The sequence below is a fragment of the Synchiropus splendidus genome, chromosome 8 (genome assembly GCF_027744825.2).
Source record: "Synchiropus splendidus isolate RoL2022-P1 chromosome 8, RoL_Sspl_1.0, whole genome shotgun sequence".
Classification (NCBI taxonomy): domain Eukaryota; kingdom Metazoa; phylum Chordata; class Actinopteri; order Syngnathiformes; family Callionymidae; genus Synchiropus; species Synchiropus splendidus.
Window position 1 is genome coordinate 3,884,525 of NC_071341.1, and position 143,716 is coordinate 4,028,240.

General features: G+C 43.2%; 1 protein-coding gene and 1 long non-coding RNA gene across 2 annotated transcripts; one reads left to right on the forward strand and one right to left on the reverse strand.

The window, feature by feature from the left end:
• Positions 1-42,055: 42,055 nt before the first annotated feature.
• LOC128764074 (putative PDZ domain-containing protein PDZK1P1) lies at positions 42,056-106,874 on the forward strand. The gene is made up of 9 exons (XM_053873510.1): positions 42,056-42,282; positions 48,221-48,282; positions 48,353-48,558; positions 48,625-48,696; positions 60,178-60,310; positions 62,599-62,735; positions 62,799-63,003; positions 100,729-100,925; positions 106,733-106,874. The coding sequence occupies exons 1-9, from the start codon at positions 42,056-42,058 to the stop codon at positions 106,793-106,795; spliced, it is 1,302 nt and encodes a 433-aa protein (XP_053729485.1). The 3' UTR covers positions 106,796-106,874.
• Positions 95,060-95,748, reverse strand: LOC128764050 (uncharacterized). The gene is made up of 3 exons (XR_008415707.1): positions 95,643-95,748; positions 95,495-95,570; positions 95,060-95,434 (listed from the first exon to the last, which is right to left on the reverse strand). It is a non-coding gene; the product is annotated as an uncharacterized LOC128764050 (long non-coding RNA).
• Positions 106,875-143,716: the final 36,842 nt, after the last annotated feature.

Consider the following 143,716-nt stretch of genomic DNA (forward strand, 5'->3'; position numbering starts at 1 on the left):
GAACGGTTCAGCTGCTTGTTGGCCAATAGCAGCGTCCAATTCGAAGATGTTTAGTGTTGAATATACTAGAAAGAGTGATTTTCCTATAGTTGAAGGTGAAATTTTCATGTTCTGAGGCATCCCTGAGCAGCGAATGAACAGTGCAGAGAACACGTTTTCAGTCCGAGGGTCTTTTTTTTTCAGACCAACAAATATGAAAATATTGATAACTCTCTGAAACCGCTTCAGCGAGGTTGACTTAGTTCTGCATCTCCGAGAAAGAACGCCTCTGCTATAGACTCAGGTTAAATTATTATGTCCTGAGGCATCCCTGAGGAGTGAGCGAACAGCGCAGTAAACGCGTTTTCAGCCCGAGAGAAGCTCGGTTTCAGACAAGGAAAAAAAGAAACAGTTCATAACCCCCTGAAATACAGTTCAGAAAAGTAGTTTTAGTGCTGCATATACCAGAAGTGTTTTTTTTATAGTTGCAGATGATATATTTGTGTTCTGAGGCTATTATGATCAGTAAGTGAACAGTGCAGAAATGCATTTTCAACCCGAGTGACAGTGGACTTCAGAATCGACAAACATAGAGTCAGGTGAAATGATTATATCCTGAAGCATCCCTGAGGAGTGAGCGAACAGTGCAGTAAACGCGTTTTCAGACCAAGAGAAGCTCGGTTTCTGACCAGGAAAATAAAATAGTTGATAACGTCCTGAAATACATTTCAGAAATGTAGGTTTTTTAGTTATACTAGAAAGAGTGTTTTTCCTATAGTTGAAGCAAGAAATTTTCATTTTCTCAGGCATCCCTCAGCAGTGACTGATTAGTGCATAAAACGCGTTTTCAGCCAAATAAAAGGTCGTTTAAGACAGACAAAAACAAACAGCTACTAAAACAACTGCTTCTGCTTTAGAGACAGGTGAAATTTTCATGTTCGTTTTCTGCAAGAGAGAAAGTGGGTTTCGGACATGCAAAAATAAAATTGTTGATAACCCTCTAAACTGGTCAGATATGTAGGTTTAGTGTTAAAAATATTAGAAAGAGTGTTTTTCCTATAGTTTAGGATAAATTTTCATGTTCTTAGGCATTCTCGAGCAGTGAATGAACAGTGTAGAAAACGCGTTTTCAGCCAAAGAAAAGGTGGTTTACGTCCGACAAAAATTAAAATGTTGATAACTCTCTTAAATCACTTTAGACAGGTTGAATTAGTTCTGCACCCATTAAGGTACGTTCACACCGAACGCGACTTCCGCGAGCGACATGACTGATTTGCATACAAAGTCAATGGGGTTGGGCGATTGACGGCGGTCTGCGGCGACCAAGATGGCCGCGACACGACTGGAGTGTGCGATGCTACGCGATTTGAGCTACATAGGCTACTCAAGACGACACCACTGGGCTACTGCGACAGTCTCAGTAGTTCAATTTTTTCAACTACTGCGACCAGTCGCGGAGCGTTGACCAATCAGAGACCAGATCCGCGAGTGACGTGTCCCGGAGGAGGAGAAGCTCATCGCTGCGGTTGTTTACTTGCAGACTGTCCGCCGTGTGACAAATTGTGCTTTTTTTAAATTTACACCGGAACATAAATAGGAAGAATCTTGTCCGGAGGGAAAGTTCGCCACAACGGTGGCGTTCCTGGTGAGTTGACACCTTTATTTACTTAAGTTTACTTAAGTTATATTCGCCTAAACGCAATGTCCACCGAGTTTACGTGGCGAATGTACTGCTGCGACTGCAGAAACTACGTATGCATGGCGACGGGATAAATAAGTACTGTTTTTAATTTAATTCAGATGAGACATCCTGAGGGGTCAGTTTATATGAGGGGAGGATGGCGACCGAGGAGCGCAGTGGTCACCGGCATCTACTGTAGTGCCGTGAAGTGACCGTTCTTCGCCGTCCTCTCTCTTCTGGAGCCCTTAATTTCCAAGAGAGTCCTCGGCCAACATGACTGGAGAGGCAGCAGCAGCAAGGTAGCAGGTAGGTTTGTAATTTATTCGTTAATTTATTGTTGACATTCTGAATACTAGCTCAATTAAAAAAAAAAAAAAGCGTATGTAGCTTTCTGTATAGCTTTTTTCTGTATAGCTACTACAATAATGTAATCACGCTATGCTGTCATTAAGGAGAGGAGGAGGATGGATCCACTCATGATGTTGGTGATGATGAGGAGCAGGATGGACCTTCCTCTGCCTCACCTGCTGCTGCTGCATCTCCTCCACCTGTCACTGGCCCCTCCTCATCCACTGCTGCTCCCCATGTTTGTAGAAATAACATTTTCTAGCATTATTCTATTTTTTTTATTAAATGTGATTGTTCTACATCATTCAAGCACTGTCATAGTGACATGACTTGCTTTAGGTTAACCATTGCTGTCCTACACAGATTTTATTTATTCATACTCATCATTATGGCATGTAATTGAACTCAACTTTCATTATGTGCAGGACACCGAAGGAAGAGACCTACAGAGGAAGGGGTCACTGGGTGCTGAAGCTGAGCTCAAACATCTACTAATGAGCTCCTTCCACAAACCCAGCTGAGAAGAAGTGACGGTTTTCAAGGTTCCACATAAATCTAAAATGTACATGTTACTGTACCAAGCAAAACAACAGCTGACTGAAATCATCATCATCATCATTTGGAACCTTCATTTATTTTCTTTGTAGCCACAGTCTCATTAAAGAACTGGACGCCGCCCCACTTCCTCCGTCTCTCTTGACCCTCGTCCCTCTGGGGAAGATCCTTCAAAACACACTTACGTAGTTCACTTCAAGTTTGACTGTGATTCTCTGTGTATTGAATGAGTATAAATGAATGAGTTACTTTATTTTTGCAAATAAAGAATGTGACAATGAACATTTCTTTTTGAGGAAAATGGCTTCACAGAAAAAAAATAAAATCAAAAGCACTTTGCAAAATGTCAACAAATTGAGTTGAACACAGCTTTGTTTTATTGCAGAGATGAATTATATTTGCAAGGACCTATGCTTTGTTAAAATAGGTGGCTGACTCTTGAACGAGCAGTTGTGGTGCACTGATAACTGTTTTTTCCACAAAGGAGAAGCCTCATCTGCAACAAAAACATATGCGGTCGGTGGCCGTGGTTCTCTGGTCAGCTCCTGGAAGTGGACCGTCACACCAACACTGAAGCAGTTGGTGATGAGTCTCCTGTTACCAAAGACCTGCAAAATGTCAACATACAGTATATATGTTGGTGATGATTTAACAAAGTAAATATCAACCATACAACAGTGCATCTACCTCACAGGATAAATAGTTTGATCACAATGCATTTAACTGTTGCATTCATTGATTACCATAAAGTGGCGCTAACTGACAAGACTCAAAGAAAATATAAATATTGTTTCAAATATTCAAGTTTTCGTGTACAAATTATTGACGGTTAACGACAGATTACGTATCTCCGAAAATTACTTCAAGCATACAATAGATACGACCACGGAGTTGATGAATTGATGACAGTTCAGAAAGACTTGTACACAAGTCGCCGTACATAACAACACATCGAGCTGCTTACCGAGGACAGACCGCGGGTACTTGGTGGTCTGTATTCGGCCACTGATCCGGACCAACAGGTCGTCCAACGAGCGGCGGTTGCACCTGAAGTACCACTCGAAGCGGCCGTATCCCGGTGACGCTGCTGGAGGAGGAAGTAAAATTCACCAGTTTTTAGCCCGAGAGACGGTGGGTTTCGGACCAGCAAAAAAAAAATTGTTGATAACACCCTGAAAATAGTTCAGACAGGTGGATTTAGTGACGAATATACTCGAAAGAGTCTTTTTCCAACTGTTGCAGCTGATATTTTCATTGTTCTTCTATAGAGGCAAGTGAAATTTTCATTCGATTAGGCTATTCTGATCAGTGAGTGAACTGTGCAGTAAATGCGTTTTCAGTCCTAACGAAGGTGGGTTTCGGGCTGTCAAAAATACAATTGCTGAAAACCCTCTTAAAACTGTTCATAAATGTAGATTTAGTGTCGAATATACTCAAAACAGTGTTTTTCCAAAAGTTGCAGGTGATATTTTCATGTTTTGAGGCTATTCTGGTAAGTGAGTGAACTGTACATAAAATGCGTTTTCAGCCATAGGGACTGTGGTTTTCAGACGAACATAAAAACGTTGATAACTCTCTGAAACCACTTCAAAGAGGTTGATTAGTTCTGCAGCTACTAGAAAGACCGCTTCTGCTGTAAAGTCAGGTGAAATTTTCATGTTCTGAGGCATCCCTGAGCAGTGAGTGAACAGTGAACCAAACGCATTTTCAGCCAGAAAAAAACAGACTAGAAAAAAAAAAAGTTGATAACTCCCTGAGATACAGTTCAGAAAGTTAGATTTAGTGCCGTTTATTCTCGAAAGAGTGTTTTTCATATAGTAGTCATAGATATTTTGAGGTTGTGAGGCTATTCTGATCAGTGAGTGAACTATGCAGAAAACGCATTTTCAGCCTGAGAGAAGCTCAGGTTCACACCAGGAAAATAAAAAAAAAAAGTTGATAACCCCCTGAAATACAGTTCAGAAAGGTAGATTTAGTGTTGAATATACAACTAAGAGTGTTTTTCCTGTAGTTGCAGGTGAAATTTTAATATTCTGAGTCCCCCCTAAGAAGTTACTGAACAGAGCAGAAAAGGCGTATTCAGCTCAAGAAAATGTGGTTTTCAGTCCGACAAAAATGAAAACGATAACTCTGAAACCGCGTGGTCCCAGCCTTATGGATTATGAGGCTCCTGGGCATGATGTCAGCAGCCCACTCCGTCGTCCGCCTGGGTCTCCTGAACATGCAAAGTCTGCAGTCATGGTTCCGCCGGCTCAATCTTGACCCTGGGATCCTGGATCAGAGACGGTTGGTGACAGTGTCTCCACGAGTTCTGAGAGATGTGAGGTTTAGGAAAACTGCTTCAAACCTCCATCGCACTGTATCCTTGCATTGTCAAAACACTTCTTTACAAGTCTTTACAGATGCATCTCTGTCAGGCCGGGGAGGCCACCCGGATCAGATCTGCATCATTGGGATCTGGAGCGGTTCCGAAAGTCGTTACATTAACATGCTGGAACTGTTGGCAGTTTTTAAAGTGTTGGTGGCTTTTCTCCCTATCTATGTGGAAACCATGTTATGGTGAGATCGGACAACTCCACTACGGTGGCCTATATCAACCACCAGGGTGGCGTGAGGTCGTCTGCGTTACACAACCCAGCCAGAAATATTTTTTTCTCTGGGCTGATGTACATTTAGCCTCACTGAGGGCTCTGCATGTGCCAGGTGTAGACAATGTGGCAGCAGATGGATTATCTCGGAGACCACTGCCAGATGACTAGAATTTATCTCTGATCTCTTTGCGAGCAGAGAGAACTTCAAATGTCCTCTCTGGTTCTCTCTCCGTAGATCCGACGACCCTCCACTGGGAGTGGCCGCCCTGGCTCATCCATGGTTGCCAGAAGGCCTCCTGTATGCCTTTCCTCCTCCTTGCCTTCTTGTTTCTCTGATGAGGACAATTCAACTACAGAGAGTGAGAATGATTCTCATGGCTCCAGAGAGCCCCCGCTCCAGCTGGTATCCGGAGATGTGTCAGATGGGAATCAAAGGCCCCTGGGAGTTCCCTCCATCGAGGTCAGCGTTTCTACAAGCATCAGGAATCCAGAGGGCTCCCCCAATACTAGGACGACCCCTCAAGGTTTGGCTTCTTCAGGGTTAACAATTAGTCACTTGCCCCCTGATGTCCAATTCACTCTTCAGATTGCTAAAGCTCCGCGAACCCTCAGAGCATACAATGCTAATTGGACATTTTTCCCCGGTGGTGTGGAACCCAGTCAGCCTCCACAGAATCGGCACCTGTTTCTCTAATCCTCTCTTTTCTCCTGCATCTGGTTAATCAACGTCGGAGCAGCGCCACATTACGGGTTTATGGAGCAGCCCGTTCGATGCTACACAATGGTCTGGACGGCCACCCCATCGGCGAGCATCGTCTAGTGAGCCGTTTCATGAGAGGAGTGAAAAGGCTTAGACCAACCTCAAGACCTTTATGTTACTACTGGGACCTGCAGTTGGTACTGAATTCACTCTCCGAAGCCCCTTTTGAGCCACTTGATCAGAAGGGAGTATCTCTGGCAGAAATCTGCCAGGCAACTTCTTGGTCATCAATCTCTAATTTTGCTGACCACTATTTGTCTGATATGTCTGCATCCTCCTTCCCTGATGTCGTTCTGTCTTCAGGAGAAGCCGAACCCTTCAACCAGTAGGCCCTCATTGACAGCACTGGCTGTGGGACACCAATATCTGCTTCATTACAGTGCAGTGGAGTGTGCAGCGTCCCGAGATCCACCGGATTCCTGCATAACTGTCTATTCATTTGTGAATAAACTCCCTCTTTCTTGCTCAGCTCAGACAAAAACCCTGGCTGCAGGTGCTCAGTAAATGTTTTCTCTCCATGTATGAAGGATTGTTAATGCCACTTTCTATTTCAGGCGTATAGTGACTAAAAGAGGGCAATGCAGTTCCTGCTGATCCCGAGTCTAAGTTACACTGCATACATGAGGGGTTGTTAACGCCACCTTCTATTTCAGTTTACGGTGGCAAAGTTGAGGCGGCAGTCTTGCCACGCCGGCAGTAAAATTACACCCTATGTATGAGGGGTTGTTAATGCTACATCTTCACAACCCATTCATTCATTCATTCAGGCTGGATAGACCCCGGGCTTGGCGGTGGCACAGGAACTCTCATAAGCCGGTCCGGTGTGAGGCCCTGGTCATCCGAGATATCCACAGGACTCTGGGCACACCACCTTCGGTCATACGGAAGCAACATCGCAGGTGATATTGCAGGCGGTTTAGTGCAGCAAAACGTGCATCTCATTGACGGCCGTCTGGCAAAGGAGCCAGCTGTGCCAGTCAGACGTCCGGTATGGACGGCCCATGGTTCTCAGTTCAGGCCACGTTGCAAGGTTCGGGGTTAAGCTTTGTGGTCAAGATGACCTTATGGGTGATTCAGAGTTCCGGATGGGCTCCGGATTGCTCACTTGAGCTCCCCCTTCATCCTGGCTACACTCGGATTCCGGTCACTGCAGGATGGACGAATTGAACTCATCGCCCCCCTGGCCCCTGAGTGGCCAAGGACTGCGTTGCTTCTTGCACTGTTTGTGTCAAGCTGTGCTTTAGCGTTTGGATCACTTGTCTCCTTCGGTTCATCCAAACAAAGACAACGTTAATAAGCATATTGTTAGGTTGTTCTGCTATCTCAAATCCAGCACAGTTATGCGGCTAGTTTCGTCTGAAACTTTGGGAGTGATTTGTCGAGCCATAACAACACTTCTCTCTCCACCTTACTTCAACAAGGTGGGATGAGAGTGCGAATCGTACCACCCCCGAACCACAGTATCGCCAGGGGTGGCCACTGTATTCTGTTATGAAAATATCAACTGCAACTATATTCCGGCGACACATGTAACAGGTAAGAATTTACAGGCAGACAGCGACCATGCAGTTTACCGGATCAAGTCTGACATGCCTCTGTGCTTGGCTGAAGCTAAACGGCGTTGCTCCCTTGAATAGGAGGATGTCGGCATCACTTGCTTTGAAAGACCGGTGCGTCAGGGCGTGCAGCAATCGTTCTCCCCTGAATGCGATGAGACCTCAGTCTCTCCTGAAGTTTCCATGGTCCAGACGAGGCGCTCCGCTCATCTTCATTTCTCAAGGTCCCTCGCTTGATGTGCCAGACGCGTCGGTTCTGGCGGCGCATTTGACCGGTAAGATGAAAGTGCCACCTCCATCACCGACTTAGAGCCATGCTGATGCCGGGATTTGGCCAAAACCTGGCTGGGACGGAGCCCTCTCAGTGTCTGGAGATCGTACAGTGGCTCCCCTCTGCTACCGGACCTGCATGGGGCGAAGAGCGGAAGGGAGGTGTACATATCAGAATGATGGCCAACAGTTTGGCCTTTTTGTGCTCTCAAGACAACTCTGTCCGGGGGATGAGGTGACCCAGGTTCAGCTGACTGCCAACATCGGACCATCCTCTGCTCCAGGGTCCAGTGCGCCTCTCGGAGGAGTCAGCGCATGAGGCCTCAAAATGCCTCAGGCCTCATATTCAGCCTGCAAACAGCCACAGCAAACCGGATAAGAAATTCTTCAATGGGCGTGTTGTGATGTGTCTTGGGATTATTTGGGGTCACAACTTGGGGGCGCTCTTGTTATGTTGCCGTGTCACCATCCGTTTTTTTTTTGGAAGTTGGAATCGTGAATAAAACCTGCTGTCTTGATACCTCCTGTGAGTTTTTCTTTCAGCTTCGGCTATCACTGTTGGCGACGAGGATAAAGAACAAGACTTTTTGCAAACCGGTCACTGTGGTAACTGACTGCAAAGTTTTTGTGTATTTTGTTCATCATAGCGTGAATCGTGGCGGCTACTGTGGGTACAGTGACGCCTTTCGATACTGGTTGGCATTCATGGGAGGACTATTGTGAAATTTTGGAACATTTTTCATCGCGAACGGCATTGAAGATGACGATAAACAGCGTGCGGTGTTGCTCAGCAGTGTCGGGGCCCAGGCATATACGTTGATGAGGAACCTGTTGAGTCCGGAAAAACCATGGGATAGCTCGTATGCTGAACTGGAAATGCTTTTGAGGAATCATTTCCATCCGAAACCGAGAGAGATTATGCAACGATGGAAGTTTAACTCCCGGAATAGAAGGACTGAAGAGACCGTTTGTGACTACGTGGCGGAGCTGAGGAACTGGCTCAGGATTGGAACCATGGTGAGACACTGACCGTGATGCTGAGAGACCGCTTGGTGTGTGGGATTAACGACGACAGGATACAGAGAAAGCTGCTGTCGTAGGATGGACTAACATTTGACAGAGCTTTCAAAGTGGCCTTGGCGATGGAAGCTGCAGATTGAGACTTGGTGAACCTACGAGGTGTGAAGGACTCACTCCAAGGAAGTGGATCATCACCGGTCAACAAAGTGGAAGAGACGCGGGCAGGAGTGTCCATGCAGTCGAGAAGGTGCTACAGATGTGGTGGAGAGACTCACTTGGCCAAAGATTGCCAGTTTGCTGAGGTCAAATGTCATAACTGTGGAAAAGTGGGTCAGTATGTAAAAGTATGAAAGAGGTGAGCGAGACAAAACAAACAAGAAAAAGGGGGAAAGGCACAACACAGTCGAACAAATTTCATGCAGGAGAAGGATGACAGTGAAAATGAAGAGATTTTTACACTGACAGATAGAAGAAGATGCAGCAGTGAGGAACTGGACATTCCTAGAGTAGAGCCGATTAAAAAAGTGTTGAGGGTAAATGGAAAGAAGGTGGTTTTTGAGGCTGACACCGGCTGCGGTTACACTATTATGGCTCAACCGATGGTTGACATGTTAGTGAAAAACAGAACTAACACTAAGCTTGTGGACTGCAAGATAAAGTTAAAAACATATGGAGATCATGAGGTTCCAGTGGTGGGGGCAATTAAGGTCAAGGTTGAACACAATGATCAGATCAAATGGCTGCCTGTCATTGTTGTGAAAGGTTCAGGAGCAAGCACCTATTGTGCCTGTGTTCAAACCTGATGGCCGTGTGAGGATTTGTGGAGATTATAAATTAACAGTGAACAAAGTCTCCACGACCAAACAGTATCCCATTCCAAGAATGGAGGTTATGATGGCAAGCCTGCCAAGGGGGCAGAAGTTCACGAAACTCGATATGAGCCATGCATATCAGCAAATAGTCCTTGAAGAGGAATCAAGGAAGGTCTTTTTACATATACATGTCTGCCTTTTGGAGTAAGCTCCAGTCCATCTTCTTTGTACACAAACTCTGTACAGACATGTCACTAGACATAAAAGTGTCCAGATTTTACACACCTGTTCATGAACCCTGATGAGGAAACGTCACAAAATTTCATGAAGAAAAAGTAAGGATAACCACTACTTTTTTCAACACAAAAACGGATATTGGTCAAACTGACCCTTAGCATTTTTTTTATGAAAAAAACATCCGGTGATTCTCTGGAAACCAAACTGAGTAGAGCTTTATTCAGTTATTGGATTACTTCACAGCCAACAACAGGACTGTCTCCAGCAGACAGCGACCACGCAGTTTACCAGCAGAAAACATGTTGGATCTGATACACCCAAATTTGAAGAAGAAAGTGGAACTGAAACAGGCAAACCAGAAAGTTCAACATGATCAACATGCTCGGTTCAGAAGTTGTCAGACAGGTGACCGGGTGTTCACAAAAAAACGATGGTTATGGGTCTAAGTGGGTTCCAGGGTTAATAAAGGAATGCACATTACCAGTCTCCTACACAGTGGCGCTGGGAAATGGGAAAACTGTAAGAAGACATGTATACCAGGTTTTCAGTGGGAAACTGTCCATTTTAACTGGACAGAGACCCGCGCCCACTGTGGAGGATGTCGAAGTGGAGAATCCACTTGGGGATGGGATCTCACTGGAGACTGAGACAAGTGAAGGGAACAGTGAAGAAGTCAGTTTAAACCAAAAAAAAAAAAAAAAAATAGCAGACAGACACTGACCAGGTTCACTCACCGTCTCAAGGAAGAGTACAACCAAAAAGGAGCAGGAAACCCCCAGTGTATCTGAAAGACTATGTTCAAAAAGTGGAATAGGAGATAAAAGTTTTGGGCCAAGTTGCTTGCTAGTTTCTTATTCTTTAGCGTAAAGAGGCATGTTTTTGTTTTGTTTTGTTTTGGGTTAGTCGTTTAAGTTCCATTCCATTTTATGACTATTTTGTTATTTTATTAAGTTTTAGACTTACCCAAGTGTTTATGGTGGTTTTGGGGACATGGGTTTTGGGGGTGAAGTTGGAAGACGTGAACAATTTGAGGGGGAAGAGATGTTATGATGTTTCATGGGATTATTTGGGGTCACAACTTGGGGGCGCTCTTGTTATGTTGCCGTGTCATCATCCGGTTTGTCGGAAGTTGGAACCGTGAATAAAATCTGCTGTGTGGCACTAGGACCGCACGTGCTCAGGTACGGAGCTTACTGCCAGGTGGAGGGTTTGGATTGGCAGCGTCGCGTTCCCTCTCACTCAGCCGTCATGCACGATGTGCGATGCCCTCGCCCCTGGAGCTTGACCTCCCCCCTGAGGAGTGACCATCCCACCCGGCGCTGACAGAGCCACCATCGCGCAGTAGAATGTTGTCTACGCTGTAGGCAACCGGCTCAACAGGCTCTGATCATCGCTGCTCCTCTTGGAGAGACCAGTTGGCTGCTCTCACCTCTGCTCCCTCCAAAAGCGTAGGAAGAGCTTTGTATCTAAAAGTATGCATCTAAACAAAAGTCTAACTTGAATAAAAAATAAGATGCATTACTTTGGTATCGGGTCTTTTTCTTCTCTGCCCAAAATTAGGGTTTATCACCCGCCAAGTTCTCTTCCGGTTCCAGTCACTGCAACTCCGGCTTCAAATATTTGTTTTTGTTTGACATTGTCTCAGAAGGCCGAGCAGTATAGTAATGGTCTCTCTGCCACCTTATGCCTGACGGGTCCGCTCCTGTGCTCAGGGCGAGTATCTTCCGAATTGAAAGCGCCTGTCTCCTCCCCTGCCCATATGGATGAAATACTCGGTAATTGACACGCCCTTCAGTTTCACAGTCAACCCCCAGGTTCTGCGACACCACGTGGACCTGAGAGAACCTGCGGCCATGTCTGATGGAGGAGGACCGTGCTCTGCTGTCAAAGGAAATAATCGCGCTAGTGCCAAAGCGATCCTCCTACACTGGATTTTACTCCAGGTACTTTCTGGAACTCAAGAAGACAGGAGAGTGGATACCTATTTCCGATCTCAGTCTCCTCAACCAATTCATGACCAGACAGCAGTTCCGGACTACCAGCAGACTCCTGGAGTGTGTCAGAGTGTAAGAGTGGATGACCTCCATACATCTTACAGGCGCCTAGTTCCACAACGCAGTCTCTAGTGTCGAGTGCCTCGTACCTTCGCCAAGTGCGTGGAGGCGTGGCTCGAACCACTAAGGAGACAGGGTCTGCGGATTCTGACGTACTTGGACTACTGGTTGAATCTAGCCAGGTCCAAACAGGAGTCATGAGCACACACCAGCTTAGCAGAAGGGGTCTTTCTAGTAGCTGCTGAACAAATTCAACTCTGTCTCTGAAGTGGTTTCAGAGAGTTATCAACATTTTTATGTTTGTTGGTCTGAATGTCACAGGTCCCTCGGGCTGAAAACTTGTTTTCTGCACTGTTCACTCTCTGCTCAGGGCTGTCTCAGAACATGAAAATTTCACCTGGCACTATAGCAGAAGCTGTCATTCCAGTAGGTGCCGAACTAATTCAACATGTCTGAAGTGGTTTCAGAGTGATCACATTTTTGTGTTTGTCGATTCTGAAAACCACCGTCACTCGAGTGAAAATCCGTTTTCTGCACTGTTCACTCACTGATCAGCATAGTCTCAGAACATGGAAAATATCAGCTGCAACTTTTGGAAAAAGACTCTTTCGAGTATATTCGGCACTAAATCCACCTTTCTGAACTATTTTCAGGGTGCAATCAACAATTTTATTTTTCCTGGTCGGAAACCGAGCTTCTCTCTGAGGCTGAAAACGTATTTTCTGCACTGTTCACTCACTGCTCAGGATGCCTCAGAACATGAAAAATTCACCTGAATTTACAGCAGTAGTGGTATTTCTAGTACCTGCAGAACTAATTCAACATGTCTGAAGTGATTTCAGAGTGATAACATTTTTCTGTTGATTCTGAAAACCACCGTCACTGGGACTGAAAACGCGTTTTCTGCACTGTTCACTCACTGCTCAGGGTTGCCTGAGAACATGAAAATTTATCCTGCAACTATAGGAAAAACACTCTTTCTAATAGATTTAACACTAAACCTATATTTCTGAACTGTTTTTAGAGGGTTATCAACAATTTTATTTTTGCCAGTCCGAAACCCATTTTCTCCTTGGCCATAAAAGCGTTTTTCTGCACAGTTCACTCACTGCTCATCCATGCCTCAGAACATAATTTCACCTGACTCTATAGCAGAAGCGATCTTTCTAGTAGCTGCAGAACTAACTCAAACTCTCTGAAGTGGTTTCAGAGAGTTATCAACATTTTCACGTTTGTTGGTCTGAAAATCACAGTCGCTCGGTCTGAAAACACATTTTCTGCACTGTTCACTCACTTATGAGAATCGAGTCAGACAGTAGGAAGAAAACACTTTTAGTTTTTACTAATAGTTCAAATGACAACTATCCAACTCAAACACCATTGTTTTTCTACTCTCTTGAGAATTTTTTTTTTTTTTTCAGAAAAATAAGGTTGAGTAAACAAGGTAAAAAACAGAAGAAAGAAATACTTTTAATTTTCAGTAATGACAAATATCCAGCTCAAACACCATTGTTTTGTTTTGTTTTGTTTTTTAAAAATGTGCTAAAAACAGATAATTTCTACATGCTTGAGAAATACTTTTAGTTTTCAGAAAAAACAGAAGAAAGAAAACACTTAGTCACTTAGTTTTCACTAATAGTTCAAATGACACAGCTATCCAACTCATGTACCATTGTTTTTTTCCCAAACCATGTTTAAGACAGATAATTTCTACTTGCTTAATAAATACCTTTAGTTTTCAGAAAATGGGGTCAAGCAATGAAAGGATAAAACAGAAGAAAGAAATACTCTTAGATTTTCAGTGTTAGTTCCAATGAGTGACTCAGCTATTCCTGCTCATCAGTCTGTATACTTTTATACTGTGTGTGTGTGTGTGTGTGTGTGTGTGTGTGTGTGTGTGTGTGTGTGTGTGTGTGTGTGTGTGTTTTAAAACAGAGATTTTTTTTTTTACTTACTCAAAAATACTTTCAGAAAATGTAGTCAAACAGCTCAGGATTATAGAATATAGCTGCTTCTATATTCTAGACTAAATAATCAAGGGTGTAAGTTGCTACAATATTATCTCTGGTTTAAACATTTAGAAGTTATTCAAGATTTAATGAAACAGTTTTTTCATTCTCCAAATATTTCCAAAAAGATAAAACAGAAACACTTCACAGTTTTCAAACTGTGTTTAAAACTGATAATTTGTACTTGCTTGATAAATACTTTAAATTGTCAGAAATGGGGGTCAAGCAATAAAAGGATAAAAGAGAAGAAATAAATACTTTTTTTTTCTAATATGAGTTTCTGTTGAATCAGTCAGCGTTTACTTTTATGCCGTGTGTGTGTGAATTTGAAACAAAGCATTTTTACTTACTCAAGAAATTGTTTCAGAAATTGTGGTCAAACTGTTTGGGAGCAGTCATGATGCCTGACTCTGTTTCCAGACACTGACAGGCATCTACAGAGTCCTAGAAACTTTGGTGGGTGTTTCTGACCAATGTCTGCTGATCGGGCCGGGAGTTCTTTCCCAGACGGCTGAATTTTCAAAAAAAAAAAAAAAGCAAAGAGACAATCTGAAGAGAACATTGCTCAGACAAAGTTCACACCCAGGTCACCCCCACCCGTTGACCCCTCCTTTTCAAATTGCGTCATTGTGCGGGGAACAGTTCACACCTCTGAGCTACCTAGCAGACGCTGGGCTCATTTTCTATCCCGATCAAAAACAGGTATCACAACAGCTGTTCCTAAGCCCTGCCTGATATTTAGGTGACCCTGATCAGACCACATTTTACATCAGTTCAGGGGTAACCTTTGCTGCTCACCAGGCCTTCCAGAACTTCATCCAACTCCCTTCAATAGATACCAGTCTTGCCACGGATGCTTTATAGTTGAAAAAAAAAAAACAAAAAAAAAAAACTATTATAATAACTTTGTCATGTTGGTTTATCATATTCATCTCTTCTTTTGTAGGTATTATTACCCATCTGTGTGACGTTCATTTTACACAGAGTGACACAGGTAAAAATATTTTATAATTTTTAAGCTGCTGTTAATATCTCAACATATTATGTAGTAGATGACTAGATTGTCTCCTCTAATATGAGATATTATCGAGTCAGCCAGTAACTTTCTGGTGGCGTTAGAAGGACCGCTGGAGCTGGAACAAACAGAGATTTATTATTTTAAAGTTACATGATGCTATTTCAAGTCAGACGATAAAATAAATAAACATTCTAATTTCATCAGTCGTTCATGCTTTTAAAAAAAATCTAGTCACACTAAAGGTTATAAAAGGACTAACAATAACAATGTTTTCAGCTACTTTTTGTTTGTACAGTACCCTGTAATTTAGGGGCAAAACAATCAAACGTGCGAGCAGTACAAAATTACTTCATCATCAGCTGTGATATTTAGATCAGACCAGACTGAGCAATACGTTTGAGCCTTCGAGAAGTTACTACTCATCACTAATACACACATACTGCACACAAGCACAAACGGGACTGTAACACACAAGAAAGTTAACACACACACAGCGACACGCAACCACTGTTGCAAAAATGAGGGAAAGTGAGAATAAGTTACAAGAACTGTTCTTCACTCTGTTTCTTTTCAATCCCTGTATCTTGCAAGATGAAATGACTGAATGTGTTCCTGCAATGTAACAACTGTGAAGCAATGTGATATAAGAGGTATACAAACGTCCTATAACTTGTCATGTAACACATCTATAATGTAGGAGGGAATGAACATTCATTGAATGAACATTCATTCATTTTTGCCTTACCAGTGGCTAAAATGTGTATTTTACAAGCCATGCTTTTCACTAATTTAAATGTGTCTTTATTCGGTATTTTCAGGTGAAAACAGCCGAATGCAGGAGCAGTACGTCACGACATGTTACTTTTGTATTGTGCATTTTGTGTTTAGCATTTTTAAAAAGTAACTTGTGACTAAAACCAGGCAACTAGTGTAGAAATAATTGAATGTTTTAACTCTTTAAAAGATGCACCAATGGATAAAAACAAATATCATAGTTGTTACGCATTATCAGGATGAATCAACCAATTATGCATGCATTACGCAATTACTCCAGCATCATATGTGATTTTTAGATCAGATCCAGAGACTAACCTGCTTCTAGCTGAGGTGAAACTATGAATGTATGAATTGAGAATTATAAAAAAAAAGTAACCCGAGTCGAAATCGAAATGTGTTTACATTAAATCTTTAAATTTAAAAAAGAGTGTTTCTGTTGTTCATTTTCACAATTTTAATGCTGAAGTGAAGCTCTTGAACAAATTCAGATATCGTATTTTCACATTTTTTTCACAAGGTGTATTCTAAGGTTTTATTTATAAACTGTGTCTCAAATTGTAAAACTTTTTCAGTGTTTTAAAAACACACAACTGGCAATCATTACACTGGTTTTGTTCGCGAGTTACCATCAAAGAATAGTTTTGGTAGGCTGGCTGTTCATGTTATAAAATCTAATCGCAGCACTGAAGCCTGTAAGTAAATTTTTCCTTTTACTTCAAACTTTTCTCCATCCATTAAGATTCTCAAATATCTGTTTCACTGTTAAAAACTTCTTATTGTCAGTACCAGAAATCGAATTGTTTGCAAAAACAACAAATAAAGTTTTCTTTCAGCACTCTCACACACACACACATACACACACGCGCACACACACACACACACACACACACACACACACACACACACACACACACACACACACACACACACACACACACACACACACACACACAGTCGTGCATCAAATTTAATTCCATTCTCACTATAAGACAACAAGTCATTTTAGTATGTATGAGCGTGTCCCAATCTTCTTAATCTTTTAATTCACCTGAAACTTGACACCAAAATGCAGGATAGTTTGGCTGTGTTTCCATGGTCTGCTTACACAAATTGTATTAGTAATCCTGAACTAAAGCCTGACGTTTTTGTACAACCATCTACGATCTACGATTACAATTTAAAAATTTTGAGAAACTTTTTTCATTTGTTCAGCCATTTCTCAAATTTGAAAAAAAGAAAAGATGTATAACTCTTGAGATGTCAAGAACTTTTACTTTTCGGTACCAGTCACAAACCCCCACTTTTTCATGAAATAGTCACAAGCGTTTCCATCCAGCCATTGTTTTTTTTAGAAGTAAAGGTTTTTACTACTCACTGTCAATTCTAACTGACAAACAACAAATCACAGGGTTGACATTGTAGTTTCTGACATACCTTCAGTTATTTAATTTTTAATCGTCCTAGATCTACATTTTCTTTACATATCTTCAAGCTGAAGAGTATTTTATCATTTATTTATTTATTTATATTATATTTGTTTACATTCACAAGGTGTACGAATCGCGTGGAAGCATTTTTTTTTTAACGCTAGTAATCACTCAATGAGGCACTGAATCCTGCAGAAGTCTTTTATTCCTTTTTATGAACGTGCATCTACCTATCCATCCATCAGCCAGTTAAGTTTTAAAGTGTAACTGCATAAGACGGAATATGCACATAGAACATGTCAGAAAAAATAAACACGAGAATCCACTTCAAAGAACAACTCTCTTCATTAAGAAGGTAGAGAATAGAAACTCCATAGAAAGAACACCTGAGAAAAACAAAGCTAACAAAGACTTTTGAAAGAAACAGCGTGATTATATCTCATTTTTCACTCAAATTTAATTTTAACTGAGTAAACACATGAAAGCATGTTTGTGAACACACCCTGATAACGCTTGGTTATCCAACCTCCAATCCTATGGGAAGATGTCCCGCATCCTACTCAGGCCACCTTCGTTCAACGTATACAGCCAATGACGAGCATCTCGCTCCTAAAATTAGCCTCGATGCACTTTTTAAAAACGGTGGCAAAATTCGCTGTTCTGCCCATAAGAGGGGGAAAGTGATAGAATGAGATCAAGATTTGTCTTTTTTTTTTCTTGAACATTTACAGTAATTGTGTGTGTCATTCTCCCATAAATCGGTTGCTATGATTTAGCGAAAATGTCGTGAATCACCCAAAATGTCGAGGGTGACTACGATGATTAATACACTCTTGAATCTTGAGCACAGTTCCACAGCATTCGTTCCGCTGCTTATCCTTAACATAAGACCCTTGTCCAAATAACATAGGGCAAAATAAAATGAAAAGTTAATGATTAATAAGAAAAGATTGGCAACACTTACTTGAGATACCCCTTATTTGTCCAGCAGTGGGGAAATGTTGGACTTGTTGGATGTACGCATCCGTAGGTAAATGTGGAATTGATGAACATATCACTTACAACTCCTAAACAATGCTCGTTATTGGTTTGGTAGAATTTGTATTCACAATCTCATACAACAACTTTAAACGGAAGGAAGGAACACAGATTGTTTATGAAGTTCCATGAAGCTCTTCCGCTGGAGCTTTGGAGTCAAACTGTAGACTGACGTTCATGTTTGCATGTTACTACTGTACTTTTTGGGTTTCCTTTTCTTTGTAATGATGTAGTGTTTCTGTTGGTTGGGGTGAAACTCTTGAAAGTGCAGCAATGTTCCGGGACCATGTTGCAATTTTCAAACGTTAAGATTGTACATTTGCGTCAAAGGGATACTTCTGCAAGAAATCTCAATTAATTCCAAAAGCAAACGGATACCGACAATATCCTTGAACAAAATATGAAATTTTGAAACAGCTAAATCTAATGCTGTTGTCATATATTCTCACTATGATGTGGTTTATAACATAAATGATGCAATACGTATCACCAGTAAAAGATAATTATAATAAAAGTTGAAAATTAAAAGTTGAATGCAGGCAAATATTTATGTTGAATGTTTGTAAGTAGCTTGTAAAATCTTCGATGTATGACTTCATTTTACCCTTTCCTCACTAGTAGCCATCGCAAATTGGGACCCCCATCTTGATCTTACATGCTCCCTCCTCCCATGAAACCTGACCATCAATTCAGACACATGTGACTCTGCTAGTATGCCTGTGTAGCAGTCTCTAAACCATACATCATGGCAGGTCCCTTGTATTGTATTGTTTGTAACGAACAAGCACAACAATACGTGGTATCCTCAGCTTAGACAGAACCTGGACAATTCAACAAGTTACACATGTGTTCGAAGGTGCTCATTCAGAGAAACAATGATTGATGTTTGAGTTCTGGACCAGCAGGAGACCTAACATATATTTCTTGTTGATGCCAGTGAGGAGAGAATAACAGTACATCTCGCAGGGGAATATTAACGCATTAATTGAGGAGCAAAGAACTTGAACAATGACCCCTCTTTCAGGATGACCTTTTGGACTTTTCAATGCAATCTGCAATCTGAAGAGTCAATTGGACATCAGGGGGCAAGTGACTAATTGTTAACCCTGAAGAAGCCAAACCTTGAGGGGTCGTCCTAGTATTGGGGGAGCCCTCTGGGTTCCTGATGCTTGCAGAAGCGCTGACCTTGATGGAGGGAACCCCCAGGGGCCTTTGATCCCCATCTGACACATCTCCAGATACCAGCTGGAGCGGGGGCTCTCTGGAGCCATGCGAATCATTCTCACTCTCTGCAGTTGAATTGTCCTCATCAAAGAAACAAGAAGGCAAGGAGGAGGAAAGGCATACAGGAGGCCTTCTGGCAACCATGGATGAGCCAGGGCGGCCACTGCCAGTGGAGGGTCGTCGGATCTACGGAGAGAGAACCAGAGAGGACATTTGAAGTTCTCTGCTCGCAAAGAGATCAGCCACTGGGCGGCTGAAAAACTCCCAGATCATATTTGCCGTCTCCTGAGATAAACTCTATTCATCTGGCAGTGGTCTCCGAGATAATCCATCTGCTGCCACATTGTCTACACCTGGCACATGCAGAGCCCTCAATGAGGCTAAATGTACATCAGCCCAGAGAAAAAAATCTTTCTGGCTAGTTTGTGTAACGCAGACGACCTCACGCCACCCTGGCGGTTGATATAGACCACCACGGTGAAGCTGTCTGATCTCACCATAACGTGGTTCCCACATAGATAGGGAGAAAAGCCACCAACACTTTAAAAACTGTCAACAGTTCCAGAAGGTTAATGTGACGACTTTCGGAACCGCTCCAGATCCCAATGATGCAGATCTGATCCGGGTGGCCTCCCCAGCCTGACAGAGATGCATCTGTAAAGACTTGTAAAGAAGTGTTTTGACAATGCAAGGATAGTGTGCGATGGAGGTTTGAAGCGGTGTTCCTAAACCTCACATCTCTCAGAACTCGTGGAGACACTTTCACCAACCGTCTCTGATATTGTCATGTCACTGTATTTCAGGGGGTTATCAACTTTTTTTTAATATTCCTCTTGTGAATCAGATTTTTCTCGGGCTGAAAATGCGTTTTCTGCACTGTTCACTCACTGATCAGAATAGCCTCAGAACCTGAAAAGAACCTCGTACTACGATATGAAAAACACTCTTTCTAGTATAAACGGCACTAAATCTAACTTTCTGAACTGTATTTCAGGGGGTTATCAACTTTTTTTTTTCCTAGTCTGAAAACGAGCTTCTTTCTGGCTGAAAATGCGTTTGGTTCACTGTTCACTCACTGCTCAGGGATGCCTCAGAACATGAAAATTTCACCTGACATCTACGCGGCCTTTCTAGTAGCTGCAGAACTAATTCAACCTCTTTGAAGTGGTTTCAGAGAGTTATCAACGTTTTTATGTTGGTCTGAAAACCACAGTCCCTATGGCTGAAAACGCGTTTTATGTACAGTTCACTCACTTACCAGAATAGCCTCAAAACATTAAAATATCACCTGCAACTTTTGGGAAAACACTGTTTTGAGTATATTCGGCACTAAATCTACATTTATGAACAGTTTTAAGAGGGTTATCAGCAACTGCATTTTTGACAGCCCGAAACCCACCTTCGCTAGGACTGAAAACGCGTTTTCTGCACAGTTAACACACTGATCAGAATAGCCTAATCAAATGAAAATTTCACCTGCCTCTATAGAAGAAGGGGTCTTTCTGGTAGCTGCAGAACTAATCCAACCTGTGAGAAGTAGTTTCAAAGAGTTATCAACATTTTTAGTCGGTCTCAAAACCACAGTGCCTTCGGCTGAAAATGTGTCATCTGCACTGTTCACTGACTGCTCAGTGATGCCTCAGAACATGACAATTTCACCTGCAACTATAGGAAAAACACTCTTTCTAGTATATTCATAACTAAACCGACAACTATGAACTGTTTTTTAGATGGTATAATTTCATTTTTGGGGGACCAAAACCCACTGTCTCTCGGGCTGAAAACGCCACTGCTTATGGGTGACTGAGAACATGAAAATGTGACCTGGAACTATAAGAAAAATACTCTTTCTTGTATAATCAGGACTAAATCTACCTTTCTGCACTGTATTTCAGGGGCTTATCAACATGTTTTTTTTTTTCTGGTCTGAAACCCACCTTCTCTCGGGGTGAAAACACGTTTTCTGCACTGTTTCTAGTCGGTGTCGATCAAATCAAACATGTCTGAAGTGGTAACACCATTTTTATGATGGTCTGAAACTCAGCTTCTCTCGGACTGAAAACCGTAATTCTGCACTGTTCACTCACTGCTGAGGGATGCCTCAGAACATGAAACTTTCAGGTGACTCTATAGCAGAAGAAAGCTTCTGCTATAGAACACGGAGCTCTGCCATGTGCAGAAGTTCGCAGACGACACGGCCATCGTGGGGTGCATCAGGAGTGGACAAGAGGATGAGTACAGGAAACTGATCCAGGACTTTGTCACATGGTGCGACTCCAACCACCTGCTCCTAAACACCACCAAGACCAGAGAGATGGTGGTGGACTTTAGGAGACCCAGGCCGCATCCAGAACCAGTCACTATCAAAGGAGATTGTGTGGAGGTGGTCCACACTTACAAATACCTAGGAGTGCAGTTGGATGACAAACTGGACTGGACTGCCAACACTGATGCTCTGTGCAGAAAGGGACAGAGCCGCATGTACTTTCTCAGAAGGCTGGCGTCCTTCAACATCTGCAAGAAGCTGCTACAGATGTTCTACCAGTCTGTGGTAGCGAGCGCCCTCATGTATGCAGTAGTGTGCTGGGGGAGCAGCTTGAAGAAGAAGGATGCTGCACGCCTGGACAAACTGGTGAGGAAGGCAGGCTCTGTTGTTGGCACAGAGCTGGACAGCCTAACATCAGTGGCAGAGAGACGGGCATTGAACAGGTTTCTGTCCATCAATGACAATCCTAGTCATCCTCTGCACAACACCATCTCCAGACAGAGGAGTAGTTTCAGCGACAGACTGCTGTCATTGTCCTGCTCCACAGACAGACTGAGGAGATCGTTCCTCCCTCACGCCATTCGGCTCTTCAACATCTCTCGGGAAGGACGATAAAATGGACAAATACACTCTAGACTCACTACACACTCACACCAAAGACACACGTGCACTTTAGTTCGTGACTGCACTGCACTGTTCACTCACTTATCAGAGTACACTCAGAAAATGAAAACAACTGCAAGAGTTGGAAAAAGTCTCTTTCGAGTATATTCGGCACTAAATCCACCTTTCTGAACTATTTTCAGGGTGTTATGAACAATTTTATTTTTACTGGTCCAAAACCCACCGTCTCTCGGGCTGAAAACGCGTTTTGTGCATGTTCACTCCCTGCTCAGGGATGCCTCAGAACATGAAAACTTCAGCTGGCACTATAGCAGAAACGGTCTTTCTCGTAGGAGCCGGACTAATTCAACATGTCTGAAGTGATTTCAGAGTGATAACAACATTTTCATGTTTGTCGATTCTGAAAACCACCGTCACTCGGGCGGAAATGGCGTTTACTGCACTGTTAACTCACAGATCAGAATAGCCTCAGAACATGAAAATATCACCTGCAACGATAGGAAAAACAATCTTTCTAGTATATTCAACACTAAACCTACATTTCTGAACTGTTTTTAGAAGGTTATCAACTATTTTATTTTTGCCTGTCCCAAACCCACTTTCTTTTTGGCCGAAAACGCGTATAACGCACTGTTCACTCACTGCTCAGCCATTCCGGAGAAGATGAAAATTTCACCTGCCACTATAGCAGAAAAGGTATTTCTAATGGATGCAGAACTAATTCAACCTGTGTAAAGTGATTTAAGAGAGTTACCAATATTTTTATTTTTGTCTGTCTTAAACGACCTTTTCTTTGGCTGAAAACGCATTTTATGCACTCAACACTCACTGCTGAGGGGTGCCTGAGAACATGAAAATTTCTCCTTCAACTATAGGAAAAACACTCTTTCTAGTATAATAAAAAAAAAACCCTACATTTCTGAAATGTATTTCAGGAGGTTATCAACTATTTTATTTTCCTGGTCAGAAACCGAGCTTCTCTCTCGCCGAAAACGCACTCACTGCACTGTTCGCTCACTCCTCAGGGATGCCTCAGGACATAATAATTTCACCTGACTCTATAGCAGAGGCGTTCTTTCTAATAGATGCAGAACTAAATTCAACCTCTCTGAAGCGGTTTCAGAGACTTATCAAGATTTTCATATTTGTTGGTCTGAAAACCACAGTCCCTCCAGCTGAAAACGTGTTTTCTGCACTGTTCATTCACTGCTCAGGGATGCCTCAGAACATGAAAATTTCACCTTCAACTATAGGAAAATCATTCTTTCTCGTATATTCAACACTAAACCTCTTTCGAATAGGGCGCTGCGACTGGCCTACAAGCAGCCGAACCGTTCCACATTTCCTGCTTACAAGTCATGGGATGAGTTTGACGAGAGCCAGGCGCTGCTATGAATTGGATCCGGAGACTCTGTTCCAAGAGTTGGCTGAGTTCGCGATGGTCAGGCAGGTTCCCGCTTGATCTACTCCCGCGCCTCATGGAATCCGTCGCCCGTCGTATCGAAGTTGAGCTCTCTCTCCACCGCCAGCTCAAGAATGATCCCACTTCACTCACGGCCTGCTGGCGTTGGATGGCAAGACTACACGCAGTGCACGACTGCATGTTGTCTGCCCACAACTGAAAGAAATCCGGACTGTCTTTGGCGCGGTTCTGACACTCCACTGGCACTAGGACCGTACATGGTCAGGTACGGAGCTTACTGCCAGGTGGAGGGTTTGGATTGGCAGCGTGGCGTTCCCGCTCACTCAGTCGTCAAGCGCGATGCACTCGCCCCTGGACCTTGACCTCCCCCCTGAAGAGTGACCATCCCACCCAGCGCTGACAGAACAACCATTGCGCAGTGGAATGGTGTCTATGCCGTCAGAAACCAGCTCATAGTGCTTGAGAACTTCATTGCGCTCTTTTTGAGCCCCGTGGACAGGCTCATCCATCGCAGAACCTCTCTCACTCCACCAGAGATTTTGGAGATTCAACAGTCCGTCGGCTTGGTGCTCCGCTCGTGGCGCCTTCTCCACTCACAGCCACCGCCTGGGGAAACACTGGCGTTGGTCGAAGGGGCGGGGTGAGCCCAGCCGTCCGCATCATAGCTGCGCTGATCGTCGCTGCTCCTTTTGGAGAGACCAGTCGGCTGCTCTCACCGATGCTCCCTCCAAAAGCGTAGGAAGAAAACTTTGTATCTAAAAGTATGCATCTAAACCAAAGTCTAACTTCTAAATATAAAATAAGGTGCATTACTTTGATATCGAGTCTTTTTCTTCTCTGCCAAAAATTCGGGTATATCACCGGCCAAGTTGTCTTCTGGTTCCAATCAGTGTGAACTCGAGTGGCAGCTCTCCGGCTTCAAAAATGTGTTTATGTTTGACATCGTCTCAGGAGACCGAGCAATATAGTAACGGTCGCTCGGCCTCCTTATCCCTTATGCCAGAACTGTCCCTGGGGAAGTTTCTGGAGCCAAGAAGTTTTGTTTTTTCCTCAGCTTTGCCATAATAAGAAGCATAGGCGTCAAATGAATCTTCCCCGTCTCTCAACAGATCCCGGTTCCACCCAAAAGTCAGGAGAGTTTCAATTCTGCTATTAACTCTTTTTACTCCTCAGACTCACCAGTTTCCAGCAGGGGTCGCCACAGGACCGCGAAAGCCACCTCTTCAGAGGATCACACAGTCGGCGCTCCGTGCCAGACCTGATCTGTTCTCAGCTCCCTCGCGCGATGTCTGTCTGTGATTCTGTTCTATGCAGCCCTCTAAACTTCTCAGAGGCAAGCAGGATATTGTCATCTACAGAGTCATCTCTTTCTGAGGATGATTGGGCTGGTCCCTTGGGTCTCCATCTTAGGAAAATTGCAGTGTCAGATCAAGGTACACTGCAAGTTTGGGGGCCCTACTTCCTCTGACGGCTCAGCTGACAAAAGCGAGTATGATTTTGAAGAACAGAGGAGTGGGCGCTGAGCACCGACGGCCCTTTCGTCCTTGGACCTGCCCCGGAGGGCGGGTCCGGTCCTGTGCTCAGGGCGCCTGTCTTGACAGAGTATCTTCCGAATTGAAAGCACCTGTCACCTCACCTGCCCATATGGATCGAGAAGATACTCGGTCAATGACACACCCTTCAGTTTCACACTCAACCCCCAGGTTCTGTGACACCACGTGGACCTGGTTGAACTCAGATAACCAGCGGTCATGTCCGATGGAGGAGGTCCGCGCTCTCCTGTCAAAGGAAGTAATCGAGCTAGTGCCAAAGTGATCCTCCATCGATCTTGCAGACGCCTACTTCCACAACACGGTTTGGCCGAGTCAAAGGAAGTTTCTCCGGTTTGGGCTAGAGGGTCAGGTGTACATAGAGCTCTCTCATGCCTCGCACCTTCGCGAAGTGCATGGAGGCGGGGCTCGAACCACTAAGGAGACAAGGTCTACGGATTCTGACGTACTTGAACTACTGGTTGATTCTAGCCAGGTCCAAACAGGAGTCATGAGCGCACACCAGCTTGGTGTTGGAGCACATTGCGCTATTGAGGCTCAGATTAAACCTCCTGAAAAGCGCGTTGAGTCCCAGTCAGAGCACAACGTTCCTGGGGTCATGCTGTACTCAGTCTCGGGTAAGGCCCGCCTTCCACCGTCCAGCGTTCTCTCCATCACACAGCTGACATTGTTCATTTTGAAGGCCAGGCCTCCAGCATCTGGATAACGAATGTCGGAGCAGCGCTACATTACGGGTTTCCATGCTACACAATAGTCTGGACTGCCACCCCGTCGGCGAGCATCGTCTAGTGAGCCATTTGATGAGAGGAGTGAAAAGGCTTAGACCAACCTCAAGACATTTTTGTCACTACTGGGACCTGCAGCTGGTACTCAATTCACTCTCTGAAGCCCCTTTTGAGCCACTTGATCAGGCCTCCTTGGAGCTAGCAGCTTACAAGGCAACTCTTCTTATAGCCTTAGCTTCAGCAAAGAGAATGGGAGAGCTGAGTTATTTTCCCATCAGCCTTGATTGCATCTCTTTTGGTGACAATGACTCGGCGGTGTCACTTCGACCCAACCCTGCCTTCGCACCTAAATGTCTCTCTTCTTCTTAAAAAGTCAGCACCTTTTCAGTAAAGGCTTTCTGCCATCGTCTGCATTCGGACGAGGAGCATGAGCGTTTCCACAAAATGTGTCCGGTTAGAGCGCTGAAAGCTTAACTGGACTGAGTCTGACCCTTCAGAAAGACGGACAGTCTGTGGGTGGTTCTCGCAGGTGATAAGAAGGGGCAGGCACTGTCCACTCACAGGTTGTCACATTGGCTTAGAATTGCCATGATGAAAGCCTTTGAGACAACGGGAAAACAGGCACCGGAATCCCTGAGAGCACACGCGACCAGAGGCCAGGCAACATCTGTGGCTGCTTTCAATGGAGTATCTCTGGCAGAAATCTGTCAGGCAGCTTCTTGGTCATCAATCTCTACTTTTGCTGACCATTATTTGTCTGATGTGTCTGCATCCTCCTTTCCTCTTGTCTTTCTGTCTTCAGGAGCAGCCGAACCCTAAGACCAGTAGGCCCTCATTCACAGCACTTGCTCTGGGACACCAGTATCTGCTTCATTACAGTGCTGTGCAGTGTGCAGCCTCCCGAGATCCACCGGATTGCTGCATAACTGTATGTTCATTTGTGAATAAACTCCTTTCTTGCTCAGCTCAGACTAGAACTAGAACCAGACTAGATGTTTTCTCTCTACTTATGGAGGATTGTTAATGCCACTTTCTATTTCAGCCGTATAGTGGCTAAAAGAGGACAACGCAGTTCCTGCTGATCCAGAGTGTTAGTTACACTCCATATATGAAGGGTTGTTAACGCCATCTTCTATTTCAGTTTACGGTGGCAAAGGTGAGGGGGCTGCTCCTGCCACCCGGAGTGTAAAATTTACACTCTATGTATGAACGGTTGTTAATGCTACATCTTCACAACCCATTCATTCATTCATTCAGGCTGGATAGACCCCGGGCTTGGCGGTGGCGTAGGAAGTCTCAAAAGCCCGTTCAGTGTGAGGCCCTGGCCATCCGAGATATCGACAGGACCCTGGGCACACCACCTTCCGTCATACCGAAGCAACATCGCCGGTGACATTGCAGGCGGTTCAGTGCAGCAAAACGTGCATCTCCTTGACGGCCGTCTGGCAAATGAGCCAGCGGTGCCAGTCAGACGTCCGATATGAACGGCCATGGTAATTGCCCATGGTTCTCAGGTCAGGCCACAATACATGGATGGGGGTCAAGCTTTGCAGTCAAGATGACCTCATGGGTGTTCCAGACACACACTCTCACGAGGGTGTGCTGGAGCCTCTTCAAGCTAGGGGTTAGTTGGTTGCAATGCTATCCAGTTTCACATACTGCTGGTGCCTTGGCATCTTTTTGCAAGCGGATTAAGTGCAACAAAATTTGTACTACCTTGACGGCTGTCTGTCGAAGAAGACAGAGGTGCAAGTCAGGAAGTCCGTTATAGATGGCCATGTTTTTTTCCCATGTTTTCCAGGTCAGGCCGCATTGCCAGGCTAGGGGTCAAGCCTTGTCATCAAGATGACCTCATGGGTGACTCAGAGTTCCGGATGGGATCCGCATTGCTCACCTGAGCTCCCCGTTCATCCTGGCTACACTCGGATTCCAGTCACTACAGGATGGAGGAGTGGAACTCATTGCCCCCTGACCCCGGAGTGGCAAAACCACAGTACGGCCGGAGATGGTCACTATTCTGTTATGAAAATATCATCCGCAACTATATTCCGGCGGCGCATGTGACCACTAAGAGTTAACAGGCAAACGGCCCTGCAGTTTACCGGATCAAGTCCGACATGCCTCGGTGCTCGGCTGAAGCTAAACGGCGTTGCTCCCGTGAATTGGAAGATGTCTACATCACTAGCTAAGACAGACTGGTGCGTCAGGGTGCACTCCAATTGTTCACCCCTGACTGCAATGAGACCTCAGTTCTGCCTGTAGTTTCCGTGGTCCAGACGAGGCGCTCCGCTCGTCTTCATTTCTCAAGCTTCCGTGCTTGATGTGCCAGTTGCGCCAGCTCTGGTGGCGCATTTGACCGGTAAGAAGAAAGTGCAGCCTCCATCAGATGTAATGAGAGCCACGCTGATGCCGGGGTTCGGCCAAAGCCCGATCCTGTCAAGACTAAAGCGGTAGCACAGTGGCCACAACCTACAACCTGTAAGCAGTTGCAGCAGTTTCTTGGTTTTGCAAACTTTTATCGATGGCTCATACGGGACTACAGCAAGGTCGCTGCACCGCTCACTCTCCTCACCTCTCCCCAACGTCCGTTTATCTGGACTCCGGAGACTGATTCCGCCTTCAAACAGCTCCGTCGGTTCTTCTCATCTGCACCGATTCTTCGCCACCCTGATCCGGCGCTGCAGTTCATTGTCGAGGTGGATGCTTCAGTCACCGGAGTTGGGGCAGTACTATCCCAATGGGATCCCTACAGACCCTGGCTACCAAAGTCCATGTTTGACTGGGCAGCCAAAATGAGTCATGGTTTGAGCCATGTCAGAGGTGGTGTCATTAGTAGAACAATATTATCACCCACATGGATTAACACTATAACTCTCAAAATGTTTCTGTTACAAATGTGTAACAATCCACAGGGATATTTGAGACCCAAAAGAGGAAGTTTCCAGAGCCTCCAGAACCATTTCACACAATACACATGGCTTTTATTGAACTAAACAAATCACTAGGGAAACAATATTACTTGGCGATTGTCGATGCATTCTCAAAATGGGTTGAAATGAGTGCCAAGTGTGATGCCAAAACTGTTGTAAAGGCACTCTATGATCATATCATACCCACCTTTGGTATCCCATGAATAATCAGAAGTGACAATGAATCACATTTCATGAACAAAGCCATAGACAACAAAGCCATAGACAAACAAAACCAGCTGCTGCACATCGACTTGAAGCGTCATTGTGTATATCACCCACAGTCAGCTTCCAGTTTACACTTGTGGAAAGAACAAATGGACTATAAAGTCTAGAATTGTGAAAACAATGAGAGGAACAAGGAGGCCTTGTCCTCAGTGTGTGAGCCTTGTAGAAACAGTTATGAGAATTGTTCCCGCAGAAGGCAAAACACTCTCATCGTTTGAGATTATTCACAGCAGACCTTTCCTCCTGCCAGACTTGGTGCCGAAGGGGAGAGAGGTCGAAGATGCTTCTATTCCTGCGCACATGAAAAGAAGTGCGAGTTGGTAACATGGTCTTCCTGAAAGTGCTGCGATGTGCCAGATGGGATAGTGAACACTGGGAAGGCCCATACGAGGTGATTGCGGTCAGTCCAACTGCAGTCAAAGTCGATGGCCGCATAGGGTGAATTCATCAATCCCAGTGCAAGCTCCGACTATTACCCGAAGGACCGAGCGACGCCAGTCCCCGTGCCACATAAGCACCAAGAATGAGGAGAGGTTTTCCGCTTCTGCAAAGCAGCCTCGTCACGACAGACCACAGTGGAGAGAGTTTTTCCGTGGTAAACGCACAGCTCTCAGGAAGATGGAGCTGATGATCGAAGAGCAACAACCCCCTCATTGAGGCAAGAGTGCCAAATACATCTGCCTTGGGATCTTCATGATCTTCACAGCGACCCTCAAGTTCATCTGGGCTCTCCATCTTCTGGAATGGACTCCACCCAAGATGAGAGGACAGAGCACTGATCAGACTTTAACTTGCAAAGATCCAGATGAAGTCAAGAGTCTGAACAGCAGCCTAGCTATGGCAAAAGACTAAGCAACTTAACGGTTCTCGGACACGGGAACCTTTATAAATTTGACTCAGATGTCATCAGAACAAGTTCTGACTATACCTCTGAATCAGTTTGAAACCTAAAGTGTGTCTTATGGTCTTACTCCTGCGAGCGAAGTAAACTGCACAACAATTGGACAGGAATGCATGTTTATGTTACTGGTGTACAGATGTCAACAGCCTCCAGGTATTGCTGACTCTCTTATGGTGATTGAAAACAGACAGGTTCTCGACAAGATGTTGGCTGAAAAACAAGGTGTGTGCAAATATATTGAGCTAACTGGAGAATTTTGCACCTACATTCCAATGCATACACTAGCCAACGGAACCATCACCCAAGTTGTTACTCTCCTACAAGCCTTCAGAGAAAAAACACAAAGCACGGAAAGTGTTGATATTGTCCTAGCTTGGCTTGTGAATACTTTTGGAAACTGGAAAAATGTGATTCTCACCGCAGTTGGATTGTTTGTTGGAATTGTCTAAATGCTGATTTTTACGATCACTTGTGGCATTCCCATCTGCAGAATATTGTTTTCCAAGATGATGAACGCAGTCTCTGCGAAGGTAGCTCACCAAATCACCGTGGCCATGTTCCAGTATGAACCAGTTTGTACCTACTCCGACAGCCACACATAAATTTGACGCGGTTAATGACAAATCAGTTGAAAAGATCTCTTAACAATGATAGCATTCTGATGAAATTCCGTTAAAAGTGTCATATTGTATATACATATGGACCAAAAACAGTGTTGTGTGCTTGTGCTATTGTTTTAGAGTGTAATCTCCTTACTTGGGTAGGGTTTCTACCATTTTCCCCTATTAAAAGAGTTTTGGGTAGTTTTCTTCCCACTCAAGTAATGAGAAGGTTTTGTATTATGTTACTCTTGTTTAATCATTGTTAAATTGGAGGGAAATGTGAAAGGAATCATCCATTATAAATTATCTATGATTAAAAGCTGTTGCCTAGTGTGCTGTGAGAAGACAGCTGCAGCAGAACTGTAAGGTAACCTTGACTGACTGTTGGCTGAGTGTGGAAAACAGCCCAGCCACAGACTGTACACACCTGGGTGACAGCTTCCTTTTGTTCTCCACTGCTGATAATACTCTTGCTTTGCTTTCAATAAAAAAATCGAGGGCGAGTGCTCACCGTCAAGTTTGAGAAACATGTACTTTTGTGTTAATTCCTGCAGGCTATGGATGCCCCAAAGATTTGTTTTTCTTGTGAATAAATATGCAGGAGTGTGTTTAAGAGATATGTAATGGGCCCATGAATAAACAACAGCACACTCACTCGGGGCTCATAATCAATGATGCTGTTATTATTATAAACAAATGCTGCACAGAAAGAGGAAAACAAGGACCTGGGACTATGAAAAACTAATTACTGACGACAGATTGTGTGTGCATGTGCGTAATTGTGACAAGCGTGGTATTATGCGACATTACGTGACATTGCGTGCATTTCCACATGTTTCTGAGTGTTTGTGTGACTGAGCACTGGAATTTGAGTTTGTGCGTGTGAGCAGTGAGTTCGTGTGTGTACGGGAGAGCTAGAATGCTCCCCCGAAAAATTGAGATTGTCAAACGCACTTTATTATTTTATTTACATTACATTTATTTACATTTTATTTACTATTATTATTTTATTTACAGAAACGAATTATATAAAGGGAGAAGTACAAATTAAATTGGAATTTTTATTTTTCTTTTGCTCTGTACCCCGCTCCTATAATAAAAATTTCCTTAGTAAAATTTACATTTAAGAGACAAAAACGTGTTTTAAAAGAGCAAAGAGACTCCTGAGTCTCTCACACTCCATAAAAAACATGATACACAGTCTCTCATTGGTGGCAAAATGGGCATCAAGAGCAATAGGATTAATAACAGAGATAAAAGCATCAGAAGCAATTGCACCTTGTAATATTCTCCACTGGAGGTCACCTGTCTGCTTCCTTATGGGGGGCTTATATAGTACCGTCCACTGTAGGCTACATCCATCTCCTAGTTTCTTTGACCACACAGTGCAGGCTCTGCAGCTCAGTCCAATCCTGTGGATGATCTTCACACTGTTGTTGTAGATGGTCTTCTTCTCTGCTTTGTGTAGCTTTAGCTTGTCTTGCTCTGTGACTTTTAAAAAGGGGGCCTGTGTGTTCTCCAACAATGTCTGGGAAGGGTCCGGCTGGGTCCAGGGTTTTTCTTTGTTCATTATAGTCTTTGAGGAGGTGCTTTTCCTTTCCTGTTCCAGAGCTCCAGGATTAACTGGGCCACCCGGGCAGACTTTAGCCTCAGCAAGTAGCCCAGCGCCTGGACATCCTTAAGCTCCGGTTCTGACTTGTTGAATGAATAGCTTGTTCTCATGGAGTTTCTGATTATGATCAAATGAAGCCCTTGGGTCTCTTCAAATACATTAAGTTTTATGAGTATCATTAGACACTAATATTGAAACATCAACGTCTTAATATTTTTTACTTATACTTTTACCACCAAATTAGTCATCAAATTAGTCAGCTTGGCACATCCTGTGAAACATGCAAATATTGTCTAAATTGTTGAAAACTTCAAGACTGGGGCATTAATAGATCAGATAGAGCAGTGTTATCAATCAATCAGCTCAAACCTCAAGGTCCGATCTGGACCATATCTCAAAAATGGGTGAGAAAGAAATTTCTGTGTAAATTGTGCATGTGCTCTGCAAAGGAGACGTTCCAACTATCTTGGTGTGGCTTTTTCTAGTTTTCAAGCAAATTATGGAGATACAATATGCGGTTCCGTAAATATTGGTATTTGGACCAGCGGTCCACTATTTCACATTGTCCGCTGCTACTAACACTGATAGACTTCTGTCTTCAGTTGTCAATAATGGACTCGTTGATTCATGTTTGTTCATACCTCATGGCAGACTCTTTTTTTTTTAATTGTTTAATTTGTCACCAAACTTCATCCTCTGTATTTGTGTCTTTTATTGTTCATTCGTCACAGCCAGTCTGCCCTGCGAACTTGGGGAGAGTAGAAGAGACTTCTCAACTCAACAATTGTCAGATGCTACGATCAACCTGAAGCCTAACCGATATATGAAGCCTGTTGGTCCTCTTGATTCTGAGATGAACTGAGAGGAAAATTATAAATCCTAATCCGGATTAAAGATGATTTCCATTCCTATCCAGAAGTAGCTTGAAAGATACGGTGGCACATCCAGATGTTGAATATCTCCTGCAGATTAATGAATACATTATTAAATATTGGGATCAAATTAAACCAAGGTGTGATGCTGTGTTTACCTTCTCAATTGGATATTGCCACATTCTATATGGGATGCAGAAGGCATGTGGGGGCTCCACCGTAGATGTGATTCTAACCCTAAGATGTCTTCCAGGGTTAAAATGGAACATTTAACTCTTCCTTTAACCCAAAAGTGACTTCTGACTTCTGCATTCTTAGTCCTTTTTCAGCGATATTGAGGATGTAATCCAGACATGAGGTTTGTAGGTTTGAGAGATGAGGAAGCAGAGGACAGGGTGAGATGGTGGAAGATGATCCGCTGTGGTGACCCCTTAAGGGAGAAGCCAGAAGGAAAAGAAAAAGACATGAGCTCACGCACTTCTCCTTGAATTTAAAGCTCTGTTTCCATCCATCCAGACGAAATGTTTGGGTCAGATTAATGTTTTCCGTCATTCCAACTTGTTCAGCGGCACCATACACCATTTAAACAGATCTCCATTTCCATACATCTCACAGCGATTTCAACCTTCACAACTAGCATTTTGTAAGAGCTTCTTATTCTGCATAACATCTAGTACAATAACATATCAAATTGTCGTACAATAGTGCTGTTTGATTTGACTACCTTCTCTGTGTCAAGAAAATGTTGTAAAGTTCAAGTAGCAAATTGTTCCATCTTCTCTCTCACACACTTTCTCTCTCTTTTTCTCCCTCTCTCTCTCTCGGTTTTTCTGCGGAACATTCCAGCTCTCCCGTACGCACACATGAACTCACTGCTCACTACTCACACCTCAAATACAATACACTTTTGGTGAAATACACATCAGCTTCACAGAAATACACACAATGTCACGTAATGTCGCATAATTTCACACTTGTGACGATTACACACATGCACAGACAGTCTGTCGTCAGTGATTATTTTTTTTATAGTTCTAGGTCCCTGTTTTGCCCTTTCGATGCTGCATTTGTTCATGATAAAAATAGCATAATTTATTATGAGCCCCTAATGAGTGTCATATATTAAGGAACTCACGACCTGGTTTCACAATGACTGACATTTTAAACAATATGTGTCACCTAGCATAGTAATACATAATTCATATAGTAATGAAATCACCATAACTTTGTGTTTCTATTTTGAAATCAAAATGTATACATTTTCAGTTTGCATACATTTTGACTGCTATAGGTGGTTGATGCTAGCACAGCCTCTGAGCTCATGTTATGTGGACAAAAACATGGCCATACAGTCTATCAGATCACAAAGAGACTTGACCATCCACATAACAAGCCCATTCTTGCACGGGTCACATATGCCAGAGTTCTTCCTCATCCAAATAATGTGGTGGACAGAATACCCTGAAATAGCATTTTCTGTGTCACTTACAACACTACTGTTTTTTTTTCTCTCTCTCTCTCTCTCTTTAGAATGAAACACGATCATACAAGCTTGTGATCATATTCTGTGTGGATGGATTTCCATGTGGAACCAGTCAAGTAAGCAGCACAGAGTGCCTGGAGGGTTAGATATGGGTGTGTCACTCCTAACATTGATGACGTTCAGTAGCAGAGAGAGCAACAGATGAGCATATCTTTCCACATTTAGGAGGCTTTTTGGGTCATTGGATTCTTTTTTTTCTGATCACTATTTTTCTGCTCCAAATAAACTTAACTTTCAACTATTTCAGTTAAATGAAAGTAGATTTGCAACATTTTTTTTCATCAGTCATCCAGCTGTCTTAGGGCAAAGTTCCTCATGAATGATCAATGTTTAAGCCAAGAGTCACCAGCTTTTATGGCCACTCAGCTTTGGACCTTGACCAGTCAGGACACCATGACTGCCAACGCAGGTGAGAAAATGCTTTATTCATACTTGTAATATTCGTCCTGGTTTCTATGTCCGAATGAAACCCCTTATCTGCTGCAACATCAATTAGGAAAACTATTGTGGGATAGCTATTTTGGTAAAAAATGTAAACATTGCCCACATACAAATGATTTTAACAGAAAGCAATGTGATCACAAGATTGTTTTGACTCAGTGCATTGTCACTACAAATCCCTTTTTTAAAATTATGTTTCAATGCGGCCCGACCCTATTTTCTCACTTAACTGTTTTGGGACAGGCGACATCACTACATTTAAACAAAGCCGCAAATTTGAAGGCTGATATAATTGCTACTTTAAACAAGCAGATGAATTTCTTTCCTCTTTCTTCCTATACGATATGAATAAAAATATGTCTTATAAAACCTTGAAGGCTCTACCAGAAGATCCATCTCCCGAATGGGAGAAAGAATCGATTGTATATTTAAGACTCGGAAAACAAGACAATAATAGCAATATCAACATAATAATAATAATAATAATAATAATAATAATAATAATAATAATAATAATAATAATAATAATAATAATAATAATAATAATGTATTTCACCGGCGGTGGCCCCATCTGTCTGGCGCTGGATAATATTGTGAGTCTGTATTGTCATGTCAGTACCTCATTCCTTGTCCAAGGAATAGTAGCATAGTCGATTTTTCATGGGTGAGTTGTATACTTGCTGGAAGAGTTATATGAGCCTTGTCTAGCAGATTTACATCATGCCCCACTCTATTCTCCAATCACCGTTCAGTAATGCCACAGCCTAATTCGGCCTGTCCTCTTGAACCAAATCGGCATGTGAGAACATGAGTTCAATTTTTGAGACCATTATCAATTGAAGGATTCCATTTTTAGTGTGAGGATGAATTGGCAGTAATAAGTCAAATAGGAAGGCAATATTTTGGGTTATAGAAGTGTTACAATATAATGCTTTTGGACAAGACACCAATGCTGCTATCAGAGAATCCCCTTCAGATTACACTTTGACTTTTCCAGTCTAAGTGCATGTCCTGTTTGATGATCTGTTTTTTAAATCAGAATGGAGTCTGACGTGCTGCCTAAATGCCAACTGATCAATCTCTCGTATTTATCATTCCACATTAATTGTTTAAATTCAGGCACATTAGGAACAGAGTAGGCAGCATACTTAGTTGTGTCAGCATAGAAGAGAGCTGATGCCATCTCCATCAAAAAAAAGGAGTTAACAATTGTGAGGCATTTGCACCATTAAGTTACAAAAGACAGCAAAATGTGAATCTGAAACACATCGGCATTTGCTCTATTCTGTTAATAATATAATATCAGGCATGCACTGAAATGAAAACGTGTCTAAAGCCGAATAAAAATTGAATGCCTGACCAAATAGGGAACATGAAATGTGGTCATAAAGTTTTTCACTCTTTATTTTTATATGGCAGAAAAAGTCAGGAATAAATTTGAAAACTATTTCATATTTTGACATTGAAAAATATATGTGTTTTTTGATTGAACACTCATCGTTAACTCCATCTTAAAGCAGCTGTGTATGTTAGATGAGAATATCTGCTTTTGGTGGCACCACAGGTAAATGAGTCTAATTGCAGGCTGTCGTGAAGCTGCGTCTCCGATCCCGCCCCCATCCCATGTTTGTTTATAAGGAAAGGAAAGACCGTTGGCAAAACAACCAAAAATGTAATCACAAATGGCAATAGATACAACACTGTCCAGCTTGTACTTGCAAAGGCAACTCTGGAAGCATCAGTCATTCAACATCAGAGATCGAACTCAGCCAGGGGGGAGAGACAGGATCCAGCGAGAGGTGGTAGCAGCTGCAAGACTGACGGACTTTATTTCGACTGCAAGTTTCAGAATGAAGCAAAACGGGAACTTTGAACATTCACTGATTAGGTGACAACAAACCTCTATCTTTTAGTTCATAATTCTGTAAACTGCAGCTGTTGTCAGGGGTCCGTCTCTTTAACCTGTCCGGCTGGAATGCATGGAATGCACTACAGTTCCGCGAGGAACAGACATTAGTCATTGTGATGTTTCTTACTGGATTCTTACATGAAAACATGCTGAAAACCATCTCATTGGCTCTCATCTAAGCCGTGGTGGCACCACCTTCGTTTACAGTGCTGTAGAATAATAAAGACCAACTTGCAACTTCCTATATTGACACTTGTTCTGGATCTTGTTTGTCATACCATTCTTCTGCCATTCTGCCAAACAAAGGAAGTCAGCTGGCGGCTGAGGTTGCTCTGCCCTTCTCCCGTAAAGTGTTGCGGAGGGGGTGGAGTTGGGGCTGAGACTATGAAGGTAAAATGAGTGCATAAGTGGCACATACCTATTACACAAGACTCGTTTCCATGCATCAGAGGCAGAAATGTGTAATTAAATATTTGTATCCATAAACCACGAGGCACATATATGTAATTGAAGATTTTAATTCTTAAAAAAACAGAACTATCACATGTGAATACTTTCTAAGTTTACAGAAGAAAGTTACTAAACATTAGCTCTTGAATCGGCAGTTATGTTCCACAGATTGTCTTTGCATCGTAACGTAGTCCTAAAAGGGGTGGGGCGTGCCATACATCCGTAATATGAGATTTGTACCTGTACAGAAGATTCACATATGTGTCAGTGCATGTTTGTGTCCGTAAACCTCAAGGCACGTATGTGTAAAAAGATATACATTCGTACAAACACGAAAAGTAATCTTGCCTTAATTTTATTAAGTGCACAGAAACAAGTTGTTTAACACGAGCTCTTGAAACTGCAATTGTGACACACTGCTAAGTTTTCCACCTCAACCACCGCCAAAACGGGTACATAAGTTCCACATACTCGTAACCCGATCCGTAATCGCATGCAGGCGCAAATGTGGAGCTGTGTCTGAAGAGTACCCTTGATCAAACATTTTTTCTCAACAGCACGGATATGAATCATCAGTTACGAATGCACGATTCTGCACTTCCCTGCTACCACATGAAAAAAAGGATCGTAGCATGTGCACCCTTTTGCACCTCTTCTCCCACCTGCATAAAACCGACCCGTACTCGTAGATGTGGCAGCGATGCATGACTGTAATTCCATGCACGTTCTCGGTAGTCACGTGACGTCTATTGTCCAATCAGCTGCTGCGACACACTGCGCCATCATATTGTATCAATCTTCCAAGGAAAAGAGACATACTGTCAGAATGGTAAGTCACGTTGCCAAGCATGAACCATTTTGATGTGGGTTGAAATACACTTCTACTTCTACGAGTATGAGTCGCTAACTTACATATGTTTATTTCCCTCCAAATTAAGGTGGAAAAAACAGGACTGCAATCTTGTAACTAACCCATTATTACCATATTGAGATGATTACATTATGCAGTAACTATTTGTCTGTTAGATTAAAATTACCACACAGACCATTCAAGCTTTGAATAACTTTCTTTATAAACTTTGCTTTTACAAACTTTCAAATGATAGCAAAAATATAACATTTTTAGATTACCATAAGACACTTAGTTGTGTCAGTGAAGCTGGAGGAGTTGGAAGCAGGTCCAGGCAATGTGAAATTCCCCATCAGCAGCCTTCAATTTCCTGTTTTCGATGGGGATCTCCGACCCAACCCGAACCGAACGAGCTGTTTCAGTTGGTCCTCAGCCACTGAAAGACAAACAGCAATAAGCAATACAAAAAGTGGGATTTCTATTGAAATATGAATGTGCTGTTCTATTCTTAAGTCTCTTTCATCTACATGTATTAATGTTGGTTGGATATACCTTTGCTTCTGTAACGCCGTAAGTAAGCCAATATATTGCATTTAATGTCCAATGGACATCCATCTTCATCCATATGCAATTTACCATCAGGTCATTTTTTGATACAAGCTATTGAAAAAAGATATAGATCATGAAAACAAACTAACCGACAAAAAAAAACACAACTTCCAAATCCATCTAGCCTCAGTAAAAACAATCCTGAACAGTTCACTTGGGTTATTCAGTGAAAATCCTTAAATCACTTTCAGTCACTGAAGTCTCTGAACAAAAGATGCCACAAAGGTGAATGTATTCAATTCCAGACATTTTTCTTGGCCTGAATCAACTATCCATCCATCCATCAGTAACCAGTACTTAGTCCTGGTCTGGGTTGCGAGGAGTGCTGCAGCCTGCCACAGGGGTCATTGGAGGAATATACCCTGGACATGTCTCCAGTCCATAACAGGGCACACACGCCATTCACACACACACATAGAAATATGTTTTACCTGTAATTAATATTACCTTGTGAATTCAACTTACAATATGGACTTGTAAGACTAAGCACTGGCTACCTGAGGATGTTCCATTTCTTTTGTTACTGAAGCAAATGGAATTTCTAATACTGTATCTTACGTGAAAGATTTTATTGTTCTTTGACACATTTAATATGTGTTTTTGGATGCAACAGGTTTAGATCTCAATTACTCTTCATTAAATGTGCTTACTTTTTAAAATGAAAAAGTCTACTCAATTTTTGTGTCATATCATTTTGTAATAAATTAAGTGAGCAGCCATGTTTGGCAGCGTTCGTATTTAAATGTATTGTAGACTGATGGAACATTGAATTGGACTCTGAGCCACTATCGATGCATTTTCACATAAATCTAAATAATGGTTCACTAAACATAAATAAAATGTGTCATTACCTCTGGTGTGCATCTTGGCGAGGAAAAATCCAAGCTGCTGTGTCAGATCAGGACTCCAGCAGCTGTAAAACCAATGTTTCCTTCAAACCACACCTCAGCTGCTGTAACTGGCGAGTGTTCTGGCCAAGAACCTTATTTAGTCAGATAATATTATTTTACAATTTGTCTCCATGATCAAGACTTGCCTGTGCGCAAAGTATTTCTAAGCACTATATCCCTCATTTTAGAGTTGTATTAAGGTATAATTGAAGCATGCATGAAAAACAAAAAGTTGCCAGCATGTTACTTACCGCATGGTGTAAAAGGTTGTGCAGCAACCGAGTTCCATTAGACTGCATGAGCACAGAGAGGTCTCAAGCCAGTGCCAAACTATTCACTTCCACTTTCTGCTGCTCACTCAAATGCTGACCTTCTTCACGGTGGGTTTCTTCATGGAGCTTTAATAGGAATGAAGTCGACAAAGAAAGAAACAGAAGAATTATAGTCTTATTTTGAACCAGGAGTTGAGATGTGGATGGGATGAAATGAGACCTGATTGTCCCCCGAAGAGTGATGTACCACATGCAGTCCCTGGAAGTAAAATAAATAAAATTAGCTTTCAAAATATTGACATAACTTGTCATGAAAAAAAGAAAACTATATCAGGATTACCTACCAAAATCAGTCTTCTATGCACCTTGTCCTGTCTCCTGTAAAATGCAAGTGCTTTGTATGATTTAAGGAAACTCGTACACTACCACCAATCTCTGTCTTAACACCAATGTCACTTTAACATTTGTTCAGCAGGTGTTGAACTTCAACATGTGTTGAACTTAACAGATGGCTTTTGAATCCTGAATTTTGCATTAAATGTATTTGATCAGACCTTTTTAGCTTGGATCTACAGACCCCGATACTTCTTTTTATCAAATACACTACCAGTCAAAAGTTTAGACTCACCTTGTCATTTTATGGTTCGTTGTTTATATTACAGATTCCATGAAAAGCTAACAATTAACACATAAGGAATTATGTAACTACTACTTATGTGACTACTGTTTTGCCCTCTCATGGCATTTTCGTGATGACCTTCATTAGGTTGTCACCTGAAATGGTTCTACTGATGACTGATCTAGTTGTGATGATGAAGCCGAAGCTAAGGGTTTGCAGCTGTCAACAAAGCAGATGGTGGTTAGCTCGAGCAAAAACATTTATGTTTTTTTTTTCTTTGCTACATGAGTCCACATATCCAGCTTCATGTGTTTGATGTCATCATTCTCGATCTACAATGTAGATAAAATGTAACGATGAAGAAAAAAAAAAAAAAACTGTATAAGAAAGTGCGACCCAACTTGACTGGTAGTGCACGTTATTTGTACTTTGATCAACGACCTAAATACATGCCTTAGAAGTCAACAATCAGATTTTATAATGTGAACAGATCAGAGCAATAGGGCTGGGTATCAATTCTAATTTCAAGAATCGATTCGATTCCGATTCTCATGACTTAGAATCGATTATCACGATTCAATTTGATTCGATTCGATCCGATCCAATCTCGATTCAGGTTAGTATTTAAACCATTTTCTGAGCTGTTGCCATAATCACATGACAAGTTACGCAACGTATTAATACTAGTATCATATTGACATTGAACAGGAAATTATTGAATGATTCATAGTAAATGATAATAAAGATCCAGACACAGAACGCCAGATGTGACTGTTCATGGGACTGGTGCATTATTAGAAATATGACATTAAAAATTCACCCAAAAGATGCTGCTGTTTAACACTAATGCATTTTTATGTTATTATCAAAATGAAAGAAAGATATTCTCAGCCACTTAGAATGTAAAAACAGTGCTGGTTACTGACTTCACAGCAACTTGACGGTCATTGTGCAGTATGTAAACAGTTCTCTGTGGTCTGTAGTACGTACGAGACGAGGTTCCACTCCTCATCGATATAGTGAGTTGTCAGATTCGTGTAAGATTGCGAAGCCAGAGATATCCACGCATCACTTGTAATGCCCACCCTGACTGCTGACCGGCGCTTACTTTTCACGTTTTCTTTTACTGACTGGTGCATGTTTGGGATAACAGACGTTTGCGAGACACCATAACGTAGTGTGGCTCTGTTACTTTCATTAGCCGCCTGAAGCCCTCGTTTTCAATGATGGAAGATGGGCGCATATCTTTGCAAATGAAGCCCACAATCGCTTCAGTTATTTTGACAGAGCATGCAGAATTACCCGGTAGTGGTAAAGTTTACGAGGAAGTAGGATAGAAGGAGCATGATGGTGACGTACCACAGAAGTGGAGGCCCGAGCATGGTGGTGAGGTACCCCAGAAGTGGAGGGCCGAGCATGGTGGTGAGGTACCCCAGAAGTGGAGGCCCGAGCATGGTGGTGAGGTACCCCAGAAGTGGAGGCCCGAGCATGGTGGTGAGGTACCCCAGAAGTGGAGGGCCGAGCATGGTGGTGAGGTACCCCAGAAGTGGAGGGGTTCGCATGATGGTGAGGTACCCCAGAGGTAGATGGAGATTGACCTGTGATGGATTTCCACCCTGATCAGTGATTGGTGTAGTGTACAAAAAGAAAATCAAAGAAGTAATTATGCCTATGCAGATACGATGGATTTCATAGAACACACACATAGAGCACTGTTTTTCTATCAGTAGTAGCAGTTAGAATCGCCTTCTATCCTACTTCCTCGTAAACCACCATGACATGGGATGCCGGTGCAGCTGATTGGACATTAGACGTCACGCGACTACCGCGAACTCCCATTGAGTTCCAGGTATGCATCGCCACCACTTCTACGTGTACGGGTCGGTTTTAAGCTGGTGCGAGAAGTGGTGCAAAAGGGTGCACGTGCGACTATCCTTTTTTTCATGCCGTGGCGGGGAAGCGCATAATTGTGCATTCATAACTGATGATTCATATCCATGCGGTTGAGAAAAAATGTTTGATAAAGGGTAGTCTTCGGACGCAGCTCCACATTCACGCATGCACGCACATACGGATCGTGTACGGACAAATAACATTGGGATCTGTGGTGAGAGCAGGCAGAAAGTGGAAGATAAGCTAGAGAGGTGGCGGTATGCCTTAGAAAGGAGAGGATTGAAGGTTAGCCGCAGTAAGACGGAATACTTGTATGTGTGTAAATGAGAATCAGTATAGGAACCAGGAACCAGTTGAGATCAGATGTACAGCACATGTCAGGTGTTTAGGAAACAAAGTCAGACAGGCTAGATTGAGATGGTTTGGACATGTACAGAGGAGAGATAGCCAGTATATTGGTGGGAAGATGTTGAGGTTGGAACTGCCAGGCAGAAGATGGAGAGGAAGGCCAAAGAGGAGATTGATGGAGGTGGTGAGGGAAGACATGAGGTTTGTAGGTTTGAGAGAAGAGGAAACAGAAGACAGGGTGAGATGGAGGAAGATGCTGAAAGGAGGAAGGGGAAGATGGAGGGAGAAGCTGAAAGGAAAAGAAGAAGAAGACATACACAAGTCAAACTGGCCATCAGCGCGTTTGCATCATGGCTCTGCAATCTGTCAATTTTGCCTTGGCAGTTCATCGATGCAATGTGGCCCATGGTGTTTTGAATGTGACCAAGATGATCAAATACGATGTACAGAACTTTTGTTAAATCGCACTGCTCTATGCAATAGTCACTCATACTTTGGTGTTTATCTTGTAGGATAAAACAAAACTCAGAACCCCTGAACCTGAATCCAAAAACTGAATTCTCTTTACCCGCCGTTCTGTGAACGTTGTATGATTTGACAACTCAGTGCTAAGCCAGGACACAAGCCAAATTGCGTTCCGGTTCCAGATCACATCTTGGGTAGCGATGACTCACACCAGATCCCCATTCTGTGCAGTACATGAATGAGAAGGCATTCTTAAACAGAACTGTTCCGATTCTGATGCTGATTCTGATTCCTTTGGAACCTCTAAAAAGTTAATGAAGGGTGTCACACTACCAACCATTACATGTTTGGCTTTGTATTTCACTGATTGAATTCTGGTGCAGGGATGTTCACTCATAAAACATTATATTTATACTTTTAATTCCACCTGGAGACCATGGTATAGGGTGCAACTTGGCTGAATTCGACCATTCCTCTAGAACGTCACGTGCAGGGGAAACGTGTCAAATGAAATGCCTCGGTGCACCTTTGGGAGGGAGGGAAAAAAATGGTTGATACAAAAACTTTCTTAGCCAGACCAATTAACTCATTAACCTTGGTCGAAATCAAAAGTATTGACAAAACTTGTGTGCCACATGCAGCCAGTCTTCTGCTGCTGGCATCTTCTGTTCATTGAAAATGTATGTATTGAATATGTATTGAAAATCTGAATCAGGTTTTTGGTCTTTATTTCCACAGGAAGCCATGATGTCAGTCCAAGGTGAGTGCTTAAAACCCGTGACAGGTGAGATATAACGTGAATTTTGACTTTTGATCATTTTGATATTTGCTCAATAAGATACAACTATGCAAACGTTAACATAAAATGGCTCAGGCATAGACGATAACAAAAACCTGACTGATAACAATGGTCAGGGCTATCTAAATCAAAAGATTAAAACATCAACAATTACCTGCAGCCTGTACACTGTCCATTAAAAATGGAACACTTGAACAACAGCTCCTAGATCTTGAGGGATACATATTCCAGTTGAAAATATTAATTGAGCAAATGTAAATCAAAAGCAATAATCTACAGACATATGGTCAAGTTGGAGTCCAGAGGATCATTCACACTGAATTTTTTAAGCATTAAAGCACTATTTGTAGACTTTGAATCACATGTGTGTCAACAGCACTATTATGTGTACACCTCATTAGATGACACTAGTTCTCGAGCTTTTGTGTGAACTGATGATGTGTGCAACCTCATTTGATACTTTGGATACCAAAAACCACGTACAGATTTTATGTGAATCTGGGATAGTTTGCAACACAAACTGGGATCAGTGGCATCTGTGATCTGGTGGACACGGTGCTGAAGTCCAGGTGTTTTTGTTCTTGGGATGTCAGGGAAAAATTGGCTCCAGCTGTGTGCCACACAAATAGGAGGGGAGGCGGGAGAAACCAAGCATAACTCAAGGGACAAAATAAAAGCAGGCTCATGACAGTACCCCCCCTTTAAGAACACCTCCAGGTGTTCCACCCGGTCAGGGATGGACGGTCGTCGAAGACGAGGGGAGGAGGAGGCCCGCTGGAGCGACTGGAAGAGCCCGGCTGCAGCGACCCGGAAGGCAAGATGGGTGGGAACCCGCTCTGGGGTCTTCGGGAGACGGTGGCTTGGGAGCCGCGGCGGAGTCTTCGGGAGACGGCGGCTTGGGAGCCGCGGCGGAGTCTTCGGGGGACGGCGGCATGGGGGCCGCGCTGAAGTCTTGACGGCTTGAGGAACGTGTAGCGAAAGCCACGTATTGAGGACATGGAGCTGGTACCAAGTGCGAGTGGTGAAGGTTACAGTGAGGCAGGAGCGAGTTAGAAATAACATTTAATAATTAAACAAACAACAAAAAAACAACAAAAGCGTGACCGAACCGGGAGAAACTAAGCAAAAGCTGAATGTACAAATGAACCGAGAATAAACTACAAAAGAGAACTGGAAACGCATGGAAACTGGGAGAAAAACACTAAACTCAGGCACCAGGGTTTAACACAGTAATCAAAAAACAAGCTAGCTCACAGAACGAGAGACCAAACAAGGAGAGCCAAGAGAACGAGGAAAGTAAGCTAGCGCACAGAATGAGAGACCGAAACAAGGAGAGCCACGAGAACCAGGAGTTACCACGGGGAACAAGAAGAGTCCAAATCTCAGGAACTAGAGGAGCAATCACCGAGAAAGGGAAACAATGGGAGAAACGCAAGAACTGGAAGACGAAACGATCCAGGTGTTTTTGTTCTTGGGTGATCAGGGAAAAATTGGCTCCAGCCGTGTGCCACACAAACAGGAAGGGAGGCGGGAGAAACCAAACATAACTCAAGGGACAAAATAAAAGCAGGATCATGACAAACTGCCCATTGAAACAGTTATTGTTCGCTTCTTTCTTTGAACACTTTCAGTCCCTCTTTGTACATCCCTGGCAAACAGTCATCTAGTACTCAATATCAAAATATCTTCTAGCATCTGCAGATCTGTGTTTCCTGAATGGATTAAAGTGCTGGCATTCAAACACTTGCCAGAATCTCAAAGACAGCAGAGATCAGAATTGGTTCAAAATGCACACCTTTTGGTTGCAAGAAGAAGGTTTCCCAATTCCAACTGTGAAGAACAGAGTGTGGAGACCTTCTCTAAAGCAATGGTCAAGGCAGTAGGAGTACGGGAAATAATACACCGTTTGGTTGTGTTCACAGTACCTTAACTCTGGTGTTAACTGTTCACAACAGGGGTCCAAAAACTAAACATCAAACAGGAATCTGTTACATACATCCTGTTGAAGTTAATATTTTGGATGTAAATGTGATAACTGTATTTTCCTATCACTTTCCTTTCCCTATAGATTTTTATTTGGCATGTTTAATTAACTTAAATTAACACACACACACACACACATATATATATATATGATTTTTTATTTTTTTTCTGATTTACCAGAAAGCACTTTTTTTTTCAGCCAGTCGTGGTCTCCCACTTCTGGATTGCTGAACCTTTTGCTCCAGACAGGAAGTGAAGGTTTTCAGCACCTCTCTATTGGAATCTGCTGCGCTGCAGGAGATCCGAATATGAGCTCTCAACTCTTAAAGCAATGAACAAAACTGTCAGGGCTTAACCCATGTGCAAATATTTAGATCACTATCTTGATAACGAGGTTCATCACTTCCTCACATTCAGGGGAGAAAAGTTTGAGCACTGCACAGTGCCTCTTGCTGGAGGATGCAGTGAAACATCATCAGAGTGAAGGAGAGGAGTACAAAATGTGAAAATGGAATTTATGACCAACAGGTGGAATGATTTATGACCGACTGGTGTCATTTATGACCCCTCCCCTCCTTCTTTTTGATCAAAAAGGAAATTAAATAATAACCCCTGTCCCTTTTTTTATAACAGGAAGAAAAATAATGCAGGGAGTGGGTAAGCCACATCCTTTGTGCTGTAGCGGGGGATGGGTCAGCTGCATCCTCTCAGTAGCAACAAATGGTTAGGCACGGCACGGGGTCAGGTCGGTGTCTGTGTGTGGGAGGGTTGATGTGGCTTGGGGATTACCTTAAGGATGTGGGGGAAAAAAGGATAAAATTGAGATTTTGAAAATGAAACTTTTAAATTTCAGTATTAGTCAATGTTCAAACTGTTTCTGCATTTTAGACTAAATAATCAAAATGTGCAAGTAGCAACAATATTATCTCTGATTTAAACATAATATTTCTAAAAGATAAAACAGTAGAAAGAGAATACTTTTAGTTTTCAAAGCAAGGATAAAAAACAGAAGAAAGAAATACTTACAGTTTTCAGTAATAGTTGAAATGGCAATTATCCAACTTATACACCATTGTTTTTCTACTTGATGAGTGTCTTGGTTATTCTTACTCATATGAGTTTCTGTTTGCGTTGTCCCGTCAGCTAAGAGGGAATCTACTGAGTTAAGCATCAGGATTCAAGAGAAAACCCCTACTGCAGCTCCGAACGCGCCGTCTATTATAATAATTGACAGCGAGGACAGATTTACAAATCCGTGTCGGAAATCGTACCTCTCTTGGATCCTGACACTTAGAGATTAGAGATAATATTGTAGTACTGTTTTCCAGTGTGTCTATGCCCATTCATCTTGGTTCCTTTCCCCCTAATCCTGTGGACTTGCCTCGTTTCCTGGACTGGTTACTTGCTCACGGACGCTTGTTTGATTTACTCAACAGTTGTTTCGGTTTTTGTTGTTGGACTCTGTCGCCCTCTTGTGTTGAGGTTTTTGAATTGCCTTTGTTTTTTTCCTGCTTCCTTCGGTAGTGTGTAGTAGGGAGTGTTTCTATTTCTATTTTTGTATTTCTTACTCACCTCCTTTGAGATTAGAATTAGAGAAAAATTTGGTTTTGATTAGCACTTTCTGTTCCTCTTTGTTTGTCTTATCTCCCTCAGTGTTGCAGTTGAGAAATAGGATTTAATTTAATTTCATTAAATTGCTGGACTTGACATTCCGTCTCTGTCTCCTCCCTGTTGCATGTGGGTCTAAGATCATCACAACACCATCCTCAACCCTTTAGTGGGATGGGTTCAATCAATTTCTCATGAGGCCCACCAGCAGTCACACATTAAAGTGCTGTTTGCTCAAAATTGTTTGCATCACCTGACTCATCGCAAGCAATTGGAAATGCTTGATATTTTATGAATTCATTTGTTCTATGATTTTAAAGGACGAAAAACATCAAAAGACAAGTGCGTACAACTGATAAGGGAATGACAATAACCTGCATTGTGTTTGAAAATGATTCTTTCTTTTGTGTTAGATTTACTTTTAATGCAAGAGATGGAATTGATAACCCTGTTCTGGTGGTCGGCGATGATCCTGGTAAGTCTGTAAATCTTCTTTTTTTCATGTGGCATTAGAAATCACCTTAAATATGAATTCTATGATAAAGACCCAAACCCAATGCCACGGTTGTGCCAGTTGAAGCGTGTTGAAGGCCAGAATTTTGGTTTCAACCTGCGGCTGGACAGAGACGGCAGAGGCCTGGAGGTTTGGAGAGTGGAGCGATGGACTCCAGCAGACTACAGCGGCCTCAAAGACGGAGACCGAATCCTTGAGATCAATGCAGAGCACGTGGCAGCCATGGATGTCAATAAGGTGCGTGTTGATGAAGACTCAATTCATAATCCGTCATTAAGCAGTCTTTTTGTTTGTAATTAACAGGTGGTGAGGAAGATCCAATCATCTGGATTGTATCTGTTTCTCTTGGTTTTGAGGGCGGAAGAATACAAACAGGTAGATTTTATTGGTTCTGTCCATATTTCTTCTACATTGCACTTGAATGTTGACTCAGGACCGTCTAAGGCAGTGGTTTTCCAACCTTTTTTAAGCAGCATGATACTTTGCTCATAAAAAATAAAAATAAAAAAACACAAATGGAACCTCAGCCAAAGCGTAATCGTGATTGGTCGAGAGTCCTATGGAAAATCCCTCTTGACTGACTTTGACTTTGTATATGAAGGCAAAGTAGGCTTTATTGCTCGTTTCTGTTGTCCTCATGACAATCGCACATGCCTCCTAATCACGTGTCATGTGACGTGTTTCTGTAAGGTCTGATCATAGTAGGTCACTTACTATTAAACGACTTCTCCCCCTTCCAGAGATGTTGAACATAACGGTCATACATATAACACTGATCAGGATCTATATGGATTTGTTATTTGTCATAGTAAATGAATGAACAATGAACATTTACTCATCTGAAATTGAAAGGAGTTTTTTTAAAGAAGTCAACTTTCCCATCTCTTTCCTTTTTTCTCGTCCTGGTCACCGTAGGTTGACTCAATGTGAAACTGTAGAACGCATCCATTCAGGGCCACTGATTGTCCCATTGTTCTCACTTGGCACTTTCTGCGTTTACTGAGAATTGGGACTTGACGATTCCATCATCGCTCTCTTCCATGTGGAGTTGACAAACTCTCCATGTAATGCTCTCACTTAAAACTACTGTTGGCATCAACCATTGTTTCTCCTGGTCCAACAGAACCTCATCCCCCAAGATGTAAAATAGGAAGAGGTCTAGCACCATGGCAATGATTCTAATCGTAGGCCTGTCTGACCTTCTTCCTTTGTGCCATTATCCTAAATTACTGTCATGGTCTTTTGGGACTCAGGTTCTGCTCTAATGTTGGACGAGTGGTTTTAATGTTACACACTATTAACTCATCTGGAAAGTATCATATGGTGATGCTTGATGTAGACCTGTAGCTAATTAAGGCTATGGCAGGATCATCCTGTCTCCAGACCTTCTTGGCTATGTGAACTGCTGTTGTAGCATGTCCGTTACCTTGTGGGTTGTAAGGACTGGATGCTACGTGTTTAAAATCTAGCTCTTTCAAGAACTAAAATCTAGCTCTTTCTCCACTCGCAAACTACGATCCATTATCAATCACTACCTCATCTAGAATATACCAAATACCAAACCTTGCAAATACAGCTTGATGTCTAGCCAGCGGGTTACACACTTCTCAGGGCATACAGTCGGGAGCAGTAAGAACCACAGAAGCAGTGGGATGCAAGCTTTGGTTTATTCCACATAAGCATCATGTCAGCATCATCTCATCGTTTTGCCTCACTTGGCATTGCTTAGCTTCGCTTGGCATCAACTTATTTGAACTTATGTGATTTGGGAAGTGAATGATATGTTTCTTTGTTTATGACATCTTCATCAGTGTCGATTTTTAAATCTACTACTGTGAAACCCACCAACATTCTTGTGGCCCACTGATCAGATTTACTTACTGAAATGTTAGACATTCTGGACAACAGAACGTGACTGGACATTCTGTTTGTGCAAAAGTAAATGTGGTCATTAAACTGACTATGTGGTTCAACATTTCATTGGCGTTAGGAAATAGATAATACTTTAACTTAACTGTTGCACATGTTTCTAATGAGATATATCACATTACTCTCCAACACTACCACGAAAGGAGTCATAGCAGAAAAACAAGCAGTCACTATAGCAGTAAAATTCTCGAGTCTGTTGTGTAGCTTAGCAATGCTGTGAGCGTTGCTAACTGCGCCCCACCAGGAAAGGAACCCTGACAAGAATTTAATTCCTGGGGATGTCATGAGTCGCTTTGAAATGTGATGAACATTAGCTCGAGGATGGCGAAAGTGTGGATAACAATGAGAAGTCGTGTGTAGGAAGTGACCAGGAAGCGGACCATTTCGACTTTCAGTAGAATTTGTCAGAGGCAACAAAGAACAATTCGATGTCAGTCAGAGTGTGGCGCCACATGTTGTTTGACACGTCAGCAGCTGAACACTGTTATCAATAATGTTGTAGGTCATTTTACTAGAATAGGTAATGTCATGTCTCAACAACCGTGGAGCTGTCGGTGTTAGAGGCAGACACCGTTATGTTTGCGATTGTTTGGACTCTTCCAAGGTCTTGATGTCTGGGGCCATCAACAGCATCGGCTTGACGTTGGTATCTTTTGTTTGGATTAGAACCATTGATCAAGTCAGAACCATCGACAAATTGGGTGGTGTTCATTTTTTCGGCCCAGAGGCTGGTGATGGTTGTGGGATGTCACAGAACCCTAGAAGCGGGAACATGATGGTGACTGACACCACAGTTATGCACATCGCAGTCATTCTGGAACCACTTAATCCACATAATTAAAGTATTCCAAGTTTACGGGAAGGGCTTCATGGACGAGGACTGTGCCTTTCGTCGTCCATTTGGAACATTGTCAGCTGCTTCTGGACGGAAGGTGGCACATTCTTCGATGACCTATTTCCTCTTTTATGACCTTGGGGCTACCCTCATCCCATGCAGCTAATACTGTTTTCCGAACAATATTATTCGTTGGGAGAGTGGGTGTGTGCGCGTGTCTCTCCTAGAAGGTTTCATCACTCACTGACGTCAGGTGGGAAGGAAGATGGTACACTCGCAACTGTGTGGAGAAGAACGAGATCATCGTGGGCAGGCTGCATACACTTCTTAACAAAAGGACCCAAATCCTTCCTGTCATGATCCCTAAAGGAGTCTGACCCAATTGTATTTGATGACGGTTTACAGAAGACTCAATCAATGAGAGTACAAGTTAACAGTAAATATAATCCAGATAACACAAATCAAACACTGAGAATAAGGATCGTCAATAAGACGTCAACACCAGAAGCGGATCGAGGAGGACAAACACGTAGGGAAGGGTGAAAACCTGAAAACAGAAAAAGCAGGTCACTAAAGCTCAAATCTGAGTAAACAAGACAACTGAAACACACTCGGAAACTAAACTGACGAGGCTAAATAACTCGGTGCGCTCGGTGGTGGTTCTACAAAAAATTACACTCACACGCGATTAATAAAACTAAATGAAGGCAAGCGAGATGAACATATAGCGTCACTGAGATCCCTGTAAAAGTCAGTTTTGTACTGTCTGTCAGGTCCAGAAGTCACATGTGCAGTGCAGTCTGTCAGGAGCCATCACATCTGAGTCATCATCCAGACATGGCTGTGCAGTTTTCAAAATGTGGGTGGTCATTTTGTAATTAACCTACCAGTTGTCCACATACGCTGGAGGTGTTCATTGAAAGTGAAGACAATTAGGCTACCCATCTGAAATTTGACAGGTTACTGGTAACCCAGTTGGTGTTGATGTCGTGACGATCCCGCATTTTATGATCAAATCCCTTCCCACAAGATTTACTGGACAGTTATTGGATGCTTGGTGTGTTTTGTTTGTCTCATCCGGTCATGGGCCGTGCTGCAGTGTCTTGCTCATCTTATGGGAAGCGTTGCTCTCCTAAGAGCATCAGTCTGAGAGAGGGTGGGGTGACTGAGAATTGATGTCATCATGGTGTCGTCCTCTGGATGGTCTGCCATGTCCACATGCACGACCCTTTCATTGATCACATTCTCACCTCACCACAGTTCAAGCTCGCATCATAATCCTGGAATGATTGCCAAGTTCCAGATGATCTTTCGTCTTTGTGACCACCACATTCATGTCGCTGAGTATTCTAGTCCCCTTGGATTAGAATGTTGGACTATAGCGAGGTTGGCGTTGAGCTTGGCTGCCCATATCTGGGACAGATCAGAGTTGTTTCAGAGTCTCTTGTAGCACCATCTCAGCATGTTTTGCGTGTTGCAGAATGTCTGGAACCTGATTCTCTCTCCACGCTGGTCCAGTTGGCAGTAATTGCTCTGAGATTTTTAAGACCTGGTACTGTGACCTCATTGGCGATGAGAGCGAAGTCTTCTGATTAATAGGTGGCGTTTTAGAATGCTGCGTAATACGGGCCCAGTTGGACGCCAGACCCTGCAAAATGCCATCACAGCGTTTGCAAGAGCATTACCGCCACGTTCTGGAGAAGGCCATTCTTTGACTGATTAATGCATTTACACCATTTGGTGGAGCATCAGGACAGGTCTGCCAACGGCACCTGGATACTCAATCATAGGCATCTGAGTGTTTGAAACGTCAGTGGTCTTACTAGTATGAGGTTGTGTGTTGCCTCCTGAGGAGCCTTCAGGTGAGAGGGACCACTGTGGGCTCATTTTAGGAATTTGTCACGTATCACCGTTGTAGCAAACAGGTGATGTGGCGGTGAACACAGGTTTGCCGTCTTGTGGTGATTCTTGGTGTTGCTTGGCCCTTGATCTTGTCTCCACTTGCGCAGGGATGTCTGTTGGGGATGACTCGGAGGAGGTCATTGAATTGGGGGTTGGACGGCAATGGGTGGAGCGATTGGCAATGGACCCGGAGCCTGATATCTTTTGAATGGCGGAGGCACGTAGTCATCATCTCTCCAATGTGTGATTTGGCTTAGACTTGGATAAAGACCATAGAAACATTCATCAGTTTACAGTTCCTCCCCTTTTATCACATTTTTTACGCTTTTGTCTATTTAACGTAACCGCTGTGCACTGGGCCTCTTCCATACACATTTTAAAACATGTCTGGTGTTCTCAAACTTTCTCACGCTCTCCATTTCAGTTTTCTTTTTTTTTCCTCATTTTTTTAATCTTCTTCATTCAGTCTGTCTCTCAACATTCGCAATTCATTCAACACTCAATGTAAGATGATTCACCCATTCACACACACTCCAAATATTCATCCACATATTTGTCTTTCATGATTTTCATGCATGGGGCTGTCCACTTTGGCTCCTCTATTATACTCTTGTTGCTATCCATTATTCTCCTTTTTTATTAAAAACAAAACAAAACAAACTGCTCATAGTCGACCACTGAACACAGTCCCGGACTGAGAGTAGTGGTACTTTTGTCCGTGAATGCAACACAGATCCCCGAACTTGTCTTTACTCTGAATCCCCGACTCAGATAAGCGCTTCTTTCATTCATGGTTGTGAAGACCCCGACCCAGAATCGAGCCCCCGAGTCCTCCCGTCCTTCACTGATTTGGGTAAGAGGAAGGATGTCTTTGCAATCCTGAAGGCTACCCCTGTCTGTGACTGGTCCAGCAATTGTCCTGGGATCTCATTTCTGACATTAACTTTGTTGTGGAATTTTTGGACTTCAACAAACAGAGAACTGTCCTTTATGAATATTTATTGAAGAATATTTGCAAAGAGATTGAGAATACAAATCCTCAACTACAAATTTGAAACTCTCGCTGAGGAATTCTCAGCGAGCATACACTTTCATCCCTGGACGGGAGGAGTACACAGCAACATTGAAGATAACAAGCAAGAATATATCAACGGCCTTGAGTAGCTGTGAGATGCTCACTCAGAGTTCTGATAACAACGAGGAATGGTTGATACTTTGTGACCTTCATAAAAATGTTGGCGCAGTGCTAAAGTATGTTTCTTGCTCGCGAGACTACAAATATATCATCCACATATCTTAACAGCTGACCTCCCCAAGGTGGGTCAAACCTGGACGCTCTGGCATCCATGGCAGTTGAGAAAATGGTAGGAGACTCAATGCACCCCTGAGGGAGTCTTGTAAACATTTTTATTTTTTTCCTATTGAAAGTCTTGTCAAAGTACAGACACATTAAATAGAGACTGGACCATATCACCATATTAGTATTGTCGGCAGTCTGATTACTGTAAGTGTGGACCTGCTTTCTCGAGTTCAGGACGCTTGGTCGGGACATCATGATCTGACATTACAGATGGTAAATGTCTCTGTTTATTTACTAAGGAGACCATGTCTGATGTGTTTGGAAACTTGGCTGGACATTCTGTTCTCTGTGCAAACGTGACTGTTATCATTAACCTGACTCTGACTGAGTCCAACATATTCCATCCTTTGTGGGACTTCTGGCCCACACACCAAAACTTATGTAAGCAATCCCTTTTTTTAAGTTTATTGTGAGTGATTAAATAATATTGCGGAGCAGTGAGAGTATATTGAATATAACTATATGTGAAAGGTTAACTGAATGATTATAGTTTAAACTTGAGTCATTGATAAAATGCTTTATATGTTTAATGTTGTCTGATAAATGAAAATCCTGATCGCGTGCATTGTTAATACCCATCGCAGGAAAAAGTTTGTAAGTTTGCTTTCGGAAGCGTAAAAAGATTTGAACTCTTGTACTCTTAATTTCTGACATGATGGATGCTGAACCAGTTTGATCTTTTTGAAGTAATGTTGGACTTGTAAAACTCGAGACACAAGATCAAACAATATAGAAATGGAATACTAATAATGATTATGCAACATATGATCAAAAACAAAACAAATATAATGAAACAACAAACTCAATGAAATAGCAAATAATGTATTGGTAATGTAATGCTATTCTCTTTTTTTAAGTCTGGGTTTTCTTTTGCTTTTCTCTTGCTATAGAATTCCCCACCTTTTTTTTCCAATGAACAATGAACAATAATTGTAAAAATAAAACAAACATGAAAACAAGCATGATTATGAAGATAAAAATAATAAAACTGAACTGGTTGATTATATGTGAGTAAATGATGCTCGAGCATTTAAATGACATGACGAGCAACACAAACCAAACATGAAAAGAGCATGATTAAAACATGGTTACAATGTGATTATAATGTGACTATAGAGTGGTTATAACAACACCTTATTTCTCAAGTGTGTCTGGAGTACCTCCAGTCTGGTCTGGTTTCTCAGTCTCCACCAGAGAAAGGAGTTCAGCAGACATAATGTTCAGCATCTGTGCGTTTCAAAGTCCCATCATGACTGCTTATTGCTTCCCGATCATTCGCAGACACAGTTTCCTCATCATGGGTACGATGCCCGAAACACCTCCCCAGGGAGGCGTCGAGGGGGCATCCGGATCAGATGCCGAGCCACGTCAGCTGGTTCCTCTCGATGTGGAGGAGCGGCGGTTCCACCCCGAGCTCCTCCCGGATGACCGAACTCCTCACCCTATCTCTAAGGGTGCGCCCAGCCACCCTGCGGAGGAAACTCATCTCAGCCGCTTGTATCAGCAATATCACCCTTTCGGTCATTACCCAAAGCTCGTGACCATAGGTGAGGGTGGGAACGTAGATCGATCGGTAAATCGAGAGCTTCGTCTTGTGACTCAGCACCACGACGGTCCGATACAGCGACCGCTGCACCAACCCGTCTATCAATCTCACGCTCCCCTTTTCCCTCACTCGAGAACAAGACCCCGAGATACTGAAACTCCACCACTTGGGGCAAGGACTCTCCACCGACCCGGAGAGAGCAAACCACCTTATTCCGGTCGAGAACCATGGCCTCAGACTTGGAGGTGCTCATCCTCGTCCCGGCCGTTTCACACTCGGCTGCAAAAAGCCCCCAGTGCATGCTGAAGGTCCCGGTCCGATGAGGCCAGCAGAACAACATCGTCCACCAATAGCAGAGGTGAAATTCTGTGGTTCCTGAACCGGATTCCCTCCGACCCCTGGCTGCGCCTAGAAATTCTGTCCGTAAAAGTAATGAACAGAACCAGTGACAAAGGGCAGCCCTGGTGGAGGCCAACATGCACTGGGAACAAGTCTGATTTACTGCCGGCAATGCGAACCATGCTCCTGCTCCGGTCATACAGGGACCGGACAGTCCCTACCGCAACTACGCACAGCCGCACTGACAATGGAGGAGGAGAACATGGACCACTCAGACTCCATGTCCGCTGAGGTTCAGATCGGGTAGGCCGTTCTTCCCAATCACGCCCCTCCAAGTCTTGATGTCATTGCCTATGTGGGCGTTGAAGTCTCCCAGTAGAACAATAGAGTCCCCGGTTGGGGCACTGTCAAGTACCCCTCCCTGTGACTCCAAGAAGGCCGCGTAGTGTGCACTGCTGTTCGGCCTGTAAGTCGCAACCGCCGTGAGACACCTGTCCCCAACCCGAAGGCGTAGGGACGCGACCCTCTCGTTCACCGGGGTAAACCCCAACACGAAGCTGCAGAGCTGCGGGACTATGAGCAAGCCTACACCAGCCCGCCACCTCTCCCCACGGACAACGCCAGAGTCCAGCCTCTGTCAAGGAGTTGGGTTCCAGAGCCCAGGCTGCGCGTGGAGGAGAGCCTGACCATATCTAGCCGGTACCTCTCAACCTCCCACACAAGCTCAGGCTCTTTCCCCCCCAGCGAAGTGACATTCCATGTTCCGAAAGACAGAGAATGTCCACACGAACCATGTCGTCGGGTCCCCCGCCCCCGACTCCCACCTAGTCCTCTTTGCACCCGACCCCTATGACTCCCTCTGCGGTTGGTGGGTCCGCAGGAGGGACGGCCCATGTCAGCTTGCTGGGCCGCATGGGCAGAGGCCCGACCACCAGGCGCTAGCATTCGAGCCCCAAACCCAGGCCTGGTTCCAGGGTGGGGCCCCAGCTGCGCCATGCATGGCGACGTCCAGGGGCATAACGCAACCGAAAGCAAAGCTCCTAAGATCATTCAAGGTACACAAACTCCCCCACCACGATAAGGTTGCAGTTCCCGGCGAGTAACTGCAACCTTCGAACAAATCCCAAGCTAAAATTTTAGCCCCTGCATGTTGTTTCATTTCAGTTTATAAATCTCTAGGTTTATTCATTGCAATGGCAAATGTTCCATCAGGTGCGGTGTTATTAGGAATGTAAGTGCAACACTGATCTCCAAACATGTGACACACACCACCTTTCTCTGCTAATAACCAATCTAAAACTTGTCGATTTTGCATCACCTATCGCCCTGTTTCTTGTTGTTGTTCACCTAGCAGTTCAAATAATTCGTGAGTATGGTTTGTGTATCTCTGTGCATTATAGTAAATATAATTAATCTAATCCACATAGATTTTTTTGCGAGTATTGACTCCTCTTTTTTGTCTATGCCAGAGCAGCGCATTAAGTAAAACATTGCCCCCACACATCCAATAGCTATCAGCAATCTTTACATCTTTCACGCACTATGCTGTCCTGCATGTTCAACTCCTCGCGTCCTTCTTTTGACCAGTATAATAATCTACAGTAGAAATCACACATGGGAAGCTCGAGTAATGAGTCATCTTGTGTCATATCTGCATAATTTCCCTGCTTAAGTTGTTCCTGTTGAGTTTGAGCACACTCTTCCACTGTGCACTTTTCAGGAATTACAGTGGCAAGCTCTATCTAATGACCCTCATTGTGCACGTCAGAATTCAAATGTGTACTTTCACATCTGAACACTTCTCTAATGGAAATTTCACTGAGAGAACTTGTTAAAATACATACGAGTGAAATCAGAATCAACTTTATTGCCATGGTCAGTGGGGATCCCACCAACTAATAAAATGCTTCGGAATAATATAAAATAAAATAACAAAGGCTGATCACAAATTCAACAGTCTGACGGCCGAAGAAGAAGCTGTTCTTGTGACAGGATGTTCAGGTCTGGATCGACCGTGGCCTCCTGCCAGAGGGAAGAGGGACAACACTTTGTAGCAGTTCCTGCCCCCACTTTTGTGAGCTACCTCCTTCTCCCATCTAATCTGGCTGAGTTTAACTGTGAACCAAAGTTTGTCATTTGCATAACTCACCTTGGTGCGCGTTGGAATTATGCACTCTTCACAGTAGCTGTTCCACGAAGTCACAGTGTCTGTATACTCATCCGGATTATTGGTATCGCACACACATCAACCCACTACTCACACAAACTGAAATTCCAGAGCTGAGTCACACAGACACATAGAACATGTGGGAGGGAACTTAGCAACTTCAGGTACAAGAGAATCTCTCTCTCCCACCTTGAACGCATCCAGCCTGCACAATTCCCACTGCGTCACAGAGCCTTAACTCACCTTTCAGCCTCAAACATTATAAACTTAATAAACTTTAAGTAAAATACACATCAAGACATCCTTTTCCTTTTGTTTTCGTTTTTTTGAAAGAGTCCAGAACTTGTAGCCAATTTTGAGTGTTATATATTTTGATTTGGATCAAAATTTCTTTCCTCCCTTTTCAGTGAATTTAATCACTCAATTTCCCTTTTAACCAATATGTTCCGCTGATTTTATGTTTCTCAGCGCACCAGAGCGCCTTCACACACATGCACGCACGTGCACATACACTCCCAGCACTGTCCGTCTTGTGCCAAAGACGTTGCGCATATTTAAATGCAGTTTAATAGTGGAGTGTCACACAGAGATATGCAATATCAACTGCATGTCATGATTGTGCGCGCATACACACTCACACACACATAGCTCGCAGCTCTGTCCGTTTTGTGCCAAGAAAACTGCGTGCAGTAGAAATAGCTCAAGAGTTCAGATTCACAGAAATACACGCAATGTCATGTGATGTTGCATATCACACTCGTCACAATTAGACACATTCATGCATGGTGTGTCAGTTATCAGTAATTAGTTTTTATAGTCTGAGGTCTGCTCTTTCTATGCAGCATTGTTTATAATAATAATAATAGCATCATTGATTATGAGGCCCTAGCAATTGTGCTGTCGTTCAATCAGGATCTCACGACCTGGTTTCACAATGACTGGACGTTTGTATTTTTCTGCTACTTGTCACAGGTTGTCTCTACCAGATTCTCATCCGTGGTATTCCTTTATAGATTTTGACGTGGAAAGGTCAAAGTCTCTAAAAGAAACTAGAAAATATACAATATTTTCGTATATACATCATAAGCCACGCCTAGCTTGAACCTTGTCAGCTAGCCCCTGAGAGTATCGGTCATGGCAATGCGTGGGGTGTCCAGTTTTTAGACTGGAGCCCGTGGGGCCATTACGTCCTGTATCTCTTAAACACAACCCCACATATTTCATTTACCGGACAAAAACACCTTGGGCACCAAGTAGTAAACAAACAATACACACTTCTCATACTGATTGCAACTTCACAAGCACATCTCAATTTACAGCACTTTCTCAAAATACACAAACACTTCTCAGTACGCAGATGCTTCTCAGTATCAAATTATTTTTTGTTTTTTGTTTTTTTGTGATCACATCAATTTGGCATGACTTCTGTGATCCCCGTGACCCCACTCTCCCGATATGGTTCTTTCACCGTGAGGTTGATTCTGCATCCAGCTCTCACCCAGGAACACATTGAGGAAGATAATGGTATCAAACCTCAAAACGCCTTGCGCTGCTGGGATCATGCCAGATGCTCCCCAGTCTTTGGTGAGAACGTTAGGGTGCCAATTCCACTAGCTTTAGAAAACAGATCATACTTTAACTTAAGTGGCGCACAGGTTTCTAATGAAATATATGAATTTATTCTCCAACATCAAGTGCACAAAAATGAGTGCACAAAATTTCAAAGGAACAAGGGAGTTGACATGTTGAATTAAACAGATTGTTTTGTGTGTTTATAGGCCATGCATTCTGGTTTAGACCTGTGCATGCTGGCTTCTGCCTACAACGGGTTTCCCTGCTTCCGGCCCAGATTGTGTCACATCAACAGAGATTCACAGCATGGCCTCGGGCTGACTGCCATGTCAGTAAAAGGTTTGTACTCATTTTTCTGAATTAAGAGTCATGGGTAACGTGTAACTGTAAAAAAAAACAGGTTGGGAATGACTGTCAGAGATTAAATTAATTCTGAAGAAATTAGTTTTGTGGAGGTGGGAGTTGAAACCGTGTGCATGAGGCTAATTGGCAAAAACGCCACCAAATGAAGAGATATTTACAAATGACTCATCAAGGGAAGTATATTACTATATATTGTATTACTGGAAAGTAAAAGTATGACTTATCGATCACATCAAGTGAACATACACCTGCTGGTTATTTATGTCTTTATTTATTGTTCCTCAGTTTTGCTTACAATTTTTGCATTCTTGTTTATAGTAGTGTTTTGATCGATGGTCTATGTTAAATTGTTGTTTTGTTAACTTTTTTGAATATTTTTTTTACTAGTTGCAGTGTGCTGTTTGTACGAATACACAATTTTATACTTACTTAATGTAAATAGTGAACAACAATAATCATAAAATAAACAATTTCTGTACGACGATTTATTTACGATTTATTTGCAATATCACTGAGGGTGCTCAGTTATCCGGGTCATCAAGCAGCAAAGGTTTAAATCAGCTCATCCGGACTAGTAATAGTCAAATAAAACGTTTCGACTCCTATCCAGAAGGCTTTGTCAGTTGGAGTTCAGGCTTATATTAGGCCAGTTGAATGGGCAAATGTGTTAATGGGCAGGGGTAGAACCAATCCAGTGTGATGGGTGACAAAGGGTCAGCATTATGCTCACGGTGATGTGTATTAATGGGCCATTAATGCAAATGCTAATCGTAGCCCAGGTGGCAATTGGGGCTAATCACATGTTGATGCCACACTCTACAGGTGTGAAGGACTTTTCCAAGCCTAGATCAGTGGCTAAATCTGCCTAGGGAGGGTGTAACATCAAGTGAATCTTTTTCTTCATTGTCACTTCTGTCAACATAGCATTCAGTCAGTAGCAATGATTGATGGGACATAACACAACATAACCCAGGCTGTCTACTGTTATCAGCATGGAGAATTTTCAAATCCTACCACCCAACAGTGGGACCTTATGAATTTCAACTCTTTTACTAGTAGAGGAGATAACACTCCAGGTCAGCCAAAGTAAGTCGTCAGCATCCTGCATCATTCCATGCCTGACTATGTTGAAGATGCTTCTTCAAAATAACCAGGATCCCTCCACAAAAGGCATTGGAACTGTCAGACAAGCCATAAGGGAGAACCTGGAGAAGCTTTTTCTCAAAATCAGATCACGTGTTTCCGCGTTTGTCAGGCTGATAAACTGATTTTATTGCCAAATAGATTTGGTTAAATGAATAATGCTGCGTTCTACAGTAACTGTTTTCACTTTCATGATTTCAGCATCGTGGATTAATCAAGATTCTCCGAATTACACAGTTTGTTTCCACAATTTTCTGGTAAAATAAGTTAGCCAAGCCAATGGTTATGAATAGGTTCGAGCTTGCATCCCTCGGCTGATGACGACTTCCTTTAGACGTGCTTTGTTGTGGGTCACAGACCAGCTATTTTGCGCCGCTCGCTGAGAAGAAACATGTCGCATGCGGTGCAGAGGTGTGAGGCTGCACAGCAAGGGGCGAATCAGACTCACTTACAGAAATATCTAATATTGACCTCCTTAACTACCAATAATGGTCTTCAATCATAATATTCGTTGATCACAAAAATAAACGTTTAGACTTATATGCCACTTGTCCACTGGTACTCCAAGTGCTGCAGTTATTTTAAGGAGAATTCTCTCAGTGCAACCCAAACTCTCCGTCCCAGGTTCGTGAAACGAAAACAGTGGTGACACAAAATTTTGGGACTTAATCCGGGTTGTCTCTGTCAAAAATAAGGGACGGAGTGATTTGAGATAATCTCTACTGCCAACAATGTAACAATGGAGGCAAATCCATGCAGATAAAAAATAAAAATAAATTGACAGACTCAGACCTGCAAAAGGTGTAGCATACCAATCACCAGGAAACACTGGCTTATCACACCTTTAATATCACATTATTATGAGACCTATGATCTATTTGAGAGATTGCATTAAATTCCTCATGCAGTAGGAGAAATGCTGGATTCATCTGATAATAAGTCGATATATAAAAAAAGATTTGACATACACTTAATTATATACTTAATATTATCTAGATAGCTATTTGATATTACATTTGTATTAAGGTCCAGGCTTTGACATAATGGGGCATGGCCACCTGTCAAATTGAGTGTGATAAGATGTCTTTTATTATATCTTCTTACAGTGATTGTGTCTGTAGGTGTCAAAGGTCAGCATATCCTAAGTACAGTTGCCAGTGGTCCAGCGGAGAAGGCAGGGGTCCAATCTGGAGACAAGCTCATTTGGATAAATGGAGTAATGGCATCAAAGCTCAAAAGATCAAACCTCAGAAGAATAGTAAGTTTTGCTGCATCCCGCTGGCCTCCACCTGCAATAACTTCAATGATGTGTTTCTCTTAGCTGAGGAAGAGTCGCGAGGTCACAGTGTTGGTCATTGACCATGAGAGCGAGTCAAGCTATATCAGGAAAAAGATGCCTATCCTTCCGGAGCTCGCTCAGTGTGGCTCACTCCCCCACTCAGCGAAGACAATGCATCTACAGAAAGGCCCCGACGGTTATGGTTTTCTGCTGAGGCAGGAGAAGCTCAATGTCACACATCAACTTGGTGAGTGTTCTGAAAAGATGTGAACCTTGCATCTGTCCATGATTATTGTAGAGCTGCATAGTCAGATGATTTGTTGTTTCTATGGCATTTTTGCAATACAAAGACGGTGGCAGTGTGAAATTAACTAAATTCATAAACTAAATATTGATATTAATGTGGGAGATTTCTAATGCAGAGGGTTGCGTCAGGATGAGCATCCGACCTAAATATAACTAAACTCAAATATGTGGATCAGACAAATGAACAACCCAGTCTCATCAAAAAACGTACAATAACATTTGTCCACTGGGGAGGAACATAGCCATTTGACGGAAAAAAAAGCAAGGACCGTCACCTAGGTACCTTTATTTCTCATTCGCTTTCCAAAGGGTGTGCCTTTGGTCAGCTGACCAGCAGCTTTCTCTCCTGTCTGAACACAAAACATGGAGCACATTGGTTCTATTTATGCTCCAAATTGCGAGATTTAAAAACAATTATAAGCTTTTGTTGAGTTTTGATCACATTTATAGCGATAAATCTATTATTTATTTTCATATTATCTGCTCGGTTTATGCATATGAGTCATTGTTTTTTTTTTTTTCATTTTGACCCAAATGCTTATGTGAAATAGTAGTTTTGCGACGTTTGCCCATCTGACCTATAATTCCTCTGCACCAGCCATTGGAACACAAACTTGATCTCAGAACTTTGCAGTTTCAGGCCCACAATGTTGACACTAAAACCATGTGAGAGGAGAATGCAGATAACACATAAAAAATGTCAAAACTATGGCGATTCAAACAGAAACTGTCCAGCAACAGAGGGACATTGTCATTGGCTTGTGGCAGGGGTCTCTCAGAAATTCAGATTTGTCAGTTGTTTTCACTTCAAACCTTGCAACAGAAACCATTCACCAATGGACCAAACACTGTAATATACTTGTTCAATAAACAGTCCAGAGGTCTTGACTGGTAGGTTCCTTTTATTTCCAGTACTCAACTTCACATGCTCTCGTGGACGGCAACAACATCTCTTTACGACAATCTCCCCGCCCCCGAAGTACCTGATTGACATGTTGCAAATACCATGACATCTTCACGTTTTTTTTTTTTTTTAACTTAACTGAGAAATCACTATTCTAGAACAATAACTATAATCGACTCCTGCACTAAATGTTTACTCAGTCGACTTCAGATAAACTATCTTTCACAAATCCAGTTTCCGAACAGGTTTGACTACTCTACCACTTCTGGTGTGAATCTGTCCCCCAGCAGGCTGCTGTGGTTCTTTGCGAACACTTGTTGGAACAACTTCAACATCTGTTGTTGTATTAGTTGGGATTGTCGCTTGTCGCACAAGGGACGCCATTAATGGTAGACCTTGAAGATGTATTTGGTTCCGTCTGTAGATAGCTCCTTTGATCTGTCTTCACTGAACATGACTCGTCAGTTCCTTCAGAAATGACTGTGTAAGGTGCAGACCTAGTCTTTTGCTTGTCTGTTCTGGTTAGGACTGGTTCTCCGTATCTCAGAGGCGGAAGCATTCTTAGACCATGCGGCTTGTTGTAATGAAAGGCTTGTTTGTGGCGTCTTTGACTGAAATAAAAAGATGAGCCGTCTCTCCAACTGATGTTCACCTCTGCTTTAATTGCCGTCGAACATTGAAGGTGAATCACCGTAAGAGCTGAAACAAACGGATAAACGGAAAATATTTGACACGTATTTAATGAGCCCCATACCGTTAGCAAAGTTCGCTATGCTTGTCAAGTCGAAAGCCAAACGCACTAAAACAAAATATTCCCCACATGCTGTCCGTCTCAATAAAGTAAAGACAAAATATATCAAGTAACAGAGGAAACATATACAAACCTTGTGCCCTACTCAGTCAAACGCCAAAATTAAATTGCTTAACTCCGGTAACTTGCGTCAAGCTCATAGTGTGGATGATTAGAATACTTCCGGGATAGCCTTTCAAATTAAAATAATAATTCTCACCGAAACAACAAACATCGAACTCAGAACACCATTTATCTAACATTAAATCTGTTACATTGTTTACCTTTCTCAAATCCATCCTTGTTTCTGATTTGGCATCTATTTGGCCACTTAGGAAGTAGATTTTTTTTCAGAATAGGTAGGGTTGTTCTAACTTTCCTACCCATGAGCAACTCGGCAGGGCTGACATCGATGCTGCAATGTGGAGAAGATCTGTAGTTCATTACTGCCAAAAGTGGATCCTTTTGTTTGAGTGTTGCTTTGGTAACTTGAACTGCTCGTTCAGCATGTCCATGACCTTGCGGATAGTGAGGACTACATGTTGTATGTCGGTCCATCTGATGAGCAAAGTCTTTGAAAAGATCACTGCTGAACTGTGGCTCGTTGTCATGTAGTCCGGCCACCGGGGTATACACTTCTCAGGGCGTCGAGTCGGAAGCACAAGAAACCACAAAAGTAGTGGGATACAAGCTTTGTTTTATTCCACATCAGCGTAACATCATCTCATCGCTTGACATCGCTCAGTATCAAATTGTTCAAAGTACAAACACATTAAGTAGTGGCTGGATCAAGGGTGTTCCTTGTGCCAGATCGTCACAAACATGCATATCCCCCTTGGCCTCCTGGCTGAATCACAAAAACAAGAGCTTCTGGCAACTCCAGACAAAACAGACATTCCTGTTTTCACTACAAGGGTACCATCTCTGGCGTATTTGGAATACAGAGTGGGTGGATATCTGTTCAACATTCCATTGGTGGTACTGAAAAACAAGTTATCATTGTAACTCTAATGACACAGGTCAAATTATTCCACAACATATCCCCCCTTTGTGGGTCTCAGACCCACGCACCGAATTTAGCAAACTATCCCATTTCATTTTATTGAAGATTATTTAGTACTGTAGCAGAGCAGTGACAATATACTGGATATAAGTATGTAGAAAATGTTAACTAAATGATTAATATAGCTATAGTTAGTTCAATATGTTTATTGCTGTCTGGTTAAATAAAAATCTCAACTGCGCATTGTTAATACCCGTCGCAGGAAAATATTAAGTCAGTTCGCTTCCGGAAGCGTCAAAAGTTTTCCGGAATTGTACTCTTACTTGCTGACATGATGACTGCTGAACTAATTTGAACTTTCTTGAAATCATTTTGAACTTGTAAAGCCCGAACACATAAATTGAACACAAAATTAACCAAAAAACAATATGTGAACAGAAACAATATGATGAATTGGAACACACGGTTATGCAATCATATTACAGGATAATCAAACATGATGAACACCAAACAATAAAAATGTTACTACATAAATGGTATTCTCTTTTTTTCTGGAAGTCTGGGTTTTTGGTTTTTTTTTTGTCGCTTCTTGTCATAGGTGAGACTTCCCCCACCTTTTTAAAAAAAATTTTTAATTGTTAATTTTTTTACTAAAACAATAATCAAGTAATTATACCGGCAAAGAAACATAAGATCATGATTAAAACACAATACTCACAAGCCCCCGGTTGAGCGCCTGTTTGTTGGAGTTCTCTCCGGTGGACCAGAGGGTCGCCTCCCTGAGGCTTAGGCTTCAGGGAGGGAAAACTCTGACTGCTGTTTGTGCGTATGCACCGAATAGCAGTTCAGAGTATCCGGCCTTCTTGGGGGTCCTGGATGGGGTCCTATGTGAGACCCCACCCGGTGACTCCATTGTCCTCCTGGGAGACTTCAATGCTCACGTGGGCAATGACGGAGAAACTTGGAGAGGCGTGATTGGGAGGAACGGTCTGTCTGATCTTAACCCGAATGGTTGTTTGTTGTTGGACTTCTGTGCTAGACATGGTTTGTCCATCACAAACAGTATGTTCGAACATCGGGAGGCTCATAAGTGTACTTGGTACCAGAGCTCCCAAGGTCGTAGGTCAATGATCGATTTTGTGATCGTTTCATCTGACCTGTGGCCACATGTTCTGGACACTCGGGTTAGGAGAGGAGCAGAACTGTCAACTGATCACCATCTGGTGGTGAGCTGGCTCCGATGGCAGGGGAAGCCTTTAGACCGACCAGGTAAACCCAAACGGATAGTGCGGGTGAACTGGGAACGTCTGGAGGACGAAGCCGTCAGAGGAGCATTTAACTCACACCTCCGGGAAGCTTTTTTATGCATCCCTGTGGAGGTTGGGGACATCGACCATGAGTGGTCGGTGTTCAAAACCGCCATGGCTGATGCTTCAGTTGCGAGTTGTGGCCTGAAGACCATCGGTGCCTCAAGGGGCGGCAACCCAAGGACATCTTGGTGGATACCAGAGGTCAGGGAATGGAACGGATAAGCGGACCACGATGGATGGATGGATGGATAAAACACAATTGTAAAATAATCATAACAACACCCATTCTTCAGTCAGTATGATCAGAGTCCTCCAATTAATCAGGTGATGGGTACAGATGTGGTCTCTCAGTCACTACGAGAGCCAGTTGTTCAGCAGGCATCATGTTCAGCATCTATGCGTTCCAAAGTCCCGTCGTGACTGCTAACTGCTTCTCGATCATTCGCAGACACAGTTTCCTCATCATGGGTACGATGCAACATGCCAGAAGAAAAATAACAATTAGTATGATTGCAGCAGTCGTCCCCACTTCTGCAAAAAATGTTCCCCATTTTCCTAGGTGTCCATCTAACCAAACCCAGGTCCAACTTTTAGCCCCTGCATGCTCTTTTATCTCATTTTTTAAATCTCTAAGTTTATCCATTGCAATGGCAAATGTTCCATCAGGCGCGGTGTTATTAGGAATGTAAGTGCAACACTGATCTCCAAACATGTGACACACACCACCTTTTTCTGCTGGTAACCAATCTAACACCTGACGATTTTGTAACACCATTTTTCCAGCTCCATGCAGTTGTTCTCCCAGTAGTTTAAATATTTCATATGTATGGTTTGTGTATCTCTTTATAGAAAATATAATATAATCAATATAATCAATATATAATCAAATCATGTGGTTTTATTACAGATAGGACTAGTGGTGGTCAAAACTGGACGGTCATCTTCCTTTCCTTTTTTTGACTGTGGTGTGGTTCCAAGTTTGGCAAACAGTGTTTTACCTAGAGCTCCCTGACCTCTGACCTGGATCCCACTTTTACTCCGCCTGTCCTGCACAATACGTTTAACGGTTTGTGTTTCTGGGCATGTTTCACACAACGGGTGATCGCATCGTACTTAACTGAGTTTTTTAGCTGGAACTTCGGGTGTCACGGACTGGACTTTGGTCGGCTGCTTGGGTCTCGCGGTTCCCGCCCGTCGCTGCGCGAGCTTGTCTCCTGGTGACAACTAAACCAGACAAGTTATTATCACAGCAAGCCTTGTCATCAACATTTTGACTATCTAAATCATTGACTTCACTGCCCTGTTTTATTTCCTCTTTGGTTGTGGGGCCTTGTGCCTTTGTGCAATGGCTCAGATGGTACCAAGTGGCGTTGCCTTCGACTTGGACAGCTGTTGGTGTTGCTCGGACCACGGTGTATGGACCTACACGTCTCGGCTGGTGCCACTTCCTTCGGAAGACCTTGATATACACCAAATGCCCGACCTCACGATCGGCCTCAAGCTCCCGTTTTCTCTCCTGCAGATAGATAGTCCTATGGATAGAAGTTAGTTGCTTCATATAACTTCCAAGTTCAGATTGTAGTTGCTCAAGTGGAGGCCCCTTGTAGGGTCCCCTCAAGTGCGGTGCCGGTGGTGGTGTTAAATGTTTGCTTCGATGAGTTTGCATGCGATGACTCATCAGTGCTAATGGTAACGCATCAACCCAGTTTAGCTTCGTGCTAGCACAGATCTTGTTCAGTTTCACTTTCAGGGTCCCATTTATCCTCTCAACCATTCCCTGACTCTGGGGGTGATAAACGGCACCCAATCGTTTGATTTGAAGTTGCTGCAAGATGCCCTTCACAACCTTTTGTACAAATGCAGCACCGTTGTCTGAGCTTATTTCTGACGGAATGCCTCATCGAGGAATGATTTCTCTGGTCAGGAATTTGATTACTGTTTCAGCACTCAAGTCTTTAGATGGTGCTGCTTCAACCCAGCTGCTAAACCGATCAATTACCACCAACATGTTGCGTCTCCCTTGAACCGTTTTTATCATGTCAGCGTAATCGATCACAAGATGTTTAAATGGACCTTCTGGGACTGGAATATGACCTATTGGTGTCTTGATGTTTTTTCGTACATTGTTTTCTGCACAAATCTCACATTGATTCAGCACTTCATCTGTTGTTGTCTGCAAAAATGGGGACGAATATCCCTGCTGTCTGATTTTCTTCACCACTTCCCCCCTTGCACAGTGATCTGCACTGTGCACCTCAGAAATCCAAATGGTCAAAAGTGCAGCTGGAGCTACCAGCAGGCCCTTCATGTGATCGCCAGAGACCCTTATTGTCCACAGTAGCTCCTCTTTGTTTCCACAAAACCTTTTCATTTTTGTTTGCATTTTCTTGGATCAAGATTATGTCTTCAGGTGTGACTGTGGGTTCTAATGTCACCATAGGTGACAAAATGGCTATTTTACATCTTGACACTTCTTTTGCTGTGCTTGGAATTTGACAATGGTGAGTCTTGTTGGCAGCATCATTGCAGACATTAGAGCAGTGATCTCATTTTTGTTGTACTGTTTTGACATACTTGTCGGACATGGGGAGGTGGGTGGCATATTTTGAACTCACATAGGTGTAAGTGGCTCCAGTATCGATTAACATTGGAACTTGCCTATCTTCCACTTTCACTTGAATGATTGGTTCTCTGCCAGGTTCTCCTGTTTGGCTTGAAAACTGGCCCTCCCCGGTAGGATTCTCTGGGCCCCACTCATATCCATGATTTGCACATGCCCATGGGTTTGCTGGTCATCTTTGTTGCATGGTCTGCGTCTCCCCATGTGCCTCTGGCAGTTCCGGGCTAGGTGACCAGGTTCACCACAGCTCCAACATAGTCCTGGGGGGCCTTGCATTTTTGATGTCCTTGTCATGCATCTTCCCCAAGTGCGAAATTGAGACTGTCTCATTTGTGTGGGTCGTCGCCAGAACGGCTGTTGTTGATAGACATTAATAACCAATGGCTGTGGGATAGGTGGCGCTGTTTGCTGTGTTGCTGGCGGTGATGGCTGTGGCGGCGGTGTTGACCCAAGGGTGGCACCTTGATCCATCACGGTGGCTTGAGTCTTTGTCTTCAATCTGTTTTGGAGATCTGTGAGCTGCAGTTGAGTGAGCTTTCTTATTTGAACCCTCTGTTGTTCATCTTGTTTTTACTCATCTCTCTGGTGTCTCTCGATGGCGTGTACAACGTGGTCGCGGAATTCTCTGTGAGGCATGGATGTCAACCCCACAACGTCATCCAGCTTGCTCTGTACTTGTTGTAGCAGGGCTTCAATGACGTAGGTGCAGAACAGAGTTGATAGCAGAGGACTGTTTTCGGCTTCCTCCTCTGTCTCTTGTTTCCATCTCTCCTGTTGCCTGCTTATGTACGCAGCTGGGTTCTCGTTCTCTCCAAGTGGTTCTCCTTTCAGTGCCTTTGGGTCAATCTTGGATGGGAATTCACCTCTCAACACTCTCCACAGCATTGGCCGGTATGGATTGAACTCGGTCCCATCGGCCATCATGTCTATCATCCAGACATTTCCACTGTGACGTAGGAGGTTCTCCATCGCGCTTGCACCCAAACTCTTAGCCAACACAGCCTTGATGTCGCCAAGGGCCAACATCTTGCCAACGGTCTCCTCCTCAAACTTCCTGATCCATTTTCCAGCTCCTTTGTGGATATCTGGCAGTCAGGCAATCAGTCCTGCGAGCGTTTGCCACGGGATATAGTGACCTTTGTTGCCCTTGATCAGAATAGGAAACTGACCAGGGTCTGTATATCTGTCTGGCGGCTTGATGTTTGGTCGGTATCTCAGGTCAACCCTTCCAGCTCCGCTCGCTCCCTGCTTTCTTGTCTTTGTTTCACCCAACTTGTCATGTCACACAACTTGTCATGTTTCTCATCCAACTCCATCTCGATTTCTTCGATTATTGTTCGATCTGTTCTGCGTTCAGGGTCGACACCCACATGGTCTAGCTGAGTCCAGTATGACTCGCCACCGATCTTCCCTCTCAGTGTTTCATTTCGTTCGGCGTAGCAGTCCAGGATTGATGATTTCGCTTCCCCATCTGTTTTCCTCTGGGTACTTCAGTGCTTTGGGATGGGCTGGTGTTCAGGACTCAGCACTTGGCCCTCTCCCGGTGGAAATTGATGCGGGGTATCTCTGTGTTTGGATGCTGACATTCCAGTTTTGTCATCACATGCGTCTTCATCATCAGTGTCATCGTATTTGAAGTCTCCATTAATCTTCACTGTTCCCACGAGTGATGGATATAATTCATGGGTGTCTGGGCAGCCTTTGTTGTTGTTGCTCTTGACAGATGTTGCTGGCATCTTTTTTGTTCCATCAATCCTTGTCTGATGTTTCTTCTGTAGCGTTCTCCTTCCATTTTAAATATGTTTATAATGTTGTGTTCATATTTTCTCTTTTCCTCACGTTTCTTGCTGTGATTCTTTGCTCTGTAGTCTTCGATCCTCACCTCCATGATTTCACACATATGTGGGTCGAATGTGCCTTCTTTTGGCCAGCTTTGGATAAGCTTTCTTGTTCTTTTTTCCCATTTAGTTGACAGTTTTTGGATTTCTTTTGCCTGCTCAGGGTATTTGGCACTCACAATGACAACTGGTGTGACGCTCATTTTGATCTTGGGTTATCACCTGCAGTATTGATTGTGTTATTGTTCAGCGTAATGTTGTGTCATCAATGTGTGTTTTTCTTACTGGGTATGGGTCTGAGTGCGCTAAAGGTGAGGGTGTTGTTGACGAAGATGCACACACACAGCGACCGGAGTAGGGGGGTTTAGTCCTCAACGCTGACTCCTCTATCTCCCTCACACACCACCTATGTGCAGACACAATTATTTGTATATCTTTTACGGTGGATGAGTGACTTCGCGATCACCTCCTGTTTGTTCCACCTCTGTATTGGGAAACGGGCAGTGTTTATGGAAAGAGGACAGTGCACACACGCAATCTCAAATTCCACATTCCAACTGCTTGGGAGCCAGGCCTAGTTGTACAAGCAGTCAGCTCATGCGGGGATGGTACATAGCGGAGGCAGTGCGTTCCCTCCAGATATCTGCAACAACTGCACAAATCTAATTGCGTCACACATTACGTCTTACTTCAACCTTGAGCAAACTCAACTTTTGACTTTTTTGTACTATGCATCAAGACACCAACATGTTTAAACTGCTTATGGTTTCTGGATGGAAAACAAAAAAGAGAGTCCCAGAGCTTTTAGCCCGTTTTTAAAAAAATATCACTTATGTTCCTTTCCTTCACCCCACCCTTTTTTTTTTAATCAATCGCCCTGTTATCTGTTCAAACCTTCTAATCTGTTGATTCTGTATTTCTCATCCCGACCCACGTCAGAGCGCCTTCACACACACACACACTGCTCTGTTCTTTGTCATGAAACTGCATACAGTAAAAGTAGTATAAAAGGTAAACTTCAACACTTCAATCCACAACACCCAATGTCAATAATATCAATAACAATATCACCCACACATCATGGCCATACACATATACCCACACAGCTCTCTCCGTTCTGTGGCATGAGAGTTCTACGCAGTTGAGGTAGTTTAACGATTTAAACTTCACACACACACACACTGTCACACACGTCATGACTGCACACACATACACACAGTTTGCCTGTCCTTAGTCTAAGTGGAAGTCTCTGTTCTGCTCTTTACATGCAGCATTTGTTCATCGTAATAATAGCATCATTGATTATGAGCTCCTAGTGAGTGTGCTGTCGTTTATTCAGGATCTCACGACCTGGTTTCACAATGACTGGATGTTTGCATTTTTCTACAACTTGTCACAGGTTGTCTCCACCAGATTCTCATCCGAGGTATTCTCTTAGAGATCTTGACGTGGAAGAGTGAAGATCTCTAAAGGAAACTAGAAAATATAAAATATTTTCGTATATGCATTATAGGCCACGCCTAGCTTGTCGGTATGGAATCCTTAAATGTTAATCAGCTAGCCCCTGAGAACATCGGTCATGGCAACGAGTGGGTGTCCAGTTTTCACTCTGATTTTCATCCACAGTCTGTCTAGGAGCTCTGACGACCACAAAGGCTCTTTGTTTTGTGCCCTCCTGTACTCCCTGCAGTACATACAGTTCTCCCCTTATAGCTGGAGCAATGCCTGGCCTCATCCTGCACTTGTTCAGTCCCTGATGTCCATTATGAATTCTTTCCAACATTTCTGACGTCATGGTATCAGGTATTACGATCCTGCTTCCTCTAACAATCAGTCCCTCATGAACTGAGAGTTCATTCCTCACATGAAAATACTGTTTGGGGACGCTGTTTATTTTCTTTGAGTGTTCAGGCCAGCCTTTCTTGATGAACCGGATTATGTCCTGAGGTCTCTGTCTGACGCTGTCTCACTGCAGATAGCATCCACTTTCATAGATGACGCTGGGATACTGCTCATCACTGCAGCAACATAGCACTCTATATAGGGTCTCGGTGAGTTGTCGAGGTCTCGAGAGTTCATCAGCGGCAGAAGAGGTTTGTGATCTGTGATCAGTTGAAACTTTGGCAAGCCATACAGGTATTTTTCAAACCTTCCACACACCCGCACTGAAGCCAGGCACTCATTTTCTATCTGACCATATCTCCATTCTGCATCGCTTAGTCGTCTGGAGCAGAATGCTACTGGTCTCCAATCATCCCTGCGTAGCTGTAGCAGGACTCCTCCAATCCCACAACTGCAGGCATCCGCTGATATGGTGGTGCTCCTGTTAGCATCATAGTAAACAAGAGTCGGTGAGGTGGAAAGAAGTTCTTTGACTTTAACAAATGCAGCCTGTTGGGCTGGGCCCCAAATCCACACAGTTCTCAGGCGGTTTCAAGTTGTTTATGGCTGAAACTTTAGATGGATCTGGACGCACTCCATCTTTGTTGATGACCTGTCCCAGGAATTGCAACTCTGACTTCCTCAGTGAACACTTCTCTGAGTTCAACTTTAATCCAGCTGACTCCAGCCGCTCCAAAACCTTCTTCAGGCGCTCATCATGCTCTCCCATGTTTCTGCCATGGACTATGATGTCATCCATATATACAGCCACAGCCTCCATATGGTCCAGCTCCTCTTTCACAGCGGTATGGCGACTGTAGCAGCCCAAACTCCTGATCACTTCCACTTATCTCATACACTCTCTTAATTGGTCCCATAGCTAGTGATGCTGATCAACTGAGCAGGTTATTTACACACTCACCTCTTACGACATAAGTCTGAAAGTGTATGTTTTTCCTTTGTTTACAGTGTTTGTGATAAACTGTCCCAAACAGTTTAAATCACCCCATGGGGCTCTTAGAACTTCCTTTGCCTCTTCTAGAACCACACCCTTTTGAGTAAGTGTTCTATATTCTGCTTCACTCAACACATTACAGTCAGCATCTGGGTCTATTTTGAACTTCAGAGGCTTGTTTTCTACATGCAAAGTTACTGTCCACTCTTTATCGTCATTGGCGCTGCTGTTAATACAGCCAAGATAGCACGCCCCCTCGTGACTATCTTCCGTCACTTCACTCGCCAGCTTGCTTCTACACAGTCTCACCCAGTGTCACTTTCTCTAACATTTATTGCAAGATCCGCTCGACCTGCTGGTTAACTTGTTCCTTGTGCCTGCACCATCATCTAGAGAGTGAGGTGGGGATTAATTTGAAGCCTCTGAGACACCTCTCTGTCCAATATTACCACCACTATTCTGTCTCTTCTGTCTCTCTCTGTCTCCTCTCGGCTCGTGCCAAAATTGCAGTGTCCAGAGAGTTCATACAGTGCACGGATCAAAGTTTCCATCCGCACGCGTTGATTAAAGTATGCCTGTTCATGGATGACGTTGCGTCTGGCACGAAATATGCGTCGAATTTAGCCAGGACAACATTGTACTGGTCCTCACTTTCTCCTTGAGCATATGCAAACGAACTGAGGATATTCTCGGCTTCTTTACCAAGAGCGTAAACCAACGTATACACTTGTGCAAGGTCTTCCTCCTTGTCCAGTTTAGTTGCCGTTTGATATCGAGTTAATCTTTTCCTCCACTCATGCCATTCCGCTGGTTTTATGAAACAAAAACTTTCGGCTGGTTGGAACTTTGCCATCCTGATTCCACTTCTGTCAGCCTGTAATATACTTGTTCAATGAATAGTCCAGAGGTCTTGACTGGTATGTTCCAGTACTCAACTCCACATGCTCTCATGGACGGCAACAACATTTCTTTATGGCAATCTCACCGCCCCCAAAGTACCTGGTTGATATGTCGCAAATACCATGACAAACAGTTCATCATAACAGAAGCAACTCTGAGTATGCATTCCACTGCAGCTAAGAGTGCAGAGGATTCTACAATGGAGAAACCAAACACTCACAACAGACGACACTCTTCTGAAAGCAGCGATGTCGACATAGACTTAGACTTAGACTTAGACTAGACTTTATTGATCCCTTTGGGATGACTCCCTCCAGGAAATTTACATTTCCAGCAGCAATAGAGGCAGGAAAGGGCATGCAGTCAAGAAGAGCATCACTCAGAGAAATAAAAAAAAATACAAATAAAATAAAATAATAATACTAATAACCTAAAAATAAAAATATAATTGAAAATAAAATAAAATAAATATATATATAATAAAATACAAAAAAGGTAAACTAGATTAAAATGGGTTATTGCACCATAGAGACGGGTATTGCACATTGAAAAAGTGTCCATTACTATGTAGTGTAGCGTACCCTACTACTTCTTCCCTCCAAGTGAGGAGTTGTAGAGTACGATGGCATGGTGTACAAACGAGTTCTTGAGTCTGTTGGTCTGGCACTTGGGGAGCAGCAGCCTTTCACTGAACAAGCTCCTCTGGTTGCTGATGGCGGTGTGCAGAGGGTGGCTGGTGTTGTCCATAATATCCAGCAGTTTGTCCAGAGTCCTCAACTCTGCCAAGGTCACCATGCCGACCACAGAGCCGGCCCGCCTGATCAGTTTGTCCAGTCTGGAAGTGTCCTTCTTGGATATGCTGCCCCCCCAGCACACCATGGTGTAGAAAAGGACGCTGGCAACCACAGACAGGTAAAACATCTGCAGCAGTTTACTGCAGATGTTGAAGGACCGCAGTCTCCTCAGGAAGTACATCCTACTCTGTGTCTTCCTATACAGGTGGCTGGTGTGTGTTGTCCAGTCCAGTTTATTGTCCAGCCACAGCCCTAGTATTTTTAACAGTCCACAGCCTCCACCTCAGCTCCCTCTAACAGGACTGGTCGCGGTTTTTGTTTGGACCTCCAGAAGTCAATAACCAGCTCCTTCGTTTTAGAGGTATTGAGCTGTAGGTGGTTGGTTCAGCACCATGCAGCATAGTCCCTGACCAGTCTCCGATACTCCTCCTCACTGTCGTCCCGTATGCACCCGACAATGGCTGTGTCGTCGGCGTACTTCTGAATGTGACACAGCTCTGAGTTGTAGCAGAAGTCCGATGTGTACAGGGTGAAGAGAACAGGGGCCAGCACTGTGCCCTGGGGGGCTCCGGTGCTGCTGACCACAGTGTGTCAGTGTCAGACGGGATGTCCTTCAGCCCGACGTACTGTGGTCTGCCAGTGAGGTAGTCGGAGATCCAGTCCACCAGGTGGGGGTCGACTCCCATCCTGCCCAGTTTGTCCCGAAGCAGAGAAGGCTGGATGGTGTTAAAGGAACTGGAGAAGTCTAGGAAGAAAATCCTCACTGTGCCGCTTCCCTTGTCCAGATGAGAGTGGGTTGGTGAGCTGGTTGAACCGGTTTAAGAAGTCATTCAGTGCGTTTGCCCTCTCCACTGTCCCCCGCCGGCTCTGGACTTTGTGTTGAAACCTGTGATGGTCCTCACACCTTGCCAGACCTCCCTCATGTTGTTGTCCCTCAGCTTCTGCTCCACCTTCCTCCTATAGCTGTCCTTAGCTTCCTTCACACAGTGCTTCACCTCCTGCTGTGCTGCCTTCATGGCCTCCTTATCTCTACTCCGGAAGGCAGCCTTCTTCTTGTTGAGGACAGCCTTGACTTCCCCCATAACCCATGGCTTGTTATTAGGGTAGTAGCGGACAGTCTTGACAGGGGAGACCACGTCTATGCAGAAGTTAAGATAATCTGTCAGACAGTGTGTCATCTCCTCTATGTCCTCACCAGGCGGGTTCAACAGCACATCCCAGACTGTGGTGTTAAAGCAGTCTCTCATGGCACTTTCCTTCTCAGGGGATCACCTCCTGATGGATCGGGTTTCCACCGGTTGCTTTTGGACCAGGGGGATATACAGTGGCTGTAGTTGAACCAGGTTGTGATCAGACTTCCCTAGTGGGGGGAGGGGAGTCGCTCTGTATGCATCCCGTACATTAACATACAGCAGATCAATTGTCCTGTCCACAACTTGATTAAAAGCAGCCAAAGTGGAGTCCAAAGTTGCATGATTAAAGTCCCCAGAGATGATCATGAGTGCATCAGGGTGTTGTGTCCGCAGCCTTGCTGTGACAGCGTGGATTTTCTCACAGACAGTGGCTGCGTCCGCTCTTGGAGGGATGTAAACACAGATGGCGATCACGTGACTAAACTCCCTCGGCAGATAATATGGCCGCAGGCTAACAGCTAGCAGCTCGAGGTCCCGGCAACATGAGATTGTCTTTACGGAGATATGTCCTGGGTTACACCAGCGGTTGTTCACATACATGATGAGACCCCCACCTTTGCTTTTCCCGCTTGCCTTAGTGTCACTGTCGGCTCTCACAGCAGTGAATCCAGGCAGGTCAACGTTAGCATCCGGAACGAGGTGGTTTAGCCATGTCTCCGTGAAGATGAACTGACTGCTTTCCCGGTAGATCCACTGGTTGTTCAGTGCGGACAGCTCGTCGTTCTTATTTGGCAGCGAGTTCACATTCCCCATGATGACGGAGGGAATTGATGGCTTGTAGCGCCTCCGATTCTCCTTTCGCTCGGTCTTTAGCTTAGCGCCAGCCTTGCAGCCCCGAGCTCTCCTCCTCAGCTCCACCGGGATGCGATGTCGTATCCCGGCTCGTCCCTTTGTTTGCAGAGCCAGCAGGTCCTCGCATGAATAGGTGAGAAAACTGGCTCTTGTTTTTGTTAAAAAGTCTAAAGTATCCATAGGATACATAAAACACACAATCACTCCACTGGGAGAATGAATAAAGTAGATGAAAAGAAGTTAAAAAAGGTTGAAAGTGCTAAAAACTGAAGAGCTACTGGAGAGGCAGCTGTCTCCACAGCGCCACAAGTGTCACATATTGGAAAAGGCAGAAATGTTTTGAAGCCACTTTGTCAAATTGGAAAATCCTTTTCTTCATATGGGGTGTGGACTTGAACCCTGTATTTCAGCCTTATACAATGTAGTCCTGAACACCCCCTCAGGTAGATCAACATGTGAATAGAGCAACTGCCTTTGTCATTCATAACTAGCTGATGTGGTCATAAACCCCAATCACAGCTCCCATTGCCATCTCTTCAATTTCTACATGAACATAATGGTCCATCAATATTTTTCTCCCTCGGACAAAAACTCATGGAATGCAAGTACACTCCCATTACCATCATACTATTGGGTTGATCCTATACTAAACTTGGATGGGTGACTATTACAAATGACTAGATCAGCAGTCACCATCCAGCAGGATTCATTGTTTGAAATGTGCATGAACTCCAAACTACCTCCACATCTCGACAGGATGTTTAATTTGACTAATGTCTTCTCTAGCTGCCTTATTCAAACCTCAAATTTATTCACAAATAAGAGAGAAAATGTACATACCACATGGAGTAGGGCTCCCACTAAATTACTTCCATATGTTTCCCCTGAAACAAAAAAATGCCATTGAACTTAAATTGCAGTATATCCAAATCGACTAAATACATTCACAGTGAAGGTGTATATTCACATTAAATATCTACATCAAGTATTGACAAAACAGAACCTTCTTCTTTTTAACTACCTGTTTTACTGGGTAATAACCATCCTCTTCAACCATATGGCTGCATTCTGAAAGGACAAAAAGTGTTCATTGAAATTGTTTAAGTGTTACAGAACGTCAAGGCATATACACAAAATTATCATTCAAAAAACATACTGTAATCTTCTTGTTTTTCCAAATTATACATTGGGTTCTGCACAAGTCAGCAAGGTGTGGTGTTTGTGGTGAAAAATTGCATCAGCCCACTACGTGCTGTCTATGATTAATCTCATTGTCGTTACAATATCTATACCGGTTTTTAAGACACTGCACAACCTTTCATTGTAGTGCCTTCATGAGATACATTATGTTTAGATGCCTGGACAGTCATTGTACATCTTTTAGCCTCATAGAGCATAACTTTGCAATTATGGTCAGAAACATTGGGATGTGTGCATTGGATTTAAGAATAGCCAAACTGTTAAACTAACACTATAAAAAAAACAATCCACATTTAGATGTAGGGCTTTTAAAAATGTTTTGTAGTTTGTGTGGCAAGAATTTATTTGTGTAAATTCATATTTTATTTTTATTTCAAGTCATATTGTTTTATAACATTACTTTTTACATATTTGGGTTTATGATTCTGTTTTACTAAGTTCACCTATATTGACACGTTGGATCTCTATGCAAGGTAATGTATAAATAAAGCATTATTGATCAATGTCATATCGCAAATGAAGAAGAACCATTAGATATACATGTTGTCCTTTAGCTGCGATTGATATAAACCTTCAGTCATTCATCCTATGTGAAATGAGGGAATGTAATTAAAGGATGACAAAATTACCTTTAGTAATTCTCTTCCTCCTGGCAATTTTCCTTGGAGGTAAGCCTGTTGTGGATAAATAAAACAGTAAAGAACAGTTATCACAATATTTCTACTGCTATTATTATTAAAAAGTACAATATCCAATTGACTGAGAGGTCATCAAAACCAACGGTATGCCCAATGCCATATAAAATCAAAACTTTGATTTGATATCGAAAGTCATTTACCAAAGTATCATGTCTAAATTTGAAAATCTTGTGGTAAATAATTCATGAACCAAAAGAGACGTACTGGTAATTGGACAGTGGTTCTCGACCACACTCCGTTCCAGACGGCTTTTGTAGGAGTGAATGTAGAGTGTCTGCTGCAGGTGCGCTGTTCGCCTATGTGTGTGGCCGCTGCATGTGGGAGGGGTTGCCGAGTGAGTGACGTCTCTCGAGAAGTGAAGAGGTGCCCGGTGCGTGTCCAGCTCTGAATGTGCGGTTTTGTGCAGTTTGGCTGTGGCAAAGTAATAAACCAAGTAACGCTCTGTCCAAGACTCGCCTCATCCGAGCTCCAGCCAGCCTCGGAGGTGTGGGGAGCGAGCACCTTCCCTGTGACACTCTACCACGGTCCAGTGTGGAGACAGGAAAGGTTTTACACCTCAATATGAAGAAAAAACAGCCAGGGACACGTCTGCATACACAGGCTGCATTATACTGCGTTATACACAATAACAAAGCGCGTTGTGGGTCGTTCCGCACACGTTATGTTTTTTCCGTTTTTGGGGGGGGGCGTTCGAGTTCTGGATTTTTGTTCGAAATCCGAAGCTAAAAAAATCTTTTTTTTCTATTTTTGCTCGAACTCCGATTTGTTCGAAGTCCGGGACGTTCGAAAACCGAGGTACCACTGTACTGTGGATGTGAGGAAAAGATGTGGCAGAGCGGAGAAATAACAGTGAGGCAACAGCGAAAAATGGTCAGAAAGCTTTGCAGGGACCTACAAACAAAACCAAAACGCATGTGGATCCACCCGAATCATTCTACAATATATTGCTCTGGACAGATGAAACCAAGAGTCGTATACAGCCACAACCACTCCACATGGCACAATTAGAAAATGCTCCCTAAAATATAGTTCGGAGGATGCTCTGTTATGTTGTGGAGTTGTATGGCCAGTACAGACACTGGAAAGGTGGCATGGATTAGGCCCAGTATTTGCTTATTATGGAAGAAAGTGTCCAAGACTGCTCCAAGAAGCTGAGGCGAAGGTAGAGTTGGGTATCCCAACACGTCAATGATCTCAGACATGGTTCAGAATACACCATTCTGTAATGGCCTCCAGAATCCCCAGATTTGAACACCATTGAGAATTTGTGGTATAACCTGCAGCGTAAAGATCATGCAAGGAGGCCCTCCAAGCTCACAGAGTAAGAGGCCATAACAGTTAAAAATCATACTGTCAGAATCCATTTACAGATCCTGAGTTATTTACATTTATATGCAGTTATATCAGGGAAAGAGGTGGCTGGTAAGTATTGAAGTCCCAAAAGGGATCAGGTGCCCAAACTTCTGCGTGGGTCTAATTTTGTTTCAGCGTTTATTGTACTTCTGGAGTGCTACTACCATAGTAACCCTAAGCAGCGGGGATACATGAACAGGTTGTGGGAAAAATGGTTACTTCGATACCCACAGTCAATGCTAACACCGAAACAGCTAGTAGCTCACTGTTCCAACATCCACAAACGGCAGCTGCTATCACACCTAGAGATTGAAAAGGTACAACACGTTAATGCTATGGAAAGGGGGAGCCAGGACGATAGACCTGAACCCCCTCAGCCAAATTATCAACAAGACTGCCTACGGATACCGACTCCAAAATGGGATCACCATCAGTCACCTCTTCTACATGGATACCATCAAGCTGTACGCTAAGAGTGACCGAGACATTGACTCACTGATCCACACCACCAGGATCTACAGCACAGGTGTCAAACTGAATCCCAAAAGGGCCGTGTGAGTGCAGGTTTTTGTTCTAGCCCTGAAAGCACATACAGGTTAACCAATCAGGTGTCAGCCGAAACAAACAGCACCAGACTGACGATCAACTGATTACAGTCTTCAGACACCTGATTGGTGAGTAGGCGTCGTCTTGATTGGTTGGAACAAAAGCCTGCACCCACACGGCCCTTTTGGGATTCAGTTTGACACCTGTGATCTACAGCAGTGACATCGGAATGTCATTCGGGTTGGAGAAGTGCGGTCGAATGGTGACGAAAAGAGGAAAGGTACTCCATACAGAGGGCAAAATTGCAGATGTGGAGGAGAGCTACAAATACCTTGGCATACCACAGGCAAATGGCAACCACGAAGAGGCTACCAGGAAAGCAGCGACACCGAAATACCTCAAGCGAGTAAGGCAAGTCCTAAAGAGTCTGCTCAATCGCAGAAACAAAGTCCGGGCAATCAACAGCTATGCCCTGCAGTGATCAGTTACCCAGCTGGAATAATTAGCTGGCCAATGGAGGAAATTCAGGCCACAGATGTTAAGACTCATGTGTATGTACGGAGGGTTCCACCCTAAGTCCAATATCCAGAGGCTATACACAAAGTGTAGGCCGAGGATTAGTGAGCATCAGAGCCACTATCCGAGACGAAACATCCAAGCTCCATGACTATGTCAGGGAGGTGGCTCCCAGAGATGGAGCACTTAGTCTCAGACAATGGAAACCGACAGAGAGGGAGGAACTGGAGGAACCATCATGGGCGGAAAAACCCCTGCATGGGATGTACCATTGACAGATAGCTGAAGTGGCTGACATAACAAATCCTACCAATGGCTAGAGAGGGCTGGACTGAAGATTTAAGATTCAAGATTTTTATTGTTAATTTCAAGTAGGGTGATATTATAAAATTGAAATTATGTTTCCCGCTCTCTATTTACAGTGAAAGAATAAAATAAAATGAAAATAAATGTAATAAATAAATATATATAAATATATAATATATAAATAAATATCATAACATATCACTATGTATATGTACTATATTGCTATGTATCTGTACATAAAAATTAAACTAAGAGAATAGAAGTAAATAAATACAGCACCGCTGACCACAGTCGTGGGTCAGCGGTGTGAAGAGGAACGGGCTGAGAACACACCCTTGAGGGGCTCCTGTGCTCAGGGTGATGGCTTCAGAGGCATAGTTGCCGACCCGCACGTGCTGTTGCCTGTTTGTAAGGAAGTGCAGCACCCAGTTGCAGAAGGAGGCCTCAAGTCCCAAGCGGTTGAGCTTCTGCACCAGGTGTTGGGGGATGATGGTGTTAATTGCTTAACTGAAGTCCAGGAACAGCATTCTAACATAAGTGTCCTTTAAGTCCACGTGGGTGAGGGCCGGGTGAAGAGCAGCAGAGATGGCGTCAGCTGTGGACCGCTTCTTCCCGTATGCAAACTGGCACGGGTCATAGGAGGGAGGGAGGGTGGAATTGATGACCTCCATGATAAGTCGCTCGAAGTATTTCATGATGGTGGAGGTCAGCGTTTGCGTGGGTTGATCCTGGAGAGGGTCCTCTTCATGCTGGTTGGGTCCAGATGTACAGCCAGTTCCTCAGGAGGGGGCTTGACCTTCTGCGTGGGGCTGTTGTTTGCAGCATCAAAGTCCATGGTGAAGGCTTGTAGTCTGTGAGGGTTTGGATGCCACACGAGAGTGAACGTGCATCTCTGGTGTTGCTGAAGTGTCCCACAATCTTTTTTCTGTACTGTTCTTTAGCTTTCCTTATTCCACGTCCCCAGGTTGGCTCTGGCTGTCGTGAACGCAGCATCTCTGGTCTTGAAGGCAGAATCCCGAGCGTTCAGGAGCCCTCGAACTTCTCCTGTAAGCCATGGCTTCTGGTTGGCACGAACTGTAATGGTTTTGACCTGGGTTACATCATCAATACATTTGGTGATGTACGATGTGACATCCTCGCCATCTGGCCAAACTCTCACCTCTTTCTGTGTTGGCCTTGTGACTCTCACTGTGGGTGCTGCATACAGCAGGTCTGAGCATAACCGTGATGTGGTCAGAGAGACCCAGGTGGGGAAGAGGGACGACCTTGAATACACCTTTTAAAGTAGAGTAGACCAGGTCCAGTGTGTTGTCGCCTTTTTTTGGGAAAGTCCACATACTGGTGCAGTTTAGGGAGAAAAACCTTCAGGTCGGCGTGGTTGAAGTCTCCAGCTGTGATGAGGAGACCATCTGGGTGTGTTGTTTGTTGTGTGCTGATGGCCTGGAACTGTTCATTCAGTGCCTCACTTCTACTGCTGTTGTCGGAGGTGGGAGGGATGTAAACAGCAACAAGGAGAAGAGAAATTCCTCTGGCAGATAAAAGGATCACCATTTAATGATGATAAACTCTGCTAGCTGAGAGCAGTGTTTGTGCATAACAGTAGCATCCCTGCACCAAGCGCAAACACACACACCTCTGCCGTGTGTCGTCCCTCCTCCCATTAGGACGCGATCAGTGCGGTAGCATGTTAGCCCGGCTAGCTGAATAGCGGAGTTCGGTACTCCGTCGTGTAGCCACGATTCTGTAAAGATAAACACACAACAGCGGTCTGGTGTTGAGCCTGGTCCAGATTCCTCCACGCTCTCCCCGCTTCTGCTTTCTCTCACACCGCTTCCGAACTCTCCTACATCGCTTCTGACGTCTGCTATTCAGGCGAGTGGCCACGAGCGAGACCGGTGAAATGGAGCGTAGGAGTCCCGCGGCTCGCACGGAAACAATGGTGTCCATGTCGAGACTGTGTAATACATTGGTAGCGGATAAAAGGCATTGTCGGCTGAATTGTCCTGCCTTTTTTAGACAACATTCAGTGTGCATAAACTTGGATGAGCATAGCTGATATATATATATATATATATATATATATATATATATATATATATATCTAAAAGTCATTCAATGCTGTAGACAATTTGTCGAATTATGTACTAACCCAACCAAAGAGTTTAGTGCGCTGCTCAAGCACATAAGCTTGCCGTGACATTCCTGGTGTAGTAATCTTGAGATCTTCATATGTAGCAAACAAATCCACTGTGTACAACTTCTCAAATTGGGCTGTGGATGGCCAATAGCCACTTTCAATAAGCTCACTAATACCGACATTGCAAGCTTTCCCACAGGACAGCTCTTAACCTTCAAAATAAAAGCCTAGTGTATAAACGAAAGGTAACAGATGAGATGTAGATCTAAGACAGAAAAGGAGAGGCGGGAGGCATCCCAATAGGCAGAGGGAGAAGAGGAAAGACAAGAGAATAGGATAGAGGGTAGGGACCTTGAATGTGGGAACTATGACAGGGAAATCTAGAGAGTTGGCTGACATGATGCAGAGCAGGATATTTTTGGAGGACACGGTGGATATTTTATTTTCCACCAAGTGGAAAGGTAGCAGGGCTAGAGGCTTAGGAACTGGTTTTAAACTGTTTTGTCATGGTGCAGATGGGAAGAGGAATGAAATGGCTGTCATCTTGAAGGAGGAGTTTGTCAGGAATATTCTGGAAGTGAAAAAGAGTATCAGACAGAGTTATCAGTCTCAAGTTAAAAATTGAAGGGGTCATCTTCAATGTAATTAGTGCTTATGCCCCTCAAGGAGAAGAACACATTCTGGAGTGGTGATTAGATGAACTGCAGGAGAGTATTCCCAGAGGTGTGAGAGTGGTCAGTGGGGCAGACTTCAATGGACATGTTGGTGACGAGGAAGTGATGGAAAAGTTTGGTAGTTTGGTATACAGCTGAGGTGATCAGGGAGACAGGTAGAAGAGTTCTTGGTGTGTCATCTGGAAGAAAAGTGGATAAGGAGACTTGGTGGTGGAACGAAGAAGTGCATGAGTTTGTTCAAAGGAAGAGGTTAGCTAAGACAAAGTGGTATGTTGAGAGAACAGAAGAGAGTAGGCAGGAGTATAGGGAGGCCCAGCAACAGACAAAGGCAGTGGTGTCAATGGCCAAACAGAGGGCCTACGAAGACTTGTATGTGAGGTTGGACGGTAAGGAGGGTGAGAGAGATTTGTACAGGATTGCAAGGCAGAGAGATAGAGATGGGATGGACGTGCAGCAGTTTAGGGTGATCAACGATAGAGATGGGAATGTTTTGACTAATAACAGAAGTGTGTTGGGAAATGGAAAGAGTACTTTAAAGAGCTGAAGAATGAGGAAAATGAGAGAGAACAAAGAGTAGAAAGAGTGGTCATTGTAGATCAGGATTTAGCAAAGATTAGTAATGCTGAGCTGAGAAGGGCATTAAAGATTATGAAGAGTGGAAAGGTAGTGGGCCCCAATGATATACCAGTGGAGGTGTGGAAGTGTTTAGGAGAGGTGGCAGTTGTCTTTTTGATGAGAACATTTAACATGGTCTTTAAGGGTGAGAGGATTCCTGAGGAGTGGAGGAGAAGTGTGCTGGTGCCCATCTTCAAGAACAAGGGAGAGTGTTGTGGCAACGATAGAGAGATAAAGTTGATGAGCCATACAATGAAGTTGTGGGAAAGTGTAGCGGAAAGTAGACTCAGGGCAGAAGTTAGTATATGTGAACAACGGTTTGGCTTCATGCCAAGTGCACCACAGATGCAGTGTTTGCTTTGAGGATGTTCATGGAGAAGTACCGAGAAGGTCAGAAGAAGCTCCATTGTGTCTTTGTGGACCTGGAGAAAGCATACGACAGAGTGCCAAGAGAAGACTTGTGGTATTGTATGAGGATGTCTGGAGTGGCAGAGAAGTATGTTCGAGTGGTACAAGACATGCATGTCAGGTTAAGACAGTGGTGAGGTGTGCTGCCGGTGTAGCAGAGGAGTTCGAGGTGGAGGTGGGATTTCACCGAGGCTCAGCTCTGAGCCCGTTCCTGTTTTCAATGGTGAAGGACAGGTTGGCAGATGAGGTTAGACAAGAAGCCCCTTGGACAATGATGTTTGCAGATGACACTGTGATCTGTGGTGAGCGCAGGGAGAAAGTGGAATATAAGCAAGAGAGGTGGGGGTATGCCTTCGAAAGAGAGGAATGAAGGTTAGCCGCACTAAGACGGAATGTATGTGTGTGAATGAGAGGTGAAGTTACAGGATGCAGAGATAAAGAAGGTGGGGAATTTTAAGTACTTTGGCTCAACTGTCCAGGGTAATGGAGAGTGTGAGAAAGAGGTGAAGAAGTGGGTGCAGTCAGGATGGAAAAACTGGAGAAAAGTGTCGGGTGTAATGTGTGACCAGGGGTGTCTGCAACTATGAAAGCGAAAGTGTACAAAATGTTGGTCAGGACGGCAATGTTGTATGGTTTGGAAACAGTGGTACTGAGGAAAAGACAGGAAGCAGAGCTGGAGGTAGCAGAGATGAAGATGCTGGTGGTCTCTGTGAGTGATCAGGATGGATAGGACCAGGAACCAGTATATCAGAGGGACAGCACATATCAGGTGTTTAGGAGAGAAAGTCAGAGAGGCTAGATTGAGATGGTTTGGACAAGTACAGTGGAGAGACGTTGAGGTTGGAACTGCCAGGCAGAAGGTCGAGAGGAAGGCCAAAGAGGAGATTTATGTATGTGGTGAAGGAGGTCGTGAAGTTTGTAGGTTTGAGAGAAGAGGAAGCAGAGGACAGGGTCAGACGGAGGAGGATGATCCTGCTGTGGCAACCCATGAAGGGAGAAGAGGAAGATGTCAGAGATTTGTGAAATTCGATGATTGTGTTTTCAAAAAGAGAACAGTTCTTTGAAATTCAACCTTCATTTTGTTTGTTGGGTGTCATGGGAGCCTCAGTATCCTTGAGGACCAAGGGCCTTGTGTTGAAATAGTGTAACTATCATTAACTGAATTGAATTGAGTGATTGAAAAGTGATATCAATGTATTGAAAATGTCAAATGCACAAGAATACCTGGACTTGTGAAATTGTGTGCATTCCTAAAGCCATGTACATTTCCTTTCTACATCACAGTCAGTGGGGAAGTGCAGATGGTGGTGTGTACATACAATAATATAGATTTATAGTCAAAACATCCAAGAAAAAGACACTACAAAGATTGGTCAGTGTTGAGACTCATTCCCATTTTCGACCATCATTGAGACTACAGCATATGATGAAGCATATGAAGGATTTGTTTTCAATCTGTCAATTTCCACCGGGAGTGGAGTATAGCAAAATTTTCTCGTTTCAATTCAGTATTGATTCTCTTCTTGTGGTGCATCCTGTAAAAGGTGATGGAACTGGAAGATTTCATAATAAAACACTTTTATTCACATTTTACAGTCAGAGCAAAAGGAAAATCACAACACGGGCTGCACCGCTGCGCTGAATGAAACTCAACACCAAAGATTACAGGTTTCAATCTGAGCAGTCGAAAATCCCACAGTCAGACTCTCTGTTCAGCACTCCCTTGGACTGTGTAACTTTATCTGGGCGAACAGTCTGGCGTGTTTTCTGAGAGTGGTGTCATAGGTCCAACTCCACCCTCAGCCCGACACTTTACGACAGAAGGGCAGAGCGACCTAGGCAGCAAGTTGACTTTATTTACACTGTGGCAATAGTTCGTAGTGAGGAGTCCAAGAAGAGAAAGCGTGAAACCGACAGAGCAAGATCTCGGACAAGATTCAATATAGGAGATGCATTTACAGCCAGACGAGTAACTGAGAGCTTCAAACTACTTTTCTTCTGATCCTGAAGTGACGAAGTTTGTACTTGACTTCTAAGTCGTTTTTGTGTTCACTGCTGTTTCTGCTGTGTTACCAAATCACTTTTAAGACAAACAAATGTGTATACGCTGTGTAGTATATATGTTTGCAGTGAAACAGATGGACTGTGGTGCTAAAACAGATGCTAGATATACGTATGCTATGCTAAAGGAAATAATTTATCAATTAATTTATTGCCAGCGAAAATGACTTAGATGATCTTAAATGATCCAACACAATTATCGGTGTCTGTTGTTTGTTGCATTGCGCTGTCAAAGGGTACAGTAAACATGAAGCTGGCCAAACGGTTTAGCCATGAAGATAAAAATTGCGCCGCTTGCGGCTAACCTCCGTGGCTAACGTCTGCTGGCATTCATCAGAAAGAAAAACTGGTTTCGCCAATTCACTGTCATTATAAGTGCTTATGGTCCATCTGGTTTGGACAAGTGTAACATGCTATATCGCATGTTCCATCTGTAGAGTCCTCTGTTGTGCAGACGTGCTTCGAGCTGGAGAGAGACGCGACCAGCGCCAAATTCCATCATCCCTGTCAATTGTTTAGGAATTTATTGAATAAGAATAGTTCTATGTCATGTGTGCCCTCTAATGGCCTTCGCTATTGGTTAATCCACAACAAGGTGCTGGCCTCGGCCTGAGACATCGATTGATTGGCTCTTCACCCAGGAAGGCACTGCCCATCATGTATAGCCTCCCTCGTCTTCCGCTGTTCGGCCTCTTTTTCCATTCAGCCTGCGACTAGTCACAACCATCGGGTCACGGTGCAAGAGATGTTTCCTTTGGAGGCTGTCGACCAAAACTCTTGTTTCGTGCTACTGGGCTCAGCGCATCTCCATCTTTGGGACTCTTACGCTGCATGTCTGAGTATGCCTCACCAACTTCATCGGATAGCGTGGCTCCTCAGAACCTTGCTTCCCCGACTGTGGATTCCCTTCCTTCCACGAGGACGGGAGGGCTGGTTTGGGCTGACGCAACCGAGGAGGACGACCACCACTTCTATGAGACCTCGGTGGGTCTTAACGTCTTTCCTGAGGATGACAAGGAGACCATGTTCTCCGTTTTGGAGGATGCCGCCAATGAGACAGCAACAGTGGACCTGGCCAAGAGTTTACCCGCTAGACGAGATGCATAGTTTGTTCCGGATGGCCAGGAGGACTCTTTCAGTGTATCTTCCCCCCGCTGACGAGCCCCAGGTAGAGGACCTCTCCATCTCCATGGTCACGAAAGCACGTGTCCAAATACGGCGCACCTCTGGGCTCACTCAGCAAGGGAGGTGCAGCAGCTGTTGAGTATCTGCGCCCCCCAGGACATTCACTGGATACGCAATGATGGCAGGGATGGAATATTCAAAAGGTTTACCACCCTCAGGTGATACTATGAGCTTCTGTCTAACGCCTTCTCCTTCCCTCTGGTCGGGACAGAAGCAGAGTCTTCCACATGAGAAGGACAGTCTCATCATGCAGCTTGTCAACCAGACCTTCTCTTGCTCGCTTCACCTCCAGAATCTTGCCAACAACATGGCGTTCCTGGCGGCGGCCCCGGACAATGCAGTGTTTGAGCAGGAGGGCTCAGTTGAGGAACAAAGGAGTGCAGCCAAATGATCAGGTTGATAATGCCATTTCTGCAGCGCGTCAGGGAACAGAAACTGTCAGTCATCACGGTGGCGCCGCACAGGCCAAACATGACATAGTTTCCGGACCTGGTCAGACTGACCTCCATGGCCAATCTCGAATATTACCGGAGTGTTGACCCAAGCCAGGCCTCCTGTAAGGAGCCTAACCCAGAGGTGGAGTCTGCAGGTGGTCCTAGAGGGCCTGTGTAAACCTCAGTTCGAACCCCAAGCTTTCTTTTCTTTCTTTTCTGGCGTACCAGACCCTTAACATGGTATTACTCTTAGGTTTGACGTCAGCTAAACGGGTGAATGATCTGAAAGCATTGTCAGTCAATCCTTACTGTATGCCTAACACTGCTTTCAGACCAAAGGTGATCACCTCAGTGTATTGGTCACAGGTAATCATCTTGTAGTCGTTCTATCTTCCCCCTCATCAAAATGAGGAGGTGAAACTGCATCTTTTGTGTGACAGAATTGGGGACTTCAGACTGTCGGACAGACTGTCCGTTATGGTGGGAGTCTGAAAGAGAGGGCGGTTTCTGCCCAGTGGTTGGTACACTGGGTGTGCTCAGTCATCAAGAAGGCGTATGAGACCACAGGAGCTGAGTACCTCAAAGCACACTCCACAAGGTCCATCTCCTCTTCAGTGGTGCTGTTTGGCAGAGCTTCCATGCCAAGCAGGGTCATGGTCTGCGAAGCACATATGACATAGAAATACTGCGAAGTTCTCTAACTGGCTGCCCAGCAGGCCTGTCTTCGGCAGCTGGGTTCCAAAAGGGGCAGAGCAGCGGAAAACGAGGGGGTTATACGCAATAGGCCGTGCCTTCCTGGGCGAAGAGCCAATCAATTGAAGTCTCAGGTCGAGGCGAGCGCCTTAGTGTGGATTAACCAATAGCAAAAGCCGTATTCATAGAAATATCGTTACATTAGGTAACCAGTATTTTCTAACTGTGACATCTGTTTCCTCAGTCAACTTGAAATAAAAGTGGGAAAGGGCGTTTTGATCTCACGCTCTTAGCCCTGTATGCTGCTTATTGAAACATGCTGAGTCATGATGAAATAAACCTAGACAGGAAAAAGCTTCACCTTCGTCTTTATTATCCTACAGCACAGTAAACGATGGTGGCGTATTGCTACGGCATAAATAGGAACAGCTGGGCCATCAGAAAAATTATCTCTTATTGGACATGTAGTCTCACATTATCAAACATATTTAAACGAAGGTGAAACACAGAAAGAAACGGATAGCACATAACACATAATGGAGGTGTGAATAAACATAACGGTTTTCAGCATGTTTTTTCATGGAAGAATCCCATATGAAACATCACAATGACTGATGTCCGTTGCTTGTGGAACTCAAGTAGTGCATTCCAGCTATTACTGACACTGTAGGCTTGTTGACTGTGCCAAGGATGGTGGCTTTCTGGCTCAGGAGTTGTCAAGGGACAGCGATGTAAAAAAAAAAAAATGTTGTTGGAGTTCTGCCCTTATCTATGAATGACTCCATCAGTCTCGTCACTTCACTTTCAGACAGTTCCCCCACTGGAACCACTGGGGTCCTTGCCGAGCGATGGGAGAACATTGCAAATGTACTTCAAGTTTTTGAGCATCAAGTCCACAAAAGTTGATCCCAAACTTGTCATGTGACATTGAAATGTACTGTAGGAAACAGCAGCAAGTCTTTAATGGGAAAAGCGGTTCATCAATGCTGATGTGTCGAACAAGGTTGTAGGACACGCTGCACGTTGACTATTTATCTCCCCCAGCGAAAAAGGCTGCATGCAAATTTGCAACCTTTAGCCCACCATCCCCCGCTGCCACATGATTTCCCTGAGGGTACCAGGTAAGCTGGAGGAGGTCAGGTTCTTTGTGTTTTTGTGCACAAGTGCAATGTTTATACTTTTTTTCTTTTTTTTTTGTAAAACCAGCATGTTTCATTTTTTAGTGGTGGGGCGCATTTAAAATATTTAATCAAAATAACATTGAGGTGGCCTGTATTACTTTTATCTATTATTGTATTTTGCACGTAGCTGTATTGCAGAGAAGATGAACATATTGTATCAATGTAATTACACTGCAAAAACTACAGGCTTGCACATTGATTGGCCAGGCAGGGTGCCCATTGGGCTGACAAAAACACGTGAGAGTCATTTGAATGGCTGACTGGTGCATTCCTCAGGCGATGGCTTCATTTACAAATAAAGAAGAAATACTAATTGTTGCTGTCAGAGTCGTCAGTTTGGACTCGGGGTCTTCCGACCCTTCTCCAGGACTTTAGGGGGGTTATAAAAATCTGGGGGTCTTCTCGTGTTAAACTACCTTAAACAGGGAGTCTTTATCTCAAATACTTTCAACAAAAAATACACATCCACTTGCAAAACAAACTAAACTGTCCATAAATAAACGCCACCCACAAGGTCCTGTTCCACAAAATAATCCCTCAACAAAACGCAAAAATGGATATCTGAAAAAGTGTATTTCATAATCCACCCAGAAAATGTGAAAAAAAATATCCATCCAAGTGGCCAGAGGAGGGATAGACTCCTGTGATCTTCTTGGCTGATCTTACTATGCGGTGGAAAGTCTTGCTAAAGGAAGAGCTGAGGCTCAGTACCACAAAGTGATGCAACTGGTTATGATGTTCTCTATTCTCTGCACGAGCAGGGGCCCCTGTGTTCAGGGTGATGGTGCTGGATGTGTTGCTGCCTGTGGTGCATGTGGTCTCCCTGTCAGGAAGTCCAGTAGCCAGTTGCATATCGAGGTGTTGATGCTCAGCTGAGTCAGTTTGTAGAGCTGTTGGGGGATGATGTTGTAAAATGCCGAACTGAAATCTGCGGACAGCATTCTGACATATGAGTCTTTGGTCTCTAGGTTGGTGAGAACAGAGTGGACCGCGGTGGAGATGCATCGTCCGTTGACCGGTTGGGCTGATAAGCGAACAGGAAGGGGTCCAGGTAGGGAGGACCTGATGTGGTGGATGACTCGTCATTCGAAGAACTAATATCAGGATGGGGGTCAGTGGTACCGGACGGCGGTTGTTGAAGCAGGAGGGAGCTGACTTCTTTGGGACCGGGATGATGGTAGTGGCTTTGAAGCACGTGGGAACAACCCCCTGTCTCAGTGAGTTGTCGAAGATGTCCGTACAGATATCTCTGAGTTCAGCAGCAGTTTCTCAGAACACAATGGTTTGTTGGCTAAGCCCATGGCCTTCCGTGCATTGATCTTGTGGAGGGATCTCCTCATGCTGACCGGGGTCAGTGCGACCACTGGGTGCCCTGGAGGGGGTGTCTTGTGTGTATGAGTCTTGTTTTGTGCTTCAAAATGAGGAAAGAAGTTGTTCAGTGAGTTTAGTGGGATATATCACAGGTCTAAGGCGAGGGCTTGTAGTCCATGATGGATTGGATACCACAGACTCCTGGTGTCTCTATTGTCGCTGAAGCTGCGTGGGGCCTTCCTGGAGTACTGCCTCTTTGCTTCCCTGATGCCACGGGACAGGTTGGCTTGTCCAGACCTTGTGCTTGCCTCATCCCCACATCTGAAGGCAGCGTTGCATATCTTCAGTAACCTGTGGACCTCTCCTGTCAGCCGTGACATCTAGTTTAGCCCGGACGGTGATGGTCGTGGTAATGTCATCTGTGCACTTGCTTATATAGGCTATGACAGACTCTGTGTATTCCTGGATGTCTATGGTGGGGTCGTAGGTTGCAGCTTGCTTGAACATGCTCCAGTCTGTGGTGGCAAAACAGTCTTGGAGTGCTTCTCTTGCCCCATCTTGCCACACCCATACCTGCTTCCGAACCAGTTTTGTGACACTCGCAAGTGGTCTGCATGTTGTATTAGCATAACAGTGAGATGGTCCAAGGCAACCGGGTGAGGAAGGGGAAGGGCCTGCTACGCTCCTCTTTGGGGGGTGTAGACATTGTCCAAAATGTTGCTTCTTCGTGTTGGAAAGTTTTTGTTTGAGTGTGAGTTTGAAAATACAATTTTTAGGTGAGCATGGTTGAAATCTCCAACCAGAATGAACAAGCCGTCTGGGTGGACTGTCTGCAGTTCACTGATGTGATGGTACAGTTCGTTCAGTTCCTCAGATCTGTTGTCGTTGTGGTTAGGAGCGATGTAAACAGCCACCAGCAGTATGGCAGTAAATTCTCTCGCAAGATAGAATGGCTGGTACTTCAGAACCATGAACTCCAGTAGCGCTGAGCAGTATTTCCTGACCATTACAGCGTCCCAACACTGGACAGGAGAAATAGGGGACCCATTGGAATAGATTACTACTTACTGTAATAGACCACAGACACATTACTGTTCATTATTTTTAAATATTCACTCCTCACGTTGTCAGTCTAAGGACAGTTGTATGATGCAAAACACTTTAAGAAACTGACCAATGTTTTTACTCCAGGGAAGCTTTAAGTGTTATAGGTACTACTGTAGCGGTAGATCGCTGTGTGAGATGCTGGGATACTGTGCTGCCGTAACTCTTGTACGCGTTGCCGGGCTGCTACGTGCTGCGGTGCCAGACATTGAATTAAAAAAAAAAGCATCTGCTGGCCGTTGTCGTAAGTACGGGTGGACGTAGGTAGACTTTCGAGATGATATTATTCTTATATTATCCATGTCACAGATGCTGGCTTCCATGATACCGTCTTTTCCTAATATCACTACATAGATAAGACTTTATTATCTTAAAAAACAAATTCACTGTCACAGGACCTCTTAGAGCACACAGTGGCGTAAAAAAGGTCAGCAGTCCGATTACTCAGGAGACATGAGACAAGGTTCCAATTGCATGTTAATAAATATAGATCCTTTATTAATACGAATCACTCTAAAATGCAACAATCAGAAATAAAAGTGGCAAGACTATAGTGGATCTGGGGATGGGAGACACCCTCAAAGGCGGGTATGATAACACAACAACCTGATGAACCCGAACAAACACATCCAAGATGCACAAACATGCAAACGTGTCCCCAACAGCAAAGCACACGATGAAACAAACCACCACCAGGTCACATATACCATCTGGGCCCCAGCAGCTACAAGAGGAGTCAGTAGCAATAAATGAACAAAATACTTGAAACAAAATAACAGACTGACTGAATAATGAACGATAAAAGGAATATCAAACATCACCCAGAATGAACAAATTACAAAACAAAACAAGACCTGAAGCGCACAAAGCAACGCCATACAAAACAGTGCTGCACGAAACTGCACCGTACAAAACAGCAGTGGTTCTTCCCGTCTTGGTGATGCGCCGTCACATCTCCGATGAGACATATCTAAATCAGAGGTGCTATGGTCAATCCAAGTGCTGCGTTCCTAAATCGTTCGTCACTTACCAGACTTTGGCACACGATGATGCACCTGCCCAAGTGCAGTGCAGTAGAGGACGCAGCGCAGCTACCGGCAACGCATCTATACGTTTAAAACCAGCTGTGAGCTTTACCAAATCGCAAACCAGGATGATGGGGGAGAACGACAGCTTACCAGCCATACATGTGACAGCGATCCAACCAGCATCACCACGACGCTCCAAACTCGAGCCACTTTTCTGTGCTGCCCGACAGCTTGCGGGTGACCTGGAAAAAAAAACAGCAGTCCGGAAGCAGAGCGAGAGAGAGACCTGACAGTGCCCACGTCACTTAAATAGTAGCAGCGTCCCCTGGTGATTGGTTGGTGCCACTAAACGCAGCGAGCGCATTAACTGCCTTTCCATCTGCTACATTCGTACATTTCACAGTAAGAGTGAATATTTAAAAATGATGAAATCACAGATCTATCACTATAGACAACTGTCCTCACCTGGTCCAACTTGCCTGCACTTTTCTATTCACCTCTTTTAATCTGTCCATCACTGTCTATGAGTGGTCTCTTAAGCCTTAACTTATTTGTTTTCACTTCTTCTGCTCCCTCACCTTCACCAGTCCCCTGCCTCTCTCCCACACACTTTTGACTGTACACACGACTCTAAACTTGGTTTGGGCGATATGGAAAAAAATAGTTAATACATTAATACATAAATGAATACATTTTGGCGATAACTATAAATATCTCGATAACACGCACACCATATATATCCAGATAAGTTAGTAAGTTGTAACTGGAATGAATAATAAAACAGTGTTTGATTGCAAAACAACTCTAGTGTTTGCTGTGATGACTGCAGTCTCTTCAGGAGTCAAGTGTTCACTGCGGAAGCGTAGATCAAGAAATCATGCCATGTTGATGAGATCTACAATGTTTGGGTCATCATATTTGCTGGTCAAGTATTCCAGCACAGATTTTTTTATGGTCTTGCGGAGGTCTGTATCCTCATCTTTACCAATGAGTAAATCTTTGCTGGTCATGTTAAGAGCAGGCTTCAGACAAGATTCTGTAACATTGTCCTCAGAAGAGTCATCAGGTCGTAGAAGCACAAATAAATTGCAGCAGTATGATGGAATAGCATCTGTTCTTGCAGGTACGATGATCCTCAATTGGAGCCCCATTAATTTTTTCCCGTTCTACTCGGAACAAAAGGCGTTCGTGCCCCCATGCACGATGCAGTTGATTAAATATTTGTGACAGCATGAACAAATTGCCTTTAGACCAGGTTGCCCCTTTACTGAGAGTGTCATCATGGAAGTCACTGTGACAGACGCACAGAGCCGTTTGAGGGGTAATAAGTATCAATATACACATTATTACACGTAGAATTAATAATTGGTCGGTGCCAAATGTGGATGCAAAATAATACATTTCAAGCGGCACTGTGCTGACCGTGGTGAGATTTGATCATAGGTAATTGAAGTGCCAGTGACACACTATATGTTGATACTCAGTTGAGCATTAGTTGTGATACCTACACAACTTTTCGCAACATACCTGTGCACCTAGTGATGTTGTGGCTAAATGTTGTCAGCACAAATAAAAATTAAAAAAAAGACTAAATGAACAGTTGAGATACATAATAATTTTGGCCAATGTTCAATGTGCTTAATAAGCAAATGATCAAATGCATTGTCAAATCGGATTGGCCCACTATATGTTCACTGTGCGCTTCGACGGGGCAATACGATAAACAGCAGACATCAATAACCGTGTAAAAACTGAAGTCATTTTCACTGGCAATTCATTGAATGACTATTTTCGCCATACACAAAGTACATCTAGCACCCCGTTTTAGCACCACAGTTCATCTGCAAGCATACGCTATACAAACAACAAACATAGACACATTTGTTTCCCTTAAAAAATGATTTGATAATACAACAGAGACAGCAGTGAACACAAAATTGACTTACAAGTTGAGTAAGACCACTTCAGTATCAGAAGAAAGGCCTTTCGTTGCTATCAGTTATTGCCACGCTGTAAATGCATCTAATATATTGACTCTTGTCCGGGATCTCACTCTCTCATTCCATTCTTCCATGATGTAAACAAAGGAACTCAGATTACTTCTGAGATCGCTCCGTCGTTCTGCTGTAAAGTCTGGCGGTGGGGCTGGTGTTGGGGCTATGAGGCCACTCTCAGAACACGCCTCCGGGCAGCTCGCTCAGAGAAAGTTACATAGTCCAAGGGAGCGTCTGACAGAGAGCTAAAGAGTCTGACTGTTCATACACACATATTTATGTCTAAATGTTACGCATTGTCACTTTAAGCATGAGAATTTCCGTATTGCATGTGTGCATATACAATTAGCTTCTACAACCAGTCTTGTCACCGCTGCAGCATATTAGATTAGATTAGATTAGATTAGATTGCCTTTATTCATCCCACAATGGTGCCATTTTGGCAGCATTAAAGACAAACATTAAACATTAAATATATTGACGAAAAAACAACACAATCAACAAGGCAGAAACAGATACAGTAGAAAAAATAGCATCATGAAAAAAATACATAAAAATAAATGAGTGAATAAAACACTAATGCGCACAAATGAATAACGATATTTATCTTAATTTGGTAGTGATGCTTAATGTGCCCTTAATTTAGGGAGAGAAACACTCTGTCATATTAGCAATTCAAAGAGTTAATTGTGAATGCATTCGTTCACCCACATATTTGATTGAGTAACAGTACTGCATTTCCACTGAAAGGTATTGGTCGGGTCATGTGTGGTCGAGTCCCATAATCATGACATTCCTCAGTCTCATATTCCCCCACTTTTCAATCTCCTCTCCAATGTGTACAAATGTTTGCATTTATTCAAGGTTTTCATTTCACCCAGGAGTGATTGTAATCCACTCTAAATGTACAGTAATCTACTGGCAGCAGCTTCGCCAGTTGATTACAGCAATTTTAAAGGAATATATTGTACCGTAAATTACTGTAAATGGATCTGCAATTATTTGCTGGAAATTTAGAACATTTTATTTTCCAGTAAATTATTGTAAATTTACAGTGGAAAGTTTTGAAATAATTACAATACCTTACTGTAATATTAACATTATTACTACTACTACTACTACTAATAATAATAACAATAGTAATACATCTATAAAAAGAACTTACAGCAAGACAACAATAACTTCAGTTCCTTTTCAAATATTTATTGTTTTTTTTTGTTTGTTTGTTTACTTCAATTACAGTGCATACCGGAGTAACTTATAGCATAACCTACAGACAGCATAGGTAAGTGAACAGTAAAAAACAGTTTCTCTCTAATTCCAATAGTTTAAATATGAAAATACTCTGTTTCAATCGTTTCAGTCAGTATACAAGTAAACAAACAGTGTTTAAATGTGTGTATGGGAGTGATCAGACAAAGTCCCATTTGAAGTCACTGATGTTCTTGATGAGTGTGCTGACACACGGATTCACTGATGCTTGCTTCTTTTGGACCATCTTACCTCTCTTCTTGCTTTGTACCTTCTCATGACTAGCTTTTGTCCCTTTCTCTGGATTGATTTTTTTTTCTTTCAGGTGAAATCAGTTTATGAACGCAATATATCAATTAAGTGCAATGTTCAGTACAATGTAGTATTGCAGAATGTTAACTGCTGTAATGGCCATAATAATTTTGATAGAGGCCGTATTTATTTTTATAGTTGCTCTTCTTGTGTCAGTCAAGCTCTGTGGTATAGAACATGTGAAAGAGAAACTACCCCTGAATGAATTCCAGTGTGCATGCTGCATCAGATTGATAGTGAAGGTTGAAGTTGTTGTAGGACGAGAAGAGGACTGCAAGCCAAAGCACAAAGGCTGTGCCTTCACATAGCACCCCTTTTTCTAAGCTCAACATCCAACTTTCGTTTGTCATTGAAACTGAGAAAAAGATTACAGGTTTGGAATTATTAACAAAAATCACAAAAATAATGTAATCCATCCGAATCTTTGAAAAAAAAAAAACTCGCTGTGAAGTTGAACACTTGCTGTGAAGTGCCAGCAAAAGCAATTCTTACCTTTCAGTCATTTTGACACTTTTATTTTGTAATATTTAAGTGGCCCAGAGCTCATTAAAATGTAAAAGGTGTTAAAACCCAACAATATTGAATTATCATATATTTCCGCAAAATTCTGACCAATTATTTAACACATTTCAAATGATTTGCCGCGCTTCCTCTTCTTGTCAAAATAAGAAACTGGACTCACCAACCACAATCAAACGTGGCAGTGTCACAGTCAACAGCACAGTGGCGGGTGTGGCACCTTAAAAAAGCACAAAAACAAAATTAATTATTAGACCCTATAGATAGAGTATATGTTGATTGACAATGAATGGACTTTAGTTGAGAACAATGGAAAATACTTTGTGTAAAGTAGTTAAAAGAATATCTACCAGCAAATTAAGACGTTAATGTAAACCGGTATAGATAGCTGAAACTCAATATTTTCGTGAACTATATAACATAACAAATACAAACTTTTCTGTGCAAACAGGCACACAAAGCACTGTAACATTAGGTTAAACTTGCAACACTACAACATTCTCATCTTTAGAAGATCATGTAAAACTTTTAGCTAGTTTGGAAAACAAACATTTTGAACGTGTTTGTTTTAACGCTCTTCTAAGTAACAGAGAATTTGACAGCAGAAACCTTCAAACCCTTCCCCAAAGTCAGAAAAAAAATGAATTTAATGTTCACTTACTCAGTGGAGGACGTCAGGCAGCTCCGGAGATCTGTGACCGAAGGCAGAGTTGTCCTGCAACTGCGCCTTCGTGGTGGCAGTAGACTGTTGGCAGGCTTGCAGTTTAAGTCAACCAAAATAAAATATAAGCAGCAGAAGATTTTTTTTTCATCTTATAGGCTATGAGTGAAACAGTGGACAGTTGATTTTCAAATTATTTTGCGCACTTTTAATCTTCCCATGATGCTCTGCTGTATACTGTACTGTACAGTATACTCCTTTAAAAAATGACACTCTCTTAAAATACTATAATTTACTGTAATCACATTTTTTTCTCCCAGGATGCATTACAGTTTACAGTATGATACTGTATGACAGTAATATAGTAAAATACTGTTCAGATACTGTAAATTTACATGAAAGGCTGACAGTGTAGATTTCAATGACACTCTGTACAACAATGGCTGTGGTCGCTGTCCGTCACAAATTTTGTTTTTTTGGGGGGTTTGGGTAAATCCAGTGCACATTCTGCGCGAAGTGGAAGTTGGGAGCCCAGCTGAGGGAGCGGGGTTGGAGGATGGAAACCTGCTGCTGGCAGTCAATGGAGTTCCGGTGGAGACAATGGAACATGAGGAAATTGTGACAATGATCAGGCTCAGTGGCAATCGAGTCAGTCTTACCTGTATCTCAATTCTTGGAAGAGCCTTCTTCAGAAAGGTGAGTAAAAGTACAGCTTTTTTTTTTCCTTATCTCTTCCATGATGTGAAAACAGAGTTTACTGATCACCCTGTGTTAACTGATTTTACTTGTTTCAGCTCTTCCTTTTGCTTTCAAAACAAGGCAGATAAAAAGTGGTCACGCTTTTGATAATGTCTAGCCAACCACACGAATCCAAAGTTCACAACACTGATACAGTCAGTTATCTCACTCATGAGACATCATATTTGAAGTATTTCAATAAAAACAGTACTCGGTTCCCAGTAGATTAAAGTTATTGGCAGCATGTAAGTACAAAATAAATGATGCCATCTGAACAACTCCAAGGAAGACACGCAATCTTCCTATGGCCCGATCTAGTCAATGAGTGAAATCATTTAGTGGAACAACTGAAGCACAAACTGAGTGACAGACGAGGTTAGGGAGGACTCTACATGGACCATTGAGTGATCTGTAGTGGGAGTAAAGATGAGCTGGAGGATTATTATTTGCATTGTTGTTTTTTATCTCAGTGGAGCCTTTTTATATACAGTATGTAATCAAAAAAGAAGAAATTTAAACGAAGGTGGAATGACTGCATGAGTAGATGAGAAAGACCACACACACACTCACTCTTTCTCATGTTCCAATAAATGTATAGTGTTTTCACTCAAGTACATACACTCCGCATCAAATGACAATTGAATGACTGTACAATTCCAATAACTATATTATATATAGCAATTGACACAATTAAATGTCATCAGAGACAAAAAAACACTCTTAAATTGGCAAACTTTAAGATCTTAAACGACAACAATAAAATGTTGCAGGACGACGATGTCTATGCAGTTTGCTGATGTGAATCTAAACATTTATATATGCCGTGCAAAGAAAGACAAATCAATTCAGCACCTTCCATTAATGGACATGTTAAAATCCACACTGATCTGAAAAAATGAGTGGATGAGGAAGAACACACACTCTCTTTCCAGTGTTCATGCAAAAGTATGGAGGAGAACTGGAAGTTTAGCATCAGGAAACACACATTTAACACACAAAACACTGCATTGCCAAATATTTCACCCACTATGTTTGTTATGATTTTTTATGGGTTGGGAAAGGAATAACAATATGGCAGACAGATTTTGGAAAGGATTATGAAGGAGGATGGTTAAAATTGGTTAAATTGAACTTGAGCTCCTGAAATAAATTAAAATTTGATCATTCAGTCAGCAGCTGCAGCTGCAAGATTGATTGCAGAAAATAAAACTTTATTTCCGATGCCTGAGTCACAATGGCACTCACAAATTGCTTCTGTAGCAAAAGAATTTGAACATAGAATTATAAAGACACAGGTGTAGCTTTTAGTCTTCTTCCTTAAGTTCCAGAACAATGCCAGGGGTGAAATGTTGACTTTGGTCACATGTCTCAGTAGCTCAGTGCAGGTCTGCAGAACAGTGTAGTCTGTTGGACCTGCAGAGACATGTTGCACCTGTGTCCAAACCAGATGACACTGAATCAGCTAACCTCTTTCTGATAAGTGCTAGCAGATGTTAGCTGCCAGTAGCTAATTGTCAGAGCTGAAATGTCTTAAAACGATGCTCTACACACCAAACACCCATGTTAAACACGAAGAATGACTTACATGTCCGGTACAAACACTGTTTTTTCATTATCTCAGCCGTTCAGTCGTCCAGTCATTCTCGAGAGGGTGTGAATTTAACTCGTAAGTGAACTCAGGCCTGGGCGCTTGGTCTGGTTCCTGTTGCTAAACTTGTCTGGTTTTAACAGATGAAGCAGCTGAAAAGTTCCCAGCTTCCCATGGTGCCTCCGTTCCTTTCACGGACACCTGCTGCTCCGCAGCGCGATGACGTGGTCAGTGGGGAAAGCCCCGGACCCCTGCAATGCCTCGTTTATCCACGGGGAGGCGCGTGGATACATTTTGCCCTCAGCGATTTCAATAGTGGGACTGTACCTTTCTGCTTACTGTGTCAGAGACAGTTGACTTGACAGTCATCCGTAGCGAAACCGGGCTTCTCAATACACGGATCATGCATGCTAAGCACCGCTCAGCACAGAAGCCTCTTGGACAAAATAGTATGAACTCCGGAGCGATGATCAACGAATGATTGAGATGTTAGCAAGACAATTGGTGTAAGTGGTCTTGATACCTCTTTCACCATTGCGTGTGTCGTGTTCTGATTTTTGCTTCCAGGAATCACCATTTAAGCAAACCAGTGTGACGAGGCGACCACTCGCAACATTGATTCATTAATATCTGAGAACTTTTGACGGTCAACAATAGATAGTCACGATGGACGTTAGTGACTCAAAGTGCAGAGATCCCATACGATCCGAGCACAAACAAGGCTTTTCTATCGATCTGGAGTCATGGTCCAGTTCACGCTGAAAGAGGAGGGAGTGGCGTGTATATATATATATATATATATATAAATATATATATATATATATATACAGAGAGAGAGCGAGAGAGAGAGGTAGATAGACACACAGAGAGATATAGAGGTTTATATGATTGTTGAATGATGTTGCTGAGATTCCAGGATTGTGAGGAACAGTGTTCTCAGGGTGAATGGAGAGCGATGTCATTTGTGACTGTGGGGGTGCAAAACACACACTTGTGACACACAGGGATGTGCTTTAACCGCTATACTGCCACTATGTCACATGACCAGCTGTTCAGGTGAGCCTTAGTGCCTTACATATTTGTAGGCTGTGGCTCTTTTCAGCAACACAGTAAAATAATGTGGCACTTACCCTCTGACTGGTTGGCCTCCCCTGCTGTATATCCTTAAAGAGTATGCTGCACCGTACATCAGAAGACATCAGATCATCGCTTTGTACAGGACAATAATCCAAAACACATTGCTGCTGGAGCATTGAGCTTTTGTATTAAAATTGAAAGGTACTGATACAATGGCACACCACCATTTACAAAATGTAAGAATGGAAATAGCATGAAGAAGTCGTCTCATGAACCCCAGCTTGCCATACACTGGCTCCTCAAGTAACCTTTTTTTACCTTTTGTTTACTGAGTGGAGGGATTATATGTGAAGCCCTAATCACACTTGGTGTGAGACCAGCTTTCACTAGTTACTCTGGGCTTTGTGTATGAAGAGAAACTGCCACCTTCAGTTCACACCTTGTAGCGCAATGAGTAGCTGGAGTTTACATTATTCAAAAACACTCCCTCAAGAAGAGGGGGATCACTGCCACAGCTGGAAGTGTGCTGGGGGTGGGCAGGAACTGTGCTGGGACTGTGCTAGAAGGAGAACAATTGAACTGCTCCTACTGTATTTGGATGGCTGTGGTGTCACACACTGGACATGCCCGCTATTAGGTCACCCAAAGAAAGTTACGTTGTCTTTTGTTTTTTTATACTAACAGCTAGAGTGAACGACTGAACGACTGAAGATAATTGTGAGTCTTCGTAATTATGTTGAAAGAGAAAAAAAGACCTGGAAGAAAGCTCGTAAAATAAAAGACTGCAATCAGAGAACAAAACATTGAAGGTTCTGGATGAAAGAAATACATCCATAAGCAGAACCAATGAGCATATCGGGCAGGGAACAAGACCACAGCCCATCCTCGTGAAATTCCAGCAGGAAGTGAGGAAATTCAAGGTTCTCAAGGTACCATGGCTGGCCAAAAATGCAAGTGGAAATAAGGAAGAAAGTCCTGGAAATGAACGTAAAGGCATGAATTATCTACCCTGAAAAGCTGAGAATTGAACTCCAAGATGGCAATCTGGACATATACCATAACTTGGAGGCCGCATTTCATGCCCCCTCGTGGAGTACCAATGAAGAATGAACAACAATGAGGAGTAATGAGTAACACATATTTAGCAACCTTCTGAAGTACACTATGAATGCTACATGAAACATTAAGTACAATAATTAAGATTAATTATTCCCTCTAAGTCTTAAAGTGATCGGTAATTGTGCTCTTACTGTATTTAACAAGCTTCACTTTAGTTAGTTTATTTACGGGACTTATGGGAAAATCTCACCACTGGAGGCAGACTGGGCCCTACGGAGGATGAATTTTGCAGGCTCCCTTGATGAACTTCCTGATTAGAGAGTAGAGGCCGTTCTATGCTGCGATGGCAGCTAAAAAGACTGAAGAGAGTTAAGACTGATATGCCATTGTCCAAGAGAAACTGTCAAAAATGTCAGAGTGGAAGGTGCGCTGGCATTTTTGATATTGTGGGGTATCTTGTCCTCGAGGGGGTACTCACTCATTCCGGACCCAGAGTCAGCCAGAATCTTGAGGAGGCAACCTTGAAGAATGGACCTTGTCAGAGCTCCATCCTTGTGGTCAGATGTTGAGAGTACCTCAGGGGGTCTCAGTAGTGGTCCTCCACAGGCAAGATGTGGAAACCTGTGGGAGTTGGGTGACATCAAAGTCACAATTATCTCTTGTCTCCCCTGAATTCTCACTCTCCAAACCACTCAACTCTTCCACTGACACTGGAGGGCTCTCAGAGAAGCGGGAAAGTTACCTTTTGCATCCTATACTGACGAAAAAGGCAGCCTTCAGTGTTGCATGTTGACGCATTGGCAGCACCACACGTGAAAAAAAGATGTAGTTGGTTAAGTACTATACTACAGTACTAACATTAGGAGGAGAGCCACCTAAAAGGGGTTATAAACAGCAACTGACTGGTTCTCTGTCCCCAAGCAAGATGACGGAGTGTCCATCAATTGACACTCAAGCGGTCCTGGGACAACTTTGCAGTGAGATATATGTGCTGTGTTAATTGGAGGTCACCTTCCAATGTTAGGACAATAGAAGTCTCATCAACAACAGCAAATGCCGCATGACTTCATCTAGTGTTTTGGTCTCTAAACGCAGAACCGTCTGAATTCAGTTTTCTATCCACATCAACAACCTTTGCTTGTGTCCCGTTGTTCCCAGGGACTTCTGTTGGTACAGTTGGCACTCGCTGCAAGAACCTTCTATTTTGACCGCATCAGTAATAATAGTGAAACCTTCGGCTCTCAGATAATAGATGATAAGGCGACGCAATTCAGGGCCAGTTGGACACCAGGCTCTGCAGAACATCTTCTCAGCATCTGCGAATGCATTACCTCCAGAATGGAGAATTCTTTGACTGCTTCATGATTTTCTGCACACACTTGGCAGAATATCAGGATAGATCTGCCATGATCGACGATCATCGGCATCTGGTTTGAAATGTCTATGCTCTTGTTTGTTTCATGTAACTAGTCACTATGCGTAACCATTGAATGGCAGATGACAAAAAAAAAGAAAAACACAAAAAACAGCACACTGCGCTTGCTGTAGGTATGATGTAGCTATGTCTTCAACCATCTGTACTCGGGTTGTTTCGATCATTACCTCTCTCAAGAAGATTAGAGATTTTGTTGTTAAAGGACACAACATTTCCATCACTAAAGTGATTGCTAAGTTAGTCAGTGCTCACACAGATGATCAAAAGCCCCAGTCTTTGCTTATATGCTTATGATATGACATAAGTAGAGTCTCCCCTGAAAATTATTTTTTTATTCAGAAGCTTGCAAGAAGCAATAAACCCAGAAACCTGTTTAAGGAAGTTTGTTGACGATGATGCTCCATGATAATGACGCCTGTCACCATCACTCTAGTGTGCGGACTCTGGCTCTGTTAAACTAGGTGATCAGTCAGAACCATTGCTGAGTACCGGGTTCAATGCAACAGTTTGAAACACTCCTCACTACCTGTCAGCTTCTACATATATACAATGTTGTCTAATAAATACACACAGAAAGTGATTAAGGGTGTGTCTATTCTTTTGCAGTTGGGTTTATCACCTTTGTGGTTCCATGAAGAATTCCTTGTCCAGGACTTGCCAACCCACTAAAGTCTGACAAGTGTAGCAGTCCAGTACCCTTCCACCACACTAGAAAAGTGACGGCCTGTGCTGACTGAAGAGATGGAGTGGTCTAACAGTGAATAGTGATGTCACTACCCAGTTGATTGCTAACGACAACTGCATTGTGGTACTTATCCTATTAATAGTCATTGAATATATATATATATATATATATATATATATATATATATATATATATATATATATATATATATATATATATATATATATATATATATATATATATTCAATAATTATTTCAATGATTATTAATAGTATAAGTACCACAATGCAGTTGGCGTGGTACTTGTACTTTACAAAATTGTGTAAAAATATTTTTGCGTTTGTGATTTATCATGAACATGATAAATGATGAAAAGCTGTAATATTTGTTTTTACATAACAATTAATTAAAAATAAATCAGCAGCTCCTGTCTTCCATGAGTTATTTTGTGCTTTATTGTTTATTGTTGATTGTTATCCATCCATCGTCACCTGCTTATCCGTTGCCGGGTAGCGGGGGCAGCAGCTTCAGGAGGTCACGCCACACGCCCTTCTCCCGAGCGACATCTACCACCTCCGACTGAGGGATCCCGAGACGCTCCCAGGCTAGCATTGATTGAACAGCCCTCAGTAGAGAACCACTCACCCCAGACTCCCGAAACACCTCCCACAACCGATCCCGGGGCACCCGGTCATACACCTTCTCCAAGTCTACAAAGCACATGTAGACGGGTTGGTCATACTCCCAGGAACCCTCAAGAACAGTCACAAGAGTAAAGAGTTGGTCTGTAGTTCCACGGCCAGGACGGAACCCGCATTGTTCCTCTTGAATCCAAGGCTCGACTATCGATCGGACCCTCCTTTCCAGCACCTTCGAGTAGACCTTACCAGGGAGGCTGAGGAGTGTGATGCCTCTGTAATTTGCACACAACCTCTCGTCCCCCTTTTTAAATAGAGGGACCACCACCCCCTTCTGCTACTCGTCCGGTACCAACCCAGATCTCCACGCAATGTTGAAGAGGCGTGTCAACCAAGACAACCCATCAACACCAAGAGCTTTCAGCATTTCAGGACGAATCTCGTCAACTCCCGCAGCCTTGCCACCATGCAGTTTTTTTACTACCACAGTGACTTCAGCCCGAGAAATTAATTAAGAATTAATTAAGACTGCCCATCAGCCTCCAGCTCTGTCTCCTTTACAGAGGGCGGAATGTCCGGATTCAGGAGTTCCTCAAAGTATTCTTTCCAACGGCCAATTACATCCTCACTTGAAGTCAGCAGCAAACCATCCTTGCTGTAAACAGCTTGAATGTTCCCCTGCCTTCCCCTCCTGAGGTGCTTGACCGTTTTCCAGAAGCGCCTTGGTGCCAATTGAAAGTCTTCCTCCATGGATTCTCCAAACTTCTCCCACACCCGTTGCTTGGTCTCAGCAACAGCCGAGGCCGCAGCCGGCAGTGCAGTATGCTGCTCATCATGATGACGTGGCCAACACCGCTAACACAACAGTTGTGTTTGACGGATTCCAACTCCTGCATGCAGACAGGACGCCGGACAGCATGGTGACAGGTCGTTCTTTGACTGATTTGTTCATTGGAACAAGTCTTTAAAATGAACTGAGAACTACGAGTCACCTCACGGAGTGATTAGTTCACCTTTGCGCATGCGCAGATACGGGTTCCCGATGTCACCGCCATTTTTTAGTTAATTTTGAAAGACACTACTGGAAGTCTTGTCATTAACTTCCCGTGACTAATAAACAACGCTTAATCGTCTGCTGTAGCTCCAACAGAAGTGCTGGATTCCTCCAGTTTGTTGTTGGATTAAAAGTAAATATGAGTGCATGGATCATGATCAAGAAGATACTCTAGGTAACAGGCGTTGCCTTTTTACATAGATATGTAGATAGATATGATTGTTACTGACATTGATCACAGTATGATTATACACGTTTGTATTTCTATGCTACGCTTTTTTGTTTATGTTTGACATAAGAAGAGCATACAGTTGTGAATGCAAAACTGTTTTATTGGGTCATAAAATTGAACGGTGAACTGCAAAAATGAACATACGAATCCGTATGTTGTGCCTCTGGCAGGTATGTCTGCATCTTTATTACGAGGTCTGATGTAGTACAAGGTCTCATACTTTTCATCCACTTCTTGAATTCACAGGTGCTACAGCTGCTAGAACAGTCTTCACCGTCTCCTCTGCCTTCTGTGCTTGATGAAACCAGTATGTTGTCAATGGATTCCACTCTGCCAAATGGTGAGGTCACCTCTCTCATCAGAGAGTCCAGCAGAGTCTTTACAGGTGTGGTTTAAGTTTGAGGGCTTTGTTTTTTGCACAGATCTCCTCATCAAAATGACCACAGTAATGTGGTTCAATAGTTGATGTTCATTCAAAACTTTAAACTACTTACCTTTCAGCACTGGGGTTGAAGACTGGTGGCAATGTCCAAAGCCATTTTCCATTCATCTTGGGTCCCCTCCTTTCCCTGTTGTCCCAGCTCTCTCTCTCTTCCCCCTTTCAACCCTCCGTCCCGCCAGACCTCACACAAAAATACTTGTGGGCAATATAAGGGTGTTTGCTCTGTTTAATTTGGAAAATATTGTAACGTTCTAGGTTCATGCTTATGCTGTTTCTTTAAGGGTTCAGTGGTGACGGGTGAGTGGGGGCGGAGCGAGGGGCTGCGCTAAAGGAGAGAGGGAGTTTTGTTTCGTGTGGTGAGGGAGAGCCACGAGCTGCTGTCATGAGGAGACCAATCCTCGGAGTTTGATGGGATTAAAAGAAGATTGTCAAAAACAGAACGGCTGTTTTTTTGTGACTCCCAGCAGACGCTACATTGGTGTCAGAAGAAAAACAAGCTTGAAGGCAATTACTGCTGCTTCAAATTGACATGGCGATGAAACAAGGCAAGTCTGATGTACGCAGGAAGATTAAAGAAGAAATGATGGGCTATACTGTGGAGGACGAGCTGGACCGAGTGGCGGAACACAAGGCTCGTGTGAAGCAGATGGCAAGAGAAATGGCTGCCGAGGCTGGTCTTTCCCCACTGGGTCGGAGCATGTATGGCGGCGAAGTGCTTTCTGAGGCCAATAATGGGAATACCACCGGTGACTATGGCTCCAAGGGTGTGCAGCTCCAAGTGAAACCACCAAAGTACTCTGGTAAGGCAGACTGGGAGGCCTTCCATGCACAGTTTGATTTGCTGGCTCGTGCTGCTCACTGGTCCGAAGAAACTAAAGTACTTCAGCTAGCTCTGTGCCTTACAGATGATGCTTTAGCATGTTTGCTACTGCTTAGTCCGGAGGAAAGAGAGGATTAGAGGATTGGAGCTCTAGTGGGTGCTTTACGACGGCGTTTTGGACAGTGTATTCAGTCGGCTGTGCTGCGCTCCGAGTTATCGGGCAGACAGAGACGGCCTGGTGAGCCGCTGCGTGTATTGGCTGCTGAGATTGAATCTTTGGCAAGGAGAGCTTATGCCCACATGTCACCTGAGGTTCAGACTGAGTTGGCCAGAGACCAATTTATCCGAGCCTTGACCCCGAGAGAGCTCCGCATACAAACCCAGCTAGCACACCCCTGCACTTTGAGAGAGGCTCTGGAGCTAGCTGTTGAGAGGGAGATCGTCAGTGGTGTAGGGGAGGACAGTCAGACCGAGAGAAGCCCATGTATAAGAACAGCGGTTGAAGAGAGTTCAAGTCGGGATAAGCCTGCGTGGGTGAATGAACTGTCAGAGCTGATCCGCACCGTATCGCTGCAACCTCCGCGTACTGATCGCCGTTCCCGCCGAGCGCCTCCTGTGTGCTGGATTTGTGGGCAGGTCGGCCATATTAAGGTGCAGTGCCCCAAGGCCCAGGAAAACAATCCGGGGTCTGTGTAAATGGGACGATGCAGACCCCAGTTTCCGTGTCCCACCTTTTATGTGGTCTAACTGGAAATGAGACAAATGAACTGAGAAAACTGACTTCACCTTCCCCTGAAAGAGTTGACATGACTGAGTTAGCAAGAGTTGTCGGCTGGACCCACGCTGAGGGATTTTGCCACATTCCCATCAGCCTGGAAGGAACCCCCTGCATTGCCCTCGTCGACACTGGCTCCACAGCCACTCTGGTGCGACCTGATGTGATTCCAGTTGGGGCCCAAGTGGAACCTACTACAGTGAAATTGAGAACAGTAACTAGTGAATTAGCTCCAATGCTGGGACGAAGCATAGTGACTTTTTGGGTGAAGGCACGTCCACTCGATTTTGAGGTGTGGGTTGCAGCTGTACAAGATCCATGCATATTGGGACTGGACTTTCTGCGGGCGACACGCTGCAAGTTGGACTTGGAAAATAACACACTAGTTTTTCCAGGAGGTCTGGAAGTTGAAATGGTCCGTCCCACAGAGAAACCAAGACCCCTACCAACAACCTCAAATGGAATGAAGCCACAACATGAGCCAGATCCATCATCAGGACTGAATCCCCAGACAGCAATGGTCTACACTACCCACAGCCAGCTTGAACTGCAGACTTCCGTTGAAGATCTCTCATGTGCAGTGGGGAAGGAGGACAGACTAAGCGCCTTACGTGAGATCTGGAGGCGTAGCTGTGATGACTTGGAGCCAAATCAGCAAGATGAACTATGGCAGGTGCTGTGGGAATATAATGACATCTTTGCACTGTCAGAAGAGGAGGTGGGCCTGACGCATCTTGCACAGCATGAGATTGACACCGGCGAGTCACTTGATCTAATATCTGGTTCCTCATGGTTCTCATCTCTTGACCTGCGCAGTGGATATTGGCAAGTGCCTCTAGCCCCAGAGGCCAGACCCAAGACTGCTTTTTGCACTGGGAGAGGGCTATGGCAGTTTAGAGTTCTCCCATTCGGATTATGCAACGCCCCAGCAACATTTGAACGACTTATGGAAAAAGTTTTGGCTGGCATACCGCGTCAGGAGTGTCTGGTCTATCTTGACGACATACTGGTCCATGGAAGTTCATTCTCTGTAGCGTTGGAAGACCTGCGGCGTGTTTTTCAGCGTATCAAGGCTGCAGGTCTAAAACTTCACCCCGACAAGTGTAGCTTCTTGAGGAAGGAACTGGAGTTCCTTGGCCATCGGGTTGGTGGCGAGGGTATCAGCACTGTAGACGAGAAGGTAAAGGCTGTGAAGGATTGGCCAAACCCTGCTAATGTAAAGGAACTGAAAAGCTTTATTGGCCTTGCATCCTACTACCGGAGATTTGTTCGTGGATTTTCCTGTATAGCTGCACCACTGTTTCGCCTGCAACAGAAACAAAAGGACTTTGCTTGGTCTACTGAATGCGAGCAAGCCTTCAGCCTGTTGAAGAAGGCTTTGACGGAGTCTCCTATTCTCGCACCTCCCCAACCAGATCTACCTTTTGTCTTGGACACAGACGCCAGCGATGTGGGGATGGGAGCGGTGCCGAGTCAAGTCGGACCAGATGGGGAGAAAGTGATTGCTTATTTTAGCAAGATTTTCGGCAAAGCCGAGAGACGATACTGTGTGACACGCCGGGAACTCCTAGCCATTGTCAAGGCCATACGTCACTTCAGGTACTGGGTGGCCTTCCTTTTACTGTGCGCACAGACCATTCAGCACTTACATGGTTGCTGTCCTTTCAGGAACCTGAAGGCCAGATTGCACGATGGCTAGAAGAGCTTGCCCCATACATCTTCAAAGTGGAACACAGGGCAGGGACCAGACATGCCAACGCTGACGCCATGTCTCGACGACCCTGTGCAAGTGATGGTTGCCGGTAGTGCAGAAAGAGGGAGGCACGGGAAGCAGAACTGCGTGCTGAAGAGGAGTCAGGTTTCTGCCAGGATGAGGGAGGTCCTGCTTGCAAAGAAACACAGCTAATTGATGGAGCAGAGTGGAGAACACAGCAGAGCCAAGACAAGGATTTGGGACCAGTACTGCAGTCGGTAGAGTTGGGCCAAAAGCCGCCCTGGGATGGTGTTGCAGGATGTTCGCCAACCATGAAAGGACTGTACTCCAAATTTGAGAATCTGAGGGTCAAGGATGGAGTGCTCCAGCGGGCATGGAAAGAGCCAAGCACCGGAGAAGTAAGGTGGCAGATCGTGGTTCCCAAAGCTCTCAGGCAAGCTGTGCTGTCAGCCTCTCATGGGATAGCAGGTTCAGGGCATTTTGGAGTCTCAAAAACGCTTCGTCGGATACAAAAAGGGTTCTACTGGGGTCAACAGAGGAGAGATGTGGAAGACTTCTGTCGGCGATGTGATCACTGCTCAGCATACAAAGGCCCAACAGGCCAGTCCCACGCCCAGCTCCAACAGCTGGCAGTGGGAGCACCCATGGAGAGAGTAGCAGTCGATGTAATGGGTCCATTTCCTCTCACCGACAGAGGAAATCGGTTTGTCCTGGTTGCTATGGACTATTTCACAAAGTGGCCTGAGGCCTTTGCCATTCCTGATCAAGAATCACATACTATTGCAAATGTGCTAGTAGAGGGAATGTTTGCAAGATTCGGCACACCAGAGGTTCTCCATAGCGACCAGGGCAAGAACTTTGAGTCGAGAGTGTTTGGCGCAATGTGCGATCGACTTAACATCCAGAAGACTCGTACAACTCCTTTGCACCCCCAGAGCGACGGGCTTGTTGAGAGGTTCAACAGAACCCTGGCTAAACAGCTAGCCATTGTCACGGCAGAACACCAAAGAGACTGGGATTTGCACCTTCCCCTCATCTTGATGGCTTATCGCTCAGCTGTACAGGACTCCACCCTCTGCACACCTGCCCTGCTCATGCTGGGTAGAGAACTCTGGACACCGGCAGAAATGATATTTGGCAGACCGCCAGATGCTCCAGCTTTATTACCTGGGCCTGAGTATGCGCGCAGGTTACAGGATCGGATGGAGTCAGCGCATGCTTTTGCCCGGGATTGGCTGCAGAAAGGGAACTATGACATCAGGGCCAGAGGAAGGGATTTCAAGTTTGGTGACTTGGTTTGGGTGTATAGTCCAAAGAGGAAGAAGGGACGATGTCCAAAACTAGATTGCCACTGGGTTGGGCCATGTGAAATATTAGAAAGACTGGGGGAAGTGGTCTACAGGGTTCAGCTGCCACCTAGGGGACGACGTGTGGTTCTTCACCGGGACAGACTCGCACCATACTGCGGGGACTCACGCCCGCAACAACGCCATGGTTCTGCACTGTCATCTCAAGAAAGGGCGCTAGCCACATCACAGGATCAGGAACTTATTCCTGTTAGCGACTCCCCATCCCACGTAGCACCTTCGGCGCATCAGGGGGTGGAACCTGGACAACAAGGACCTTCCTCAACTCCGAGGAGGCCGCAGAGGCATCGAAGGGCTCCCGTGCACCTCCGTGATTTTTGTTATGATCCCTCGGGGCGAGGGATTTGTTAAGGGGGGGGTAATGTAACGTTCTAGGTTCATGTTTATGCTGTTTCTTTAAGGGTTCAGTGGTGACGGGTGAGTGGGGGCGGAGCGAGGGGCTGTGCTAAAGGAAAGAGGAAGTTTTGTTTCGTGTGGTGAGGGAGAGCCACGAGCTGCTGTCATGAGGAGACCAATCCACGGAGTTTGATGGGATTAAAAGAAGATTGTCAAAAACAGAACGGCTGTTTTTTTGTGACTCCCAGCAGACGCTACAATATGATTGTGTAACATATTGTTTCCAGTACATACACTGCGTTCCAAATTAATATGCAAATGATGCTTTTGTTTGACTTTCCAAAATACTAGGAAATAACGATAAATAACATAATTTTCAAGTCATTAGATGTCGAGATTTATTTCAAATGTTATTGAACAAAACTCCTAATGAAAACAGTATTTAAAAACTAAATAAAAAACTTAAAACGCACTGTTCCAAATTATTATGCACAACATAGTTGCAAGACATTTTCTAGTTTGTAAAGAACTGAAAATAGTAATTTGTTGAATTTACAGAAATATAAGGTCATGTTTACTAAAATAAAAAGCTATTACAATCCAAAACATCTTAACAGGTCAAGTTACATGTTAACATAGGACCCCTTGTTTGATCGCAGCTTCACAATTCTTGCATCCATAGAAAAAGAACTTGTGAGTTTATGGACAGTTTCTGCTTGAATGTCTTTGCAGGATGTCAGAACAGCCTCCCAGAGTTGCTGTTTGGATGTGAACTGCCTCTCACCCTCATAGATCTTTTGCTTGAGGATGCTCCAGAGATTCTCAATGGGATTGAGGTCAGGGGAGGATGGGAGCCACACCATGAGGTTCTCCCCTTTTATGCCCATTGTCGTGCATGAAGATGATTTTGTTTCGGAAAGCACGATTTTTCCTTTTGTACCATGGAAGAAAGTGGTCAGTCAGAAACTCAACATACTTTGCAGAAGTCATTTTCACACCTTCAGGGACCCTAAAGAGCCCGACCAGATCTTTCCCTAGGATTCCAGCCCAAAACATGACTCCGCCACCTCCTTGCTGACGTCGCAGCCTTGTTGGGACATGGTGGCCATGAACCAACCATCCACTACTCCATCCATCTGGACCATCCAGGGTTGCACGGCACTCATCAGTGAACAAGACTGTTTGAAAATTGGTCTTGATGTATCTCTGGGCCCACTTGTGAGCGTTGTTTAGGGGTGGTCAAATAGAAGGTTTATGCATAACTGCAACCCTCTGGAGGATCCTACACCTTGATGTTCGTGGGACTCCAGGGACACCAGCAGCTTCAAATACCTGTTTACTGCTTTGTAATGGCATTTTAGCAGCTGCTCTCTTAATCCGGCGTGTTTGTCTAGCAGAAACCTTCCTTATTTTGAGTTTACATTATGGATGCAAGAATTGTGAAGCTGCTATCAAACAAGGGGTCCTATGTTAACATGTAACTTGACCTGTTAAGATGTTTTGGATTGTAATAGCTTTTTATTTTAGTCTAATTACTATTTTCAGTTCTTTACAAACTAGAAAATGTCTTGAAACTATGTTGTGCATAATAATTTGGAACAGTGCAGTTTTTTATTTATTTTTTAAATAGTGTTTTCATTAGGAGTTTTGTTCAATAACATTTGAAATAAATTTTGACAGCTAATGACTTGAAAATTATGTTGATCGTTGTTTGCATCAAGTATTTTGGAAAATCAAACAAAAACATCATTTGCATAATAATTTGGAACGCAGTGTAGGTGAGTGCAGTTAGGGGCCAGTATGAAATAGGTGCATGGATTAGAGAGATTGTGAACCATGTCTGGTACTGCTGACAACAGTCAGTAACAGAGGAAGAATTCAAGATATGTAAGTTTTTTGTTTTCATTTCAGAATTTTTGTTGTCCATTTTTTGTTATAATTTAGCATTATTTCAAAATTTTCAGTTGCGGTAGAACCATCATCTACAAAATCAACATTCATGGGCAACTGGTTCCAGCCACCATGCACCATTGGATGACAGAGAGAAAGACCAGCCATTACGCAAGCGACAAACTCAGCCATGGCTGTCTGTGGAGTCAGACACGGTTGCAGTGTTGTAATGATTCCTTCTGCAAAGATTCAAGCATGGATGCCTGGTGAACTTTTGTGAATGTGTAACCTCAAAGACATCTCCTCGGGTTCCCGCACATGTCTTTAGCAGCTCAGAGATTTGTGAACCCTCAGATAATAACTCATGAACCCAGTTTGGTTGGGGAACACAGAACTCATTCAACCAACCAAAAGTGGGCAATGGGACTTTCCAACAGAGTTGGAGACCCAGAGGTTCTGTCTCTTACCCCTCTGCTCTTCTCGCTCTTTGGCTCCTTTGCCTCTTATCAACTTGCCTGCAACCCTTCTACAACCAACTTCCTCGTGACGGCTCCTGCTCAAGTTTCCTGCAGACACTCCCACTTCTCCAACGCTTGAAGCCGTGCCTGCTCTCCACTCTCTACAAGTCCAAGTTTGAGAGTGACTGAGAAAGTCCTTAAAGGTTACACGTCGTCCTCGTCCACCAGCGGTGTGCCCAAGCCAGCGTTTCCCCAGGAACGGCCCTGCCACACCACGTGATTTGGAGCCGGCAACCGTGACAAGCGTGCGAGTCCAACTTCGAACAGCCTTCCTCTACTTAGAGTTTGTCATCAAGGCAACAGCTCTAAAAGGTTGTTCAGACCGGTGAATCATCTGGCACGAGATAAAGATGCGCCTTCGGTTTTACGCCGTTCTCTGCCAGCCACGATCACCTCCCGTCTGCAGCAAAAGATCTGCGACTGTCGGGAAGACGGTCCGAGAACGCCATCCACACCTGGAAGCAGCGGGTCCTCATGGTCTCTAAGTCATCCTGCTGAGAACCTTCTCCTCCTCCCTCATCTCTTGACCGACCTACTTCAGCAACTCGTCACCCACTTTTCAATCCATTCAATTCATCCCTCCATTCATCGCCAACGTAAGCCGCTGTTTGTTTCTGCACAGATTGGTGTGTTGGTGTTCATTGTTATTATTACATACCTGAGGTTGTCAGTTTAGACTAGAACGTCTCAACTTTCAACTTTACACACGCGTCTGATATAGCTTTGATAACTGGTTTATGTCTCCATCGCGATATTGTCTGGATCATCTCATTCCATTTTTCCATCTTTCCTGCTTCTGTCTGTTCTTTTCTTTTTAAATAAATCTATAAAAACTATGTTGGTCTTAATTACAGCTGACAGAAGACTCGGGAGCGCGAGGTTAAATTAATAGAATTATTTAACACAGACGAGTAAGACAAAGATGAATATATATATATATATATATATATATGTGTGTGTGTGTGTGTGTGTGTGTGTGTGAAATGAAATACTGATAACACACTCAAAGCACCATGCTCAACTTGTGAGAAGATAATTCCACTTCGGGCCTTTCCAATCCGTATCCAGAACTGCAAGGTGGATGGACAGCAATACAGTTCTTCTGAAGATGTATGTCAAATGTTTTCCCTAAAGACTTTGAGTTTAATTTGCTACAGTTAAATCACTGACATTATAACATACATCCTTCGCAACTAGGTAAGTTGCATTGAGGACTGTATTCCTAGTCGGTAAGATTTTATGAAGATTTTTCATTTTTGCCATTCATTCATTGACATGGGTTGTCCCAAACAAATTTTTGTTCTTAGATTGCCAATTGTCCAATCTACAAAGAAGAATTTGATTTAGACCTCATTGAGAGTCACGCTTCTCACTGTGGATTACGGTACTCGTATTCCAGTAGGAATAGGTTTGGCAGTTATCATCATATCTTTGTATTTTTTTTTTTTATCTGCAGGACTTCAGACCATGAAAACCTGGTTATGGTGTCCAATGAATCACATTAATTTCAAAGGTATTGTCTGTGACTGCAGTATGTTGATTTGACAAAACAAGTGTTGAAAGACTACAGCAACTTTGATTTTATTTTACAGAGTTATTATTACTACTTTGGTTGTTGTCTGATGTATTTTAATGTCTACTTTTGTATTTTGGAGGAAGTATTGACCTGGTTGGTGAATGAAGTTGATCAAGACAGCGCATTAACAATTTGTGTAACACGAGCCAACATCTACACAAGAAGAGTGAAACAGTGGCAGCGGTAGAAAAAGTCCTCCCCGAAAAGCAAATTGAGGGTGTCTTTGTGTTATTATCAGTGTTATTGTGTACCCCTCCCGTCCAGCAAATACAGTGTATGCTCACTGACAGTGCCTCACTGAGAGTTTCAACTTCATACTGTGAACTCGTCTTCTCACTGTCTTTGCAAAGATTCTTTAATAAAGTCAAGAAATTCCACAACAAACTGGGTGTCAGAAGTGGGATCCCCGGACGATTGCTGGACCAGTCGCAGATGGGGGTAGCACAAATTTTATATACATTGAAATTGAGAGTTGTCTTTTCCTTGAATAATGAAATGCAATTGAAAAAGGTTTAAATTATGGTGAGTAGTTACCACAGCTAAACTTTGAGTCGGGGATCCATAGTTAGGACGAGATTGGGGATCTCGGTTGCGCAAAGGTAATAGAGCTCTTTTCTGAGTCAGTTCTGGGTCCAGGACCCAGGTGAAGTCTGGGACTTCACATCCGCAGACATAATAAGCGCCTGTCTGAGTCGGGGATTCAGATTTGGGTCCGGGACCCAGGTGAAATCGGGGATTTCATGTCCGCAGATTAAAAAAAAACACAAAAAAAAACGCTTATCTGAGTTTGGGAATCAGCTCTGGGTCGGGGATCCAGCTGTGACGTCGGACTTCACATCCATGAATGAAAGAAACGCTCACTTGAGTCAAGGATTCAGAGTGAAGACAAGGTCGGGGATCTGTGTCGCATTCACGGTTAAAAGCAGCGTTTCTCTGACTCGGGGCATCAGTATAAACACATGGTCGGGGACCTGTGTTCAGTGGTTGATAACTTTTATTCGGTGGTTAACAATGAGGAGTTTCTTTTTTGTTTTGTTTTGTGTTTTTTTTAAAGAAGAACAATGGGTAACAAGAGTAAAATGGAGGAGCCAATGTGGACAGAATGAAAATTATCAAAGACAAATACGGGGATGAACGTTTGGAGTGTGTGGCTGAATGGGTGAATCATCTGAACGGCACATTGAGTGTGAATGAGTTGTGAATGTTGAGAAACAAACAAAAGAAAATTGAAATGGAGAGAGTGAGGAAGTTTGAAAAACAACAGAAATGTTGGATGTGGATTAAAGTAGCCGAGCGTAGAGCGGCCAAACAAAATAAAACAGAAAAAAAGGTGTGAAAAATGTGAGGAGAATTGTGACAAATATGAGGAGAAGCAGGAAAAGTAAATGTTTTTTCTGTCAAATGACACATCGGAGAGATGATGACTGGATGTCTCCGCCATAAGATACCAGATTCCAGGTCCATTGTCAATTGCTGCACCCATTGTTGTCCAACCCGCAATTCAAGGACCAGCAATCCCTCCCCAACAAGACATCCCTGCACAAGTGGTGACAAGATCAAGGGCAAAGCAACACCAAGAATCACCACAAAATGACACCAAACCTGGTCACTACAACATTGTCATGCCACCGATTCCTAAGCTGAGCCCACAATGGCAACACATCAGGAGGCAACACACAACCTAATACAAGCAAGACCATTGACGTTTCATAGGAATTCACTCTTGTATCTTTGAGGAAGGAATCATTGCACCTTGTATATACATTAACTGAAAGATATAGCAAGGTCACTAATGTCTATAGTTCCAATTTTACATCATTGATTCTATTTTTACCCTCACCAAATAAAATAGTGGGAGAGTTGTCACTTTTTCAATTTATCCAACTATTGAGGATGTAAAATGAGCATTTATGATTGGTGATTGCCTCCACAAATCAAAACATTTGTTTCTCTTAGCATTATGTGTATGATTTTTCAGTAGAAATAAATCCCACTTCCAGGAAGGAACATATATGTTCAAGATTCCTTCTATAGCTACCGCCTCTCTCTGTGATATAATTTTTTCCTCAAAATTCACTCAGCTAGGGTGAAAATACTGAATCTCCTCCTCTGGCTACATTTGTATTAGAAAAAGGAAAATTTGCTGAAGCCCAAACATTTTGTTTATTTGCAGATGAACACACAAGAAAGCACCACTTGTTTTGTCTCCCAAGCAGGATTAAGAGTCGCAACTCAGATGCCCTTGATTGAGTATCCAGGGGCCGATGACTGACCTGTCCTGAGGCTCTGCGAAATGGAGGCGGAAATGCGTGAAACAGTCAAGAATGTGGAGGTAATGCACTCCCAGACACTGTGATGGCATATTGCAGGGGCTGGAGTCCAACAGGACCCAAATTGCACAGCCTTCTAAACTGCCACCTGAAAACAGAAGGCTTCGTTCTCATCGCCAATGAGGTCACCTTACCAGTTTCTGGAAAGGAGCAATGACTCAGAGCAATGACTGCCAACTGGAACAACGACAATCCCTGGGAACAGTGAGTCACAAGCATCTGCAACGGCGCGTCATCCAAGTAAGTTATGATCCTGGCAAAATCAAAGCTTGCTCCCAAATGCTGAATGAGACTCTCACTGAGTACTTCTCCCACCCGGAGGAAGAGTGCGTGGCACACTCTGGGCGAAGAAAGCCCCAAGCCTATACTGGTGATGAGTCTATGTTTGAAACGATTCTGAAAATGCCGTTGTATGATGGCCCCCATGCTGGTATCTGCAAACAGATGAATTCCAGCCTCGTGGGTGGATGGAGAAAGAACTGGGTTCCAGTATTCCTGCAACAATTAACTGGTGGGTTCATTACAAAATGGCCACCCACATTTTGAAAACGGCAGGTGGCGACTCAGATATGATGACTCCTGATAGACTGCTCTGCACTGCACATGTGACTTCTGGACCTGACAGACAGTACGAGACTGACTTTTACAGGGATCTCAATGATGTCTTCTGTTTGACTGACTACTTCTTTGACGAATACAGGTGCGCTGCAGCAGTGAACTTTCTTCACATCTCTGAAGGCAGCACCTCATATGTCCATTTCCAAACCAAAGTCTGAATCTTGGAAGGCTTTGGGTAGGCAGCTGTCTGACTGGGTACCTGCCCATGATGATCCTCCTCTTTTCTTCTGTGCACAGTTGAACTGTTTCAGATCTGTCATTCTTTTGTCAGGGTCGAAGTTCGATCACTTTTCGATGTCTTTGACTCCTGCAACTCCAACAACACCTGAATCTGTTTCACCTTTGTTGAAATCTGTTCCAAGTGAGTTGTGGGCAAGACACAAATATGATCTGATCAAAAACTGTTCTTTGTCCAAATACAGCCAAAATCATCGAACAGACCACAACAAAAACAATACCCACTGAAAAATGAAGCCATTCAGGGCATCCAACCTCTATTTGAGTCTCTTTTGCAGGAAGGAATAATTATCCCCTGTCATGACTCACCTGTCCAAACTCCAATCTTTCCGGTTTAGAAAATTTGTCGCCTGGACGGCCAACAGAATGGAGGTTTGCTCAAGATCTGCAAGCTGTGAATGCAGCGATTCTTCCTCCCACGCCAAATGTTTGGAATCCATATTTCTATAGATTTTGCCAGCAGACGTCATTTAGTCACACATTAGTCCCCATGTCACACCTAATGTGGCCATTAAAGAAACTATTCCAATTCACAGTATAACCTCAATACTTACTAGATTGTTCATTTGGGGGAGGCGAGCTCTGCATATCTTTCATTTTCTGGGTGGGATCTCGTGTCCTCTTTTTCATTGGTATTTTTGTTTTCTCCATCCTCTTAATATCTTAATAATATATTGTTGATCATTAAGTAAAATAAAAAAGACACTATTTCAACCCATTTCACTTCAGATCATTCGGGTTGAAAGTTGGATAAAAGGGTATTAAAAAAACAAAAAAAAAACCCTCATTGAATATTAATTCCATAACCTCAAAATCATCAGGATTAAAATAATTTCAAAACCATGAACCCTGGCATCCATACTCTTGGTTGACCTTTTGCCGTAAGCACCCCAATCAACCAAGTCAGATTCAGACCTTTTCCTTTTTTAATTATTTATTTATTTATTTATTTCCAATGCACAAAACTTACGTTAGTATAAGACACTAGCAAACATTCCATCGACATTCATGCAGCTTCAAGTTATTCACGTCCCTGTGGTTCATGTGTTGTGTAAGCAGACGATAATGCAATGATGATGACATTATGTTGCCTGCACTGTTATCAGCCATGTTATTTTAATTTACCGAACAACACAGCGTTGCTCTCTAAAGCATAATGACTAAAAGTATGCAATGTAATTACGTTTTCTTAATTAAAAGGCTGCAATTTGAGTCCTTCAATGATGCAACGACCTAGCTATGATACGCCGAGCTTACAGAATACATCTATGTCTAACGAGGCAGAACGTCTTCTTTATTAAGATAATTACAATTTGGTCTATGCATCTAATCTCAGACTTACTTCAGACCACATATAAACTGATAGTCATTCGCTGTTGAGAGTTTGTTTATAAACACCAAGCCTATCTTACATTACATTTTGAATTCAAGTTAAGTCAACTATCTGTACTTTTGTCACTTACAATATAGATATATAAGATATGGATATAAAAATAAATAGGGTATATACAATAAGGTCAGGATATAATTTTTATCTATTTTGGAGAGATAATTCATGAAGGATATAGAGTAAACAAGTGAAATTTGATGTTGATTAGAAGAAAGAAACTTCTGTCCCAGATAGGAATAAAATTGTCACAATGAAAAAATGCAGGAAAATTTGGGGAAAAAAGGGGACAATACAAAATTGTTGCTTGGTGGAAAATGCATTTCTGTTCACCAAAGAGTCAATAAGATAGAAACACTATGACTGAGCTCACACTCAAGGCTAATCATCACATAGAGTTCCAGCAATTTTCACTATATATACAGCAACTTGTGTTGCTGTACTGTACTTACAGTAAATAGTATTGAAGTTCCAAAATGACCAGTCAAAAATCTGGAAAAAGATGGAGAAGGGCTGGTAATGAAGAAGACAAATGACCAAAAAGGACTGCTAGTTCTGATTGAGAATCATAGGCTTGCTGCAAGAATAGATGGACAGATTGACAGACAGAATGCAGTCTACAGTTGGTCAAATCAAGCATGGCAACATTGGTTATCCTAATTACAGCAATAGCATTAATGAATGATGCATCTATTTCTGCATGTTTAATTAATGATTTTTCCACCTTTAAGTTGCAAGTTAAAGCTGTTAATAACACCAGGGTATGAGGGCCACCTAGAGGACCTTTTCATGTCTGCTCCGATCTTGTTTATTGAATATATGCCACAGTAATCTTGTCACAAGCTCTTCTGCTGACGTCACCGCCCAACCCACCTCGTCACATCCACACCTGCCTCCAATCTCCTGAAGGTATAAAGACCGGACCAACCTGCCAGTCTTTGCCTGTTCGTCAACCCTTCATGGTTTGTCTTCAAGCGAGATGTTCCGCTATTTGCCACTGCCTCCATATTGCATTATCTGAGTTATTTCAGTCGGTTTATTTCTGCCTCAGAACTTCAGCCTGCCTGCACCTCCTGCAGTGCCACCGCACAACCAGCTGGACTCCTGGATCCTCACCAGCCGCTTGTCTGGGATCTCCACCACAGCACCAGAAGACTCTTCCTGTTCTGCACAATTAAATACCCATCTCCTGATTCCAATCTGCGTTTGAGTCTCCTGCTTCAGTCAACATTACAAATCTCTCTTGCAACAGATTGATCCTCATTTGTTGTGGAACAATCACTACCTATATCAGAACCCAAAGCGACTGTGGGTGGGGTTCCCATAGAAATGGAATTGGGATTTTGTATGTTTTGTGGGTTGTTGCTTCTACGGTTACTTATTATTGCAAGACAAGAATCAATCATTTTAAAATGTGAGAATGCCTCAAGAAATATAGGTTACTTTTATGTCATGGAACTGCAGAGGACTCCAGAAATCCAATAAAATGAAACAAGTCATGGAATAGAATTAATGATATGCGATCTAAAATTGTGTTTTTACAAGAAACACATCTTTTAGATGAAGACTTAATGAAAATTGAGAGAAGGTGGCAAGGTGGGGTATATTCATCTTCCATTTCATCCCAGATTAGAGGAGTATTGTGTTAGGTTTTGAGTTTGTGTGCTTTTATTTTGTTACTTCCTGTTCCCTACAATAAACATTGGAAAACAAATAGATGATTTCTTCGAGCTTAACACCACACAAACATCTGCAGGCATAAAGTGGGAAGCTTTTAAAGCTTTCCTACAAGGACATATACTCAACAAAAATATACGCTTTTGTTTTTGCTCCCATTTTTCATGAGAAATCTGTCTAAATGTGTGAAAGTGAGCATTCTGCTTTGCTGAGATAATCCATCCCACCACACAGATGCGCCACATCAAGATGCTGATCTGACATCATGATTAGTGCACAGGCATGCCTTACACAGTCCACAATAAAAGGCCACTCTGAAATGTGCAGTGTTTTTTGCTTTATTGGGGGTCTGGGGACTCAGAACCAGTCAGTATCTGGTGTGACCACGATTTGCCTCATGCATCTTCTTTGCATAGAGTCTATCAGATCAGCAGCTGTCCGAGTGGCTGGTCTCAGATGATCTTGGAGGTGAACCTGCTGGATGTAGAGGTCCTGGGCTGATGTGGTTACACATGGTCTGTGGCTGTGAGGCCGGTTGAATGTACTGCCATATTATCTGAAACGCCTTTGGAGACAGCTTATGGTGGTGAAATGAACATTCAGTGCACAAGCAACAAATCTGGTTGACATTCCTGCTGTCAGCATGCCAATTGCACGCTCCCTCAGTATTTAAAAAATATTATCAGGCGTTGTATAACAGTAAAAAAGATTATTATTATTGATATGATAAACCTTTTTCTGGATAAACTGTCTATTCCCACTATTGAAATCAATGATAGGGAAGAACTGGACAAAATGACGTCTGAACAAGAAATTGATCAAGCTATTGATCAAGCTATTGATAGTGTGGCACCTGGGAAAATGAGTGGACCTGATGCTTTACCAGCTGACATATATAAGAAATTTAAACATAATACATACAAAATGATGATAAATAAGGCTTTAATAACGTTGTTGTAACACTGGTTGATTGATGAAGGACCATGGCTAGTGGAAGGGACCAGTTCTACTTCATGCTTTAGTTGTGACATGGGGAAATTCTACAGAGCAAAGACGAAGGAATTGCATGACAAGACGTGCTTATCGAAACCCTGGACCCAATTTCATGTGGCACGGTGACTCATATGACAAACTGAACCCGTACGGCATCTGTATAAATGGAGCAACTGGTGGATTTTCGAGACTACTGGCATGGCTTCATGCCTACTCCACGAATAGCAATCCGAAGATCATTGCTGGTTATTTCATCACAGAAGTCGAGAAGAAGATGGGTACAGCAACTAAAATTCGTGTTGACATGGGAACCAAAAAAGCCACCATGGCAGGAGAGCCACACTGTCATCATTGCATCCAGTAATCACAACCAAAGGATTGAAAGCTGAAAGACAATGACTGCCTCTCTGGAGACTTCTTGGACAAGCAGCTGGTTTTATTTACCTGTTTGAAAATCATAGAGGTATGTCTACCTTTCTTTCTCTCTCAGACACAACAAAATCTTACCATCTATCTTCGATCAACAGGAGGAGCTGCAGCAGGTTTGCGGAATACTCACATAATCTGTGCCACCAGGTATGCCGTAGCTCCAAGTGGACGCCCTATATTAATGTACACGATTCCGCACCTATTTGGTGGTCAGGACCACCTGAAGCAGGTCTCCCAGGAGGCAATAGATATTTGTAAAGAAGAATGTCAACAGCGACAACGTACTCCGTTTTAGTGCCACCGACCAATGCAACTGAAGCCATTGAACTATATCTCTTCCTCAGCGAATACATTTTGAGAGACTTGACTGTATGAATGACAACAAGCTTTGTGACAGGCCGATGATATGTTTCATACACTTGAAAAGTAAGAGAAACAGCAACGGGTATGTAGAGCCTTCCTACCAAACTGTATAATTAATTCACCTTCAACGAAAGTTGATATGTCTTTCCATGCTCATTCGTGAAATTAAACAAAAATGGTTCGGCACACTTTCTATACCTGAATGCAATTATCTTGACCATATAATACAAAAATAAAAATTTAAGGAAGAAAAGACATATTTTTGTCTGTAATTTTCCATTTATTCACAACAAATGGACATATGGTAGGAACAAAGCATGTTCCTACCATATGAAAGAAAAAGACGGCAGCTGATGGTCCCAAGTGCAGTTAGAGTTGGTTGACAGAGGACTCCGAGACGAGATTAAACTATACAATTGAATTAATGAGATTTACAAATAATAATATTAACAGACAAATAACAATAACTAAGGGCGCGGGGAACCAAAACGCGGACCAGGAACAACACAGAGGGAACGGGGGAAACAATAAACAATAATAATAAATAAACAATAACAAATTGAAACTTTGTCTCGGAGACTCAACAAGGTGCCAATGTATTGCTGCACAAGGGACTAAACAATGTTGAACTCGTACGACATTTTGGTGGCCAGAATGCTGTCAATCTCTGCACGCACAAATGGTACAAAGTATCAGTCCATGGTATTTCCAGAGTTTTTCCACGTGTGTGCGACCGGCCATCGCACCAACCCATCAAGAGATGTGAACATAATCTGATTATTGTCAACGCAGATAATATCTAACCCAGTGGCAAACCTTAGCATCAATCTAATCCCTGCTTCATCAAGCCCTCTTATGTATTGCTGAAGATAGCAAAAGCTCTGTCTTTCAGCTTGTGTGAGATGCATCCAGGGGCTTGAGCAGTTTTCGAGGGGTGGGTCTTTTCTTGTCATTTTTAGAAGGTCTTGTTGGCACTTGAAAAACGTTTTTAAAATGTTTTCACTTTTATCTTCTGTGCCATCCGATTGAATTTTGGTGGTTAAGTAAAATCTTACTATTCCAAATTTCAATGCTATGTAAATTTCTCCAATTGTGACGTTCTCATTCAAGACTGCCTCCTCCTGGTCACAAGAAAAAGAATCAAATCTTCCAAACTTGTTTTTACCCTTTGGGAAGAAGACGTCTTTGTTACGATTCATCAGAGTCCTTTGGCATGTCAAGAATCCGTGTTCCACCTCTATTTCAATTTCTAACTTGCTTGCCCTCATGGATCCATCCTAATTCAACATTTCTTTCTCTTTGTCCACCCATTCATTTCTTTTGTCATTCTTAGGCCTTGTAGTGCTTGGTCCAGATTCATCATTTCCTTCTAGTTCCATCCTTTTTTCAGTTTCTCGAGAAAAGAGTGTTTTTTGGAACTTGCTGCACTATCCGGGCTCCACTGTGACACCATCGTCGTGTTGCAATTCGGTCGCCATAGATAGACTGGAATGAATACCGCAAGTGTTTCATCATCCATGGATTGTATGGCTGCTTGGAGTTGTACATTTATCAAAGTATTAATAATATTCATTGTTTGTGCCACTAATAAAGAAGTTATTTACAAATGCAGGAATGCTGAATGAGGGAGTGTGGCTGAGTGTGTGTGAGAATTTGAAGTTGCAGGTGGAGTCCAAAGACGGGAGTGAACCACAATGGACGAACAAACATTGGTCCAAGGTCAGACGGAGGCTGGGAAGTACCATCTTTCCCAGAGCTGGAAGGAGCTGGTCCTGATAAGAGCCACCTGGGTCCGGAATGGGGCGCATGCCTTGTAGCCATGGTTACGAGGGAGCCAGCGACCAGGACTACCGTCAACAGCGGAGGATCAGTCGGACGAGGATGGCGCCCATGTAGAGAAACTTTTGTGTATAAAGGGTCAAGACCTCAGATAGTTTTTTGTCGCTCTACCCGACTTCTGCTAAGGCTAAGTCAGGCGTAGTTGCTGAGCCAGAATTCTGCTTTTGTATTAGACTCAGGGAATAAATCTTGGATATAACTTGTTGGATTTTTGGTAGTCATAATCACGAGTAAACGAACGCGCAGAGGTACACAGGAGGTGTATTTCACGTTGCATCAATCTGCCAAAAGACAACAAAGATCATTGTCATACACTTTTACATTATTGCAATCAGAATCCTTTTATCTGATTGATACGGTAGAGGACTGTATAACAGAACTGCCTGAGAAATGTACTTGTATAACAACAGGGAGGCTGAGGAGTGTGATCCCCCTGTAGTTGGAACACACCCTCCGGTCCCCCTTCTTTTTTTTTTTTTTTCCTGTTTAAGAAAAAAAAAGAAGCCAATACTTCAATATTGTGCTACCAGGTGCCTTGCAGTGTAATGTTAAATGAAATTAATATTAATATAGGTTTTTAGCTGTCTTGAAGCTCAGGTTTGAAGCATGGGTTGGGAAGCTCTTTTGTTCCGGGCCTTTCACTGCTGTCTGCCCCAACAAGCTTGCTATTCACATGCTGATTGTTGAATGATGTCGCTGAGATTTTCGTTTGAAGATCGTTTTTGATCCTAACGCTCGGTTTTGCGAGTTCACATGTAAGTTTAGTGTGTCCCAATACTCCTAAGACTGAAGGCACTTGCCGTTCACCACTTGAAAGGATCCCTTCAATCCAAGGGAGCATTGGACCCGACTTGAAATGAAGTGAAAAATGAAATTTTCCCACTTCTTTATTTAAAAACAATGTATGATAGGATGACAGGGAGATTTTAGTCACAAGTACTACTCTTCCATTTGTTAGCTTTCTCTCGTATCACACGTTAGTGACCTAAATGACATAACATGAAGAATACAACATATATATACAACAGTAAGTTTTTATTTCTTCCTCACAAACAAACAAAACGGCTGGTTTCCATGCTGACTTTAACACCGTCATACCTCTAATTGATCTATCACAGCAACATAGCAGCAAAGCCAGCTTCGGCTGCCCATTTCTTCTCCGTTGGTTCAACAAACCAAGTGATATTATCACTGCTGATGCAAGAGTTTGCAAGAACGTTGGAGCTGGCATTTCCAAAACGTCTCCAACACTTGACATGCAGGAAACAAAACACAGCACGGCAGCTAATGACACGTTGTCTTTACGCGTAACGTCATGAAGTGTTGTCCCAATTCACAGGGATTTCAATCACTTCACTTCGAGGAGGATCACGGTAAAATGTAGCAATTGTAAAAATACATGCATAAGAAGCATACGCCGAATACGAACCATCATCCCTGTGACACATAGGGATTTGCTTTAACCACTATACTGCCGCTAAGTCACGTGACCAGCTGTTCAGATGAGCCTTACAGCCTTACATATTTGTAGGATGTGGCCCTTTTCAGCAACACAGTAAAACAATGCGTCTCTTAGCGTGTAACTGGTTGGACCCTCATGGTTTAGATTGTGACAATGGTCTGATTTTTGAGTCAAACTGTCCGCAGCGTGTCCGTGTCTCAGTACACGACACTTCCTCCCCCTTCAGCAAGCTCAAGTTATGGATAATGACTCCAGATCAATGGAAAAGCCTCATTGTGCTTGGATCTCTGCAATTTGAGTAACCAACGTCTGCTGACCGATCAATAGTTATCAGATATTAATGAACGAATGTTGCGAGTGGTCGCCTCTTCATGGTTCATGGCTGGTTTGTTTAAATGATGATTCATGGAAGCAAAAATCAGAACACGACACACACTGATGCCAGTGCCAGGACATTCAATGGTGAAAGTGAGCTAATGTCTCAATCATTCTTTGATCATCACTCCAGAGTTCATACTGGCCGGGCAGCTTCTGTGCTAAGCGGTGCTTAACCCGCATGCTCCATGCATGGCTGTCAAGTCCACATGGGTTCAGTATCATGTTGTTGTGTTTGGTAAGCGATCTGTGACACATTAAGCAGAAAGTGTTATGTTCCAGACGTACTTGCAAACAATTAAAGACTTCAGAGCAAATATTAGAGTGCAGAGCAATACCAAGCCTATCTTTCTCAAGCCACGACCAGTACCTTATGCACTGAGGGAAGCAGTTGGAAAAAGAACTTGAGCGCTTACAAAAGAATAGTATAATTTCTCAAGTGGAAAGGAATGATTGGGCTGCACCGATTGTTGTGGTACCAAAGAAAGTGAGACTGTGCGGTGATTACAAAGTGACTGTGAATAGATGCATACTGCATAATATCCGCCACCAAATGCTGAAGACTTCTTTGCAACTCTGGTTGGAGGAACAGTTCACATTTCACCCAACGGCAAACAAGGTGGAAGCCACTGTAAATGTACCGGATCCATAGAATATTACAGAGTTAAGGTCTTGGATTGATTAATTATTATGCATGTTTGTGGCAAATCTGTCTATATTACTACATCCATTTCACCAGCTGTCACAAGCAGACACACCATGGAAATGGTCTCAGCAATGTGAAGATGCATTCAAGGCTTGCAAACAGCAGCTTCTGAACAGTAAGTGTCTTGCACACTATGATCCAGAGAAGCACTTAGGCTTGCGTGTGACGCCAGTCCATACGGTGTTGGCGCGGTAATTTCACATGTGCTACCTTCTGGTGAAGAGCAACCCATTGGTTTTGCTTCGAGAACTCAAGTGAGTGGAATTATGCTCAAATTGAAAAGGAAGCATTGAGCATAATATTTGGTGTCAGGAACTGCACTGCACTGTGCATGCAGTGCTGGGCTTTAATCTTTCTGGCATATGATTATGACATTCAGTATAGATGCTCGAGTGACCATGCTGATGCATTAGCACGACTTCCATGCCAGCAGGACACTGATGAAAGCACAATTGAGAGTGAGATATTCTGTGTGTCACATCTTGATGAGTTGCCTGTCTCAGCGAAAGAGAGCAGAGGAGACCAGACATGACCCACTGCTCTCAAAGGTCATGGATTTGACACTGTCAGGATGGCCAATCATCACTGAAGCCGGACATGTCAGAAGTGGTGGTGACACCATCAGCTGTAACAGAAGAAGGCTCATTACAAGCTGGCAAAACCTCTTTGGATGTTCAATCCAGGAGAGAGGGTGTTAGTTGAAGATTTCAGACATCCTAAGAAATTGTGGATTGAAGGGGAAGTTTTACAACAAAGAGGCCCAACAACCTATTATGTGCGAATAGGTCAACGTCAAGTCATGGTGCATGTGGATCACCTTCATGCAGCTAATGCTGTGATGATTCCGAGCAGAATGGATGACGGTGATTTTCTGGATTACCTCGCGAGGTCTGTGGAACAAACCAAAGTCCCACAGACAGAAGATGCAGCTGCTCATTCACGTCAAGAAACTCAGAGGGGAGTCACGTGACCGACGTGAACGATGTAGGAGTATGGCACATCGGCTCTTCCAAACTCTCCCTATTTACTCAAGTAACTTTAACTTCAAACTACTTTTCTTTAGTTGTGGGACATTTAAACTACTTTGGAAATGATTACACTGAGATGGCAACCAGCACAAGAAAAGGATCTACGAAGCAACCCTCGCCACCACGCATGGCTGACGGCAACGAGTTAGCAGAACTTGTTAAGCTGGCAGTAGCAGACGCCCTGAAGGATGCTGTCTCGTCACTTGTGAATGAAGTGATCGCCAAATGGCTGGGAAAATTCAAACTTCTATGGACGAGCAAGTGGCTACGCTTCGCACAGAAATAGTGGATATTCGAGTGTTACGGTTCAAGACGCGGGGCAGGACCCAAGTGCCGTGTTGAAAGAGTCACAGGAGGCAGGAGCGAGTCAATACAATAATTTAATCACAAGATACAAAAATATATAACAAAAGGTGTCACCGAACCGGGAGAAGAAAACAGAAAACAAATCCAGACCGTCACCAAAACTGTGAAGAGTCCAAACGAAAAGCGTCACCGAACCGGGAGAAAGAATGCAATAAGAGTCTGTAACGGGGGAGCAAACACACAATGTGCAAAAACAAAGTAAACTATCGAGGTCGTCAAAACGAACGCACGAGAAAACCAAGAAGCCACACAGAGCAGGGAGAACAATAGAAGTCAAACTACAAAAACTCAGAACACCAGGGTATAGAAATAGTCAAACAGAAGATAATTTAAACAACGGATAAATGTACACGGGTAGCGAGGAACGAACGGTGCAAATTACCAGTTGGAGCAAATGAAGCAAACGATCTGACACACGTTGCTGGAGTCCAGGTGTTCTTATTCACTGGTGATCAGGGGTTGATTGGCTCCAGCCGTGTGCCACAGGAACAGGAAGAACGGAGGGAGAAAATAAAACAGGACTCACGTGACCAAATTAAAAGCAGAATCATGACATTGAGGAGATATTTCCAGATGCACGGAGTAAAGCGAGAACCGATGGGCGGAGATGGAGGCTTGTTTCACTTCACAACAAACCCAACTTGAGAAGAAATTGGCCGACTTTGAGGACAGGGCTCGGAGACACAATCTACGAATTCATGGAGTACCTGAAAATGCTGAAACGAGTCACGTTCTCTCATTTCTGTCCTCGTAAATCCCACGGCCGGAGATTGGCCAGATTGAAATAATGAGAGCGGATTGGAGCCCCGAAGCAGAATTCAAACGGCGGCTCATCCCCCGCACTATGATCTGCAAACTTCTTCGCATCACTGATGCTCCAAAGGCCGGCGTTCAAATGGAGGGGCGATCCATCCGTTTTGCCCCCGACTACAGTCGTCACATATTCAAGCGAAGGTTGGCTTTCTCGGATACGATGGACACACTACAGAAATGGATTTCCGCACCTTTCTTTACTACCCGGGGACACTGAAGGCAACTCGCGGAGGAGCGAGTCACATCTTTGAATCTCTAGAGGAAGCAAGGAAATTCGTGGAATCACTTAAATAATCTATGAATCAAGCTGTGATCCAACACATATGGTATCAAATCCATCCACAACCTGTCTTCGCCTATCACACGGTATGCTCTGACTTAGTTTCTTGCTCACCAAAGAAATTTATTAACAAGCTGCTCCAGGATGCAAAAAAATAGCCAGGAAAATAAAAGAAAAATCATGGATTGCAAAGAAACTCAACAGTTAACTCCGCGTAACTGAAAAGACTGAAATAATTTCAACAGAAATCGCTCTTACTTGTGCACACCTCAGCACACTGCAGCCTCTCCCTCTGGCCTGCCCGCTTCTCTCTTTAAGCATTTGAATATGGACTGTACCTCTCAACAGGTAAATCCCAAATACCACCAACTACCATAACTCATTTCTGCTGTAAGAAACAAAGTCCACTGCTCAGCATACTTTGAACACGATCTTCCGCATCACGCTCAACCTCGCTCCATCACTCCATCATAGATAATTGAGGAACTTCCCTGTATGCAAACAACAGGAATGGGAGCCACTGGTCCCAGTCTGATCCAGATTCGTTAACAAACTTCTTCAGCATGGATTTCAGTGTCTTGTTAAATCGTTCAACTAGGCCATCTGTTTGTGGATGGTATGGACTGGTCCGCACACCTTTTATTCCAAGTAAATTGTAAACCTCTTTCAGCATATTTGATGTGAAGTTGGTCCTTTGGTCTGTGATTATATCCTTTGGGATGCCAACTCTGGAGAACAACTGAATGAGGCAATTCACAATCTATCAACCTTTGATCTTCTTCAGGGGAAAGGCCTCTGGGTACCTTGTGGCATAATCGCAGACAACAAGAATATACCTGTGACCTCCACTACTCCTTTCTAATGGACCCACAATATCCATAGCAATACGAGAGAAGGGCGTTTCTATGATTGGCATTGTAATGAGAGGAGCCCTATCTCCCTTCCTGCCTGGTGCAGTTAGCTGACACTGTGGACATGACTGACAGTATTTTACTGTGTCACCATACTGCTGTGGCCAGTAAAAATAAGGCAGCATTCTCAAGAATGTTTTTGACTGTCCTAAATGTCCTGCCCACGGGACAGAGTGGCTCATGTTAAGGATAGTTGTTCTCAAACTCTGGGGAATGACCAACTGATCTCCCATTTGACTTCGGCGATACAGCCTGTCTTCCTTAATCACAAACACCTTTCATTTTATCAGTCAACCGAGTTGCCTCTGGCACACATTTTGAAAACACAGTTGCAAGTGTGGGGTCATCTCTTTGCAGCTTAGCTATGTCACATGAGATTGTGAAAATGTCACTGTCAAATGGTTCAACCATCTTCTCATTTAATTTTGTTCCTCGTACTCTCTCCTGTCGTCTTTGTCTTCTACTTTTCCTTTCCTTTGGCTCTTTGTGTTTTTGGGCATCTGGGACTTCCATTGGAAATGGCAACTCCTCCCATTCTTCTGTCGGGCGGCTCTGATCCTGTCTGCTTTTGGATCTTGTGACTACAAGCAAGTTGTTACTGGTACAGTCAACTCTGGCTTCACGTGACGTTTTAGCTATTAGCTCAGGAAGAAGTGGAAAATCGCAGCCCAATACAACTTGATAGGGGAGATGCTCTAACACACCAACAGACAACTTATATCGTTGGCCCTCGACCTGAATTGTTACTTCAGCGATAGGATATACAACTTTGTCACCATGAATACAAAAAACATTAATTGTTCCTCCAGTGAATATCACATCTTTTGGCAAACTGTCCTGTCTGACCAGAGTACGGTCACTACCCGAGTCCAGGAGGGCTACAGAGGGTTTGTCACCAATTATCACACCAACAGTTAGCTCTTCACTGTGGTCATCACAAATACTTCCCTCTTTTACCCCATCAATTTCCGGCTGGGGAGAAAAACACATAGTTTTTGCTTGTGGGGGTCTTCGGACATTCATTCTTAAAATGGCCTTTCTGACCACATGAGTGACATGCTAAAAAGGCTTTATTTCTGGTCTCAAATTTTGCCGTGTGTGTAGGGTGGGCATTCTGACGGCTATTTCGTCCTCTACCGTCATTAGTTGCAATAGTCTTACTTGGTGGGGTGGGAGGGCAGGGCTTGACTGGGTGATAGTCTCTGCGCCGTGCAGCGAGAAAAGCGAGCTCAGGATTCAGGACTTTGAGGAACTGCTCCAGTATGATGATGACCCCAATTTCTTCCTTCATTTTCGTCTTGGGTGCCATCCACTTGTCATACAAGTCTTTGAGGCGGGCCTGCAGCTCTTTTGGAGTCTCTTCACCTGGCACACTGGACAGGAATCTCCTTCTGTAAATCTCTGCACAGATTTCAAATTTCTGCAACACAGCAGACTTTACTTTTCCGTAGTCCAACGTGTCATCGATGTCCATAGCCACATATGCTGAACGAGCTTTACCAGTCAGTAATGGGGCCAAATGCAGAGCCCACTCTTCCTGAGGCCACTGGCTGGCATGAGCAATTCTCTCAAAGGTGATCAAATAATGTTCAATGTCCTCACCTTCACTGTAGGGTTGCATCTTGGGCCCTTCCCAACCTGAGAACCTTGCCAGACTGCTGGGTTGGCCTCCAGTAGATGACTGCCGTGGTTCAACCTCATTGCTGTGCTGCGTTGCATGGCTGTGAGACTCTGTCCTCCGTTGTTGACTCTCAAAGCGGTCCTGTTGAACTTGTTGTTCAAGCTTGGAGAATTGATGCTGGATTCGTTGCCACCGGTCCTCCTGCCGTCTGCTGTCCTCCTCCGCCTTGGCATCCCGATCCAACTGTTGTCGCAACAAGCATTGCAGAAGACTGGACAGCTCTGCAACACTTTCTTGGCCTTCGAGTTCACCGTTTGCTGCTCCCTGCTGGTCAAGGACGTCTTCAGACATATTGAGGTCTAGTGGAGTAGCTTGTAACCTTCGTCCTCTCCCTCTGGTTGGCATGTCTTCACTGCCCCCTACAGGCTTGGCATCCCACCGCTGCCACCAAATGTGGTAATCCAGGCCAGAGTAGGTGTAGGAGGCAGACGCTGGAGACACTTTTCTTGCTCACCAAAGAAATTTATTAACAAGCTGCTCCAGGATGCAAAAAAATAGCCAGGAAAAAAATAAAAGAAAAATCATGGATTGCAAAGAAACTCAACAGTTAACTCCGCGTAACTGAAAAGACTGAAATAATTTCAACAGAAATTGCTCTTACGCACTTGTGCACACCTCTGCACACTGCAGCCTCTCCCTCTGGCCTGCCCGCTTCTCTCTTTAAGCATTTGAATATGGACTGTACCTCTCAACAGGTAAATCCCAAATACCACCAACTACCATAACTCATTTCTGCTGTAAGAAACAAAGTCCACTGCTCAGCATACTTTGAACACGATCTTCCGCATCACGCTCAACCTCGCTCCATCACTCCATCATAGATAATAAAACAAAACAAAACACTTCCCTACCTGGGCCTCCCCCACAGTTGAAACTTTCCATGATGTCACTAATGACATCACCAAGGTGATAAAACCAGGAAGTGAGCCGCCACGTCCTCCTTTTACCTGAAGGCCTCGTGGTGAGCAACACAACCAATATGCTTAACAAATATGAAATAATACCTAAATAACTGACATTTAATTGAGCCAATAAACATGCTTTAACATAACCATACTCCTTTGTGTTGATTTTTGATACACCAGAAGATGCAACTCAAACATGACCCGGGATAGTTTGAACGCATGATTCAGGTTAAAGATGGAATTAAATCAACTAAACAAGCATACAACAGTAACTTTAAATGAGACAAATGGGTGATTCTCAGCCACTTTGTCACAGGGAACAATTTATTGTCATGGTTAAGATATTATACGCAAATCCTACAGCACTGGAAACATTTGTTCCACACAGTTTCAGATCTTTCGGGGAACCAGACAGGGATGCCCCCTGTCACCTTTACTTTTTGCGTTGTCTCTTGAACCCCTTGCTCAAAAAATCAGACAACATCCATCTATTTATGCGATTACTTTCTGCAACACAGAACATCGTATATCACTATACGCTGATGATATACTTTTGTACTCAAGCAACGTGTCCCAAATGTCACATGTGCTCTCTTTGATACTTTTAGCTCTTTATATATAAAATTAACTGGACCAAATCATCGTTAATGCATTTAAATTCTCGGACCGAATGTATGACATTACCGTCACACATACCTGTAGTGAAGAAATTCAAATATCTTGGTGTGGAAATTTCCAAAACATATATACCAATATTAAGAATGACCTTGATCGCCTTTCAAATCTCCCCAATTCATTCCAGGCACGTATATCAATCATAAAAATGGACATTTTACCTCGGTTATATTTCTTTTCTTCTATGATTCCCCTCTCACCAGCTAAAGACTATTGGCAAAAACTTAATTCATTCATTTAAAAATTCATTTGGGAAAAAAAAGAGGCCACGACTAAAACTCACAACTCTACAGCGGGAAGCCTCCCAAGGAGGGCTTTCACTTCCAAACTTTAAGCTATACCATTGGTCCTTCCTCCTTAATGCTCTCTCATTCTGGTTTGATAGCAGCACTACTACTTCCTGGAAAAAGATCGATCCTCACAGATTGCAGGACCTTGTGTACTCAAATATTTCAACCAAGCAGGCTAGACTCAGCGTGGGACCCATCATTTCACATCTACTCAATACTTACGAAACAGCAATGAAATATACAAATAAAGACACAAAGTGGCACCACCATTCACCAATCTTCAATAATAATCTACTTTTATCTGGGAAGAAACCCTTCACGTCTACCAATTGGGAGAGCAGGGGTGTACACACACTCAAAGATGTTTTTGATAATGGAGGTTTATTAAGCTTTAACGATCTGACAAAAGTATAATCTACCTGGTTCATGTTTTCTTTTATATCTACAGCTGAGATCAGCAATGCGGGCTTATGGTGTACCATGGAACACTTCCCTTTCATCACACCCTTTACACATTACACATTACGAGAGGTATAGAGTCAAAACTGTACAAATTATTTTCTGAAGCTCAATCACGTTTAGCTACATGTTGTCGAGATTTAGCTCCCATCAACAACAAAGAGATATGCTGGGGTACTGTGTGGTCAAGTATCAAAATGACTTCTAAGTACCCAAACCACCAACTGATACATTACAAATTTATTCAAAGGATGCACCTCACACCCAGAAAACGCTTTCTCATGAAGTTAGCTGAATCTCCCAACTGCAACCTGTGTTCTGTCAATACACCTGGAACATTCTTTCATACGTATTGGGAGTGTCCTGAAGTGTTTGCATTCTGGAAACGAGTTGTTGCTTAAGTGTATGATCTCATTGATCTACAAATCTCAGCTTCACCAAAACTACTGCTTCTTAATGATGATTCTGGCTTGAATTTGTCCCTCCAACAAAAACGGCTTTTATGGACTTGCCTTACTACTGCAAAGAAGATGCTTGCTTTGAGATGGAAAACACCCTACTCTCTCTCAATATCACAATGGACGAACGCCCTACTGGACATTGTGCAAATGGAGAGATCGGAGAACCGCAACAAACAGACTAAATCTCTAAGTGTTCATGTGGAGAGATTGAGTTGTATATTTAGCAAGTAAGTTAAGTGAGGATACAGTTATATAAAAAAATGGTATATGGCATTTGGTGATAAGCAATAATATCTAATCTGGTTACTGAGATTATAATCTAAGAGGGAGGAGTGAGGGCCAGATGTATCCATGCACCTCCCCGTGGATAAACGAGACATTGCAGCTCCGCTGACTACGTCATTGCAAGTTATATATGCTAACTTGTCTTGTCTTCTTAGTCACTTGGAACACAGATGGGGTGCCATTTTTATTTTAATTGAGCTTCTTGGAAAGCACAAAACGAGGAAATATGCTATTTGCTGGACTATTTCATAATTCAGGTCAATACAATAGGAAATCTGGATGTCACAAATGTCAACAACCAGGAGTGACTATAAGGACATATGACCAGTTAAAGCACAATACAGACATAACCTGTGAGACAGTGTTGTCGTTCCGCCGGTGGGAGTCATGTACGTCTCTTCTGCATGGGCTCCGCTGGGGAAGTAAAACAGCCGGTGTGGTGTGCACTGATGCAGCGGGAGGAAACGCATCCCTCGCTGGGAAGTGTGCGACACGCTGCAGTTCCCCATTGCACTCTCTCAAGCAGTCAGCTATGAGGATAGTCATCATGATCAAGTCCTCTAATGCAGTGTTTTTCAACCTTTTTCAAGCCACGGCACCCTTGGTTCATTGAAAAAAATCCAGAGGCAGTCCACCAAAGGAACCTCGGCCAAAGCGCACTTGTGAAAAAATGAAAATGCATTTGTTTCAAATGTGTCCAGAAAGGGGTGGGCAATATGGCAAAATATATCATGATTAGTTTACTTACTTGAAATAACGGTTTCGATTTTATCACTTTACTTTTGCATGATTTTATTGTAATTTTGAGTTTCGTGACAGATCCTTCGCGTCCTTTGCCTGAACTTGCTTCATAAAAACAATTATTCTCTCTGTAACGATTTAAGAAGGGAGACCCACATGCAGCAGGGACGAGACGACCGTGCAAAAGAAGTTCTAACAAATTTAATAATACAACAAACCAAATCAAACTCGACTTACACGTACACAAGAAGGAGACAAGGTAACAAGAAGAACCAAAATACTAAAGACGGTAAAAGCAGAGAGGAGACGGAGTCCAATAAACAAACATCATATACCAAACAAAGCGAGCAGAACGATACTCGGCCACTTCACAAGAGGGAGACGGAGTCCAATAAACAAACATCATATACCAAACAAAGCGAGCAGAACGATACTCGGCCTCTACACAAGAGGGAGACAGAGTCCAATCAATTAAATAAAATAATCCAGGAAAATAAAACAAGCATCCGAGATAACAAACTGAAGGAAAAGGTTCAGAAACTCATTTCTTAATTAATAAATTGACTTAAAATATATATATACATATATATATATATTGCCTTCCTTTTCCTTAAAAAACAAAATTCAAACTCCAAAAAAACGACAACTGTACCTGTGTAACATATTTACGTCTTAAGAGTTTGAGCCAGGAACACCAATCAGTCTACTGTGTCAGGCTTAAGTGATCCCCTTTGACATGTAACTATATTTCCACCGCATGAGAAAATCCTTTCTGAAGGACTGCTAGTAGCAGGCACGCACGTCTTTTGCGATATGAAAAGCAATGGACTCTGTAATGCTGACCCACCTTGCACTTGTTTTTTCATAGGGTAGACACCGGGGTAAAGATGTTGGGAATGTTGTCCGTTGTGTCTTCTTAGAAGTGGGGGTGGGTTTGCCCGGCCACCGCAGCCTGGCATACTCTTTGTAGAGTTTATGGTGGTACTGTAAATGGTTGAAGAGGTTTGTGGTGCTCGATGATTTGGCTGGCACCAATTTCTTGCATTCTCTGCAAAATACATCTTTCTGCCCCAACTGTTTAAAGTAATCGACACATTTCCTTGAAGTTATTGAAGAAGTATGAATAAAATATAATGATATATCAAAGACATCATTGTTCTCAAATGCCAGTGCTCAGAAGAGATGGAGGTTTGCTTTGGTTTGCTACGATACTTTATGTTGTTGTTTATTTTGGAAAATTTAGGCTTTGTTCCTTCTCTTCATTCAACTGAATGTTGTGGTATCAAATATAGTTTAATTTTTTTCATGTTTCATATTGCTTGAGCAGAAGGATGAATGCCGAAATGAGCTGTCTGTGGTATAGGCACCAGTTCCAGATGATCTGATCCTGCCTTCTTCCGCTTAAGTTCCCACAGTGGATCATGAGTTCGTGTCATGATTCTGCTTTTATTTGGGTCCCTTGAGTCCTGTTTTGTTTTCTCCCTCTGTTCTTCCTGTTCCTGTGGCACACGGCTGGAGCCAATCAACCCCTGATGACCTGAGTACAAGAGCACCTGGACTCCAGCAACGTGTGCCAGATCTCTCTAGTTCCCTGTGGTAAATTGGTTCTCCTTGTTTGCTCTCTGCCTGTGTCTAGTCTGCTCATTTGACTACACTCTTTGAAACCCTGGTGCATGAGTGAGAGTTTAGTTCCTTTCTCTGTTTCCGTGTGTTTCCTGGTTTATTCTGTGCTTTTACTATCTCTGTTCATTGTGCTTTTGTCTCTGTTTCCAGATTTAAGTTTGTTTGATTCTCCCGGTTCTGTGACGCTTTCTGTTGGACTCTTATTCATGTTTATGGACTTCTGCCAGCTTGGTCACTCTGTTTTTGGACATTCAGACTTGGCTTTGTTTCTCCTGGTTCGGTGACGCTTTCTGTTGTGTTTTTTATTGTTGTTAATGATTAAAATTATTTTTGACTCGCTCCTGCCTCCTGTGACTTTCACCACTGCACTTGGGTTCCGCTCCACGTCTTGACTCTTAACAGTTCAAAAGTAGTCAAATTATGGTGGTGACGATGCCGTCGCAGTGTAAACAAACTATTCACCCCACAAAGATGTGATGGATTATATTACTTCCATGTGTATATAAAGACTCTGTCATTCTTTTCACTGGGTTTATCTTTTCACAGATCCATTTTAAATTCATAACAAATCCTGCTTGGTGAATGTTGAATGGATAGTGTCCACAATATAAAAGAGCATTTCAATTGATACAGGCACTGTATAGACTGCAGGTTTTATTCAAATTACAATGCATCTGATTAAATCATCACTATATATAAACAAAAATATAAACATTGTTTTAGACCTCATCAGACATAATCAGTGATTCAGTTAGTCTCATTAATTGCTGTACAATTTTCAGTGATTCAAGTTCAGAATTTCAATGCAAATGCAAATAAAATTCACAAACTGGTGTATTTAAATAAAGACAGAGGTGTGTTCCAATGTGTTCCATCGGACTCCAGAGTTTGCGCTTGTTCCTGAGCAATGTCCCGATTTGAGAGACTAATAGACACAAATTCATGGTTGAACCAATGAACCAATTTAGGCCTGGACAAAGATCACTAATACAGCAACTAAGGGGACTGAACTTAAAATCAATCAAAAATAAAAAGAGAATTGTGGGAGATGGGGGAGGGGGCATGCAGTTGTGTGGCTTCCATTTGGGTGTCAGCTGATCAACTTGGATGAACATTCAAATACTTTTGGTTTGTCCCTCACTTAAAGAAAATACAGGTAAACAAAGCCAAGCCATTGAGCTCAAGAGGTAGAGAATAACACCACAGATTATCATAGTCCACGTTGAACCAGTATTGCCATGGAGACAAAAATGAATAGTGACAAAAAATCTCCTTTCTGTGAACTCTGAATCTTTTGAGCATGTTTGACCTCAAAATGCCAGTGTACAGAACACAAATACAGAAAACAGAAAATATACACATGTCCAAATTATGCTTCTTGTTTATACCTGACATTCCATGACAGAACAGTCATTTTAATGTACTGTATAGTCATTACATTATTATAAAGGTGAGTTTCGGTAGACATGAGAATGGTATTGTCTATTTGCCGTCGATAGGGTGAGGAGTTCAGGCATCCACCAAAGACAAGTTGGTAATTGTTGGTAATAATATTTGGAAACATTGTAAGTTTGTAAGATCAACAAGAAAAACTGTCATTGTACTTGTGAGTGAATGGTGAAAAATTCTTCAGTACAGCTATCGTTAGCAATGTCTGGTCATCAATGACGGAGCTTTTACCCAATGGATCAGCGGGTGAGAGATCATTTGCTTAGTGAGGTTTAAGTATCCCTGTAGTGAATCAAGATTCTTGTTGGGCTACATCTTTTTTTAATTACAGTCGAAATGTGAAGTCATTGGTCAATATATAATATATATTAAGATTTGAAGTGACGTTCTCAGGAAAAAAGATCAAATTTGTGCATGTGTATGTGTGCGTATGCCTGCTCGCATGCGGGCTAATGTGAATACATAAAAAATACCAACGCACTGTTTTTATAGTTGTTTGTTACTTGCTTGACAGAATATTATCTTTTAGCATCTTGATTAATTTTTAATTAATTGTATGTTCTGCTTTTTGCGATGGTGATTGGAGATATACGATAGAAATTTTGTGTAGGGCAGATTAATATGAAGCAAAAAATAACTTTAAATCAAAGTGATCACCGACCTGATGAAAAGTTGGGCACATTGTGTAATTTATTTTAAAATAATTATATCTTATAAAAGTCATGTTAAGTTCTTGAACCTGACCATTTCTGTGTGGCATAAGAAATAACCCTGTATTCACTTACTAATGTAAAGCAAGAGTACAACATTTTTTTACATTTACATAGGTAAGAGAAATTGGTATTATATGACAGTACCACATTTAACAAAAGTGCATATGCATAAGTTACAGTACTTACATTTTACTTATATGCCCTAGGGTGTCATAATTCATAATTAATTTTTTTTTGCAATCCAGGCTCATGAAAAAACACATGACAAGGTGAAATAAAAAAAAAAGTGGTGATCCTTTTTTCTTGCAATTTGATTTTACCAAAATTTTTGTGAGTCTCAAGACCTAAATTCATTAGGGTAGATAGAGATATGTGTCAGATAGGTTCTTCCAAATCTCAAAAATTGAAAGTATCTTCCAAAATAACCACCATCAATGTTGGATGCAG

Bases quoted from the DNA above. Each gene is read 5' to 3' on its own strand.
- LOC128764074 (XM_053873510.1), top strand. From the start codon at position 42,056: ATGATGGTGACGTACCACAGAAGTGGAGGCCCGAGCATGGTGGTGAGG. The intron at 48,697-60,177 runs GTAGATTTTATT...GTGTGTTTATAG, and splicing joins GGGCGGAAGAATACAAACAG to GCCATGCATTCTGGTTTAGA. The intron at 100,926-106,732 runs GTGAGTAAAAGT...ATTCTTTTGCAG, and splicing joins GAAGAGCCTTCTTCAGAAAG to TTGGGTTTATCACCTTTGTG.